The 104807-nt window shown below is 64.5% G+C and overlaps 11 protein-coding genes across 14 annotated transcripts; 4 read left to right on the plus strand and 7 right to left on the minus strand.

The window, feature by feature from the left end:
- The first annotated feature begins 3647 nt into the window (after window positions 1-3647).
- LOC148591549 (putative gonadotropin-releasing hormone II receptor) lies at window positions 3648-5676 on the plus strand. The gene is made up of 3 exons (XM_088537323.1): window positions 3648-4136; window positions 4211-4415; window positions 5207-5676. The coding sequence occupies exons 1-3, from the start codon at window positions 3648-3650 to the stop codon at window positions 5674-5676; spliced, it is 1164 nt and encodes a 387-aa protein (XP_088393449.1).
- Window positions 5677-6630: 954 nt separating this feature from the next.
- Window positions 6631-7799, minus strand: RBM8A (RNA binding motif protein 8A). The gene is made up of 6 exons (XM_088537315.1): window positions 7679-7799; window positions 7527-7586; window positions 7295-7372; window positions 7073-7209; window positions 6862-6998; window positions 6631-6698 (listed from the first exon to the last, which is right to left on the minus strand). The coding sequence occupies exons 1-6, from the start codon at window positions 7743-7745 to the stop codon at window positions 6653-6655; spliced, it is 525 nt and encodes a 174-aa protein (XP_088393441.1). The 5' UTR covers window positions 7746-7799; the 3' UTR covers window positions 6631-6652.
- A 3574-nt stretch (window positions 7800-11373) lies between these two features.
- On the minus strand, window positions 11374-20554 carry LIX1L (limb and CNS expressed 1 like). The gene is made up of 6 exons (XM_088537311.1): window positions 20254-20554; window positions 14684-14847; window positions 13536-13676; window positions 13060-13155; window positions 11713-11790; window positions 11374-11630 (listed from the first exon to the last, which is right to left on the minus strand). Exons 1-6 carry the CDS (start codon window positions 20552-20554, stop codon window positions 11391-11393), a joined length of 1020 nt encoding a protein of 339 aa, XP_088393437.1. The 3' UTR covers window positions 11374-11390.
- A 783-nt stretch (window positions 20555-21337) lies between these two features.
- PEX11B (peroxisomal biogenesis factor 11 beta) lies at window positions 21338-25291 on the plus strand. The gene is made up of 4 exons (XM_088537313.1): window positions 21338-21463; window positions 22191-22306; window positions 23372-23573; window positions 24946-25291. The coding sequence occupies exons 1-4, from the start codon at window positions 21408-21410 to the stop codon at window positions 25289-25291; spliced, it is 720 nt and encodes a 239-aa protein (XP_088393439.1). The 5' UTR covers window positions 21338-21407.
- Window positions 25292-27435: 2144 nt separating this feature from the next.
- On the plus strand, window positions 27436-38228 carry ITGA10 (integrin subunit alpha 10). Its single transcript, XM_088537335.1, has 30 exons — window positions 27436-27511; window positions 28786-28897; window positions 29074-29180; window positions 29272-29360; window positions 29452-29566; window positions 29737-29864; window positions 29981-30129; window positions 30204-30354; window positions 30429-30594; window positions 30662-30735; window positions 30965-31109; window positions 32083-32231; window positions 32309-32452; window positions 33040-33243; window positions 33407-33537; window positions 33611-33777; window positions 34421-34563; window positions 34652-34762; window positions 34835-34920; window positions 35501-35642; window positions 35814-35906; window positions 35984-36060; window positions 36943-37032; window positions 37114-37192; window positions 37258-37371; window positions 37449-37541; window positions 37619-37732; window positions 37812-37907; window positions 37984-38097; window positions 38169-38228. Exons 1-30 carry the CDS (start codon window positions 27466-27468, stop codon window positions 38226-38228), a joined length of 3489 nt encoding a protein of 1162 aa, XP_088393461.1. The 5' UTR covers window positions 27436-27465.
- A 3505-nt stretch (window positions 38229-41733) lies between these two features.
- Window positions 41734-52974, minus strand: RNF115 (ring finger protein 115). Its single transcript, XM_088537304.1, has 9 exons — window positions 52794-52974; window positions 49245-49303; window positions 48297-48348; window positions 46404-46615; window positions 45876-45947; window positions 45585-45657; window positions 44500-44593; window positions 42222-42337; window positions 41734-41868 (listed from the first exon to the last, which is right to left on the minus strand). The coding sequence occupies exons 1-9, from the start codon at window positions 52875-52877 to the stop codon at window positions 41737-41739; spliced, it is 894 nt and encodes a 297-aa protein (XP_088393430.1). The 5' UTR covers window positions 52878-52974; the 3' UTR covers window positions 41734-41736.
- Window positions 52975-53297: 323 nt separating this feature from the next.
- POLR3C (RNA polymerase III subunit C) lies at window positions 53298-57789 on the plus strand. The gene is made up of 14 exons (XM_088537317.1): window positions 53298-53456; window positions 53532-53787; window positions 54855-55028; window positions 55109-55197; window positions 55563-55667; window positions 55784-55876; window positions 56078-56158; window positions 56485-56536; window positions 56643-56703; window positions 56806-56956; window positions 57030-57131; window positions 57328-57377; window positions 57473-57622; window positions 57693-57789. The coding sequence occupies exons 1-14, from the start codon at window positions 53310-53312 to the stop codon at window positions 57772-57774; spliced, it is 1593 nt and encodes a 530-aa protein (XP_088393443.1). The 5' UTR covers window positions 53298-53309; the 3' UTR covers window positions 57775-57789.
- Window positions 57790-58877: 1088 nt separating this feature from the next.
- Window positions 58878-74038, minus strand: PIAS3 (protein inhibitor of activated STAT 3). Its single transcript, XM_088537344.1, is given in 15 exon segments — window positions 58878-59084; window positions 59821-59858; window positions 60894-61024; window positions 61759-61930; window positions 62359-62495; window positions 62925-63085; window positions 63226-63299; window positions 63579-63684; window positions 63870-63949; window positions 63952-64003; window positions 65417-65507; window positions 67154-67204; window positions 67910-67994; window positions 71452-71767; window positions 74015-74038. Coding segments are annotated over 15 exon segments (1725 nt in total).
- Window positions 74039-75011: 973 nt separating this feature from the next.
- Window positions 75012-80257, minus strand: ANKRD35 (ankyrin repeat domain 35). The gene is made up of 13 exons (XM_088537345.1): window positions 80219-80257; window positions 79102-79232; window positions 78910-78998; window positions 78768-78832; window positions 77992-78049; window positions 77857-77927; window positions 77676-77782; window positions 77396-77550; window positions 76636-76901; window positions 76458-76523; window positions 75433-75522; window positions 75184-75249; window positions 75012-75074 (listed from the first exon to the last, which is right to left on the minus strand). Exons 1-13 carry the CDS (start codon window positions 80255-80257, stop codon window positions 75012-75014), a joined length of 1266 nt encoding a protein of 421 aa, XP_088393471.1.
- A 1581-nt stretch (window positions 80258-81838) lies between these two features.
- ARHGEF2 (Rho/Rac guanine nucleotide exchange factor 2) lies at window positions 81839-97279 on the minus strand. 4 transcript variants are annotated; one of them, XM_088537341.1, is made up of 22 exons: window positions 97171-97279; window positions 90565-90715; window positions 89905-89972; window positions 89763-89826; window positions 89285-89414; window positions 89099-89208; window positions 88877-89023; window positions 87759-88009; window positions 87565-87690; window positions 87371-87488; window positions 87033-87290; window positions 85997-86073; window positions 85732-85901; window positions 84561-84628; window positions 84290-84481; window positions 84126-84215; window positions 83974-84035; window positions 83848-83889; window positions 83712-83762; window positions 82372-82782; window positions 82105-82282; window positions 81839-81974 (listed from the first exon to the last, which is right to left on the minus strand). In XM_088537341.1, exons 1-22 carry the CDS (start codon window positions 97186-97188, stop codon window positions 81889-81891), a joined length of 2868 nt encoding a protein of 955 aa, XP_088393467.1. In that variant the 5' UTR covers window positions 97189-97279; the 3' UTR covers window positions 81839-81888. The 4 variants fall into 4 exon arrangements, with proteins under 4 accessions (XP_088393467.1, XP_088393465.1, XP_088393464.1 ...); XM_088537339.1 differs by lacking the exon at window positions 97171-97279 and adding an exon at window positions 94688-94806; XM_088537338.1 differs by lacking the exon at window positions 97171-97279 and having other exon boundaries at window positions 89763-89823; window positions 90565-90821.
- Window positions 97280-102124: 4845 nt separating this feature from the next.
- SSR2 (signal sequence receptor subunit 2) lies at window positions 102125-104144 on the minus strand. The gene is made up of 5 exons (XM_088537343.1): window positions 103990-104144; window positions 103591-103689; window positions 103113-103221; window positions 102895-102972; window positions 102125-102245 (listed from the first exon to the last, which is right to left on the minus strand). Exons 1-5 carry the CDS (start codon window positions 104142-104144, stop codon window positions 102135-102137), a joined length of 552 nt encoding a protein of 183 aa, XP_088393469.1. The 3' UTR covers window positions 102125-102134.
- Window positions 104145-104807: the final 663 nt, after the last annotated feature.

A 104807-nucleotide genomic window follows, 5' to 3' on the forward strand; every position in this document is an offset into this window, starting at 1 on the left:
CAGCCCCAGGCACCGGCACCGGACTCTGGAGCATCATCCCGGGAGAGCCGGTGAGAGCGACCGGCCGGAGGGATGCGGGATGGGGGGGTCCCTATGGGGCAGCCCCCAGGAGGGATTCCCAGCGGGACCGGGCACGGGGGCCGTGGGGTCCTGCCCTGGGTGGCAAATTGGGGTGGAAAAGGGGGGGTTTGGGGATGTTTTCCTGGCCGGAGGAGCAGGAGGCGCTGCGGTAACCATGGCAACCGGGCAGGGATGCGGGGAGATGCCGGAGGGATGCGGGATGGAGGGGGGGGATGGGAGCCGGGGGGGGCCAGGGGTGTCCGTGGGACGTGGGGGTGCCCAAGGGGACAGGGACACGCGGGGGTGCCCTGGGGGGGACGGGGGCTGCCCAAGGGGACGGGGACGCAGGGGTTGTCCCCAGGGAGACACGAGGATGCCCCTGGGGACAGGGGCATGTGGGGGTGCGGGATGAGATGCAGGCGTGGGGACAGGCAGGGAACGGGGACAGTGAGGGGCATTCGGGGGCCAGGTCACCCCGGGTCACCCTGGGACCATCAGTGTCCCCACGGGGAGACACAGGGAGCCGGGGGGATCCTGGCAGCGGCGCCCGCCATGCCCCATGGCAGGACTGTCCCCACCGCAGGGCTGTCCCCACTGCAGGGCTGTCCCCAGGGTAGGACTGTCCCCACCACAGGGCTGTCCCCATGGCAGGACTGTCCCCAGGGCAGGGCTGTCCCCACCGCATGGCTGTCCCCACCGCAGAGCTGTCCCCATGGCAGGGCTGTCCCCATTGCAGAGCTGTCCCCACCACAGGGCCGTCGTCCCCAGGGCAGGGTTGTCCCCATGGCAGGGTTGTCCCCATGGCAGGGCTATCCCCATGGCAGGGCTGTCCTTAAGGCAGGGCTGTCCCCACCGCAGGACTGTCCCCACTGCAGAGCTCTCCCCATGGCAGGGCTGTCCCCACGGCAGGGCCATCCCCACTGCAGAGCTCTCCCCACAGCAGAGCCATTCCCACCGCAGGACTGTCCCCACGGCGTCCCCTTCCCGCGTGCCATTGCAGGGAGCAGGATGGCGGTGGCGGACGCCGCGCGGAGCCCCCTCCATGCACCGGCACCGGCACCGGACAACCCGGCGCTGCTGCTCGACGGCGGCGCCTACATCAACGAGGGCAACGCGGCCGGGCAGCCGGCGCTGATGCCGACCCGACGTTGCCGACCGCGCGGTGACCGCGACGCGCTGCGGGCGCTGCTGGACGCGTGCAGGGCGCGCGACAGGGAGGTCATCGTCATCATCACGGCCACGTCGCCACGTGGCACCAGGACCACGCGCCTGTACCGGAACACGCCGCCCTCGGACGCGGAGCCTCGTGGACGTGGAGCCGGCGACGTCTTCCTCTTCCCGCCGCCGGGACGCGCGCTGACACCAACACCGAGCCAGTGCCGGAGCCGAGCCCGGAGCCGAGCTGGGAGCTGATGCTGGTGCCGCTGGGCTGCCCGGAACCGAGCCCGGAGGCGCCGGTGCCAGAGCTGAACCCGGAGCTGATGCTGGTGCCGCTGGGCTGCCCGGAACTGAGTCCGGAGCTGCCAGTGCCGGAGCCGAGTCCAGAGCGGAGCCAGGAGCTGATGCTGGTGCCGCTGGGCTGCCCAGAACCGAGCCCGGAGCTGCTGGTGCCGGAGCTGAGTCCAGAGCTGACACCGGTGCTGCAGGGCTGCCCGGAACCGATCTCGGGGCTGCCAGTGCCAGAGCTGAACCCGGAGCTGATGCTGATGCCGCTGGGCTGCCCAGAACCGAGCCCGGAGCTGCTGGTGCCGGAGCCAAGCCCGGAGCTGACACCGGTGCCGCAGGGCTGACCAGAACCGATCCCGGAGCCGCCGGTGCCGGAGCTGAGTCCAGAGCTGACGCCGGTACCGCTGTGATGCCCGGAGCCGCCGGTGCTGGAGACAAGTCCGGAGCTGGCGCCGATGCTGCAGGACTGCCCGGAACCAAGCCCAGAGCCCCCAGTGCTGGAGCCAAGTCCGGAGCTGACGCCGGTACCGTTGGGCCGCCCGGAGCTGCCGGTGCCGACGCGTCCGGCGGCCCCGCACGGCCCGTCCTGCTGCGGCGCCGCTCCATGCGGAGCGAGCGGATGTGGCAGCTCGGCGCCTGCCGGAGCGCCCCGGCACGCGGCGACGCCGGCAGATAGGGCGGCCCGGCCGGACGCCTGGGCCCCGCGCGGAGGCTGGTGGAGCCTCCCCCTGCGACGGCTGCCGTCGCTCTCACGGACAAGGGTTTTTCCACCCGTATGGACAGCCAGGGGGCCTCCCTCTGCAGGTGTTAGCAGCGTTCACTCTGAACCCTACTGATGACTGCGAGCACGTGAAAATTCTTCCATCGCTGCCACCAGCATCAACGTTGCACGATCCCGAATTCCTCAAGGACCGGCACCCCTGCTCTCCTGCATCCTCCCTCCCGCTCATCACCCTCCCGGCACCGCTCCTCCCCACGGAGTGCAGCAGCCGGCGCATGGAACCTGCTCCCGGTCAGCCGGGAACCTGCCCCGAGCTTTGGGGCTGCCAACGTGGGGCAGGCACATCCCTACGGGCGCCCCACACCGTTGGGAGCACTAAGAGCTGCCGGACACCCGGGTCGGGGACGGTCCCCAGGGCTCGTCCGTGCGCCGGGACCCTCGGGATGCCGGGAGCGGCGCCCGGGCAGCGGGTGAATAAACGTCCCGCACGGGTCGCCCGAGTGTCCAGGGACGTCACCGAGGGGCCGCCCGGATAACTGGGAACCCCTGTGTGTGGGGGGCCACATCTGCTGCAGCCGGTCCCACCGCCCCCAGGGCGGGCGCCATCCGGACGCCGCCGTCCCCTCCGTGCGGGCCCGGGGGCCGCGGGGCGGTGCCGGGAGGCGGCGGAGGCCGCGGCGAGGCCGGCCCCGCGCCGCAGCGGGAGGCTGGGCGGCCGCGGCGCCGCAGGCGGCTCTGCAGAGCGGTAGCGCGGGCGGACGGGGAGGGGGGGCTGCCGGGGACGGCGGGAACGCGGGAACCGGGATGGAGGACGCGGGAGCAGGGGGAGGACGCGGGGTGGAGTGGGGAAGGATGGGGGGTTTGGGGAGGGGGCGCTGCTGGGGACCCCCCCATGAGTCCTTGGCCCCTGGGGACAGACGGGGCCGGTGGCTGGAGCGGGATGAGACCCCAGGGCCTGGGGGGACGATTCCCCCTGTCCCATCTTTTGTGGGGGGGGTTTGGAATGCGGGAGTTTGGAAACGGCCTCCTGGCACCGAGGGGGGCCCTGGCGCCGCCTCCCTCCCTCCCGGCGCCCCCGGCAGCCTCCGCTCCGCATCGGGGAATCCCGGGATGAACCCGTCCCGCTGGGAGCAGGAGGGGACCCGGGGACAAGGACGCGGCTCAACCCCCACCCCGCGCATCCCTACGGATCGGGGGGGGAAGGGGACACGGAGGCACCGTCGCCTCCTCCGCGGTGCCGGTGCCGCCATCCCCGGCTCTTCCGTGCCCCGCGCAGGGCTGGGGCAGCCCCCGCGCCGAGGAGGAGGAGGAGGAGGAAGGAGCCGCAGGCCGGGAGAGCAACGGGGGCCGCAGCGTCCCCGGCTGAGACCCGACGCAGCTCGCGGCGGCAGCGGGGCCGAGCGCCCGCCATGCGGGCGGCATGAACGGCAGCGGCGCCTGGCCGGGCCGCGGGCGCGAGGAGGAGGAGGAGGCGGCGGCGGCGCCGCTGCCCGCGTTCTCGGCGGCGGCGCGGGCGCGCGTGGCGCTCACCTGCGTGCTCTTCGTGGCCTCGGCCGGCTGCAACGGCGCCGTGCTGTGGGCGGCGGCGCGCGCGCCCGGCCCGCGGCCCCGCGTGCGGCTGCTCATGGCCAACCTGGCGGCGGCCGACCTGCTGGTGACGCTCGTGGTGATGCCGCTGGACGCCGCCTGGAACGCCACGGTGCAGTGGCGCGGCGGCGACGCGGCGTGCCGCGCGCTCATGTTCCTCAAGCTCGCCGCCATGTACGCCGCCGCCTTCGCCACCGTGGCCATCGCGCTGGACCGGCACGCGGCCATCGTGCAGCCGCTGGGGCCCGGGTTCGGCGCGCGGCGCGGCCGGGCGCTGCTGGGCGCCGCGTGGGCGCTGAGCGCGCTGCTGGCGCTGCCGCAGGTGCGCGCCGGGCCCGGGCATGGAGGGGGCGCGCGGGGCGGCCGCGGCGGGCGCTGACGGCGCCGTCCCCGCAGGCCTTCGTGTTCCGCACGGTGCGGCGCGCGCGGCCGCGCCGCTTCGTGCAGTGCGCCACGGTGGGCAGCTTCGCCGCGCGCTGGCACGAGACGCTCTACAACATGTTCACCTTCGCCTGCCTCTTCCTGCTGCCGCTGCTCGTCATGGTGCTCTGCTACGGCCGCATCCTCGTCGCCATCTCGGGGCGCATGAAGGACGCGGGCGGTGAGTGGTGTCCCCGCGGTGAGCGGCGGATCCCCCCGTGATCCCATTTTCCCCCTCGTGATCCTGTTTTTCCCCCCCGTGATCCCATTTTCCCCCCCGTGATCCCATTTTTCCCCTCTGCGATCCCATTTTTCCCCCCCGTGATCCCATTTTTCCCCTCCGCGATCCCATTTTCCCCCCCGTGATCCCATTTTTCCCCTCCGCGATCCCATTTTCCCCCCCGTGATCCCATTTTTCCCCTCCGCGATCCCATTTTCCCCTCCGCGATCCCATTTTCCCCTCCGCGATCCCATTTTCCCCCCCGTGATCCCATTTTTCCCCCCGTGATCCCATTTTCCCCCCATGATCCCGTTTTTCCCCTCCGCGATCCCATTTTCCCCCCCGTGATCCCGTTTTCCCTTGGGTGATCCCATTTTTCCCGCGATCCCGTTTTTCCCCTCCGTGATCCTGTTTTCCCCCCCGTGATCCTGTTTTCCCCCCCGTGATCCTGTTTTCCCCCCCGTGATCCTGTTTTCCCCCCCGTGATCCTGTTTTTCCCCCCCATGATCCCATTTTTCCCCCCGCGATCCCATTTTTCCCCTCCGCGATCCCATTTTTCCCCTCCGCGATCCCATTTTTCCCCTCCGCGATCCCATTTTTCCCCTCCGCGATCCCATTTTTCCCCTCCGCGATCCCATTTTTCCCCTCCGCGATCCCGTTTTCCCCCCCGTGGTCCCATTTTCCCCCCGCGATCCCATTTTCCCCCCGCGATCCCGTTTTTCCCCCCCGCGATCCCGTTTTCCGCCCCGCAGCCTCGTCGCGGGGCATCCAGCTCCGCCGCTCCTGCGACAACATCCCGCGGGCGCGGATGCGCGCGCTCCGCATGTCCATCGTCATCGTGCTGAGCTTCGTGCTGTGCTGGACGCCCTACTACCTGCTGGGCCTGTGGTACTGGTTCTCGCCGGAGATGCTGGCGCGGGAGACGGTGCCGCCGGCGCTCAGCCACATCCTCTTCCTCTTCGGCCTCTTCAACACGTGCCTGGACCCGCTCATCTACGGGCTCTTCACGGCGCGGTTCCGCCGGGAGCTGCGGCGCGCCTGCCGCTGCGCGCGGCGCCGGCACGAGCGGGACGCGGAGCCGCCGCGCGCCGGCTCCGTCCGCGGTTCCGGAGCGGCCCGGAGCGCCCCGGAGCCCGCGGGGAAGCTGCAGCTGCGGGTGCTGGCGGCGCCGGGGCCGCGGTGCCAGCTCTGCCGCGGTGACACGGGGCAGAGCTCCATGTGACAGTGCCACGATGCCGGATTGTGGCCCCAGCAGCAGCCACAATCCGCTCTCCGCTCGGCCCGTTCCCGCATGCGGATCCCTCCCGGCACGGGGGTTTTTCCATGGAAGCTCCCACTGACCACGAGCAGCAACGGGCCGGAGCGGCCCCTTTCCAGCGAGAACATGGGGAATAAAAAGTCCAGGAGGAAAAACACCCTCCAAAAACGCCACTTTCTTGAGACAAACCCACCAAATGTGTCATTCATCTCCGCTCGAGGCACAGGGAGAATTAAATACTCACCGAGCGCCCATCTGAGAGACAGCAATAACACAAAACTAAATAAAACTACCGTTTCCAAAGAGCGTTTGCAGGTAAAATGGCTCTTTCAACTAACAAGTTGCTCTCTGCCAGCCCCTGCATCAAAAGCCGTGAGAGTTTCGTCAGTAGATAGTCTAAAATAAGCAAGGAGACCCCATTGGTTCCAATTTCTCCGAATGTTTAATTAAGGACAAGTAACAGGAGGACAATTCGACACAAAATAAGAGTTATTTAAAAGGCTGTAAATGAACAGAACGCACTCGTGAACATGAAGTCAACAGAACAAACCCCTCAGGAGCTTCGAGGAACTGTCATGTACAAAACAACCCTGCTCCAAAAGAAGAGCAGGCAAAATACGGCCTTAAGAAAACAAAAAAGACTAAGAAATGTCTAAAAACGTGGTGGTTTGATGAGCTAACCGAGCCCGGGGGCGTCATCCACCGCGAAGGCGAAGGAAGGAGCCCCCGGGGCATCCCGTGCTGCGGCTGCATCCCGGTTTTCCTGCTTGGAGCCGGAAAGCCGTCGCGAGCGGCGCGCGGCCGGTTTTTGCTTCCGCTGTTTGGGCCTTTTTTAGAGCTCTCGGGTACCCCGTTCCCAACGTACAAAGCCTCTCCCTCCCCCCCGGGACCCTCCTCGTGGTTTTTGGGCTCACGACACGCGGGCGGAAGGAAGGATCCATCATCGGCGCCGCCGGTCCGGGCTCCTGCTCCGCCGGCGGCCGCCGCTGCAAGAGAAGCAGGACACGGCGTGGGGATGCGGGGGAGGCACCGGGACCCCGGGGGGCCCCGACGGGCGCCCGTTTCTGGGCTCCTCTCGGCCCCTCAGGCGGCCGTTTGGGCTCCGTCTCCCCGTGCTCCGGGGCCAGGGCCTCCCCCGTCGGCTCTTACCGTCTCTTTCCCTTCGGGGGCCCTCGTACGAAGCACCAGTCCACGCTGATGGGCTGCCCCATCAGCTCCTGGCCGTTCAGCCCCTCCATAGCGGCCTGAGCCTCCTTGTAGGTTTCGTACTCAACCAGGGTGTATCCCTGGGGGGGTCACGGTGAGACGGGGCCGCAGGACAGAAACGGCCCCGCGACGCCGCCCCGTGGCCCCCGCCTACCTTCAGGTAGCCCGTCCGCCTGTCGAGGTTCAGGTGGATGTTCTTAATCTCGCCGTACTCGGCGAACTTGTCGTGGATGTCCTCCTCGGTGGCCTCCTCGTGGACGCCCGTGACAAAGAGGATCCAGCCCTCGACGGCTGCGGAGCGGCGCCGGTGACGCGGGGAGCCCCGAGCCTCCCGTGTCCGGATCCCCCCGTCCCGTCCCGTCCCGTGGGTACTCACAGCGCTGCGGGCCCGGCTCGTCCCCGTCCTGCTCCACGCTGTCGTAGTCCTCGCGCACCCGGGCCCGTGAGCCCTCCTCTGCACGCGCAAAGCGGGAAGGGGCGATGGCGACGGCCCCGGTTCTCCCCTACCGGGGGGCACCGGCAGGACCGGGCGGGTTTGGGACCCCGTTCGCGGCCCCTGCCCCATCCCGCCCCCGGGGGGAGGCTCCCGAGGGGCGCGCGGGGCCCACCTGAACCGAAGCCGCGGCCCTTCCTCTTCTTGGCCTTCTCCTTCAGCTTGTGGATGCTCTCTGCGGGCGGCAGCGCCATGAGGGCCGGCCCGGAGCCCCGCGGGCGGCCCGGAGCCCCGCGGAGCCGCCCGGAGCCGCCGCTCCCCGCTCACCGTCGCCGTCCTCGTCCATGGCGAAGTCCTCGCCGCCCGCCTCGTGTAGGTCCAGCACGTCCGCCATCTTGCCGCGCTCCCCGCCGCCGCCGCCGCCGCGCTGCACGCCGGGAGCCGGGCCGGAAGCGCGGCCCCGCCGGGAGCCGCCATGATGGGGAGGGCGGGGTTCCCGCCCGGCCGCGGGCGCCATGTTGGGGAGGGCGCGCGGCGCCATGTTGGGGAGGGCGGGGTTCCCGCCCGGCCGCGGGCGCCATGTTGGTGAGGGCGCGCGGCGCCGTCCGGCCGCGGGCGCCATGTTGGGGAGGGCAGAGGCGGTTCCTCCCCCCGCTGTGGCCGGTGGTCCCGGGGCCGCCTCGCGGCTCCTGGAAGCGGCGGGTGAATTCCCAGGGTGCTGCTCCTGCCCAGCATCCCATAACCCCCCAGGTTATTTTTTTAGGCTCGTTTTCCAGGGAAAAGGGGCTCCTCCTCTCCACCCGCCACAATGGCGGGGGGATGTGGGGGGACCTGGAGCTCTGCCAGCCTTGGCCAGGGGGAGATGCAGCTCCCACAGCCCTGGAAAGGCCCCACCGGGGCAGAGCCACAAGGGCACAAAACAGCCTCGACAGCTGGGAAAGATGAAGTTAGAAAAAGAAAAACAAACCTAAAGAGCCTCAAACTTTCCCAAACTGCCGTCTCCCTGCAGCCAGGCCCGCTTGGCGCCGGCCCCGCTGCAACAGGCCATAAAACACTTCCAGCAGGAGCAGAAACGCTGGAACGAAAGGAGGACAAACGCCGGGATAGCGGGAAGCAGCACAGGGGCCGCGTGCTCCGGCGGGAAGCAGCAGCGCCCGTTTGTCCCCCTGCACAAGCCTGGGAAAGAGTCAAGGGACAACGTGGCAGCAGGATTGGCCATTTCGAATAAAAGGGAGAAAGGGCCAGAGCTACCCCAAAACCTATTGCTTTATTGTATAAAATTATACATACAAAATGCGACGATGCGGTGAATCCTGGCACACACAAGAGATGGGAGAGCCGGCACGTGAGAGGGGATTTAATCACTTCAGCCTTGGGTTTAACTCGACAGCACAAACAGGGAAGACAAGATTTGGGATCTTAGGGAAAGCCGGGATATTAATGCTGCTGCTGCCATGGGATAGATGCAATGCCCTCCCCGCCTGCCCCTCGGGAGCTGGAAAGACAACCTCCAAGACTATAAACATGGGATTGTAGCAAAGAAAACAGGTTTATCCCTTACTACCCTTTAATATAAACCCGCCCAGCGCCTGCCTGGGCTTAGCGGTGTTTTAGCCCCAAAAGAAGGGGGAAGAGGGGACCGCTTCACAGGCCCAGGCATTGCAGCCGGTGGAGGCTGCGCTGGTTTTGCTCATTCTGCAGCAGACTCTGCAGTGACAACATCTTCAGACAAGCTCGAGGGCTTCAGCAGCTGCTCATCCCACCCTTCCCAAAGGGGAAAATCCATAAGGGGCTCCTGGTCCCTCGGGCCGGGGCGTTATCACCTCCCGAGACAGGAAAACAGCGTCCGTTTAGCCAAGGCACCCGAGCAGCTCGGGTTTTCACGGTACCTTCCCTCCTGCCAGCGCGGCCGATTTACAGACTTGGATTTTGGCAGTGGAAACAACACGATCCTCCTCTCCGCTTCGGAGCGGCTGCTGGATCGGCTGGATCGCGTCCGGCTCGGCGCTGCGGGACAGAGCGGAGTTACGCGGAGCTTTGCTAAAGCCATTAAGGTCCTGACGTGCAGAGCACCGGTGAGAGCAGCCCAGGCGACTTGTGCTGCCACGTTGGGCACAAAACTGCTCGGCAAGAAGCCCTCCTGCTCCCCAAGGGATGCAGCTCCCCGCCCTGTGCTGCTACATACATTTAAGTAAAGATATTTTAACGGACACGGCCTCATGCCATGAAGGAAAAGGCAGGATTCATTCAAAGAGGGTGTCCAGAAGCAATTCTGGGCCCAAACTCCCCGCTGCGCCCAGGGAGATGGGGGTGCACGAGGCCTCCTGAGCAGGCACTGGGGTTTCTTACAGCAAGAATGCACCAGCTCCGCTCCGTTGGTCTCTACGGCTCTAAGTGGCTGTTTCCAAGCTGCAAAATCCAAGCAGATTCCAAATTGGCCAAGAACTGGGCGCCTCGGAACTTTGCCAGGTCACGTTTTTCCGTCTCGTATCGCTAGGAAGGTGCGAAGTCGCGAGGAGGGATGACAAGCCCTGGTCCGTAATGCAGGGGGAAGGACTGATCCAAGTCAAAATAACGTGAAAACCTGGAGATGGGAGCAGGATTGGCACCCAGCCACACACCAGCTGCTCCAAAAGGGAAGTTTCTCTGGATCTGCTGTATCTGCAAGCTCGGGCCATCAAGTAAATCACCGCTTCACACGAGGCACTGAAACGCTACACGCAGGTGTGGGAGTGCTAATAGGAAGACGTTAGATTCTGCGTTATTTCGAGCAAGTGATTAAACTCAAATACAAGGTCTAGCTATTACCAACCTATAAAACAAAACAAAACTCCACTCCATTTACAATCACATTTATAAACGCATTAAACATTAATACTGTTGTGTAAAAGGCTGCATATAAAAAATATATAAAAACAAAATAGGCGTGTTAGGACAAGAATACAAAACTAGAATACCTACAGATAATGCGGTTTTCTTGATCTTCATTTCAGAACAAGACTATTGCTTGAATATCCACGCGCCTCTAAGCTCACGCGTGCTCTGTAAGAGGCTGCTTCGGAGGAAGGAGAGGGTTGAGGGGTGGTTTGGTATGGAAATAGCAAAAACTACCCGTCAGATTCCCAAAGGCTTTGTACCTCTTCCCAGAGTGTCGTCATGGGAGTGGAAAAATAAACCAAAACAGGGGGAAAAAACAGAGGAGAAAGCTCAGAGCTGAATACTGCATCGAAGAAAGAAATCTGCCTTCAATTTATAGTCCTGCTGTGACACTGTTGGCTCTTCTAGGCTGTGTATTAGAGAAGTAGGAAGTGATACAAGAACTACCGTGAGCAAAGCCCTACTTCTTGGGCTGTGAATGTGAGCTGCAGGAACACAAGTGTCAGGAAGGGTATTTTTAATCTAAACATTTAGTACTAGTAAGTATACAAAGAGCAGGGAGCTATTCATTAAAAAAAATAGTGCATATAGAGATTCTCAACTCAGCAGTGTTTTGGTCCAACACTGTATTGGAAAGAAGGGATCCAGCTCTGGAGCTCCAGGAGCAGGAGCTTGCACTGGGGAATTAAAGAGAACAGATTTTGTTTAGCATTACTGTGCTTACCAAGCAGCTTGGATCAAACGATGGAAGCAGGGGGAAAACGCAGGTCTGTGCAGCATGCACGAGCTCCAAAGGATGGGAGCTTCCCAAAGAAGTGCTACATCTCCACCTAATACTGCCCATTACCCAGTACCCACGTGCAGCGGAGGGCTTTAGTGTTAATACTGAAAGGGCTTTAGTGTTAATACTGAAAGGCTGCATTTTTTAAATGCACTCTTTAAAGTGACAGAAGGGATTCTACCAGAAAGGAAGCGGGGGAGTAAATCTAGAAGGGAGTTTTCTTAAAAAAAAAAAAAAAAAAAGTATAAAAATCTGTACAGGCATTTTAAAAAAATCCTTTAAAATGTGCAAATGGGCCACGATTCTGGAAGAGGCATCGCATGCGCTGTGAAACGGGCCGGCCGGGGGCTAGTGGGCCGGGACGGACCGGCACGTGGGTGTCTAGCAGTTGGGGTGCAGGCTCCCCAGCTGGCCGGCCGCCAGCATCAGGATGTCCTTCTTCTCCTTATGGAAGCGCAGCTCCTTCCCGGCCAGGCGGGCTTCATCCAGCTCCCTCTCCGTGGACGCCAGCTCTCGGGACAGGGCCCCCGGGCTGCTCTGCTCCCGGTTGACCCAGTCCATGGCCATCTGGTTCCGGATGTCGTCGTCCAGGGCGCGGTGGGAGTAGTGAGCCAGCACCTCCTGGTGGCCGGGGACACGGGTGGGAGCTTAGGGGGGACGGGCGCGGGGGACGCGCGGCTCCTCGGCGCGCGCGCGGACTCACCTGCCGCGAGCACTGCCGCTCCCGCATGGCTTTGAGGCTGCCGTTCCAGTGCAGCAGCTGGAAAACCGTCATCAGCTCCTGCAAGGCAAGCGGCGGCTCAGCGCGGAGACGCCCGGACCGCGCGGAGACACCGGGACCGCGCGGAGACACCGGGACGGCCGCGCCGGCACGCGCCCCTTGGGGAGCAAGAGGGTGAGTTCGTTTCTAGCTACGGGTACACGGGCGGGAGAGAAAGGACTCTGCGCCAGCGGAGCTCCGTGATTCCAAGGATTTCAAGCCAGGAAGCACGGGCAAGGCCTGGCTCCCACCGCTGGCCAAAATCCACCCCACACATGCGAGCGCTCCGCAGGGGACAGAGGTGTCGATGCTTCGTTTTGCCCCCGGGATGTTGCTACCCTGCCTCAGGGCAACCTCAGAGCAACTCGGGACAGGGGACAGACCCCGGGACCCATGGGGGACAGCCCTGTGGCCCTTTTTTCCCCTCTCGAGGCCACCCAAATCCTGCCTCACAAGTGCCATGCCTGGTTAGGCTTCCCCAAATACAAACACTGCCACGGGAATATCCACAACGGAGTCGCCCTGTGTAAACAGGGCCAGTAACATAAACACTCGGGGCTTCCGCCACCGGCTACTTCCATTCAAGGGAACAAGCCAGGCGAGAAGGCGGCCGCGGCGCGGCCGGGCTCCGCTCCTCCTCCAGGCTCCAGCTCCTCGGGAATCGCTTTGTGCGATCGGCTGCTTGGAAGTCTGGATTCAGCGGAGCCCAGCGGGGAGCTCTAAGCTCCAGTCGAGCTCCGTGCGCTCCGAGCGCCGGCTGCCGCGGCCCCAGGTAAACACAGGGTGACCCGGAGGAGCAGCTTCCTCCCAAAGGCTGGAATAAAGCCCGGGAAAATCTCTGTTCTCAGTCATCTGTTCTGCACTAGCTCCTCCTGCTGCATTAGCCCAAACTGAGAAGCGCTGGAACAGCTTCCTATGGCAGTTGGTACTTCACATTTCACAGATGTTTTGGCATAACGAGACACAGACCGAGCCCGTTTCGGTGGGACGGGAAGACCCCCTGGCCCCTGCTGTGGTTTGAGGGCAGTAATCGAGACTCCTTGTTCTGCAAGGATGATGTTTGGACCAAAGATCTTCACCAGCTTTCCTAAGGAAAGCGGAGTCTTCCTCATCACATAGGGTCAGGGTAGGAGAAACACAAATGGAATAGCTCCGTGGAGGTCCCGAGGCAGGATAAGGGCTATAGTCCTGGACTGTCAACACCAATCCCCCTGTATTTATATTCCAAATGTAAAGCACTGCAGAGAGAGCTGAAAGAGCAACCCGAGCACCATATAATTAATGAAGTACCTGGAACTCCAGCATTGACTTGCCCTTGTTGGATTCCAGCATGAAGCGGAAGGCGCCAATCCCCGTGTTGGGATTATCGGCTTCCTCTCGATTGCCCTGCGGGAGATTCCACACGAGAGCTGCGATCCCGATTCCCGAGGCAAATTCCCTCTGTCTCCCCTCCAAACTGGCCTGGCCATGCAGGACTAGTTCAGCCTGGAGCGCTTGCTCCGTTCGCTCCCGCTTTCGTGGGGTAACAGGGCCATTTGAAATAGCTTTTTTCCTTGCAGCCCACTAAGGGAATTGCAAAGTTTTGTAATACTTTGAGTACCAAGAAGCGTTCGGGACTGTGTGGCAAGCGAACAAGAATTAGAGCAACCCCAACTCTCTGAAAAAGCCCATCACAAAGATTCCCAGAGAGCTTCTTTTCCCACCTTTTGAGTTTCCCTCAGCCAACCCAGCCCAAGAGCAGCCACGGTGGCATTGAAAAGCCTTACGTTGAAGGAGGCCAGGGCCTCCGAAACGCTCTTCTCGATGAACTCGTCCGTGATCCTCCGCGACGGATGCTCGTTGAAGACCGAGTTCATCAGCGCGATCTTGGCGGCGCTGCGACGAGCTTCAGCCTTGGTTGGGCAGAACTGAGGAGACAGAGGCACCGTCAGGGCGGAAAGGCAGCTCCAGAATCCCCCGGACACGCGGAACGCTGTTAAGTGGCAGGGAAAGCTGCACTCCCAGACAGCCTGAAGCCATTAGGAGCTGGTTTCAACCACAGCTATCCCAACCACGCTAAAACACCGAAATTCAACAGGCTGCTGAACTCAGCACATAGTATCTGGCCCGGGAAATGCCACCGATCAGATCGTCAACAACGCTCGTTCGCTCCAAACCAAAACGTAACCAAATTACTCCAGACACAGGGGCTGCTCTTCAGGACGGGGAGGCCGCTTAGCTGCCAGAATTGTTTCTTTTGGAAACGTCCCTCAAACCAAGACCAGAGGGTAACTGCCTAAAGCTGCTAGGGCGGAGGAATCCAAACCGCAGTCAGGACCCTCTGTGATTTTTGGACCTTAATCTTCTGGGTGAGGTGTTTGGGTTGGACACTTTCCTTTTAACAGGAGAGGGACAGAAACCATTCATCGAATGCTACAATTTGATTTCTAGATCCTTTTGGCAGCCAGAGATGACGCTCTGGGTCAGATCCAGGGCCCCTGCCCTGCTATTCTGTTAATTCCACCAAGTTGTCCAAGCTTCATCCTGCAAATGTACCGAATGGCTTGATCCCATGGAGGACAGTGAAGGATTAAAAACAGTCCTTCTAACACAGAGCAATCTTCCCTGATAACACGGATCTCATCTCGGCACTACTAGGATCTACATCAGTCACTTGCAGGGAACGCGGCACATTCACAGCCAGACTTCCAGGATTGCAGCAGGGTGGAGTTTTATAGCGGAAATTATGCACATTTATTAGCCAGCTTGAGCACACAGCCAGAGCCACATCCTCCTCACGCCTCAGTTTAGTGGAAAAATGTTTACTCTGTGCCCCCACAGAAAGACACGTGGGCTGGGAAAAGGAACTGCATGGGCAGCCAAGCGAGGGGGACACACGGAGGAGCAGGGGCGGCCGCCGAGCGAGCGATCCCACCTGGAAGCTCCCGAAGCAGCTGCCGCCCGGCAAGGTGACGTAGCAGACGTAGGGAGGGCTGTTGGACGGCACCATCTCGTACACCACGAGCGCCCCGTTCTTCAGGTCGGCTCCGCGCGACTGCTTCATCTGCCAGAACTCCTGGAGCGCCTCCACGACGTTCACTGCGGACACAGGGATGGAGCGGAGGTCAGAGGCAAAGAGAATCATAGAATCATGGAATGCTGAAGGTTGGAAGGGACCTCTAGGGATCATCCAGTGCAGCCCCCTGCACACGCAGGGTCACCTAGAGCACGTGGCACAGGGCTGCGGCCAAGCGGGTTTGAAGATCTCCAGAGAAGGAGACTCCACAACCTCTCTGGGCAGCCTGTTCCAGGGCTCTGGCACCCTCGCTGGGAAGGGATTTTTCCTTAAGTTCCTGGGGAACTTTTGGTGCTTCCGTTTGGGGCCGTTTCCTCTAGTTGTGTCGGTGGCCACCAGTGCAAAGAGGCCGCCCCATCCTCCTCACGGCCTCCCTTGAGGTACTTCTAGACACTGCTCAGGTCCCCTCTCAGCCTTCTCTTCTCCAGCTGAACAGGCCCAGCTCCCTCAGCCTCTCCTCACAGGGCAGATGTTCCAGGCCCCTCCTCATCCTCGGAGCCCTGCGCTGGCCTCTCTCCAGCAGCTCCACATCCCTCTTGTCCTGTGGAGCCCAGAACTGGACACAATCCTGCAGATGTGGCCTCAGCAGGGCTGAGCAGAGGGGCAGGATCCCCTCCCTCGAGGGGAAAAGCAGAAACAAGATAAGCTGGGCTGCTGCCCTCCGGATCATTCCCAAGGAGCAGCCACATCCAGGAAGGTGGAGCGGGTGCTGGTGCTTTACCCACGCAGGGAGCTCGGCCACGGCCGGCGCTCGGAACCGGCGGCTTCACGGGAAGCTGCACGTGCCCAGGCCAACCCAAACGCGTTCCTCCGCGGCAGACAGGACGGAAAAAGCCACCGAGTTACACAGCAGCACACAAGAGCTCCTCTCATTCCCAACGGATCCAGGGAGGAGCATTTAGATGGGCTCTTGGAGAAAAAAAAAAGGGGGGGAACAAGGCATTTTTCTTCTCCAAGAGGGCTCTCCACAGGTTTGCTCACCGGCCCCGTGTGCTTCTCAGCACGGATGTTCTTCTAGCATTTAAGATTAGAAAGACACTGTGAGGAAAGACAAATATAAAGGTCACTAAAGTCAATCAACTGCCCTGCCGGCACGATGCCTGCGGAAACCACCCGCCCTGAGCCTGAAACCCAGCGTGGGCACATGGAGCACCCCAAAGAGCTGGAAACAACACGATGGAGGCAGAAAAAAGTGACCTAGGGCGCGAGGCCGGGCAGCTCTGCTGCAGTTTGGGTGGGAGGATTTAGCTGCCACAGCGTGACTGGAGAACAGCACGGAGAGAATGGAAATAACTAATTGGAGACTCATGTCTGTGTCATTCAGAATGGGAAGATGTGTAACCAAACGGTGACTCACAGGCTAAAAATCAGCATGATTGTTTTTAGGCTGTTTTTTTCACCCCTTAGGAAACCAGAGCCTGGAACATTAACCTGCTTTGACTCAGAAAACCACAGTCCTTTCAAAAAAGGCTGTTTTTACCCAGGTGTCCAGCTTTTCTGGGGTGCTGAATTTGCTGTACGTGGTACGAGCACACGTCCAGCTCCAATAACCTCGGAGAGCAGCTCTGCTCCACACCATACGCAGCCTGTCAACGCAGAAGCCTCCTTGGCCGTCTGTTTGTAGCCAAATCCATGAGATTAAGCTGTTCTTGTTTGAATAAGCACGGAAGAACTAGAAACGCTGGCTAGACTAAGCCAGCTGTCCTGCGATTCCCTCACCTTGGAACACTGAATGTTTCGAGAAGGATTTTCCTTGATTTGTTCTAAGTTTACCTGCTCTTGCCTTTGCCAAGGGTTGGGAAAGAGGAATGAATCTCACGGCTTCTGGTGCTCCAGGTCCCATCAAACCTGCCCTAAGCTGCTCGCTGTGCTGCAGAGCTGGACCCAGGGCTGCAGGAAACCTCTGTCCTTGACTTTCCTCCAAGCCCTTCCCATCTCAGCCATCGCTTTGGAGCGAGGCAACCTGCAAAACACATCAGGGCAACTCCTTGCTAAGGCTAGAACATCTGTTAGAACGTCTCCGTGCTGGCATTTATTTGCTCTTTTTAAAGAGAAAATAAAACACAAACATTAAAGAAAAACCTTTGGACAGAGGTTGCCCACACAATGCTCCAGTTTGCAGGAAAATAATTAACTTGCATTTACTGCCTCTTGGGTGTTTCCGCCTAAAACGAAGCAAAGCTTCGGGCCAGTAGCCCCTTGCTCAGCTTTTTGCCATCTTTTCGAGGCCTTTGCTAACAAAGCGGGCACTTTGGGTTATTTTTAAGCATAGTTTCTTTTATTAAACACACAGGGGTGTCTTTTTGGTGAACGCTGGCAAAAGGCCATGCAGACACTCCCGGGGTCCTTGCCAGGGCTACAGGACACTGATACGGGCACCGGCTCCACATCCCGGCGGGCAGATTTCCCGACTGGCAGCAGCAATCCCCAAAGGGGGACAACGCTGGATTCCAGAACAGCCTCAGGGGACACTTGGCACCGCGGACGCCGCGGCACCGACCACACACAGGCAGCTGCGGAGAAAGCCGGGCTACGTCAGGCAGTGCAAATTCCCATGACAACCTCAGTCGCTCCAGAAAAAGAGACGTTAGAGCTCATGGAATGGTTGAGGTTGGAAGGGACCTCTAAGGATCATCCAGTGCAGCCCCCTGCACACGCAGGGTCACCTAGAGCACGTGGCACAGGGCTGCGGCCAAGCGGGTTTGAAGATCTCCAGAGAAGGAGACTCCACAACCTCTCTGGGCAGCCTGTTCCAGGGCTCTGGCACCCTCACTGGGAAGGGATTTTTCCTGAAGTTCCCGTGGAGCTTTTGGTGCTTCCATTTGGGGCCGTTTCCTCTAGTTGTGTCGGTGGCCACCAGTGCAAAGAGGCCGCCCCATCCTCCTCACGGCCTCCCTTGAGGTACTTCTAGACACTGCTCAGGTCCCCTCTCAGCCTTCTCTTCTCCAGCTGAACAGGCCCAGCTCCCTCAGCCTCTCCTCACAGGGCAGATGTTCCAGGCCCCTCCTCATCCTCGGAGCCCTGCGCTGGCCTCTCCCCAGCAGCTCCACATCCCTCTTGTGGAGGGTCCAGCCAGCTCAGCCTAATTAAGTCCAAGGAGGCGGTGTTAAGAGGGGGTTAACGAGGAGACGCTGTACACGGTGCACACACGCGGGGCCTTCGGGCCGGGACAAGGCTCCTTGTGTGCTCCACACCGGCCGCTTGTGACGGCGGCTCCTCCACGGGGGTCGCACGGCTGCGAAGAAGCCGAGAGAGGATTTCCGCAGCCCGCGAGCCCAGCTGCCACACGGGAGACGGTTGAACAAGACAAGAGTGAAATACCTCATTGAAACTCTTCAAACTCCTCCAGAACAATGTGCTTTTATAAGGGCGCTGAACAGCCACCGCGCCGCTCCGCAGGGTGCCAAGCGCCAGGCACCTTTGTGCGGGCTCTGGGAAAGGCAGAATCTCATTTGCCATTTGTTCTAGAGAGACTGGCTACGAAGGAAACAAAACAAAGCTGCTTATTCACCCGTCCTCCCATTTACTCAGCGTCACCAGCACAAAGCAGCAGCATCGGAGAGGCTGGAGATGCAAAGTTTGCCTTCCCCTTTTTGGGAGGCATCCTGAATCCCATTAAGCACGTGAGCGTTTCCAGAAAGCAGGAGCACCGGCTGCGGCCAAAGAGCCTTTCCATGGGATACAGGGCACGAAGGGCAGCACAGCCCCGGGACGGGGCAGGGTGCGGAGAGGAGGGACGGAGGGTTTGACAGCAAGAGGTGCTGGACAAGATTTGTGTCTCCATGCCCTCCGCAAGGCCTCGCTCAACAGGACACCCAGCGTTTAGAGACAGGTATGTTGATGCCTGCAAGCAGCACAGGTCGCTGGATGAAAGTCTGGATCGGCGTTTGCTGCGGGCTGCGCAGGGCAAGAAAGGGGTTTGCAGCCCGTATGCACAGGAGACGCCCTCCAAAGCGCCGTGTAATCCGCTCGGAGCTGCTCTTTCCAGGTGCTTAAGCAGCTTCTCCTCGGATTTGCCACACAAAGAGGGGGCGGCGAGCCGATGGGAGCCGGGACACGAAGCAGAGCCCGCTCTGACACCCAGCCCCATCCGTCTCCCGCTCCGGAGCGCGTTCCCCACGGCGCCCATCCGCTGCCGAGGCCGCGCGCGATGCACGGAGCGCAGCCGGGGCTCTTGGAGCCGCGGCTGGAAGTTGGGAATGCAAAACAGTCACAAACCATCTCCTTTCGGGCCAGGGGAGGATTCTTTCCTTCCCGGTGCCAGTAAAACACGCGCTTTAACCTTTTCTCGTGCTTCTGTACCTTTTCCCCCATAAGAGAGCAAGCAGGAATGTACAAAACCCCAGATGGGAGATAATACCCTTCACTTTCCCTTAACCAGCCGTTATCGCACGCTCATGTGTTGCGGGTACTGCACAAACACAGGATCTGCTCAGCTTTACACCTCTGCCATTCCCCTACCTTCGCCTTCCCTCAAGGCCTACGCTTGCAAGCACAAACAAACACCACATGCCCAAGTAGTTATCTAAAAACCATGGATATTCTGAAAACAGAAGTTGGCTTTTTTTGAGGGGGAGCGTTTTTTTTTTCCTTGGGAGTTTGGAGCTTTCTAAGAAAAGCAGACCCGTTCACACCTCTCAACGTGACCCCTGAAACTACCAGGCCTGGAACAGGGCTCGAAGACCCACAGGGAGGGAACAGGGGAGCAGGACCCTCGCCCGGCTCTGCCCCAGGGCGGCCTCGTACGGGAGAGGTGAAGGGGAGTGGGGATAGGGGAGCCCCGGGGACGGGACAAGCGGGGAACAGGCAGGACAAGGGCAGGGGACGAGGAGGGAACAAGGGGAGCCCCCAGGGAAGGGACGAGGGGGAAAGAGGGCAGGGGACGAGGGGAGGGAATAAGGGGGGATTAGGGGGAACAAGGGCAGGGAACAAGGGCAGGGGACGAGGGGAATCCTCAGGGAAGGGACGAGGAGGCACGAGGGGGAACAAGGGGAGGGAATAAGGGGGGATTAGGGGGAACAAGGGCAGGGAACACGGGGGGACAAAGGGAATCCCCAGGAAAGGGACGAGGGGGCACAAGGGGGAACAAGGGGAGGGAATAAAGGAAGATTAGGGAAGACAGGGGCAGGGGACAAGGGGAATCCCCAGGGAAGAGACGAGGGGGCACGAGGACAGGGGACGAGGGGGGAACTAGGGAAGGGACAAGGGGGCACGAGGGGGAACAAGGGCAGGGAACAAGGGGGGATTAGGGGGAACAAGGGCAGGGAACAAGGGGGGACAAAGGGAATCCCCAGGAAAGGGACGAGGGGGCACGAAGGGGAACAAGGAGAGGGAATAAGGGAGGATTAGGGGAGACGAGGGCAGGGGACGAGGGGGGGACAAGGACGGCGGGACACGCGAGGGGGCGCCCCCGCTCGGGCCGCGCTCACCGCGGCCGTAGCCCTGCGTGTGCTTGGCGAAGCTCCGCACCACGGCCTCCACGGCCTCGCGCAGCACGGCGGGCGGCCCGGCGGGCGGCGGCGGCAGCGCGGGGCCCTGCAGTCCCAGCGGCGGCGGCGGAGGCGGCAGCAGCCCCAGGCCCAGCGCGGCGGTGGCGGCGGGCGGCGGCGGCGCGGGGGGCGGCGGCGGGGCCGCGGCGATGGCGGCGGCAGGGCCGCCCGTGACGCCCGGGCGCAGCGCGCGCAGGGTCCCCGCGCCCGCCGGCAGCCGCTGCGCTCGCACCGACTCCATCGTCGCCGCCGCCCCGAGCCCCGGCCCCGCCGCCGCACAGCGCCGCGCCCGCCAATCAGCGCCGCGATTACCTCAGGGAGCGGGCGGGACCACGCGGGGACGCCGCCAATGGGAGCGTGGCAACACCGGGGGGGGCGGGGCGGCGGGCAGCCCGCCAATGGCACGGCAGGGATGAGGCGAGGTGGGCGGGCGGCGGAGGGGAGTCGACCAGTCAGAGCTCGGTAGCGGGAGGGCTCAGTAGGCGTGGTGAGGGGCAGAGCCGGGGGCCGGGCTTGGCTGGGGTTCTGTCCAATCACACAGCAGGGCTGGTGATAATGACTGGCGAAAGAGCGAATCAAGTGCAAAATAGCAGGGCAGGGGCGGAGCCTCAGCCCAGCGGATGAGTTGCGATTTTATTGGCCAACAGAAAGGGGGGGGAACGCCACGCAGGCCAATAAGAGAGCTCCTCGCCGGGTTGGAGGCGGAGCCTGCAACAGCTGTCCGTTCTTGGCCCCTGTTTTGATGCCAAGGGGCGTGGCCTGGCGCGCCCAGCCAATAGGAGCCGAGCAGCCACGGGGCCCGTTACATGGGGTTTCTCGCGGGGGCTGCTGGGAGGGCGGTCAAGTGCAAGGCAGGCCGGGAAGGCGGCGGGAGGGCCTGGCCGTCTAGTGTGACCCGAGCCCGCTTCCCCCGCTGCTCCCGCCGCTCCCGGGCGCCTCCGCTCCCGGCGGGACGCGCAGCGGGAGCGCCTCAGGGACCCCGCGCGCCGCTGCTGCCCCGCGCGCCCGTAGCCACCTTCCCGGGCGTGACCCTCGGCGGCTTCCGTGGCGCAGCCGGAAGTGGCGGCGCCGCCGGCTGCGGGCCGAGCGGCGCCATGGAGACCTGGGTGCGCTTCAGCGCGCAGAGCCAGGCCCGGGAGCGCGCGCTCAGGTGCGGCGGGCGGGGCGGGACGGGGACGAGACGGGGATGGGGACGGGAGAGGGATGGGAGGGACCGGGACGGGGCGGGGACCGGGTTGGGGTCGGACGGGGACGGGGACGGTACGGGGATGGGGATGGGATGGGGCTGTGGCTGGGGATGGAGACGGGGACTGGTTTGAGGCCGGATGGGGATGGGACGGGGACCTGGATGGGGATGGGGATAGGGACGAGACGGGGACGGACGGTATGGGGATGAGACGGGGACGAGATGGGAACGGACGGGATGGGGATGAGGATGGCACGGGAATGGGGATGGGACGAGGACCTGGTTGGGGATGGGGATGGGGTGGGGGCCGGATGGGAATGGGACGGGGACCTGGGTGGGGATGGGGACAGGGACGAGACGGGAACAGATGGGACGGGGATGAGATGGGAAAAGACAGGACAGGGATGGGGACGAGATGGGGATGGGGACGGGAATGGGGATGGGGACAGGACAGGATGGGAAGATGATGGGAGTGTGTGACACAGGGCGGGCATGGGGACAGAACGGGGATGGGAGGGACGGGGATGGGGATGGGATGGGGACAGGACAGGATGAGAGGGCGATGGGAGTGTCTGGGACAGGGCAGGGACAGGGACAGAATGGGGATGGGAGGGACGGGGATGGGGACGGGATGGGATGGGATGGGGACAGGACGGCCGGGCCGGGGCTCAGGCCGCGCCGGGCCCCGCAGGGCCGCGCAGTACGCGTGTGCGCTGGCGGGCGCCGCGCTGCGGAGGAGCGGGGCAGGCGGCGGCGCCCTGGGCCCCCTGCGGCAGCTCGAGGCCCATCTGAGCCTGGGCCGCAAGCGTGAGTGTCCCAGGGTGTCCCCTGGGTTGTCCCCCTCCCGGGAGGGCCCCTGCGTGTCCCCACCGTGCGGGTCCCCCCCGCTGCGTGTCCCCAGCTTGTGTCCCCTACGGGTCCCCTTGCTTTCCTGTATGTATCCCCTGCTTGTCCCCATAGTGTGGGTCCCCTGGGTGTCCCCTGCGCGTCCCAGGTGTGTGTGTCCCTGGTGCAGGTGCCACGTGTGTAAACCCCATGCGGGTTCCCTCCCTGCAAGTCCCTTGGGTGTCCCCTCGCTCCCTGCCCGTTCCTGCTCCCCGTCCTCATGATGCCACCCGCTGTCCCTGCTCCCTGTTGTCCCCGCTCCGTGCTCCCTGCCCGTCCCCATGGTGCTCCCCGCCGTCCTCATCCTCTGCCCGTCCCCATGGTGCTCCCCGCCGTCCCTGTTCCCTGCCCATTCCCTGCCCGTCCCCTGCCCGTCCCCATGGTGCTCCCCACTGTCCCCGTCCCCTGCCTGTCCCCTGCCTGTCCCCATGGTTCTCCCTGCCGTCCCCGTCCCCTGCCCGTCCCCATGGTGCTCCCCACTGTCCCCGTCCCCTGCCTGTCCCCATGGTTCTCCCTGCCGTCCCCGTCCCCTGCCTGTCCCCATGGTGCTCCCCTCTGTCCCTGTCCCCTGCCCGTCCCCTGCTGTCCCCGCTCCATCCTCCCTGCCCGTCCCCATGGTGCTCCCCTCTGTCCCTGTCCCCTGCCCGTCCCCGTGGTGCTCCCCGCTGTCCCTGTTCCCTGCCCGTCCCCTGCTGTCCCCGTGGTGCTCCCCGCTGTCCTCGTCCTCTGCCCGTCCCCATGATGCTCCCCGCCGTCCCTGTTCCCTGCTCATTCCCTGCCCGTCCCCTGCCCGTCCCCATGGTGCTCCCCGCTGTCCCCGTCCCCTGCCCGTCCCCGTGGTGCTCCCTGCCCGTCCCCGTGGTGCTCCCCGCCGTTCCCTGCCCATTCCCTGCCCGTCCCCATGATGCTCCCTGCCGTCCCCGTGGCGCTCCCCGCCGTCCCCGTCCCCTGCCCGTCCCCGCGGCGCTGACGCGGCCCGTCCCGCAGTGCTGCGCCTGGGCAGCTCGGCCGAGGCTCTGGAGGCGGCTCAACGGGCCATCCACCTCTCGGACGTGGTGCTGCGCTTCTGCGTCACCCTGGGCCACCTCAACAGGGCCATGTACCTGGCCTGTGACAACGTGCTCTGGGCGGGCAAGGCCGGCCTCGTCCCCACGCTGGACCAGGAGAAGTGGAGCCAGCGCTCGTTCAGGTGCGGCGGCCGCTCCGCTCCCGGTTTGCGGAGCGTCGCGGGAGCAGCCGGAGCGGTTGTCGGGATCCCCCCCGCTCCTCCCCTTTTCTCCCCCTTTCCAGGTGTTCCCTCCCTGTTTTCTGTGTGTTCTCTCGCTGTTTTCCAGGTGTTCCCTCCTGCCTTCCACGTGTTCCCTCCCCCTTCCCAGATGTTCCCTCCTGCCCTCCATGTGTTCTCCCCCTTTCCAGGTGTTCCCTTTTCCAGGTGTTCCCTCTTGTCTTCCATATGTTCTTTCCCCCTTTCCAGCTGTTCCTTCTCGCCTTCCATGTGTTGCACCCTTTCCGGATGTTTCCTCACTCCCCATTGTCCAGCTGTTCCCTCCTCCCTTTCTCCAGATGTTCCCCCTTCCAGATGTTCCCTCTTGTCTTCCATACGTTCCTTCCCCCTTTCCAGCTGTTCCCTCCCATCTTCCATGTGTCTCCTCCCCATTTCCACGTTTCCTCCCTCCCTCCCCATCCTCCACCTGTTCCCTCCCCATCCTCCAGGTGTTCCCTTCCCAGATGTTTCCTCATCCTCCAGGTTTTCCTCTCTCCAGGTGTTCCCTCCCTATCCTCCAGGTTTTCCTCTCTCCAGCTGTTCCCTCGCCATCCTCCAGCTGTTCCCTCTCCAGGTGTTCCCTCTCCAGCTGTTCCCTCCCCGTCCTCCAGGTGTTCCCTCTCCAGGTGTTCCCTTCCCAGATGTTTCCTCCCCATCCTCCAGGTTTTCCTTCCTCCCCATCCTCCAGGTGTTCCCTTCCCAGATGTTCCCTCCCCGTCCTCCAGGTGTTCCCTCTCCAGGTGTTCCCTTCCCAGATGTTTCCTCCCCATCCTCCAGGTTTTTCTTCCTCCCCATCCTCCAGGTGTTCCCTTCCCAGATGTTTCCTCCCTATCCTCCAGGTTTTCCTTCCTCCCCATCCTCCAGGTGTTCCCTCTCCAGCCGTTCCCTCCCCATCCTCCAGGTGTTCCCTCTCCAGCCGTTCCCTCCCCATCCTCCAGGTGTTCCCTCTCCAGGTGTTCCCTTCCCGGATGTTTCCTCCTCATCCTCCAGGTTTTCCTCTCTCCAGCTGTTCCCTCCCCATCCTCCAGGTGTTCCCTCTCCAGGTGTTCCCTTCCCAGATGTTCCCTCCCCATCCTCCAGGTGTTCCCTCTCCAGGTGTTCCCTTCCCAGATGTTCCCTCCCTATCCTCCAGCTGTTCCCTCTCCAGGTGTTCCCTCCCCAGCCGTTCCCTCCCCGTCCTCCAGGTGTTCCCTCTCCAGGTGTTCCCCATCCTCCAGGTGTTCCCCCTCCAGGTGTTCCCCCTCCAGCTGTTCCCCCTCCAGCTGTTCCCTCCCGGCGTTCCTCCCCTCTCTCCCAGGTATTACCTCTTCGCCCTCATCGTGAACCTGAGCCGCGACGCCTACGAGCTGCGGCTGCTGCTGGAGCGCGAGGCGGGCGGGCGGCGCGCGCAGGGCGGCCCGGCCCGCGGGCTGCGGCGCCTGGCGCTGCGGCTGCAGCTGCAGCTGCGCCTGCTGGCCCGCGTCCTGCGCAACAACCCGCCGCTGCTGCTCGACCTGCTCAAGAACTGCTGCGACCTCTTCATCCCGCTCGACCGCCTCGGGCTCTACCGCAGCGGCGCCGGCTTCGTGGGGCTCTGCGGCCTCACCTCCTCCGTGCTCTCCATCCTCACCATCCTCCACCCCTGGCTCAAGCTGAAGCCCTAGGAGGCTCAAGCTGAAGCCCTAGGAGGCTCCGGCCTCCGCCGCGGAGGACGTTACTCGGCCGACCCGGATCCGCTTCCTCGGTGCCTGCGGAGCCCCCGCGGGGGTGGGACCCTCTCCCTCTGTCTCCAGAGGATCCCTCGGACCGGAGGGAGCTTTTGCTGCTGCCCTCCCCGGGGCTGGAAAAAGGGACAACGGGCGCCTCTTCCGGACGGCTGCGGACGTCCCTTTTCGGGGCTTCTTGGCGCCGTGGGCTGCCGGGCTGAGCCGTGATTCCCTGTGATGAGTTTTCCTGCCGCTCCGAGCTGGCGCCGGCGGGAGCTGATGGCTTCCCCAGCCCTGCGGCCTCGGGTCCAGCTTGGAAGAGCCTCGCGGATGAGCGGCAGCTCCGACCCTGTCCCGCTGCCCATGGCTCTGCCGAGGCTCCGAGGTCCCGCTCTCCTACGGATCAGCGCTCCCGGGGGTCTGTTCCGAGGTTCCGAGGTCCCGCTCTCCTACGGATCAGCGCTCCCGGGGGTCTGTTCCGAGGTTCCGAGGTCCCGCTCTCCTACGGATCAGCGCTCCCGGGGGTCTGTTCCGAGGCTCCGAGGTCCCGCTCTCCTACGGATCAGCGCTCCCGGGGGTCTGTTCCGAGGTCCCGCTCTCCCACGGATCAGCGCTCCCGGGGGTCTCTTCCCGGCCCCGCGGCGGGTTGACGTTTTAGAGCAATATTTTAACCTTGGTGGGGAGCGGGGCGCAGCGGGAGCCTTCCCGGCTCCTCGTGGCTCCCGCGGAATCCTGTAAACGGGTCCCTGTGCGGATCCCGGCTTGCGGAGCCGGCGATTAAAGCCGAGTTGCCGGGATGTGTCCATGTTCCCACCCTACAATGCGCTCCTGGATGTGTCGGAGCTCTCATCCCACTGGGAAGGGCCGTCCAGGGGCTCCCGGGAGCGGGAATGCGGCTCCTCTCACGGGCAGAGCTGCCGGCACCGCTCCTGCCATCGGCTTCCATCCGAAAGGGCCCAACCAGGAGATCCCCCAGGAGATCCCTGGCACCGCGGGGCGCTCCTGGCACCGGGTGGGACCCCCAGCTCATCCCGGCGCTCCGCTCGTCTCATCGGGGCTCGGGCGCTTCCCCATCTGTTTTTCTCCTCAAGTTTCCAGTTTCTTCTCTCTCTGTCACGGAATCGCCAGACTTTTCTGTCCCTCGGCACCAGGGATGTTTCCAAGCCAAACGTTCTGGGCTTCCCATCTGCGCAAAAACTCAAGTTCTGGGGAGAAAACAACAAAAGGAGCAGCAAGAAGCTGAGTCTCGCGTTGCACAAGTGTCCTGGGGCCAGGATGCGCCGGCCGCCCGGATCCGGGGACACTGAGGGGACATGGGGCTGGGGGCGGTTTTGTTTGCTGGTCCCCAAGCCCGAGGCCAGGTCCCCAAGATCCAATGGGATGTGGTCCCAAATCCCCCTGGGGCCGGTACCCCAAATCCCCCAGGACAAGGTCCTCAAAACTCCCTGGGACCCCAAATGCCCCGGGATCCGCTCCCCAAATCCCCTGGGATCCTGTCCCTGCAGGCTCCATCCCGGTGGCTCGCGCCGCATTGGGGAATTCCTGCCGTTTTGGCCCGTTTTGGCCACCCCGATGTCCCCGCGGTGTCCGGGAGGTGGCGGTGTCGCCCCGCGGACGTGTCGCATCCCCGGGACGGGGGACTTGGCCCCCCGGCCAGCGCTGGGGGTCGGGACGGTGACAACGGCCACCAGCGCCGCGGGGTCGCCCCGGATTCCCTGCGGTCCCCAAGGCGACGAGTTAACCCAAGGGGGCCCAGGCGTCCGGGACAGCGGCTTTTCCTCCGGAAAAAGCGGGGAAAAAAGTTTTGGAGGTGTCGCTGGGGGTTGGTGGCCCCAAAAGGGTGTCGGGGGGTTTTCGCCGCCGCCTTCCTCTTCCTCCCTTCTCCTTTTCCAGCGTTTTTACCACTTTGCCTTTTTTTTTCCTTAAAAGAAAACCCGGCCCCGTCGGTTATTTTTAGCAGCCAATGGCAACGCCCGGGAGATGAAGGAGGAGGAAAAAAAAATTAAAAAAATAACTTTAAAAAAAAAAGTGCTGCGGAGTGGGGCGTCCCGCAGACAGAGTCACCTTTGAGGCGGGCGGGCGGGTCCGGCCGGCGGCGGCGACAGCGGCGACAACGGCGACAACGGGGGGAGATGGCGGGCGGCGGGCGGCCGCTCCCGGCGCTCCTGCTGCTCCCAGGTACGCGGGGGGAGAGACGGGAAAAGGGGGGAAAATAAAAGGAAAAAATGGGGGGGGGGGCGGAAAAAATTTTAAAAAAAGGGAAAAACGGAAAAACAAATTATAGGGAAAAAAGGTGGGGAAAAAAATAGGAGAGGGGTTGAATTAGGGGCTGCAAATGTTATGGGGGGGCTGGGGGTTGTTTTTGCTTTCTTTGGGATTTTTCCCGGGGGAGTTGGTGAATGAGCCGGGCTCCAAAGGGCGACCCGAAGGGTGACCGGCTCGGTGCCGGATTAACAGAGTCCCGGGAGGCTGGTGGTGATTAACCGGCGGCTCCGCGGCACGTGGACACCCTGTGGGCACCCACAGGGAACCAAGAATATATATATATATATTTTTTTTTTTTTTTTTTGAAAAAAAATGCCCTTTTTTTGCCCTCCCCTCGGGTAATTTTGGGCTGCTTCCCCTGGCAGAGGGCAGAGCCCGGGCTGGGAGACGGAGGTGGCCGGGCTGGGGATCCTGCGGTGCCAGATGCTCAAACCCCATTAAACAGCAACTAAAGCTTCAGGAGGAGAAATTTTAATGGAAAATCCCCCAACCGGGGAGGGAAAACAGACTTTTTTTTTTCTTTTTCCCTGCTTGGAGGGTGCGCTGGCCGCTCTGTCCCAGCTGGGGCGCATCTGGAAGCGCTTCCGCCGCCTTGCTGGGCATGGGCGCTGCTCTCCGGAGACGCCGCAGGCTGCAAATAAAAAAAAATATATAGATGTATATATTTTTATAAAATATATATATATATATGTATATAGTTTGCCCCTTATTTTTTGAAAGGTTCGCTCCCGTTTCCTGCCACTTTTAACCAAGAGGGGAAAGCGGCTTGACCGCTCTGCGGGACAGGAAGGGCTCAGCCACCCACCGAGGTCGTGCCGGGAATCCAAAAAGCGCCGTTTTCCTCCCGCTCCAGCCTTCCCCTCCCATGTAATTGGCGCTTCCCAAAATACGCCCGGAGCCCGGGCCGTGCCCAGTGCCGCCCGGCCTAATTGCGGGGCCGGCTGCCCTGCGGTCCAGCGGGGACAGAGCGGCCGCGGCACTGGGGACGTGACCCCCGGCCACATCCCCTGGGCTCTGCAGCTTTAATTAACCCATTAATTAAACGAGCCAAAGCCACAACACCTGGAGAGGGGCATGAGCAGTGCATGAAGGGGCATAGCCGGAGTGGCGGGCGGTGATTTGTGTCTTATGGGGGGTAGGACGCCGGGGCCCCTCATGCGGGCGCTGAGGGCTCCCCGTCCCCGCAGGGCTCTGCGTCGCCTTCAACGTGGACGTGAGCAGCCCCCGGCTGCTGCGGGGCCCCGCCGAGGCGCAGTTCGGCTACAAGGTGCTGCAGCGAGCGGCCGGTGGGCGCAAATGGTGAGGGGGACCGAGGGGTGGCACCGCCACGGGGCCCTTCTGTCCCCAAACCCCAGGTTGCTCCTAGCAGGGGGGCTGCAAGAGCCCAAACCGGGGCCGGGAGCCCCCTGCTAGTGCTAACAGGATGCAGACGTCGATGGGGATGTCACCCCCCTGGTGACATTGTGTCCCCACAGGCTGCTGGTGGGAGCCCCTTGGGACGGGCCGGCCGGTGACCACCGGGGTGACATCTACAAGTGCCCCATGGGCTCCCCCAACAGCACCTGCACCAAGGTCAACCTCGGTAAGGTGCCCCGGGAGGGGGGTCCTGGGGGCGTTTTGGGGACCCAGCCGGTAGTGACACCCCCGTGTCCCCATTTTGTGCCCGGCTGGAGGCGACGCGGCGCTGCGGGACATCCCGCTCCCCGCCAAGAACATGCACCTGGGCATGACCCTGCTGCCCGGCCCCGACGGCGGCTTCGTGGTGAGCGTCTGTGCAGGGGACACACGGGACGGTGGGCGCGGGGGGCGGCGTCTTGCAAAAAACACCCCAAAACTCTTGTCCCCGTCCCCAGGCCTGCGCCCCGCTCTGGTCCCAGGAATGCGGCACCTCCGTCTTCAGCACCGGCGTCTGCACCCGCGTGGACGGCGACCTGCGGCCTGTGGAGACCCTGGCGCCCACGGTGCAGCGTGAGCGGGGACGGGGACACGGCAGGGATGGGGACACGGCGGGGATGGGGACACAGCGGGGATGGGGACATGACGGGGATGGGGACACGGCAGGGATGGGGACACGGCGGGGATGGGGACATGACGGGGCCAGCGCCGAGCACGGTGTCCCCAACCCGCCGCCTCCGCAGGCTGCTCCACCTACATGGACATCGTCATCGTGCTGGACGGCTCCAACAGCATCTACCCCTGGTACGAGGTGCAGAACTTTCTCAGCAACATCCTCAGCAAGTTCTTCATTGGGCCCGGCCAGATCCAGGTGAGTTGGCATCATCCCTCCCCCAGTGTCCCCCAGTATCCCCCCATGCTGGACCGGGGACAAGGGATGCGATTTTGGGGCTGTTTTGGGGGCGTTTGGGGTGTTTCCTCCTCCAGGTCGGGCTGCTGCAGTACGGCGAGCGCGCGGTGCACGAGTGGACGCTGGGGCAGTTTGGCAGCGCGCGGGACGTGGTGGAGGCGGCCAGGAACATCAGCCGGCAGGAGGGCCGCGAGACCCGCACGGCGCTCGCCATCCGCCAGGCCTGGTAGGAGCCGCCGCGGGGGGCGCCGGGGCCGCCGCCGGCGCCGTCCTCACCGGCCGCCGCGTCCCCTCGCGCAGCACCGAAGCCTTCAGCCCCGCGCGCGGCGGGCGGCCGGACGCCACGCGGCTCCTGATCGTGGTGACGGACGGCGAGTCGCACGACGGCGACGAGCTGCCCGCGGCGCTGGAGGAGTGCGAGCGGCGCCGCGTCACCCGCTACGCCATCGCGGTGAGCGCCGGCCCGGCCGCGCCGCCGTGGTCCGACCCGCCGCGGCGCCGCTCACGGTCCCGGCCCGCCGCCAGGTGCTGGGCCACTACCTGCGGCGGCAGCAGGACCCCGAGGACTTCATCCGCGAGATCCGCTCCATCGCCAGCGAGCCCGAGGAGAGGTTCTTCTTCAACGTCACCGACGAGGCCGCCCTCAATGACATCGTGGACGCGCTCGGCGACCGCATCTTCAGCCTCGAAGGTGCCGCGCGGTGGGCGCGCGCGGGGACGCGGCGCCGGTGCCCGCGGTGACACCCAACCCTCCCCAGGCACCCCCGGCGCCAACGCCAGCTCCTTCGAGCTCGAGATGTCCCAGATCGGCTTCTCCATCCACCTCCTGGAGGTGAGAACTCAACGGGGAAGTGGAAAATGCGGCTCCTTGCGGGTTGTGCATCAGCATCGCGGGAGCCACGAGGCGCTGAGTGTCCCAGGCACGGGAAGAGGAAGGTGGCCGGTTATTTCGGGGTGGCCCTTGGGGACAGTGAGGCACCTTCCGTGTCATGCACCCAGTGTGTAAAACCTATGTGCCAAAAGCCACCCGGGCGCTGCCCCGCGCTCTCCCTTCTCACCAGGACGGGATCCTTTTCGGAATGGTGGGAGCCTACGACTGGGACGGGGCCGTGCTCAAGGAGGGCCGCGGGGGCCGCGTCGTCCCGCCCCGGGCGGCCTTCGAGCAGGAATTCCCGCTGGAGCTGAAGAATCACGCGGCATATCTGGGTAGGGGGGACGATTGCCAGGGGTGCTGGATGCCCCAAGGGATGCAGGATAGAGCAGGGATGTGCGGTATCACAGGGATGCAGGATAGAGGAGGGATGCTGGATGCCCCAAGGGATGCAGGATAGAGCGATGCAGGATAGAGCAGGGATGTGCGGTATCACAGGGATGCAGGATAGAGGAGGGATGCTGGATGCCCCAAGGGATGCAGGATAGAGCAGGGATGCTCAGTGCTCCAAGGGATGCAGGATAGAGCAGGGATGCTCAGTGCTTCAAGGGATGCAGAATAGAGCAGGGATGCTCAGTACCACGGGGATGCAGAATAGAGCAGGGATGCTGGATGCCCCGAGGGATGCAGGATAGAGCAGGGATGCTCAGTACCCCAGGGATGCAGAATAGAGCAGGGATGCTGGATGCTCCAAGGGATGCAGGATAGAGCAGGGCTGCTCAGTGCTCCAAGGGATGCAGGATAGAGGAGGGATGCTGGATGCCCCGAGGGATGCAGGATAGAGCAGGAATGATCAGTACCGCAGGGATGCAGGATAGAGCAGGGATGCTGGATGCTCCAAGGGATGTGGGATAGAGCAGGGATGCTCAGTATCGCAGGGATGCAGGATAGAGCAGGGATGCTGGATGCTGCAAGGGATGCAGAATAGAGCAGGGATGTGCGGTACCTTGGGGTGCAGGATAGAGCAGGGATGCTGGATGCCCCAAGGCATGCAGGATAGAGCAGGGATATGCGGTACCTCGGGATGCGGGGCGCACCAGGGATGCCGGGTGCCCGCAGGGATGCAGGGCGACCTGGGTTTCCCGGTGCCACTGGGCTTTGGAGCAAGCCAGGACACTGGGTGCCCTGGGGACAACAACAGGGTGGCCACGGTGGTAGGACCAGCCACCCCAGGACGATCCCTGAAAAACGCCCCCCATTTCCACACCCGGCGGCGGTGCCGGCGGATGCCGGGTGCCCCCACGCCAGGCTACGCCGTGTCCTCGCTCCGGCTGCCCGGCGGCAAGCGGCTCCACGTGGCCGGGGCCCCCCGCTTCCAGCACAAGGGCAAGGTGATCCTGTTCGAGCTGGGCGCCGCGGGGGACGTCGCGGTGGCCCAGGCGCTCACGGGGGAGCAGGTAGGGCCGGGCGAGTGGGGCAGCCGCGCGGGGCCGGGGCACCCGCCCGGCGTCTCCCCACGCTCCCCGCGCCGCAGATCGGCTCCTACTTCGGCAGCGAGGTCTGCGCCCTGGACGCCGACGGCGACGGGGACACGGACGTGCTGCTGGTGGCCGCCCCCATGTTCCTGGGAGCCCAGAGCAAGGAGACCGGGCGTGTTTATGTCTATAGGGTGGGCCAGGTACAGGAATGGGGCTCACGCGGGGACAAGGGGGTGCGCGGCAGGACTGGGGGGACGCGGAGGGATTGGGGGGATGCAGCAGGATTGGGGGGATGCAGCGGGATTGGGAGGATGCGGCGGGATTGGGGGGACGCGGCGGGATTGAGGGGATGCGGCGGGATTGGGGGGATGGGGCAGGATTGGGGGGATGCGGCGGGATTGGGGGGACGCGGTGGGATTGGGGGCATGCAGCGGGATTATGGGGATGCGGTGGGATTGGGGGAATGCGGTGGGATTGGGGGGATGCGGTGGGATTGGGGGAATGCGGTGGGATTGGGGGGATGCGGCGGGATTGGGGGGATGCGGCAGGATTGGGGGGATGCGGCGGGATTCGGAGGCTGCAGCAGGATTGGGGGGATGCAGCGGGATTGGGAAGATGCGGTGGAATTGGGAGGATGCAGCGGGATTGGGAGGATGCAGCGGGATTGGGGGGATATGGAGGGTCCGGGCGGGTTGGTGGCACTGGGGGGACACGGCCAGCCCAGGGGGACACTGCAGGGACGAGGGGCCTCGGGGCCGGCGGTACCCAGGGCCCCGCCGTGTCGCAGCGGCTCGTGGCGCCGGCCGGCACCCTGCGCGCCGGCAGGAAGCCGCAGGACTCGCGTTTCGGCTACGCGCTGGCCGCCGTGCCCGACCTCAACCACGACGGCTTCAACGATGTGCTGGTGGGCGCCCCGCTCGAGGACGGCCACCGCGGCGCCGTCTACGTCTACCACGGCGCCGCGGGCACCGTCCTGCCCCAGTACAAGCAGGTGAGAGACGGGGTGGAAGCAACATGGGGAGGGTCTCGCCGGTGCCATCGACCTCCAAGGGGTTGTTAGTGCCGCCCCTCGGGGCCGGTCACGCTGTGAGCACAACCTTATACAAGACAGCGGAGAAGCCACAACCCCCAGCACCCGGCTCTCGCCTCCCCAGCGCATCGAGGCGGCCGCGCTGGACCCGGCCCTCTGCTACTTCGGGCGCAGCCTGGACGCGCGGATGGACCTGAGCGGCGACGGGCTCCCCGACGTGGCCGTGGGGGCGCAGGGGGCGGCCGTGGTGCTGCGGTGAGTCCCGGTGCCACCACGGCCACCGCGGCCACCACGGCCGCGGGGCTCTGAGCTGCCCGTTGTGCCCCAGCACCCGCCAGATCGTGCAGGTCAACACGTCGCTGACGGTGGAGCCGGCGGCCATCAGCGTCATCGAGCGGAACTGCCGGCGCGGCGGCGCCGACGCCGTCTGCCTCCGCGCCAGGATCTGCTTCCGCGCCGGGACGCGCGCCCGGGGCCGGAGGGACAGGGATGTTGGTGAGAGCCAGCGGCTGCGGGGGCATCCTGGGCGCGGAAGAACCCCCGGGTGTCCTCCAAGCAGCCCTGGGGTGTCCCTTGAGTGTCCTTCAGCACCCCTGGGGTGTTCCCAGAGCATCCCCAGGGCGTTCCCAGAGCATTCCCAAGGCAGCCCAGGGATGTCCCCAGGGCATCCCCGGGATGTCCCCAGAGTGTCCCCAGGGTGTCCCCAGAGTATTCCCAAGGCATCCCCGGGATGTCCCCAGAGCATCCCCAAGGCATCCCTGAGATGTCCCCAGAGCATCCCCAGAGCATCCCTGGGATGTTCCCAGAGCATCCCCGGGATGTCCCCAGAGCATTCCCAGAGCATCCCCAAGGCATCCCTGGGATGTCCCCAGAGCATTCCCAGAGCATCCCCAAGGCATCCCTGAGATGTCCCCAGAGCATCCCCAGAGCATCCCTGGGATGTTCCCAGAGCATCCCCGGGATGTCCCCGGAGCATTCCCAGAGCATCCCCAAGGCATCCCTGGGATGTCCCCAGAGCATCCCCAAGGCATCCCTGGGATGTCCCCAGGGCATCCCTGGGCATCCTCAGGCTGTCCCCGATCCCCGCAGCCGCACGGGTCCTTGCCGGTGACTCGCGCGCCGTCCTCGTCCCCCGCAGGTCTCCGCTACAACGTGTCCCTGGAGGAGCGGGCGCCGGGTGCCCGCGCCGCCTTCGACTCCTCGTCCCGGCGCCTCCTGCAGAAGCGGCTGGAGCTCTCGCTGGGGCGGCAGAGCTGCGTCCGCATCCCCTTCCACGTCCTGGTGAGCCCCGGTCCCTGTGGCGGCCCCAGCGGCTCCTTCCTGCCCGCTGCCGGTGCCGGGACTGAGCGGGAGCCCCCGGACACCCCAGGACACCTCGGACTATCTGCGTCCCCTCCCCGTCACCGTGACCCTGGAGCTGGACGAGGCCGCCCCGGGCCCGGTGCTGGATGAGGAGTCTCCCAGCACCGTCCGCAGGCTGGTGGGTGCCGGCGGGAGCGGGGCCGGGGCCGCAAACGGAGCCGGAGCCCCGAGCGGTCGCCTCTCCCCCCAGATCCCCTTCTTCAAGGAGTGCGGGGACGACGACGAGTGCGTCACCGACCTGGTGCTGCGGGCGAGCATGGACATCGCGGGCTCCAGGTAGGGCTGGTCACACTCCGAACCCCGCTCCGGGACCCACTCCAGGACCTGCTCCGGGTCCCGCTCCAGGCCCCGCTCCGGGACCCCCTCCAAGCCCTGATTCCAGCCCTGCTCCGGGACCTGCTCCGAGCTCCGCTCTGGGTCCCACTCCGAGGCCTGTTCCGGGACCTGCTCTGGGTCTCCCTCCGGGACCTGCTCCGAGCCCCGCTCCCGGCCCCGCTCCCAGCCCAGCTCCAAGCCCCGCTCCAGATCCACCTCTTGGCCCCGCTCCAGGACCTGCTCCCGGCCCCACTCCCAGTCCTGCTCTGGGACCCACTCCTGGCCCCGCTCCAGGACCCGCTCCGAGCCCCAATCCAGGTCCCGCTCCGAGCCCTGCTCCATATTCCCCTCCTGGCTCTGCTCCTGGCCCCACTCCCAGCCCCGCTCCGAGTCCCACTCTGAGCCCTGCTCTGGGACCCACTCCAGGACTCGCTCCGAGTCCCAGTCCAGGTCCCGCTCTGAGCCCTGCTCCAAGCCCCGCTCCATACTCCCCTCCTGGCTCTGCTCCGAGCCCCGTGCGGTGACCCGTCCCCCGCCGCAGGCAGAGCCCCTACGTCCTGCGCAAGGGCCGGAGGAAGGTGCTGGTGGCGGTGGCCCTGGAGAACAGGCAGGAGAACGCCTACAACGCGAGCGTGCGGCTCCGCTTCTCCCGCAACCTGCACTTCTCCAGCCTCCTGCTCCAGGTGCAGCCCGGCCCCGCGGGAGATCCCGCATCCTCCCCTCCGTCCCTGCTCCAAGCCCATCCCAGGCTCGGGACAAGGGTCTGGCTGCTCCTATGCAGCCCTGTGCCCCCCGGCTGGGCCGTCCCCATCACGAGGACGCTGCAGGGGACGGTGACAACTTTCCCCCCGCAGGACAAGAGCGAGGTGAAGCTGGAGTGCGCGGCGCTGGGGGCGCACGGCCGCCTCTGCACCGTCGGCTACCCCGTGTTCCGCGCGCGGGCCCAGGTGGGTGGCCTGGAACCGGCCCCGCGTGGGCACCCGCGTCTTGTCCCCCGCTCACGGGTCCGTCCTGTCCCCCCCAGGTCACCTTCACCCTGGAGTTCGAGTTCAGCTGCTCCATCCTGCTCGAGAGAGCCGAGGTTGAGCTCGTGGCCAGCAGGTAGGAGACGAAGGGTGCCCAATGGGTGCACCTGCATGCCAGAGTGCACATGCCCGTCAGGCTGCACATACCCATCAGGGTGCAGGTGCCCATCAGGGTGCACGTGCACACCAGGATGCATGTGCACATGAGGCTACCCGTGTATGCCAAGGTGCCCATCAGGGTGCATGAGGCTGCAGGTGCCCATCAGGATGCACATGCCCATCAGGGTGCACGTGCACATGAGGGTGTCCATGTATGCCAAGGTGCCCATCAGAGTGCACGAGGCTGCAGGTGCCCATCAGGGTTCACGTGCCCATCAGGATGCATGAGGCTGCACGTGCCCATGAGGGTGCATGAAGCTGCATGTGTCCATCAGGGTGCAGGTGCCCATCAGGCTGCACGTGCATGCCAGGGTGCATGTGCACATGAGGGTGCCTGTGTATGCCAAGGTGCCCATCAGGGTGCACAAGGCTGCAGGTGCCTATGAGGCTGTAGTTGCCCATCAGGGTGCACATACCCATCAGGGTGCACTTGTCCATCAGGGTGCACGAGGCTGCAGGTGCCCATCAGAGTGCACAAGGGCACATGTGCACGCCAGGGTGCAGGTGCCCATGTATGCCAAGGTGCCCATCAGAGTGCACGAGGCTGCAGGTGCCCATCAGGGTGCACAAGGGTACACGTGCCCATCAGGGTGCACATACCCATCAGGGTGCACGAGGCTGCACATGCCCATCAGAGTGCACAAGGGTGCATGTGCACGCCAGGGTGCAGGTGCCCGTGTATGCCAAGGTGCACATGAGGGTGCACAGGAGCACACAGGCACGCCAAGGTGCTGTGCCCATGCCCGGGGCACCCACGGGTGCCGCCTGGGATGCACCGCGCTGCCCTCCCTCCCCGCAGCGACAGCGCCGAGGCCGAGGCCACCCTGCACGACAACGCGGTGCAGCTCGGTGCCACCATCCGCTACGAGCCCGACCTCTTCCTCTCCAGGTAGGGCCAGGGCTCGGGGGTCTTTGCAGTGCCAGGGTGGAGGGTGCCAGGGCTGCTCCCACCCCGCTCTCGTCCCTGCAGCGATGCCACCCTGCACCGCTACGAGGTGCAGCCGCGCGGCGCCCACGGCCCCGGGCCCGAGTTCAAGACCACGGTCAAGGTGAGGGCGGCGGCGCCCGGACGCCTGGGCCCACCCCGCGGCGGCTCATCCCCTTTCTGGCCCAGGTGCAGAATCTGGGCTGCTACGCGGTGCGAAACGTCACCCTGCGCATGGCCCTGCCGGCGTTCGGCTACCGCGGCGCCGCCTTCCTCTCCGTCACCCGCGTCATCGCCGGCAACGTGAGTCCCTGCCCGCGGCCGGGGGGGACAGGGGGATGTCCCCGGTGCTGGACCCGGCTCCTGTCCCCTCTGGCCAGGCCACCTGTGTCCTGCGCGGCCCCGACGAGGAGCCGGGGACGGCGGCAGCGGCGCCGGTGCATCCCGAGGACCTGCTGCACGTGGACAGGCTGGTGAGGGGCCCGGCGGGTGGCGGGGACGGGGCCGTCCCCGCGTCCCGTCGTCACCGGCCGTCACCCCCCGCCGGCAGAACTGCAGCACGGCCGGGTGCCAGGTGCTGAGCTGCGAGCTGGGGCGGCTGCCGCGCGGCGCCGACGTCGCCGTCCACGTCCTCCGCGTCCTCCACGATTCCTTCTTCCGCGCGGTGAGGACCAGGGCGCCGAGGAGGAGGAGGATGGAAGAGCAGCGCCCGACCTGCCCTCACCGTCCTCCTGTGCGCCCAGGCTCGCTTCAAGAGCGTGAGGATCGTCAGTACCTTCTCCCTGCTTCCCAACGCCCGGAGCTTCCTCATCCTGGAGGGGCCGGGGCAGCGGCGTGAGGTAGGAGCAGGAACGGGAATGGGAACGGGTGCCGGGCGCTTCCTCCCGTGATGCTCCCGGCCTCTCCTCCTTGCAGACGGAGCTGGAAATCCTGCAGGCCAAGCGGGTGCCTGTCTCGCTCTGGATCCTGGTGGGCAGCATCGTCGGGGGGCTGCTCCTGCTGGCGCTCATCATCTTCGGCCTCTGGAAGGTGAGAGCGGGGCCGGGGCCGCGGGCGCCCGCCGGGCCTTCCTCGCCTCCATCCTCCTCCTCTCGCCCCAGCTGGGCTTCTTTGCCCGCAAGAAGCTCCCGGAGGAAGAGGAGGAGAAGGAGGAGCAGTGAGAGGCGGCGCCGTCCCCCGGGGCCGGGATGCGCCCAGGTGAGGTCGGAACCGGCGCCGGAGCCGGGAGCGGCGCAGACGGAGCCGGCGGGAGCGGGGGGCGCCGCGGACGCCCCTTCCCGGTGCTGCAGGAGCCGGCGGGGCCGGGCGCCGGCAAAGCTGATCCGCAGCCGGAGCCGCTCCCTGCTCCGCTTCCCGAACCGCGACCCTTTCCGCTCCGGGAAGGGGGAAATTCCCCCATCCGAACCAGCGCACGGAGCGCAGGGCATGGGGGGGACACGCCGCCACCCCGGCCCAGCTTTCGGGCACATTCCAAGACCTGGGAATAGCAGCAGGCAAGACAGGAGGGAGGAAGCAGGAGCAGAACGCTGGAAATATCCCACATCCCAGGAGCTGCGCGGCCTCCGCAACTCCCTCATCCGGGGGCTCTTCCAGGGACCGTGACCTGGCACAACCAGCGGGCAGACGCAGCGGATTAAAACAATCACAAGAGAAAAAAATTCCTCAAAAGCTCTAGCTCCCGTTTCCCTTCTTTTCCCCTTTGCTGCTCCCATTTCCCTTCTTTTTCCCTTTTGCTGTCACATTCCACCCATCCAGAAGCCTTTCCTGGGCTCTCATCCTGCCACGGAGCAGGTCCCTCCGTGCCATCCAGGAGATGCAGCAGCAGCTTCCGAGCTGCTTTTCCATGGATAACGCCCAGCCGGGCGGCAGGTTGCGGGGAGGGGGGGGACGGTTCCAGACCTGCCGGAGTTTCCAACCCTGTGGAAGCAGAAACCTCTTCCTGGCCCAAAACCTGGGTGCAGGGACAGGATCTGGGTGTCCCGCGAGAATGCGGTCCTGCCGGCTGCGCTGCTGGACCCACAGTGAGGAGGGATCCAGGCAGCCCGTGTCCATGGGGATGCAGCCCCTCTGGATGTGCAGCTGGAAGTGCAGCGGGGAGGGATCCAGGCAGCCCATGTCCATAGGGATGTGGCCCCTCTGGATGCGCTCCTGAATCCGCAGCAAGGAAGGATCCAGGCAGCCCGTGTCCGTGGGGACGCGGCCCCTCTGGATGCGCTCCTGGATCCACAGGGAGGAGGGATCGGGACAGCCCGTGTCCATAGCGATGCGGCCCCTCTGGATACGCTCCTGGAAGTCCAGCAGGGAGGGATCCGGGCAGCCCGTGTCCATAGGGATGCAGCCCCTCAGGATGCGCTCCTGGATCCACAGTGAAGAGGGATCCGGGCAGTCCGTGTCCTTGGGGATTCGGCCTCTCTGGCTGCGCTCCTGGATCCGCAGCGAGGAGGGATCCGGGCAGCCCGTGTCCATAGGGATGCAGCCCCTCTGGATGCACTCCTGGAAGTGCAGCAGGGAGGGATCCAGGCAGCCCATGTCCATAGGGATGCGGCCCCTCTGGATGCGCTCCTGGAAGTGCAGCGGGGAGGGATCCGGGCAGCCCGTGTCCATAGGGATGCGCTCCTGGATCTGCAGCAAGGAGGAATCCAGGCAGTCCGTGTCCATAGGGATGCGCTCCTAGATCTGCAGCAAGGAGGAATCCAGGCAGTCCGTGTCCATAGGGATGCGGCCCCTCTGGATGCGCTCCTGGAAGTGCAGCGGGGAGGGATCCGGGCAGCCCGTGTCCATAGGGATGTGGCCCCTCTGGATGTGCTCCTGGATCCACAGCAAGGAAGGATCCAGGCAGCCCGTGTCCGTGGGGACGCGGCCACTCTGGATGCGCTCCTGGATCCGCAGCGAGGAGGGATCCGAGCAGCCCATGTCCATGGCGATGCGGCCCCTCTGGACGCGCTCCTGGATCCACAGCAAGGAGGGATTGGGACAGCCCATGTCCATAGGGATGCAGCCCCTCTGGATACGCTCCTGGAAGTGCAGCAAGGAGGGATCCGGGCAGCCCGTGTCCATAGGGATGTGGCCTCTCTGGATGTGCTCCTGGATCCACAGTGAAGAGGGATCCGGGCAGCCCGTGTCCATAGGGATGCGCTCCTGGATCTGCAGCAAGGAGGAATCCGGGCAGTCCGTGTCCATAGGGATGCGCTCCTGGATCTGCAGCAAGGAGGAATCCGGGCAGTCCGTGTCCATAGGGATGCGCTCCTGGATCCGCAGCTCGGAGGGATCCGGGCAGTCCGTGTCCATAGGGATGCGGCCCCTCTGGATGCGCTCCTGGATCCGCAGCTCGGAGGGATCCGGGCAGCCCGTGTCCACGTCAGGACTCGAGCACCAGCCTCCACCAGCCAGGGGAGACTTTTCCTTGTGGAAAAGCCCCTCTGCAGCCGGCACCGGATCCCATTTCCCCCCAGCTCATCCCATAGGAACATCCCGGCTCCTCCTGCAGCCCCAAGGACCCTCCGGACGCCTCTCTTCTGTATAAAGGCCTTTATTTGACTTAATAGCAAACAAACCACTAGTTAACGCGGGCGTACGTAGCACACCCGTCGCGGCAGGGAAGGGGCCGCGCGCGGAGCCGCGACCGCCCTCTCCTCCCGCCGCCGCCACGCGGGGCCGGGGGGCCCCAAGCACAGCCAGGACTCGGACAACGAAAACACGGAGTCGAACGGGGACAAAGTGTTACACGAGTGGAAGAAAAAATACAAATAAAACAAAAATCTGCAAAAAATAAAGAGATTCTCTTCAAGTTACCAGAATAAGAGGGAATTAAGATTTTTTTTTGTCTTTTTGCGGGCGAGTTAAACACTGAGGAATAGGCCGGGGAAATGGTTACGCAGTTCGGTCCGCTTTCCTGAAGATGCCCTTAATGTGGTCCCTATGGAACAAGGAAAGGATCCTACACGACTCGCTGTGCGTCCGGGACAGGTTTGCACAGCCCTGGGGACAACAGGCACATGGAGAAGGGCCAGGGAAAAAAAAAAGGAGGAAAAAAAAGAAAAATGGAAATAAAAAAAGAGAAGTTCACAAGACAACCCCTCTGCTTGTGCATTCCTGTTCCCAGGAGCGCGGGCTCGTGAGACTCGGATCTCTCCGGCTCCACCTCTGCCTCTCCCCAGGGAAAATCTCCGGCCCTCTTTCCTTTTACTTGAACTCAAAAAAGAGGGGAAAAACCAACACTCCTGGATCCAGATCCAGCCACGCGGGCCGAGGGGCACGGAAAGGGGCCGGAGAAGAGACAAAACTCACCTTGTTCCCGTGCCCCCTTGGCCGAAAGGAAGCCCCGAACGGGGAGGGTTTTCCCATTTTTGCCACCTTTCCGTGAGGGGCCGCGGAGCGAGGGCCGGGTCCTCAGCCCTTCAAAGGGGCCCTGTCTACACAAAGGTTTCACAAGTATAAAATCAAGTCAAATCACTCCAAGACTCTGAATTTAGGACTAAGGAGGCGATTCCGATGGAGACACGACTCGGAGATGCTAAAGTTTCAGGAAAAAGACAGCACTCGTCGCAGTAACATCACGGGGCGGATTCCCTCCCCTGCCCTATATTTTCCTGCTACTCTTTTTTGTTGGAATTATAATACAATGTGCATCTGTGGTAGGAACGCTCCGGGCGGAGGAGCCCTCGGGCGTCAGAAAGTCCATCGGTCGTGGAGCTGGTTGTCGCCGCCGAAGCCGTCGCCGGCCGCGGCCTCGGGGCTCGGCGCGCGCCGCGTGGCGTCCTCGCCGCTCAGGCTCTTGCGGCACACGGGACACGTGTCGTGCTGCAAGGGAAACGCCGGGCTCGGGGCTGCTCCCGTTGGGAAGGCTCCCGTTCCCGGCGCGGCGGAGACCCGGAGCAACCCTCCCGCGTCACTCGTCGCTCCCGCAGGAGCTGTTCCACGGGAACATAAGGAAAAATCCCTTCCCAGTGAGGGTGCCAGAGCCCTGGAACAGGCTGCCCAGAGAGGTTGTGGAGTCTCCTTCTCTGGAGATCTTCAAACCCGCTTGGCCGCAGCCCTGTGCCACGTGCTCTAGGTGACCCTGCGTGTGCAGGGGGCTGCACTGGATGATTCCTAGAGCTCCCTTCCAACCTTCGGCATTCCATGATCCAATGATTCCCCCGGCAGGCTCTTACCAGCTCCAGCCAGGGCACGATGCAGCTGCTGTGGAAGAAGTGGTTGCAGGGGAGCTGCCGGACCTGCTCTGCCACCGCGTAGTCCTCTTTGCACACAGGACACTCCAGACCCGTATCTGCAAGACATGGAACACGGCCTGGATCCCTGGGAATGCCGGGTTTGGTGGTCAGGCTCCCGGGAATGCCGGGCTTGGTGGGCAGGTTCCCTGGGAATGCTGGGTTTGGTGGACAAGCTTCCGGGAATGCCGAGTTTGGTGGGCAGGCTGTGGGAATGCCGAGTTTGGTGGGCAGGCTGTGGGAATGCCGGGTTGTGGTCAGGCTCCCGGGAATGCCGGGTTTGCTGGGCAGGCTCCCGGGAGTGCCGGGTTTGGTGTGCGGGCTCCCGGGAAATGCTGGGTTTGGTGGGCAGGCTGCAGGAATGCCGGGTTTGGTGGGCAGGCTCCCAGGAATGCTGGGTTTGGTGGGCAGGTTCCCTGGGAATGCCAGGTTTGCTGGGCAGGCTCCCGGGAATGCCGGGCTTGGCGGGCAGGCTCCCTGGAAATGCTGGGTTTGGTGGGCAGGCTCCTGGGAATGCCAGGTTTGGTGGGCAGGCTCCTGGGAATGCCGGGCTTGGTGGGCAGGCTCCCGGGAATGCCGGGTTTGGTGGACAGGCTCCCGGGAATGCTGGGTTTGCTCGGCAGGCACCCGGGAATGCCGGGTTTGGTGGGCGCAGGGGAGGCTGGTGCCTCTCGGGCAGCCCGGGGCAGGCAGCAGCAGTGACAGGGACATCCCGAGGGACAGGGTTTGCCCTGGGACGCTCGCGGCAGCGGGAATGTTTGTAGCTTTCCTGGCAGGACAGGAGGGAGAACCGGCAGCTCCCACTGCCCCAGGGATCCCGACGCGCCCGCGACAGGAGGAGGCAGCACAAAGTCCCCGTGCAGTTGGGATCCCTTTCCCGGCCTCCCTCGGGAGGATCCCGAAGCAAAGCAGCGGGTGCCGGGCACCCAAAGCTCCACGGGAGCCCTCCCGCTGCTCCAGGCGCTCCACCATGGGAATGTCCCACCCCGCGCGCTGGATTTGCGGGAAGAAGCCCTGGGCAGTAAAAACAAGGAGGCTGAGCCACCTCCGGCCCTTTAGCAACACCCTTTGGTGGTTTTCTGGGATCCTCATCAGCTTCCAAAGTTCCTTTTGGGATAGAAACAACCGCTGTGTTTCCCCAGGTGGCACCTGGTGCAGATCCTGCTGTTGCAGGAGCCCGAAGCAGCATCTGCCCCTCCTGCAGGAGGAGAAACAGCAAAAAAGGGGGCCCCTTCCCTAGGGCCAAACCTGACTCTGTGCAAGACTGGCCCGGAATTCCCACCGCGAGGAGCGGGGCACCGGCTCCGGCCCGAGCCGCGTCAATCCGGAGAGGCAGCTCCGAGCATTACAGCATGGAAATTCGGATGCTTCTTGGCTTCCCAGACAAGAGACATGGGTGTATAAAAAGAGCCAGACAGAAATATCTGTCATGGAAACAGCCTTTCTAATCAAACAGTGTCTTAACGGAGTGCTTTAGTTTCCAGGAATAGAGCGGCTCCGAGGGAAGGGGATGCGTTGAGACAGCCCTCTGCAAACACACGGAGCAAAATCATCTGGAGGAGCTAATTGCAAAACCATAAACGCTCCAAAACCCCCACGGATCTTTCCTACAGGCTGCATTACAGGAACCTGTGATCTCCACATGACATTTCGGGGGTAATTCAGCAGGAATATGATCGGAGCCTGATCTACCAGCGAGCCAGCCCGAAAGGGAGGGCAGCAACATGCGGAGCCCAACGTTCCTGGGACCACGAACAGCAGAATAAACAGGAGGCTTCAGAAAAGGCCAGGCTGTCGTGGCTCTGGTCTGAGGAGAGCTCAGAGGCTGCACAAACTGCTCTGCAGGAGGGTTTTGCTTTCAGGTCCTGACGGGCTCCGCTGGCAGCGTTCGGAGGTGAGGGGCCAAGAAGAGCTCAACACCAGGGCCAGCAGCAGGAGGGAAGTTGAGGATCTCTGGAGCTAAAAATCCTGCCCATTTCCAGCGCTGAGCCTGGCCAGGCATCCCGAGCACGGAGCAGTGCTGCCCTCTACCCTCCCGGCTCAAGCGGATCCAGGAAAAAGATCCAGCAAAAGAGCCAAATCCTTGGCAGAGGGAACAGGGAGCTCCCAGGCCTAAAGTGAGAATTCCAGGCGCTGCCCTGATCCTTGGGACACCGGAGCGTTTGGGGACAAGGGACAAGCGTGGGGCACAGAGGAGGAGGGGGTGCCGAGCTGCACCTACCAACTTGTTCCTGAGTTACTGTCACTGTCGGGAGAGATGAGATTTTCTCTTTGTCAGCTGGAGGCGGTCCAGTGTTTTCCAACTGTCCCAAGAGCTGGAAAGAACGAAAAAGAAAGGCACGCTGTGGTTGGGAGCGCGAATCCCAGAATCCCAGAATGAGGAATGAGTGGCCTCAGCAGGAACACGCAGAGCTTGACGGTCCAAAAGGGAGAGCAGGGCAGGAGCAGCTCGGCCCAGCGCCGCCGTCCATAAAGCCAAAGGGAAGGGAAAGGGGCCATGGACAAGGGGGAGGGTGTTCCCTGAGTCCTGCAGGATTTGGGGCTGGAAGGGAGGCAGCGGATGCGCTTGGAGAACACGGATGTGCCTGGGTGAGGCTCGTTGAAACGGCAGGCAGGGCTGCTCCTTCAGCTGGGAGACGACAGGAGCGGGACATCCATCGGATCCCGCTGTGCTGAGGGAAGCGCCGTCGCGGAGCAGCGGCTACGGATTCATCCCGGCCCGGGAATGAGCAGATGGCTCCGGCGGGCGCTCCCAGGAGGTGTCAGCACGACACCAGCAGGGACATGAGCTCCCGCTAACGCATCCGGCTGCTCTCCCTTTCCATCCGCGGGATGCCAGCACCCCGGGAGAGACTGTGCATGGATGGAGGCTGGACGCCCCCGCTCCTCAAAGGAGCCAGACAGAGGAGAGGACTCAGCAATTCATCCATCCACAGCCACGGGGGGAAACGGCTCCTGACTCCAGACTGCTGGATTTGGGGAGAGCTCCGGGCCTGACGCACGGGATTTTCATCCCCAGCCTCTGCTGAGCCCATGACAAGGCACCTGCAACCCTGCACCACATTTACATCGGAAAAGAGGCCGACGAAGACAAGGCCAATTCCCAGCTCTTGGCTCCCTCTGAGCGGGCAGGGCACAAGCCAGAGGCCAATGATCTTTTCTAGCCCTCATCTGAGACCAAGAGCTCCGCTCCAGCAGTGGGGTGGACAGGTCAGGAGCCCAAGAGGGGAGGCTTTGGAGGCACAGGTCAAAACCAGCGACAACGGGCTTGCCTGTCCTCCAGCCGGGCACACACGCGGCTCTTACCTGGGTGACAATGGCATCAAGGCCACTCTGTCCCCACGCGTAGTCCCCGGGATTCGAGTGCAGCATCCCACTCCTGCGGATGGGAGCAGGGAGTCAAGGAAAGGGTTTCACCCACACCAAAGTCCAGGAAATGGTTTCACCCGCACTAAAGGCAAGGAAAGGGTTTCACCAGCATCAAACCAGCCCCACGCTCTGCGCAATGCCCCCGCAGAAACCTCCTAGCAGACCCAGACAACTGCTGCTCACTGGCTTCACACAGGGCTCTTGGAGAGCCACGAGCCTTCTACTCACCAGGAAAAGGGGTGCTGGGATCCAGGGATCGCTGAGTTCGCGAAGAAGCCTGCAAAGATCTGCTGGATTATCCTAAAGAGGGGAGGAAAGGAAAGAGAAAAGGAACAAGCTGAGCAAACCAAGGCTAAACCAAGGCAATAGTTTAGCAAGAAGGGGCAGCAAAACACGAAACTCTGCTGGGGTCGGTCCCAGCCACGTCGCGTTGCGGCCGGTGACGTCCCTGCGCTCAAGGGGACTGTGAGACGGCGGCTCGGCTGGGATGAGGGATGTTCCCTCATCGGAGGGTGTGGGAGGGCCGGGAGAAGGAAAGGAAGTGACCGAGTTTCCCAGGCATCGACTGGTTTCCGTGCGGCGAGGGCTGGCGCTGCCCGGCGTGGCGCTGTGCCCAGAGAGACAAAGGGTAGAGATTTGGGTGCGAAAACGTGCGTTTGGGCGGTCCTGGGAGTCCCGCTATCAGCACAAGGGCCACAATTCCATGCAGTTTCTCCCTGGGATGGTGTATTTTCCATGGAATGCCCGGGCACTCACCCTTCGATGGCAGGAGAGCGGTCGGGGCGCGAGCTGCCCCGCGAGCGGTACCTCCGCGCCATGGGCAGCCGCGGCGGGCGGCTCGGGCCCCACAGGTCGGCGTGGGCCTGGTGGCCCCTCTCGTTGTCCCGGCTGTCTTGATCCAGGGAGCTGCTGCTCAGGAAGGGCCTGAAGTCGGGGAAGAACATGGTGTGGTCCAGGTGGTCCCAAAGCTGCGGAGACAAAAGCGCACGCGGCGCCGTGAGCGGACGCGGCGGCTCCGGGAACGGCCGCGCGGAGCCGGCCCAGGGAAACGAAGTCCATCTCCGCACAGGCAACTTGGCACATCCAGAAGGTTGCCATGGCTCCCAGAAAAGGAGTCTGGCAACCAGGCTTAATTATAGCCCAAATGAATCAGCTCCACCGCCCCCAGGAAGACCAGCCGGTCGCCGCTGCTCCGCGCCGTGCCGATGCCAACGGAAAGGGAATTTCGCACCCCGGGCGCCACGAGGCTCCATCCCGTCCTCGGTGGGAAACAGTGCTGGATTTGAGCTGGGAAAGGCTGTTCCCAACCCCTGCTCTGCCCCATGGCTCCCTCCCGCTCAAGCCCCATTGGTTTCAGCCCATCTGGAGGCCTTTCTCCCACAACTGGGATTACCCAGGGATTAGGATAACGGCTGATGCTCTGGCTAAGGGGAGGGCGCTGAAGATTTACGGTTTGGGTTTATGAGGGAAAAACCTCGCTGGTCGTAATGAAACAAGGGGAGTCAGGAAAGAGCCGTTCCACGTGGGAACGTCGGGAGCGCGGGATCAGGAGCAGGACCCTGCGGTTACAGCGGGAATGAAATGCTGTGGCGTGGAACACGAGGCCCTCATCATGCAGCACCACGGGAGGAGAGCAGCTGCTTCCCCATCTCACACCAAATCTGCTCACTTTCCAAGCCTCTCATAGGATCATGGAATGGTTGAGGTTGGAAGGGAGCTCTAGGGATCATCCAGTGCAGCCCCCTGCACACGCAGGGTCACCTAGAGCACGTGGCACAGGGCTGCGGCCAAGCGGGTTTGAAGATCTCCAGAGAAGGAGACTCCACAACCTCTCTGGGCAGCCTGTTCCAGGGCTCTGGCACCCTCACTGGGAAGGGATTTTTCCTGAAGTTCCTGTGGAACTTTTGGTGCTTCAGTTTGGGGCCGTTTCCTCTATTTGTGTCGGTGGCCACCAGTGCAAAGAGGCCGCCCCATCCTCCTCACGGCCTCCCTTGAGGTACTTCTAGACACTGCTCAGGTCCCCTCTCAGCCTTCTCTTCTCCAGCTGAACAGGCCCAGCTCCCTCAGCCTCTCCTCACAGGGCAGATGTTCCAGGCCCCTCCTCATCCTCGGAGCCCAGTTCCAAGCCGAGCACCGTGGAGAATCCCCGTTCCCGACCCACCGAACACCCCACACAGGAGCATTTCGCTCGTTCGCCCGTTCGTTGTGGCCAAGACGCAGCTTTGCGCCGCCGAGAGGAGCTTCGTTTATTATTAATGCCAAAGGCCATTTACATTCACAGAGCGCCCCAGAGCTCCCGGTAAAGCGACACGCGGGCTGGCCATGAGGGATCACTTTATCCCGGCATTCCGGGGACGCGGAGCAGCAGCACCAAAGCAGCAGTTCCCTTCAGGAGCCAAACGGAGCCCACGGAAACAGAGGGGAGGGGAGGCAAACTGGCCAGAAAGACCAGAAAGCAGAAGCAAATAGGTGGGATCCAGATCCATAACGGCGCTGCGAAGGAATTCCGGTTATTTAGGAGCCCAGAGTGTTTTACCGACTGCTGAAAATCCTTTTTCTCCTGCTCCCAGAGCAGCTCCCAGGGCTCCTGACACCAAAGGCCCCTCCGGGATAACTCCCGGTCCCGGCGGGATCGGAGACAGGACTCACCTCTGCGAACTGCGTGGCCGGGCCGTCGTCCAGGCCGCTGCCGTCCAGGAAGCTGCAGGGAAACGGGAGCGTGAGACGGGGCGCGGACGCGGCGGCTCCGGACGGTCCCGGCGCGGCGGAGCCACTGGAGTGGCGGCGACACGCCGGGAGGGCGGCTCCGTATCGCCGCACGGAGCGACGCGCGCAGAAGGGACGGGAAGAACGGGAATTCTGCGTGCGGATCGCTCTGTGTAAACCCGGAGCCGTTTTCTACGGAAGGGAAGGGACTCTCAAAGCTAAAAAGCGGGAATCTGCTACACGCTCCAGAGGATCCCTCCTGTCCCGAGTGACAAGCAGGCGCCTACATTTAAGGAAAGGACAGAGGGTGCCACGAAGTCCCGGCTCCGGCAACACCAGGCCCCGGATTCCGGCTGCGGGAATTCCCAGATCGCCAGGGTTCACGGAACCATCGGCGCCCTCTCCTCCTCACTGATCCCAGCCCAAACAAAGCGGTTTTCCCGGCAGCTCCTCAAGGCTGGATACGGCAAACCGAGCCCGGGAGGGCAGCGCATCCCGCACGGCCCCCTTGGGAAAGGTGTTTCCTCCCTCCGGGCCGGAGAGCCCCGGGCTCAACAGAGGGAAAAACCACAGGGATTTTGACTCCCTGGAATTTCAGCTCCAAACCACAGTGGGTTTTGCTCTAACGGAGCAGACAAAAAACCCAAAAACCCGTCCGAGGTTTTGCCCATGGGACCTGGCTCAGCTCCGATTTAAAATTTCCCTCGTATTAAACATCCTCTCCCAGCCCCTCCGGGTGCCTCCGGCATGGAGCACGGGATCCCGTGTGTCCAGCTTCCTCTGGCACAAGGGATTTGGAGGGAAGCTCTTCCTTCACGCCTTTATTCCTTATTTTCTCCTCTGTGCCTGCCGCGGGGAGCTCCGCGCGCGCCGATCCGGCGCGTCCGTTACCTGGAATCATCCGTGACTTCCTCGATGAAGCCCGATTCGCACCTGGGGCACGTGTATTCCTGCAAGGAGAGAGCAGCTCGGGGTTAGCTCGCAATTCCGGGAAACGGGAACGCTCCGAAGGCGACACGCGGACAGGCAGAACCTAACGTGGATCCTGATCTTCACACCCTGCCGAGGCATCCTGGATTTCTGGTTTATTAGGGAATCTCAAACCTGTGGCTACAGTAGATATTCCAAACATTCCCGCTCCTCCAAGCACTTCCCTGAACGGGAATGCCCCAGGCAGGCGGCCGGTTCCGGCTCCTTTGGGACCCTCCGGATTCACGGATCGGCTTCAATTCCGGGCGAAGCGTTGCCCAAACCCAGGAACTCCCTCCAGATCCGCCCCATCCCGCTGCCCAGCGGGAGGAGACGGCTCATTCCCAGCAGGGATTTTCAACCCAGAATTCCAGGGAAGAGCGGAAAGCGGTTCCCTTCCCGCTGAGGCTTTGCGGAGCACGGGTTATCCCTGCCAATGGAGCAAACCTCCTTCGAGGAGCACCACGATTCCCCTCGTTTTAGCTGGAATGCTGGTTATAGGGAAAGCACCCGCTGGGAAAAAGGAATTAGACGGGAAAGGCCAATTCGTACGTTGAGGCTTTGGGCAGAAGCGGAGCCGGGCAGGGATTCCCGGGCACGCGGAGCCCAGCGGGAACGTCCGCACGGCCGGAGCGTGGGATCCCGCTCCTCGGGATCCAAGACGGAGGCGCAGAGGGAGCTGCCGGGAAGGGCCTTGCAAAACGGGGAGCGCTTCCAGGCATCCCTCTTCAGAGAGGCCGGGAATGAGGAGCTGGAAACCAGGGATACTTGGCATTTCCTCAAAAGGAGGAATATGGATCATCAAAACACCGCGGCAGGAAGAGCCTTTCCAGCAGCACCAGGGCGGGCATCCCGCGCTGCCCAAATCCCTGCCTTTTCCTTATCCAAACCAGCCCTAGGAAAGATCCCAGCCGCATCCATGTCCCGGGAATGCCGCTGTGTCCCGGCCCGCAGCTCCGCCGCCGCTCCGAGCTGCCGGAGCGGAGGATGCCGGGCAGGGAAGCCCTTTTGTGGGGACAAGGGGATCACGGCGGCGAATTCCCAGCGGAGCCTCCGTCCGAGCAGGCGCCGGGGTTAAATATCGGCACCGTCGGAGAGCAGAGGCTGCCGGCTGCAGTTTGCAGGTCCTTTCTGGAAGCTTTTGGAGGTTTTTCCATGTTACAATCCGCGTGGAAATTCCCGGCATCCCGCCCAGAACTCGACCGTGGAGTCGGGACTTGGATGGGGATAAAAACGGCAGCATCTGGGGTCAAGGGCTGCGGAGGGAGGGAAGGATCCCGAACCCCCCGCCGCATCCCGGCGTTCCCGGCGCCCGTGTTGGGAAGCGCAGGGGGCCGATTTCCTTCCAGCACCCCCTTCTTCCAGCGGCGCTTCGGTCTGGCGCTCCGCATTGTCCAAAGGGAAAATAAACCCAAATCCCCGGAGCGGCCGGGCCACCAGGAGCCCTCTGGAAGCAGCCCCCTCCACAAGGATCCTGCTGCATCCCGGGATGCGGCCGGCCGATCCCGAAGCAGCCGGAGGCTCCGTGTCGGCCGAGCGCGTCCGGCGTTAGACCCGATCCCGCAGCAGGGAGACCCCGGAGGGCTCCCGGCCCCCGCGCTCCCATCGCTCCAAGGAAACGCTTGGAAAACGCAAGGAAACCCCGTGGCGCCTTCCTGGGACAGGGAAGGCTGCTCTGCATCCCTCATCCCACGGCCTCGGGAAGAGCGGGAAGAGGCGCAGCGCCGGCTCCCGGGATCTGCCACGGGGACTGACACGGAGCGGGAGAGCCCAAGGCCCTGCCGGGATTCCCTGCGCCTCTCCCGGCCCTTCCCGAGGGGCGGCCGCATCCCGGGATAGCCGGAGCGCGTCGGGAGCGGCGAGCGGAGCAGGGGAAGCCGCTCATCCGGGCGGACGGCACCGGGGGACGCGGATGCATCCGGCTCCCCACACGCTCCTGCCGGACGACACACGATCCGGAGCCCCGCGGATGTCCCGGGAACGGCCCTGCCGGCTTCCCAGAGGGAATCCGCTGCCAACGGGCGGCAAAAACCATCGCGCTGCGTCTCATTCCAAAGGGAAGGGACAGGATTGAGGCCTGCGGCCACAAAACTGCCCCGCTCCGACCGGGGCACGCCGGCTGCTCCCACCCCGCATCCGGGACGGAAAATCTGGGAATTCCGCAAAACGGGAGCGATTCACTCACGAGGTTATTGCTAAAGCCTTGGCACTAACTGTGTTTGTAGGGACCAAACCACCCCCGAGGGCTCCGGGGCTGAGAACCGGCGTGCGGAGGACACGGAGCAGGCGGGAGCCCCGCGCCGGCTTCCCGGGAGCTCTGGAAATAGAAACTGGAGCAGCGGCCGCGGGGAGCCGGCGGGAGGGATCCGCCTGCGCGCGGGGACGCGGCGACCTCCTTAGCGCCCGCGGAGCTCGGCCGGCAGCGGGAACCGGGGTGCGAAGGGGCCTCCGCAGCCCCGGGTCGCGTTCGCGGCGCCAACGGAACCGGGTGTCGACGTCCCAGGTCCTGAGCACGGAGGGGCTCGGGCGCCTCTTGGCCAGCGGCTCTTCCCAGCAAAACGGAGCTGGGAACGCTGGAGAGAAAACTGCTGGAGTCAGCGACGGATAGCGGGGGTGAGAAGGGAGAGACAAACCGGACCGGGAGGCAGGAGGGAAGCGGGAACGTCCGCAGGGAAGCCAGCGGCTCCGCGTGCGAGGAGCCGGGAGGACGGAGCCTTCCCGGGGCAGGACGGAGCCTTCCCGGGGCAGGACGGAGCCTCCGCGGGGCAGGACGGAGCCTCCGCGGGGCCGCTCCGGTGGCACCGGCTCCGCAGCCCGTCGGGGCGGCAGTCCCGGGAACGCCGCGGCTCCAGGCTGGGCTCTCCATGGATCCGCACGCGGATCTGCTCCCGGCCACCAAGGGAGAAGCCGGCGCAGAGGCGGCTCCGACGCTCCCGAGCGGCCGGGGAGGAGAAGGGAGCCGTAACCCCGGTATAACGTGGCCTCCCGGCCCGCGGCGCCCGGCCGCGCACGGGGACGCCGGGACGCGGGGACATCGGGATACGGGGACATCGGGGACGGCGGCACAAGGACGAGCCCGGCCGCGCTGCGGATGCGGCCGGGACGGCTCCCGCGGCTCCGCGGGAAGGACACGGACACCCGGGCGCTCCCCGCGTCCCGGGGCTGCCCCGCGAATGGGGAGGATACGGGGGGCCACGGCGGCCCCGGTCACCGGGAAGGGGGTGGCCCGTCCCCCCCGCCGCCCCCGCTATGGGGCCGGGCGCCCCTGGGGGGCGGCAGCTCCTCCCACGGGGGCACCGGGGGGTCCCTGTCCCCTGCGGGAGCCGGTGACCGGGAGCCGGGGGGGGGCTCCGCGCCCCTTCCCCATAGCAGCCCCATAGGCGGGTGTGGAGGGGGGGTCACCCCAATTCACCGCACGCTGACACGTGCGGCCGCCCCAGGGGTCGCCCCGCGCGGGGCCGCGGCGCTTACCGGCAGCTTGGGGCGCACCTCGCCCTTGCAGCTGTGGCAGAAGAAGCGGTGCTGGGACACGGCGGCCGCCGCCGCCTCCGCCATCTTCTCGCGGCCCCCTCCGCCGCCGCCGCCTGCCGTCAGTCCTCCGCGGGGGCAGCGAGGCGCCGGCCGGCGCGGGCAGAGCGCCGCCGCCGCAGCGCCCCGCTAGCCGCTCGCTTCCGCCGCGCTCTCCTGCGCCGCGCCGCCGCGGGGGATGGCGCGTCACCGCGGCCCGACGAGACGAGACGAGGCGGGCAGAGCGCCGCCGCCGGTCCTCCAGGGCGGCAAGAGAGGCGCCGGGAGGACCGGAAGTAGCCGCCGGCGGCCGGAAGCGGTGGTTGCCATAGCTGCGGCCTGGGCCTAGGTGAGTGCAGGCCGCGTGGAGGTGGATCCGGGCCTCTTCCCCGGGTCCTTGGGGGGACGCGGCGGCCCCGCGGCCTCCACGCGGCCTCCGAGCGCGGCCTCCGAGCGCGGCCTCCGAGGCCGGCCGGCGCCATGACGCAGGCGGAGATCAAGCTGTGCGCGCTGCTGCTGCGCGAGCACTTCGGGGAGATCGTGGAGAGCGTCGGCGCCCGCCTGCTCGCCGCGGGCGCCCAGCCGCTGCGCGCGCTCGTCACCGCCACGGGGCTGTCGCTGCAGCAGGTAGCACCGCAGTGCCCGGGAGGCCAGGCCGGGGCAGCGCCCGTTGTTCACCCCTTAACGGAACCGTTGTTGTAGGTGAAGAAGGCGCTTTGCGTGCTCATCCAGCACAACCTGGTGACCTACCAGGCGCAGAAGCGCGGCGGCGTGGAGTACGAGGCGCAGTGCCCACGCGTGCTGCGGATCCTGCGCTACCCGCGCTACATCTACACCGCCAAGGCGCTCTACGGCGACACGGGCGAGCTCGTCGTGGAGGAGCTGCTGCTCAACGGCAAGATGACCATGAGCGCCGTGGTGAGGAAGGTCGCCGACCGGCTCACGGAGACCATGGAAGGTGGGAGCCCGCGGGGGTCCCTGGAGAAGGGATCTGGGGCGGGCGGAGGCGGCCGCTCGGGGCCAGGGAATCATAGAATCAGGGAATGGTTGAGGTTGGAAGGGAGCTCTGGGGATCATCCAGTGCAGCCCCCTGCACACGCAGGGTCACCTAGAGCACGTGGCACAGGGCTGCGGCCAAGCGGGTTTGAAGATCTCCAGAGAAGGAGACTCCACAACCTCTCTGGGCAGCCTGTTCCAGGGCTCTGGCACCCTCACTGGGAAGGGATTTTTCCTGAAGTTCCTGTGGAACTTTTGGTGCTTCCGTTTGGGGCCGTTTCCTCTAGTTGTGTCGGTGGCCACCAGTGCAAAGAGGCCGCCCCATCCTCCTCACGGCCTCCCTTGAGGTACTTCTAGACACTGCTCAGGTCCCCTCTCAGCCTTCTCTTCTCCAGCTGAACAGGCCCAGCTCCCTCAGCCTCTCCTCACAGGGCAGATGTTCCAGGCCCCTCCTCATCCTCGGAGCCCTGCGCTGGCCTCTCTCCAGCAGCTCCACATCCCTCTTGTCCTGTGGAGCCCAGAACTGGACACAATCCTGCAGATGTGGCCTCAGCAGGGCTGAGCAGAGGGGCAGGATCCCCTCCCTGGACCTGCTGCAGACGCTCTCCTTAACGCAGCCCAGGATCCCATTGGCCTTCCTGGCCACGAGGGCACCTGCTGCCCCATGGTCACCTTGTCACCCACCAGGGAATGTGCCACTGAGCTGCGCTCTGCTTGTCCTGTGCAGCCACCCCAGGGAAGCAGGAGGGGACAGAGAAAGTAGTTTCGCTTTTTAAGGTGCCATAAGGGAGAATGGGGACAAGGGATGGGGAGAAAGCTCTGCTCGGCAGCCGGATGCACGGACATGGGCAGGGAGGGTGGCAGTTTTCAGGAGATGGGATGCGAAATGTGTGAGACCAGAGTGGGTGCGCAGAGAAGGAGGTGCCCAAAGAGGCTTTAAGCGCCCGCTCCGAGCGGCTCCCGGGGCAGCACGGCGCTCGCCGCGTCCTCCGGAACCGGCGCCGCCGCTCACGCCGCCGCCCTGCGCAGACGGGAAGACCATGGAGTACGCGGACGTGTCGAGCACGTTCGTGCGCCTGGCGGACACGCACTTCGTGCAGCGCTGCCCGCAGGCGGCCGAGCCCGCGGGGCCGCCCGCCGCGTCGCCCGCGCTGGTTCTCAGCGAGAAGGACATGTACGCGGTGCCCCGGCTGAGCCTCGCAGGTGAGACCTCCCGCGCGGGGCCCGCGGGATCCGCGCGCCCGGCCGCGCGTTCCAACCCAGCGCCGCCTTCGGGAAAACAGGGAGAGGGAAGCGGACGCGGTCGTGCGACGAGGACGAGGCCCCGGAGCACAAGGCTAAAAAGCAGAAGCGAGACGGAGACGGTGCCGAGGTAGGGGATGTTCCTCGGACCCCAGGCAGCGTCACCCCTGGCTCTGCAGGCCACGAGGTGGAGCTGGGACCTGTCCCCTGTGTGAGACGTCCGATACCTCCGTCCCTGTCCCCTCCGGGCTCAGCATCTCCCTCCTCTGCTTGAGCACGAGGGCTCGAGGTGCCCAGTGCATTCAAAAGCGTCCAAACGTCTCCAAACGCGTTCAAAAGCGTCCAAACGTCTCCAAACGCGTTCAAAAGCGTCCAAACGTCTCCAAACGCGTTCAAACACATCCAAACGCCTCCAAATGCATCCAAACACATCCTCCTCGGGGCAGAAACGAGTGGCAGGATCCCGGGTCTCCTCCCTTGGCTCTTTCCCCGCAGCCTCCGCCCGACGACGGCATTTACTGGCAAGTCAACATCGACCGGTTCCACCAGCACTTCCGAGACCAGGGAATAGTGAGCGCCGTGGCCAACCGCATGGACCAGGTGCGGGTTTCCGAAGGGCCGCGGCGCCGCCGGCTCTGCTGGAATTCCTGCTCCGGAGGGGCGGGCGGGAAGAGGCAGCCGGCGGCTCCGGCGGCTCTGACGGCCGCTTCCCGCAGACGAGCAGCGAGATCGTGCGGACGATGCTGCGCATGAGCGAGGTGACCACGTCGTCGAGCGCGCCGCACACGCAGCCGCTCTCCTCCAACGAGGTGAGCGCCGCCGCGCCGGGGCTCCCACCGCCGGCGTTCCCGATGCGTCGTGTTCCCTGCGGGAGCTGCTGGAATTCCCACTCCGGAGACAGGATGGTTCCTAGAGCGGGATGCCGAGGATGAAGCGCTTGCAGTTTCAGGCAACCTGGTGGTTTGGTCATTTTACCACCACTCATATTCCATCCGTTCCCCTTCCCGTAGATATTCCGATCTCTTCCCGCCGGATACAACATCGTGAAGCAGGTTCTGGATCAGTATCTCACGCTGCTGGCAGATGACCCAGTGAGTAACCCGGGATCAGCCCAACGGCCGGGCCCTGCGTCCCGCTGCCACGGGGAAGAGGCTGTTCCCCCTCCTGCCTCCGGATAAACCTGTCCCGCTCGGCACGAGGTTCCAGTGTCCGGGATTACCCATCCAGTGGGGAGACCGCAGGACTATGCTGAAAATGAATCTCATTGTGTTCAAAGTAGCTTCAGGCTGTTAAGATTTTTCTTCAGGAAGAAACTTCAGGATATTCTGCCCCAAATGACCCTTTCCAGTCAGGATTCTCTGCAGATCAGGATTTTGCTAACTCTGCCACGTACTGACCTCGGTTTTTCTGTCCTTAGCTGGAGTTCGTGGGTAAATCCGGGGACAGCGGCGGGGGAATGTACACGGTCAGTATCCTTTGTGCCGAGCTGCCGGGGGCAGCTCCCAGCCTCGGCGCTTCCCGGCGCGTCCCGCGATTCCCAAGGGCTCCCGTTATCCCTTGATGAAGCCTGTGCAGATCTTCACAAGGCTCTTGCGTCCCTGGCAACGGCGACCCTGGAATCCATTGTGGAGGAAAGGTAAAGCGGCGATTGGAAGATCTTAAGAGCCTTCCTGGCCCTTTCTCCTTCCTCTTTTTCCATCCCAATCCACGGATTTCATTCGTTTTCTCTCCCCCTTAGGTTTGGCTCCCGCTGTGCCAGGATATTTCGCTTGCTGCTGCGGAAGAAGCATCTGGAGCAGAAGCAAGTGGAGGACTTTGCCATGATCCCGGCCAAGGAGGCCAAGGACATGCTGTACAAAATGCTCTCCGAGAACCTGGTGTCCCTGCAGGTGAGCGATCCCGCTCCGGTGCCGGCGGAAGCCAGCGGGACGGAGACCTCCCCTTCCCTTTGCCCCCCGCTAGGAGATTCCCAAGACTCCGGACCACGCGCCGTCCCGGACCTTCTACCTCTACACCGTGAACGTCCTGTCCGCGGCGCAGATGCTGCTGCACAGGTGCTACAAGGTACCTTTTCGTGGTGTCCCAGCGCCCTTTTGGGGGTTTTTCTCCCCAAAAAAGCCTTCCCCCAAGGGGAAGGGCATTTCCCGGAGCCCCTCAGCTGGGTGGCAACAAGCTCCTGTGTCCCTGCGTCCCCGTGGTGGCCGGCAGCGCCGCGGGGTGGCCCGTCCTGCGGCCGACCCCGACCGTCGCCTCTCCCCAGAGCGTGGCCAACCTCATCGAGCGGCGGCAGTTCGAGACCAAGGAGAACAAGTGAGGGCTGCGGGGCGGCCACGAGCCCCGGAACCGCGTGGGACCCCGAGCCCCGGGGCCACGCGGGACCCCGAGCCCCGTCCTCGTCCCCGCAGGCGCCTCCTGGAGAAGTCGCAGCGCGTCGAGGCCATCCTGGCCTCCATGCAGGCCACGGGCGCCGAGGAGGGGCAGCTGCAGGAGATCGAGGAGATGATCACGGCGCCCGAGCGGCAGCAGCTCGAGGCCCTCAAGCGCAACGTGAACAAGTGCGTGGGGGCGCCGGGGCCGCGCGGCCGCCCGCCCTCGCCCGCTGCCCGCGGCCCCTCTCGTCCCCAGGATCGACGCCAGCGAGAACCAGGTGGACGAGACCATCTTCGTGCTGGAGTCCTTCATCGAGAGCACCTTGAAGAAGCCCTGAGGGGGCCCGGCGGGGACAGCGCTGTCCCCGGGGCGTCACCGCGGGTCCCTTTCTGTAGAGGAAAATAAAAAGTAAGCGGCAACCGCGTGGTGCTGCCGGAGAGAGCGGTGGGGACAGGGTGATGTTGTCCCGTGGGACAGGGGGTGATGGCAGCCCTGGGTGCTCACGTGTAGCCGCTGTCCCCTGCCTGTGCCCAAGGGTGGCCCTGCCGGGCGGGTGGCCCTGTCCCTGGAGCGGGTGGCCCTGTCCTCAATGTCCCAGGGCTGGTGCTGCCCTGGGTTGGGGGGGCTGTTCTGTCCCCTCCTGTGGCACTGGCGCTGTCCGTCCCCCCACCTGGGAGGTGACACTATCTGGGGGAGCCAGGGGGGTCCTGGTGTCCTTGTCCCTTCCCTGGTGGCCGCAGAGCACAGAAGGGACAGGGCGCTCGTCCCTCGGCAGCCGAGCGGCTTTATTGCATCCAAACAGTGACCGCGGTTACAAGAAAACCAAGAAAAGTGCTAAAATCTGCTACGGGTGACCCGTCTGCGCGCGGAGCCACCGCTGCCCCGTGCTGGGCGCGACGGCAGCGGCGTCACCTTCAATCCATAAATAGTTCTGTGCAATGGGCGAAGCGCTGCCCCCGCGGGGACAGGGCAACCCTCATTTAGTCGGCAGGAGAAAGGGGGGAGTCTTTGGAGTTCTGTATGTACAAAAAGCGGCAACCGAAAATATAGATTCTCTATTTGCTCTCTGTACACGTCTGTATAGGAAATATTTAAAAGGAGGAAAACAGATCTCGAGTCTTTCTAAAAAAAATACATCGTAGTTATGAGCGAGGCGGCCACGAGGCCAGTGGCACTGGGGACAGGAGGGGACAGGGCGCCGGCAGCGTCCGCCTGCCCGGGCACAGCGGGGCCCCGGCTCATCCCACTTCATCCGTGCGGACCCGTTGGGGCCTCGGGCTCTGGGATTGGAGCTGGATTTGGCCCCGTCCGCTGCGAATCCCGCGGCGCCGTCTCCAAGCGGCAGCACCGCGGCCGGGGGGTTCGTCCGGAGGCTCCGGGGCCGCGACGTCCCCGCGGGGCCTGTCCCGGTGCGCCCGTCCCGGCGCCGCCGCCGCGCGCTCAGTCCAGGGAGATGACGTCGGCGCCGCCGTGGCCGTCGCGCAGCGCCGGGGCCGCCGCGGTGCCCGCGCGGGCTCCCAGCGGCGCCGCCAGCGCCGAGGCCAGCGGGGAGAGGCCCAGGAGGTGCCCGGAGGCGCCCCGGAACGGCAGGAAGCGGCCGAGCGAGTCCTGCTCATCCAGGGAGGTGATCACGGACGGGCCGTAGCGCTGCTGAGCAAAGGAAAGGCCTCGGCTGAGCGGCCGGCGCCGGCCCCTGCGGAAGGGCGCACGGGGCCGCACGGAGGTGCCAGATCCCTCGGGAAGAGCATCCGGGGGGACAGGAGCCGTTGGCAGAGCTCAGCGCTCCCTGCATTCGTGTAGCCGTTCACCAAGACCGGCCTCGAACCGGCAACACCCGCCGGGAGCTCGGGCCGACACCGGGCTTGGGAAGCGGGAATTGCCCCAGGAGCTCGGCCCGGCACCGGGCTTGGGAAGCGGGAATCGCCCCGGAGAAGCGGCGGCAGCAGCAGCAAAGAGCCCAGCACAGAGGAGGAAGGAGCAGCCTACAGCGACCGCCCCGGCGCGTGCGGATCCGCCGCCCGGCGCTGCGTCCGGCCGTGCAGATTCGGCCTCACGGAAACGGAGCTTTTCCACCTCCGAGCCCTGGCTCATCCCAAATTTGCAACGGGAAAGATGTAAGAGAGAGAACGCTGTGAAGGAAAAGGGGTGCTGGGAAGAGGGGCGAGAGGCCGGGATTCCTGCAGACACTTCCCACCTCGCCGGGGTGCCGGGCGATGCCAGCGGGATCACGGAGCTGGCACCCCCAGCACCACCCTACAGCAGTGCTGGTAGAGGAAGAGGATGGAAGAGGAGGAAGGCTGGCTGAACGAAGGGAGGATGTATGTGCCAGGCCACAGGTTTGTCTGAGAGAAGCAAAAAGCCAAAATGAAACCCCCAAACTTACCTGGTTTTCACTTTGAAGGAAGGAAAACAAATCCAGACCTAGAAAAATAAAAAGGGGAAAAAAATAAATCTCTGGCTGGTAACTTCTGGCAGGAAGGGGAACCGAGCTGGGCTAACGGAGTCAAGCAGATGGATCCGGGCTGCTTCCCAGCACCAGGTACCACGATCTGGTCGACTCCAGCTCCAGCAGAAACTCCGGCCCCGTTTCAGCACGTGGCCTCGCGTGAACCGCACGGGTTGAGGCTTTGCCCTCTGCCTGGAGACGGAGAGGACCCGTGGACAAGCAGCAGCTTCCAGCAAGAGGGACAGTTCTGAGGCAGCTGGTGACAGCGCCACATAGAATCATGGAATCATGGAATGCTGAAGGTTGGAAGGGACCTCTAGGGATCATCCAGTGCAGCCCCCTGCACACGCAGGGACACCTAGAGCACGTGGCACAGGGCTGCGGCTCCACATCCCTCTTGTCCTGTGGAGCCCAGAACTGGACACAATCCTGCAGATGTGGCCTCAGCAGGGCTGAGCAGAGGGGCAGGATCCCCTCCCTGGACCTGCTGCAGACGCTCTCCTTAATGCAGCCCAGGATCCCATTGGGTCCTCACAAGGAAACTCCATGACTGCGGCTGCGGAGCCAGGCAAGAGGGATGGGCAGAGCACACACAGGGAATGGCCATTCCCAGCCCTGCTCCCCGTGCAGGGAGGGCTCCCTGTGGCTGCACTTGTGTCCCCTGCGACACCTGGCACAACTTTGTGTCCTCGGGGGCTCCGGGACACACAAACCTCCTCCAGCCTCCTCCTGCCTGCCCGTGCCCGTGCTCTGCAGCCACACTGCGAGTTATCCTGCCAGCCGAGAGCTCCCCTGCGCTCCCGGGAATAGGGAGCTAGAGGAAACTCCAGTTTCTTCCTACTCCCATGTGGGGCCAGTGGATTCTGCTGTTCAGAGGCGCTTGCTCTGCTCAGGGCGAGCGGAGCTGAGGCCTTGCAGCTCGGTGCACACACTCGGTGCAGCTAACGTCTTAGTCTGGTAAACTGGTACAACCGGGTCCACCGGGAAGCGGTGCCAGAGGCGCCGGTTACCTTGGAGCTCTGAGGACACCTGGAACGACGGGCGGTAGTCGGGAATGGGCAGGGTGGAGAGATAGTCGCTGCGGAGAGCTGCCAGGGGAGGGCTCTGGAGCACAGAGGAGCCGTGGGCAATAGTCAGCACCCTGGAATGGAACAGAGAGCCGGGGAGCTCCTAAAACCCCTCTGGTTGTGGAGGGAGGAAAGGGAGAGAAGGGAGGAGAGGGGAAGGGAGAGAAGGGAGGAGAGGGGAAGGGAGAGAAGGGAGGAGAGGGGAAGGGAGAGAAGGGAGGAGAGGGAAAGGGAGAGAAGGGAGGAGAGGGGAAGGGAGAGAAGGGAGGAGAGGGGAAGGGAGAGCAGGGAGGAGAGGGAAAAGGAGAGGAGGGAGGGGAGGGAAAGGGAGAGAAGGGAGGGAAGGGAAAGGGAGAGAAGGGAGGAGAGGGAAAGGGAGAGAAGGGAGGAGAGGGAAAGGGAGAGAAGGGAGGAGAGGGGAAGGGAGAGAAGGGAGGAGAGGGGAAGGGAGAGCAGGGAGGAGAGGGAAAAGGAGAGGAGGGAGGGGAGGGAAAGGGAGAGAAGGGAGGGAAGGGAAAGGGAGAGAAGGGAGGAGAGGGAAAGGGAGAGAAGGGAGGAGAGGGAAAGGGAGAGCAGGGAGGAGAGGGGAAGGGAGAGAAGGGAGGAGAGGGGAAGGGAGAGAAGGGAGGAGAGGGGAAGGGAAAAGCAGGGAGGGAAGGGAAAGGAAAAGCAGGGAGGGAAGGGAAAGGAAAAGCAGGGAGGGAAGGGAAAGGAAAAGCAGGGAGGGAAGGGAAAGGAAAAGAAGGGAGGAAAGAGAAGGGAAAGAAGGGAGGAAAGGAATGGGAGGCCGGGGGGGCTGAGCTCTTACCCCTTGGGCCCGGTGGCAGCCGGTGCGGCCGCGCTGGACACCGGACACTGCTTCTTGGCCAGCGGCTCCTCCTCGTCCGACGAGCTGTCCAGGGTGAGATCAATGACCTCCACTTTCCTCCTGCCCTCCGAGCAGCTCCTGCCCTCGGAGCTCCCAGGGCAAAGGGAGCCGGCTGCAAAGGAGAGCGAGCGACACGCTGCACGTGGCCAGGACGGGCACGGGCAGAACAGCACAACCCACCTGGCCTGGTATGGCCCGGTACGGCCCGGGACGCACGGCCCGCACGGCCTCGCAGGCAGCTCGCAGCAAACCCAGCCCCAGAACGGAGGCACCATCCGGAGCCCACGCTAAAACAGGGCTCCAGTTCAGTGGCCCACCTAGAATTAAGGCTGCAGTTTCTACAGAACCTGCGTTTTTCTGGTTTTCTTCCCAGAGTGTGCCCAGCAATCTGCCAAGCGCCTGCCATGCTCCTGGTATTGGGGTGTGATCCCGAATAACGGCTCCCAGGTGGGACCTAAAACACTCCAAGGCCTCTCCGTAAAAGTTGCTTTGGCAAAACCAGACATCCCAAAGAAGACTTGGTGACTCTCACTCCCATACCCTCGATCCCACTGAACGCGGATGTCTGGCACACCTCCTGCTTCTCCTTCTTGGGCTTCATGGGGCACCACGAGCCGTCTTCCATGAACTGGATCTCGTCGCAGTCCGTGCAGGAGTTCAGGATCTCCATGAACAACCTGCCAGGGGCAGAGAGAAGCAGCTAGGGAGAGAAAACACTGCACGGAGGCAGAAATGCCGCAAAGCCACGGGGATGGGTTAGCAGGGTACAGAGAATTACAGTTCCAAGATGCAGCCCGTGCCAGGATCCCCTGAAAGCCCAGCTTTATGGTGGCCCCTTCGACGTATGTAGTCAAACCCCAGCAAGCAGGTTCCCTCACTGCAGCCCCTGCGGACTGCCAGGGGGGAAGCCAACATTTTGACAAAGGCTGCTTGTTCTTTAGGGAAAATGTCTCCAAATCAGCATCAAAGCAGTTTAGGGAATGCAAAAAAATCAGATTTTAAGTTAGTCGAGGCTGTAACTCATCTATATATGCTAGCATTAGAGGATTAGCCTTAAAAGCAAACCATTAACCAGGTTAAAGAATGCACACAGAGCCTCAGCTCACCCATCAATTATCAGCTTGTTATAGGGGGCCTTCTTATCGCACACAGGACAAGTCCACTTGGGTTTCTTCTCATTCATCTGAAGATAGAGGGCTGCATCAAAGCACTGGAGGTGGGTGCACGTGATGGCTCGGCAGGGCACGATCAGCCTCATCTTTCCCAGCTGAGAGACAGGGAAGAAGAAACACACTCAGTTCTGTGTAGCCCGGCACAAAGTGCAGCCAGGGATCATGTTTATTCCCTTTGCTTCCCCATCCAGCCCTCTGGGCATAACCCAAATGTGGGAAAAATGCAGAAACCTACTGGACACATGAGGGAAACTCGTAAGCTCGTCGTGGCGATCTCACTGTCAGGATCAGCAGTCAGCTTTTCTTTGACTGAAAGAGGAGCAGAAAAGCTCTCTCGTTACCATGTTCCTTTTCTCCCATGCACAAACGTGTACCGATATCATTTACAGTTTGCATCATGACACTCATTATCCTAATTACAGACGAGTATTGCCTATCACAGTGGGTACTATCCACATATACATTGCTTTCCAGCTTTGTTCAAATGCATCGCTGTGAAAACAAGCCCTTTTTCAGGCTTTCCCCTCCAATCGCTTTCCCGTGTGTCGGGGCTTGCAAGAAGCTCGCGTGTTTTCCACGGATACTTACTGAGGGCTCGGGAATGGTCCGGGTTCCGGATGCCCTTGGCTCTGAGCTTCTGCAGCAGCGTCACCGCCGTGAGCTGCTTCACCAGGTAAACTGACAGGGAGTAGCTCTGTTGGGAAGAAGGTGACACTGCTCAGCACTGAGACACATTAGAAGGGGACAGGAACCTCCTGCCTTGCCCAGCTTGATGCTGCTGGGGAAATAATGCCAACCCTGGAGGCTGCAAACAGCTCCTCACTAAGGAGCAGCAGGAGCCAGAGATTTGGAGGACACAGTGGAGCCTTCCCAACTCACCCTGCCGAACTCCGGGGACCAGTTGACAACGATGGTGTTGGGGACGGTCGCTGACAGCCGCACCAAGGGGGTGATGTTGACGGCCGGCTCGGTCGCTTCGGCTCCGCGCCGTTTTTTGTGGGTGGGAGATAACCCTGCAAAGAGAGGAAGATCCCCTGACATGAAATAAATCCCCTCCGAGGGACGAGGCCCTGTGGGATCATCTATAAAGCCAGGCTTTTCACGGCACGTTGGACCTCAAAGCGTTTCCTGTCATATCCTAGAGCCTTGAAGGGAACTGGGAGGAATTACTTGAAAAACTCAGATAATTCCCCAGGGAATGAAGAGTCAAGGTTCCCTCTAACATCCCTGGAATCCCATCTCCAGCTTATCCCCCCTGCAAGCCCAGGGCTGCCAGCACGGCACACGTCGTGCACAAAAACCACCGCGCTAAAATCCAAACCCCAGCCAGGGCAGCAGGGCTGAAAAACCACATCCCAAGCCAAAGCTCCCATGGATCTCATCCTACTTCTTTCCAGCCCCATTCGGAAACCGACCCCATTATCCAGCCCACGAGAACTTGCTTTTTCTGTAATTTGGAGCGATTTCTCGCTCTTGCCTTTTAGCAAGGTCGGTTCATCACCCTCGGATGATGAACCTGAGGCTCTGCCCCCACGGGCCAACTCTTGCTTTTAAACAGAAGCCGAGCAAAAATAAATAAAGAAAAGGGTTCCTGCTGAGCTGGTTTAATGCGCAGAGCCACAAATGACTCATCCAAGTGGTTGCAAAAACAGCCCTTATCTCGGCGAGGGGAAATCCTTTTGCCGCGGAGCATCTCGCAGCCTTACAGTGACTTCCCCCTCTCCACCCCGCGCGGCAGAAATGAACTTGCTCCTTTTAGCAGGCTCCTAATTGCCCCTAAAATAAATAAAAACAAGCGGGGGGAGCAGAACATTTGAGGCAAAAGAGGAATGCACATCTCTAATAATATGAAGGGAGCAATGAGGGCAGAGCTGCCCCGGGGCGAAGCCACCGTGTGGGGACATGTGTGGGACCACCAGGTTCCCTAGATGTGACAGTGACACCGGGCAAGCGCGCCAGCTCCTAGGAGGCAAACTCTGTAGGGAAGAACTATTCCTTATTATATTTTGAGGCATTACCCAGCACAAAGGATCCCAACCTTGACTGCAGCATCTAGGTCCTCCTGTAATACAATAAACTCGAGGTAGTGCCATTATTCCACTAATCTTCGATTTTACGCTGCATTTTTTTTATTATCAAGCTTCTTGGAAGCAGAGACGTGCCAAAAACGCAGCGGGATTCTGCTGGTTGGAAGCCAGGTCAAAAGTTTGCATGTTCCCCTATTTAAGCAAGTCAAAGAGCAGCTTTCATCCCCAATCCACAAGCCTGGAACATGAAATCAGTTTTTCACGCTAACAAGAGCATTTCTTCAAGGCGGGTCTTAATCTCTGGAAAATACATCCCTGCTAAACTTATTGGGAGCCGTCGCTGCATCCAAAGGCAGAGTTTAGATTACAACATATGAACAAGAAACAGGATTTACTCACGGGCAGGGGACAGAGTTTTCCGTTGACCTTGACAAATAAATTAGGAGGGAAGTAATCTTTTTGGGGACAGCTGGTTTCACACAAGCAGAACCTACAGAGCAAGAGGGAGAAACTGCAGTGAGCGATGGCAGAGGGTGGCCAGAATTCCCTTTGAGGAGACAGAAACATTTTCCAAGTGGAATGGAGCGGTTCAGGTGCTGCTTCACCCCAAAATGCCCCAGAGGGAAGGAATTCCCTGCATTTAAGTCCCCTACACAGTTTACAAGCACCCGGGGGATTAAAAACACGTTGGCTCCAGAGTAAATCTTGCACCAGGACGGACTCGTCGCAGCTCGGCGGCGCTTCCAGGGCTCATCTGCCACCTGCAGAGGTGGCAGCGCGGTGGCCTCGGCCTCAAGCCCCGATGCCCTTTAGCCAGCCCGTCCGTTTTGCCCCATTTTGCCCCGTTTTGCCCCGTTTTATCCTCAAGGGAGGCTGCTGTGCCGGGGGGACGGCTCCGCGCACGGACACAGCAGCATCCCAGCGACGTTCCAGATAAATAAACCTCATGGGACTGTTTCCTGAGCTCTCTCTGCTTGCCAAACACAACAGAGGGATGTTGGATTGGGATGGGGATTCCTCTTCCCTTTCTCGCACGGGAAGACGCTGCAGCAAATCAGCATCAGGGCCGGGTGGGAATTGATCCCATCATTTTGGGCTCTGGCGCTCACCTTTGTGAATCCAGGTTGTTTCTGCAGCTGCACGGACATCCCAGCAGACACGTGTGACCTTCTAGCACTATTTTGTGGGCTATTTTGTCAACCTGCTGCTTCTTCAACGTCCTAACCCTAGCACGGGAGGTGCACACCAAAACGGGCCCTTCCCAAACGCAGTTTCCTGCATTGCAGGAAAGACACTTCCAAGAATCCCATCTCCTGATTCCCTTCCCACCAGCTCCGCACGCAGGAGCGGGACAGATGGACACAGCAGGGAAACTGCGGCTGCAAAGCCTCAAATAAAGAGACATTGCCACGGAACAGAAATTAATAGGGAATCCGAAAACCAACACGATCTCTTCTGAACTACATCAAACACCTTTGGGTTCAAATTCCAGATCTTCAGCATTCCCGATCGTGCAGCTAAAGCCCTAAACTCCTCATTACGGACAAAGTGTTTCTTCTAGGAGTAGAGCAATGATTCTCTGCCTCTTGGCCAAGCTCAAAACCCTGATAATAAAATTTAGGATATTTAAACTGGGCCAGGAGTTGAATGCTGGGCAAGGGTCCCCTCAGTCCCTGTTCAGCAGGGTGGGAGGCTGCTGCCAGGATAAACTGGGAAGCACTTCCAAGTATTTTCTAGTCAAGCCAACGTTCTCCAACAGCTCTGGCATTTTTGCAAGCAGGAATTAGGTGCGCATTAAAAAAGGTGCACATTGAAGTTAAGGTATTTTTGCCTCTTACTCTGCCTTTTGCAATGACTCTGCGAAAAGGTAAATATTTGAAATGGGAAAGAAGTTAGAGCTGCATAAACTGTACCCAGACGTGCCATGACCTGCGCTAGCCAAGGGCCCCATGGAGCACGGAACCGCATCCCTCTCCGGAGGCGCCGCTGTTCCCAACGCGGCAGCGAATGCCACGGATTCTTCCAAGCTCTTTAACGTGCAGCTTCGGATCGAACGCTCCGAGCAGGATTCACAATGCTCGAGCTGAGAGAAAAGTCCTTAACGCATCCCCAAAAACACGTAGCCACGGATCTTACCTTAGCTGGACCTGGATGCTGGAATCGCATTTGGCACCAGGCAGGATATCTCTGCAACAGAAAAGAGGGTTTTAAGGCTGCTGCCAGGGCTAACCAGGGAAATTACAGCTCCAACAGCACTAAATGTCATTGCTGGCGGTGTATGCTGGATATATGTGGATAAAAGCATCTCCAGTAGGTCCAGGGAGGGGATCCTGCCCCTCTGCTCAGCCCTGCTGAGGCCACATCTGCAGGATTGTGTCCAGTTCTGGGCTCCACAGGACAAGAGGGATGTGGAGCTGCTGGAGAGAGGCCAGCGCAGGGCTCCGAGGATGAGGAGGGGCCTGGAACATCTGCCCTGTGAGGAGAGGCTGAGGGAGCTGGGCCTGTTCAGCTGGAGAAGAGAAGGCTGAGAGGGGACCTGAGCAGTGTCTAGAAGTACCTCAAGGGAGGCCGTGAGGAGGATGGGGCGGCCTCTTTGCACTGGTGGCCACCGACACAACTAGAGGAAACGGCCCCAAACGGAAGCACCAAAAGTTCCCCAGGAACTTCAGGAAAAATCCCTTCCCAGTGAGGGTGCCAGAGCCCTGGAACAGGCTGCCCAGAGAGGTTGTGGAGTCTCCTTCTCTGGAGATCTTCAAACCCGCTTGGCCGCAGCCCTGTGCCACATGCTCTAGGTGACCCTGCGTGTGCAGGGGGCTGCACTGGATGATCCCTAGAGCTCCCTTCCAACCTCAACCATTCCATGATTCCATGATGAAAAGCGGCTCCGCTTACCGGGACGCCAGGATCTGCTGCACTTGCTGCGGGGTGAGCGCGAAGGTGAACAGGGCCTCGTCGAAGCGCTGCCCGTGCGCGGGCGCTGCGGAGAGAGCGGAGGGGAATGTCGGCATCGCGGCGGCCCCGGCCGCGCCGCCGGCACCGGGAGCCGGGCTCGGCGTTCCCGAGGTTCCGAGTCCTCCAGGGTGGCCCCAGAGGGAGACGTTTGCGGTTTCCGTCGTTTTACAGGCACGGGAAGTACCACGTTCCTCGTGCAGAGCGGAATACGGAATTCTGGGATCTCGCCCCCCTGCTCTCCGGTGACCGAACCACCCCCTGAATAACACGGAGAGCAACAGGGTGGACGACCCAGCTCGAGGAGAGCCGGAGACGGGACGCGGAGCTAAGGGAGCGCCCGAGGCCACAGGATGCGCTGGGAATTTACAGGAATCAGGAATTTATAGGAATGATCATCGGTGGCGTCACCCCCTTCCCAGGCACACGATGGAGCCACAGCTAATTCGGGGAGAAACAGGGCTGTGCATTCCATTGGGAATAAAGAGCCAAGCAGTAACCTCGTCGCGGGGAAGCAGGGATTCCTGGTGGGAGCTAACGGGAGCATGGGACAAGGCATATGGGAAAACGGGCCAGCAGTGCCGGGATTCCCCCTCTTTCCCTAAGCCGCCTCCTTGGATGCGTTGGATCCGCAACACGCGGATTCCGGAGCAGGGCGAGGGGGCTGCATCCCGCCTCCTGCGCACGAGGAATGTGGGGAATGCGGGGCCTGCGGGAGCGGAATTTTCCTCGGGATGACCCGTCGGATCCCCGCGCGTCCGGCAGCAACTGCAGAAGGAGCCGGAGAAATTGGGGGGGATTCGCGCCGGCTCCGGGCTCGCTGAGCCTTGCGCAAAGCCAAACATCCCAACGGGAATATCCAATATCTATCCTTCCCTTTGGTCACTGGTTCCAAATGCAGGTGACAGGGAACAACTTCCTCCGTTTTGGAATGGGCAGCCCCTAATTGGGAGGGAAACAGAAGCTCCTAATTGGGAGGGAAACAGAAGCTCCTCCGCGGATCTTCGTTAACGCAGCTGGAGACATCCTCATTAATCCACTGCCTCTATCACCGCCGCCGCATCCTGCCTTCATTTTCCCTTTCCATGTATTTTTATCTGGCACTTTCATGATGCCGCAGCCAGCCTTCTGGACGCCTGAAACTGTAACCAAATTGTCACAAATAATTAAAATGTGGAAAAAAAAAGGAAAAACAGGAGGCGACGCTCGCAGAGCTGAAGGGAGAATAGGGAGAGCTGCAGCCCACAGGAGCCAAAAATAAAACACAAAAATCTGTGATCCTCAAGTACGTTACATAAAAAAGGTTTCCAGTTCAAGCACCAGCGTTTAAGGAAGGGAGTTTATCAAGAGACAGAGACTTTGGCACCAAAAAAAAGGATTTCTGCTACAAAATGAGTATCCCATTTCAGGGAAGAGGCTTAACCACAGGTTGTCCAGGACATTTCACAAGGCCAAGCCTAAGAACACGCAGCCACAATTTAAAAATTCAGCGGGTTTTGGTTCCGCTGCTGACGTATTATCTCCACGTTAGCAAACGTTATTGTGTTTACGTGGAAGAAAAACAGCCCCAAGCCCAACTAAAACCATTTAAGAGACAAAAGATGGGTGGATGTGACCTGAAGAAGCCAGAAAGGCTCCAGCTAAAGTGAAAACACAGCCAGGACAGGGCTGCTCTGGGCTGGTACCACACGGGGCTATTCTGGATGCTTCTTCGCTCCGAATTCTTCCTTCTCCTGCCATTCCCATCCGGCTGCAACGTCCTGCCGATTCCCTGCACTAAGTCAGGGCCCCGCGGAGGCTCCACTAACCTGCAAGCAGCAAATGGGAATGGGAATGAAATGGGAAGAGCAGCAAATGCAAAAGGGCACCAAACTCCCTGGGATGGTGGGTTCTCCCTTTCTCCGTCCCCCTTTTCCGCTCTCGCTTGGGAGCTGCCCGGATTGGAGCTGCCTCCTCAACGGAGATGGGAATTCCTCCCCTTGCAACCCGTGAGCAGGACTGGCACACACAAAACAGCTCATTCATCCCATGCATCCGAGGATTTTATGACTCTAGTTTTCGTTAATATTTAAGGCAGAATCGACTTAAAGGTGCCAGGGAGATTTTAAGAGGCACCGAGAGCTGCTGCCATCGATTATTTGCAAAAATAACAAACCTGTGTTCACAATTAACACTCCTGGCATTTGCTAATTTGTTCCAAAAAGGAATCCCTGCCAATTTAACCAGGTTTTCGCTCGTGCTGGATTAGCACCATATACTGAATAGGGAAAACTTGTCAATCTGGGCTCTGAAAAGAAAGCTCCAGGTTCCCAAAATGCTTCTTGCCAGGTAAATAACCCGAATTTGATACTCAGAAGACACTTAACACAAAGTGGAAAGGTGGCAGCGGAGGGAAATGCCCTTTTCCATGCAAATAGATGTGGAAAAGCGGCTCAGAGCTCCCGTTTCTGACAGCGCAGGCAAGAGCGGCCGCCGGCACCGGCTCCTGCTTTGGCTCCTGCCGGCCTCGGGAATGTGCAGAGCCGTAAAGCGGATCTGGGAGCGGAGCCCCGCGTGTCCGTGCCGCTCCGGAGGGCGTTCGGGAGCGTCCGGACGGCCGCGGTGCCGCCCTGATGCTTTTTGCCCGTTTTGATGATACGAAACCGGGAGGAGCAGCGGATACCCCAGAGGGACCTGGACAACTGGTCCATGGAATGGAAACCTCATGGAATTCAACAAGGCCAAGTGCAGGGTCCTGCAGCTGGGGAGGAATAACCCCAGGCACCAGGACAGGCTGGGACTGACCTTCTGGAGAGCAGCTCTGCAGAGAAAGACCTGGGTGTCATGGTGGGTGACAAGGTGACCACGGGGCAGCAGGTGCCCTCGTGGCCAGGAAGGCCAATGGGATCCTGGGCTGCGTTAAGGAGAGCGTCTGCAGCAGGTCCAGGGAGGGGATCCTGCCCCTCTGCTCAGCCCTGCTGAGGCCACATCTGCAGGATTGTGTCCAGTTCTGGGCTCCACAGGACAAGAGGGATGTGGAGCTGCTGGAGAGAGGCCAGCGCAGGGCTCCGAGGATGAGGAGGGGCCTGGAACATCTGCCCTGTGAGGAGAGGCTGAGGGAGCTGGGCCTGTTCAGCTGGAGAAGAGAAGGCTGAGAGGGGACCTGAGCAGTGTCTAGAAGTACCTCAAGGGAGGCCGTGAGGAGGATGGGGCGGCCTCTTTGCACTGGTGGCCACCGACACAACGAGAGGAAACGGCCCCAAACGGAAGCACCAAAAGTTCCCCAGGAACTGAAGGAAAAATCCCTTCCCAGTGAGGGTGCCAGAGCCCTGGAACAGGCTGCCCAGAGAGGTTGTGGAGTCTCCTTCTCTGGAGATCTTCAAACCCGCTTGGCCGCAGCCCTGTGCCACGTGCTCTAGGTGACCCTGCGTGTGCAGGGGGCTGCACTGGATGGTCCCTAGAGCTCCCTTCCAACCCCAACCATTCCGTGATCCCACGGTTCATACCTAGCGTGGTGGGCTTGATGAGCTCGTCGTAGACGTCGTAGAACGGCAGCCGCTTCATCTTGACGTCGGGCCGCACGGGCGCCGCGTCGCCCTCGGGCCGCGCGGGCGCCGGGGCGAAGTCGGAGGGCGTGAGGATCCTGCGCGGGATGCGGCGCCCGTAGAGCTCCCGCACCTTGGTGTGCACGGCCGCGCTGCCGCCCGCGCGCAGCAGCTGCAGCGCCTTGCAGAGCAGCTCCTGTTTGCGCCCGCTCTTGTTGCGCCCCGCGAAGCCCAGCAGCACCTGCAGCTCCGACACCCTAAAGCTGCTCACCATGCGCTGCAAGAGAGAACGCGGCCCCGTTAGCAGCAGATAGTTAGGCCTGGTTTAACCCTGCTGGCGTTAAACCCCCTTCCTGTCACACAGCGGATGTCACTTAACATCCGTTTCCATTCCAACCAAATCCTGTGTATTTCCCAGGGAATTCCCAACATTCACTTTAAGGCCTCTCCGGAGCGGCCGTGATCCAACCACGTAGGTTTCTGTCCATCGCTTTGATGCTTTAACTCCAAGTTATCACTCGGGAATGGCCGTTTTTGCCCCATGGTTTCTCCATGGAAGCGCATCCGACCCCCAACCCGAGCGCACGCCGCAGGGGCACCCAGAGGGGCTGCAATTAATGAATTATCATTAATTACGGCCACTCCGGATGAGCCGGCCCCTCCAACGTGACCCGCCGATCCCGCACGGCCGCCTTGGAAAGGTGCCCGAAGAGCAGGAGATGGGAGAAGCATTCCCGCTTCCCAGGAGGAAGCGCAGGAAGGGCAGACCCAGGAACTCAGCTCCAACCTCGGCCTCTCCAGGTTTTTGCCACAAAAACCATCATTTTGGGGTTGATTTGGCCACAAAACGCACCATTCCCTGGAATCTTGATACGGCTCCGGAATCACCTTTTCACACGGATACGCCAGGATGAGTGATGCTGCCGTGCACATATGTGTGTCTATACGTACACGTGCGCATCCGTATCAGGCGGATTCTTCCCAACGCTCAATCCCACTTGGGAAAGGAGACGGAGGACGAGGCCGTTTCCGCCCCCAAACCAACCAAGGACCCGAAATGGCCACGCGGAGCCGCTGCCCCCTTCCCATCCCGCTCCGTTCTCCCGGCGCGGATCCGGTGCGGGAGACGCTGCCGAATGCCACAAAATGTGGAATTTCCCGGGCTCAGCCTGGATTCGCGCCGCGGGTCGGCACCGCTCGGCATCCTTTGGGCATCCGAATCCCCCTGATCCAAGAGCGGAATCGGGGCCAAAACAGCAGTTTTGGCGGAGGGGGAGGCTGGATTTTGCTATGCCAGGAAGGCCAATGGAAGAAACGTGGAAACAGAGCCGGAATATCAACCATTCCATGATTCCATGGTTCTAGGAAACACACGCGTGTCGGTGACACGGGGTTGGGATGGGATGGTGTTTAAGCCAAGCGCGGGATTTATAGGAGAAACTGCTCCGTTTCCAGCTCATCCTGCTCTTCCCATGGGACACGGAGGGAAAAGCTTCAATCCTGGCTTGGTTCAGGGAGATGGATGAGGGAATTCCCTTGCCGGGAGGGAGCTCCAGGTAGGAACAGACCGGAGGGACGTTTGAGAATGCCGGGCTCAAAGGAAAGGCTGGGAAAAGCCCAGGAGACCATTGAGGATCCCAGCTCCGACCCCGGAGAACGCAGGGACACCAGCCGCTGCCCTCCGGGACACCATGGAAAATGCTATGGAAAACGCCATGGAAAACGTCACCCGCTTCGCCCTCCCTGCGCGACTTCGCCCGCTCGGCATCGGCGTCCGGCCGGGATCCCGTCCCCATCCGTCCCCCGGAGCCGGGAGCCGCCGTCGTCCTGGCACTGACAGCCCATTGGGACGCGGAAACGGGGCAAAAAACGGCATTTCTGGGGCTCTGCCCTGTGCCGCCTCTCCCAGCTCTGACTATTGGATCCGTTTTTTCCGCAAGAACCGCCAACGTTTTGACCCTCCGCGGGGCTCCCGCCGGCACCGCGCGGAGCTGTCGGAGAGGGAGCAAAACCGGGGCGGAAAAGCGGGAGCGACACTCGGAACGGGCCGCGGCCGGGGGGATCCGCAGGTGAACGGGAGCTCCAGGGATCCGCGTTCCCGCGGGCTGCCGGATCCCGAACGTGTCGCTATTCCCAGCGCAGGACTCCCAGCCCGTTCCGGCCTGGTTTATTCCATATCCCAGCCCGGCGGGAAGCGCCGAGAGCCCCAGAGCGTCCCCCGTGGCCTCCGGGCGCTGCTCCCGGTGCCGCTTCCTCCCGGGTTCCCGCTTCCCTCCTGGGAAGCGCCCCGGGCCCCCAAGGACCCCCCCGATCCCTCCCGTTTCCCACGGGACGGAGGGACCCGCCGCGGCGGCGCCGGGCCCGGCCCCGACCCGCTTCGGGGATCGCGGCCCCAGGTGCTGCCCCCCAGCCGGGCCCTGCGCTGCCCCACGGGCCCCCGGCCGTGCCCGTGGCCCCAGTCCTGCCCCGCAGCCCCCCGGTTCTTGCCCCACAGCCCCCAAGGCCCCGCACCGCCCCGCGGCACCTTCAGCTCCGCCGCCTCCGCCATCTTGGGACATGGCAGCCGCGCCGGGGAGCGTCGCGCAGCTCCGCGCCCCGCGACGGCCGCAGCGGGGCGGGCCGGGGGCCTCGCGGAGCTCCGCGCTCCGCGGCGGGGCGAGCAGGGGGCCTCGCGGAGCTCCGCGGCGGGGCGAACGACGCGCAGCTCCGCGCTCCGGCGGGCTGGGCCGGGGGCGTCACGGAGCTCCGGGGCGGGGCGGGGGCGTCACGGAGCTCCGCGCTCTGCAGCGGGTAGGACGGGGGCCCCGCACAGCTCCGCGCTCCGGCGGGGCGGGCCGGGGGCGTCACGGAGCTCCGCGGCGGGGCGGGCCGGGGCGGGCCGGGGGCGTCACGGAGCTCCGCGCTCCGCGGCCGGGCGGGGCGGGCCGGGGGCGTCACGGAGCTCCGCGCTCTGGGGTGGGCCGGGGGTGTCACGGAGCTCCGCGCTCTGCAGCGGGTGGGACGGGGGCCTTGCACAGCTCCGCGCTGCGGCGGGGCGGGCAGGGGGCATCGCGGAGCTCCGCGGCGGGCCGGGCCGGGGGCGTCGCGGAGCTCCGCGCTCCGCTCCGGGGCGGGCAGGGGGCGTCGCGGAGCTCCGCGCTCCGGAGCGGGCTGGGGGCCTCGCGCAGCTCCGCGCTCCGCGGCGGCCGCACGGCGGTCCCGGCCCTGGGCGTCGCCGTTAACGAGCCCTGCGCTGGGGAGGGGTGATCGCCCCCTTGACTAGTCCTGCCCTTACGGGTCCCCCTAACTAGTCCTGCCTGGGCAGTCACTGCTACCACTAACTACCCCCTCCTGGGGCCGGCGGCTGATGGGCACCACTAACTAGTCCTGCCCGGAGACTGACCAGCCCTAACTAGCCAGCTGCCTAGTCCCGGGGCCAGCGCCGCCCCGGCTCCCGTTCCCGTTCCCAGGAAGGCGGCACACGCGGGCGCTTCCCCATTTAATAGCCGGGGGGGGACACGGGGGCGGCCATCGGCCGGGCGTCAGGCCTGCCCCGTGCGCAGGATCTGCAGCAGCACCGCGTGCACCGCCTCGTCCATGAAGCCCTGCCAAAAAGAGAGAAAAATATACGGATATATATGTGTGTGTATGGATAAAAACCCTTCTTTTTGCAGTATTTTGGCCCAAATCCGGGCTTTGCGCGCCAGTTCCTACCTGGGCCGCCTGGAGCAGGTGGGTCCGGTAGACGGCGACGACGTCGCGGTGGGTTTTGTGCTGCACCTGGCGCGGAAGGAGGTGGGAAGTGGAGCCGGAGCGATGCCGGAGCAGGGGACACCGGAGCGATGGGGGGGACACCGGAGCGATGGGGGGGACACCGGAGTGATGCCGGAGCGGGGGACACAGGAGCGATGCCGGAGGGAGGGACACGGGAGCGATGCCGGAGCGGGAGCGCCGGGCACCCACCTGCAGGCGCAGGCGCAGCCGGGCGCGCTCGCTCCGCAGCGCCAGCACCTCCACCGAGAGCTGCTCCGTCTGCGCCAGGAGCCTCTGGATCTGCCGGAAAAATCAGGAGCTGGTGGGAGGGAAAACGGGACCGGATTCCCCCTCGCTTCCAGCACCCGGCCCCGCGTTGTCCCAGCCCTCCCAGTGGGCTGGGAAACAGGCGCTTTGGGATCCGTGTGTGCAAGGGATGTTGTCCCCTATCCTGGTCATTTCCAAAGATGGAGTTGGTTTTCCAAAGAGAGGCCAAGGATGGGCAGGGAATGTGGATGGGAAAGGGATGAGGGTGGAAGGGGGTGAGGCTGGGAAGGGGGTGGTGTTGGGAAGGGAACGATGATGGGAATGGAAGGGATGGTGATGAGGATGGGGATGGAAAGAGGATGATGATCGGAAGGGACCAGTGATGGGAAGGGGAAGATGATGGAAAGGGGATGGTGATGACGGGAAGGTGACAGAGATAGGAAGGAGGTGGTGATGGGAAGGGGAAGGTGATGGGAAGGGGATGGGGATAGGAAGGAGGCGGCAGTGGGAAGGGGATAGGGATAGAGGATGCAGGCAGTAGTGGGAAGGGGAAGGTGATGGGAAGGGGATGGGAATACGAAGGAGGCGGCAGTGGGAAGGGGAAGATGATGGGAAGGGGTTGGAGATGGGGATAGGACAAAGGTGGTGGTGGGAAGGGGAAGGGGATGAGGGTAGGAAGGAGATGGCGGTGGGAAGGGGAAGATGATGGGAAGGGGATGGGGATAGGAAGGGGATGGGGATAGGAAGGAGATGGTGGTGGGAAGGAGATGGTGGTGGGAAGGGGATGGTGGTGGGAAGGAGATGGTGGTGGGAAGGGGATGGTGGTGGGAAGGGGATGGGGATAGGAAGGAGATGGCGGTGGGAAGGGGAAGATGATGGGAAGGGGATGGGGATAGGAAGGAGATGGTGGTGGGAAGGGGAAGATGTTGGGAAGGGGATGGGGATGGGGACGGGACTCAGGCGCTCACCGTGCCCTCGTGGTCCCGGCAGGCCCCGCTGAGCTCCCGCACGCGCCGCTCCAGCGCCCGCAGCTCCTGCTCCCACCGCGCAGCCTCGGGCTCCGGTGGCTCCGGAAGCTCCCGGCCGGCCGCGGCCCCCGGCCCCATCCTCCTCCTCCTCCTCCTCCTCCTCGCCGTCCAGCTGCGCCAGGAGCCGCAGGGCCTCGCGCTGGCTCCTCAGCAGCCCGTCCAGCTTGCGGAGCAGCTCGTGGCTCGCGGAGCCGCCGGCCGCATCCCGCCGTGCCGGCGCCTCCGCGGCGGCCGTGTCGGCGTCCCGCTCCCGCAGCCCGCGCAGCTCCCGGCCCAGCCGCTCGCGCTCCCGGCCCAGCCGGGCCAGCTGGGCCAGCAGCTTCCCGGTGCTCTCCCGAGCTCCTGCACCGCCTGCCCGCGGCTCCGCGCTCCGCACGGATTCACCTGCTCCGGCGCGGCCGGGACGCTGCCGGGGGGCTCCTGCTGCTCTCCCAGGGCTCCCAGTGGGTTTTCCAGGTGGTTGCAGAGCTCCGGCTTGCCCTGATGATGCTCCTCTTCCTCCTCCTTTTCTTCTTCCCCCTTCTCCTCCTCCTTCTCCACTTCCTCCTCCTTCTTCACCTCTTCTTCCTCCTTCTCCTCCTCCTCCTTGTCCTTCTTCTCCTCTCCTTCCTCCTTCTTCTCCTCTTCCTCCTCTTCCTTCTCCTTCACCTCTTCTTCCTCCTTTTCCTCTTCCTCCTCGTCCTCCTCCTTCTCCTCTCCTTCCTCCTCCTCCTTCTCCTCCTTCTCCTCTCCTTCCTCCTCCTCCTTCTCCTCTCCTTCCTCCTCCTCCTTCTCTTTCTCCTCTTCCTCCTCCTTCTTCTCTTTCTCCTCTTCCTCCTCCTCCTCCTTCTTCACCTCTTCTTCTTCCTCCCCATCCTCATCCCCATCCCCGTCCCCGCACAGCAGCCTCCGGATCTCGGCGCTGGGGCCCCTCCGCGCGCGGTGCCGGGCGTCGCGTCCCCAGCGGTCGCGGGCCGTCGCGGCCGCCCCGTGGCCCAGCAGCGCCCGGGCGGCCTCGGCGCTGCCGCTCTCGCAGGCCACCATCAGCGCCGTCCTGGGGACACGGGGACGCGCTGGCACGCGGCCACCCCTTCGCCCTGCCCGGCGGTGACGCCGGGGCCTCTTTGCAAGGTGCAATGGCTCGAGGGACGCGGGGCCACCCCCGAGGACGCCGGTCACCTCATGTCCCCATCGGTGACCTCGGGGTCGGCCCCTCTGCGCAGCAGCAGGGCGCAGATGGCAGCGTGGTCGCCCCTCGCGGCCATCATCAGGGGCGTCTGTCCCTTCTGGGAGGGACAGGGGACGCTCAGCCCCGTGTCACCCCCTGCCCCGCGCGGTCCCCTCGCTGTCCCCCTCTCACCCCGTCGGCCGCGTCCAGCCGGGCCCGGTGGTCGCAGAGGAGCAGGACGCTGGACGCGCAGCCCGACGAGGCTGCGGGGGACGGGGGTCACCGCGGGCCCCGGTGTCACCCTGTCCCCCCCGCGCCGCCGCTCACCGGCCAAGTGCAGGGGGGTCCGGCCCTGCCGGTCCTCGAGGCTCTCGCTGGCTCCGTACTGTGGGGGGAGCGCACGGAGAAGGGCCCCGGCGTCCTGCCCCCCCTGCTCGAGCCCCTTCTCCTGGGGCTGCCCTGGCGCCGGGTCCGGCTCTGCCTGCGTCGCTGTCCCCACGGGCCCAGCCCCGTCCTCCTCCGTGTTCCCATCCCACCCTTGTCCCCATGCCCTTCCCTGTCTGCCTCCCTTTCCCCATCTATCCGCATCTCTGTCCCCATCTCCATCCACATCCCCGTCCACATCCTCTTCCATGTCCCCATCCCATTCCCATCCCTGTCCCCCCCCATGCCCTTCCACATCCCCATCCCATCCCTGTCCCCATGCCCTTCCATGTCCCCATCCCTGTCCCCATCCTTGTCCCTGTCCCCATGCCCTTCCACGTCCCCATCCCATCCCTGTCCGCATGCCCTTCCATATTCCCATCCCATCCCCATCACATCCCCATCCCTGCCTCTGTCCCTATGCCCTTCCATGTCCCCATCCCAGTCCGTGTGCCCTTCCATGTGCTCATCCCATTCCCATCCCTGTCCCCATCTCTATCCCCATCCCATCATTGTTCCTGTCCCCATGCCCTTCCACATGCCCTTCCCATCCCTGTCCCCATGTCCCATCTCCATCCCTGTCCCCATGCCCTTCCATGTCCCCATCCCATCCCTGTCCCCATGCCCTTCCATGTCCCCATCCTGCGCCTATTCCCGTGCCCCCCGGTTGGGACACCCACCTGCAGCAGGACCTTGACGCACTGGGGCTGGCAGGCGATGGTGGCCAAGTGCAGAGCGGTGCTGCCTGTCCCCAGGGGCAGCATCACCGGGCCGGCCCGGGGCAGCCGCGGCCACCGGGCCCCCCGCGCCCGCCCCTCGTACCGTCCTCGTCCCTCTCGTCCACGGGGACCCCGCGCGCCAGCAGCAGCGTCAGACAGGCCGTGAGCCCCTTGGAGGCGGCCACGTGAAACCTGGGGGGACAGCGGCCGGCACAGGGGGGTGACAGCGGCTGCCACCCGTCCCCACTGGCACCCCGGCCCCGTCCCGGTCCCGCCGGAGCGGGCGCTCACGTACGCGGAGCGGCCGGCGCCGTTGAGCTTGGCGGGCCGGGCGGCCCTGCGCGCGGCCAGCGCGGCCACGCGCGCCACGTCCCCCCGCTCCACGGCGGCCAGGAGCTGCTGGTCCCGCTTGGTCCAGCTCTGCACCTGCGGGGACACCCGCGGGGTCCCAGCGCTGCGGAGACGGCGGCACCCGTCCGCTCCGGGCACCCGGGGGGACAACGGGGACACCCCTCATGGCATGGGGACACCCCTATGGCACAGGGAGCCCCCATGGCACGGGGACACTCTCATGACATGGGGACACCTCCTATGGCACAGGGACTTTCTATGGCATGGGGACCCCCCCATGGCACAGTGACATCCCATGACATGGGGACACCTTCTATGGCACAGGGACCCTCTACAGCACGGGGACCCCCCCCATGGCATGGGGACACCCTCATGATATGGAGACACCCCCCCATGGCATGGGGACATCCCATGACATAGGGGCACCTCCTATGGCACAGGAATATCCCATGATATGGAGACACTCCCTAAGGCGCAGGGACCCCCCTATGGCACAGAGACCCCCCATGGCATGGGGACAAGCCTATGGCACAGGGACACCCCATGATATGGAGACACCCCCTAAGGCGCGGGGACCCCCCCATGGCATGGGGACACTCTCATGATATGGAGACATCCCCCATGGTGTGGGGACATCCCATGACATGGGGACACTCCTATGGCACAGGGACCCCCCATGACGTGGGGACATCCCATGACATGGGGACACCTCCTATGGCACAGGGACACCCCATGATATGGAGACACCCCCTATGGCGCAGGGACCCCCCTATGGCACAGGGACACCACCATGGCACGGGGACCCCCCCTACGGCATGGGGACACCCCTATGGCGCGGGGACCCGTGGCGGCTCAGGGCATTCCCGGAGATGGGAGCAAGTCCGGATCAGCCCCCGGCACAGCCGGGAAAGCGGCAGGGGAGGAAGCCGGAGCGTGTCCCCGACCCGGCTGCTCCATGGGGCCTGGGACGCAGCATCCCGGTGCCAGGGGGGCTTGTCCCAGCACCGGAGCGACCTGCGGTCCCATGGGGGCCAGGGCCGGGGTCCTGGCGGGGGACTCACCGCAGGCGCCGTGCGGGAGCACGAGAACATCCTCCTCATGCCGGCGGCTCCGGCGCGGGGCCCGCGGCGCCCGTGCGGGTGGCGCTGGGTGCTCGGCGCCGCCCCGCGCTCCGCGGCCACCAAGTCCCGACTTGTCCCGGCCGGGGAAGGAGCCGCCTGCGCCGCGGGCAGCGCCGCGGAGCGCCCGGCAGCGCCTGCCCCCGCGGCCTCGGCCCCCGCGAGCCTCCCCTCCGCCGGCTCCGGCCTCCTCCCGGCCCCCCTTCCCGCCGGCCGCGGGAGCTCCGGTTCATCCGTGCGGCTTCCCGGGAATGGAGCCGCTCAGCTCATGCCAGAAGCGCCGATGGGGAACCGCCGGGGCTGCTCCCAGGGCGCGTGGTCGAGATCCGACCTGCTCAATGCATGGCCGAGACCTGACCCACTCAGCGCATGGTTGAGACCCGACCCGCTCAGTGCATGGCTGAGACCTGACCCGCTCAGTGCACGGTCGAGACCTGACCCGCTCAGTGCATGGCTGAGACCAGACCTGCTCAGTGCACGGTCGAGACCTGACCCACTCAGTGCATGGTTGAGAACTGACCCGCTCAGTGCACAGCCAAGACCCGACCTGCTCAGTGCACGGCTGAGACCGGACCCGCTCGGTACACGGCTGAGACCGGACCCGCTCGGTGCATGGTTGAGACCCAACCTGCTCAGTGCATGGTTGAGACCTGACCCACTCAGTGCATAGATGACACCCAACCCACTCAGCGCACAGCCAAGACCTGACCTGCTCAGTGCACATGGTTGGGACCCAACCCGCTCTGTGCATGGCCGAGATCCAACCACTCAGTGCATGGTTGAGACCTGACTCGCTCAGTGCACAGCTGAGCCCCGACCTGCTCAGTGGATGGCTGAGACCCGACCTGTTCGGTGCACAGCCAAGACCCAACCCACTCAGTGCATGGCTGAGACCGGACCCGCTCAGTGCATGGTTGAGACCTGACCTGCTCAGTGCACGGCCGAGACCTGACCCGCTCAGTGCATGGCCGAGATCCAACCACTCAGTGCATGGTTGAGACCTGACCCGCTCAGTGCATGGATGACACCCAAACCACTCAGTGCACAGCTGAGTCCCAACCTGCTCGGTGCGCGGCCGAGCCCCAGGCACGCACGCACACAGCTCGGGTCCAAACTCATCCATTTAATTATTTGCCTCTGGCTTTTGTGACTTTTTTTAGCTCTGCTCTTTCCTTTTGTACAGTTAAACCGGGGCCGCGGCCGCCCCCTCCAAGCGGCGCCCGCGGGCAGCGAACGTCCCCGCCGGGACCGTCCTGCCCTCCGGCCAGGGGTCCCGTGGGGGACACGCGGTGTCACGGGGGAAGCGCTGGCCGTGGGGATGTCCCCACCCCCCTTGGGGACAACGGGGGGACAGGACCGGGCCGCTGCCCCCTCCGATGCCTCCTCCCGCTCCACCGAGACTAAATAAATAAATTAACCCGAGCGGAGGGGGGCATCGGCCCCAAAACGCTGCGTCCCCCCCGTCCTGCCATGGCGAGCGCGGGGGGACGGGGACATCCCGATGTGCCCGTGCGGGAACATCCCGCGGGAATAGCGGCTCCAGCCCCGCTGCCCCCCGCCCTCCCCACACCCCGCGTCCGGCTCCGGCTCCTCCGGGGGGATCGAGCCGGTCCCTAAGTGTCCGGGGCGCCGCCGTCTCCCTCCTTCAGCTCCTGGCTGCTCTCCACCTCCTCGGGAATGTCTTGCATCCGCAGGAAATCTGCAGGGAAGCGGCAGCGCCCTCAGCCGCCCGGCGCGCTCAGGGAGGGGGCCCAGGCGTCCGGGCCACCCCCAATCCGCATCCCTCCCACCCATAAACACCCCAGGATGGGGTGGCAAGAAGGACCCACCTCGGGGGCTGGCGGGAGGCGAGTGCCGGCCGGGCAACCCCTCGTCCTCGAGCAGCGCGTCGAGCGCGTCGCCGCCGTCCCGCAGGCGCTCGGGCTCGCCCCGGTAGTCGAGGGGCTCGCGGGGGCCGGTGCCGAAGGCGGGATGGAAGGAGAGCCCCGCGGCGCCGCCGGGGCCCAGCTGCGGGACGAGCAAGCGGCGCTGAGACCCGACGCGCTCGTGATACACGCGGGGCTCGCGGTGCCGCCGCGCGGGGCCCGCTCGGCTACCTGGGGCGGCGTGAAGCTCAGGTAGAGCGCGTCGCCCGCGGGCAGGCTGCGCCGGCGCGGGTCCGTGGCGGCGGCGGCGCCGCGCCGGGCGCCCGCCTGCCGCAGGTGCCGCCGCGCGTCGTCCAGCTCGCGCTCCAGGCGCGCGCGCTCCTGCTCGCTGTCGCGCAGGCGCGCGTCGAGCGTGGCCGCCTCCTGCGCCCGCTCCTGCAGCAGCTGCCGGCAGCGCGCCAGCTCCTCCTGCAGCAGCTCGTGCTGCCGCCGCAGCAGCGCCAGCTCCGCGCTCGGCTTCTCGCCCGCGCGCGCCGGGGTCGCCGCCGCCGCCGGCTCGGCCGCGCGCGCCTGCTTCTCGCGCCGCTCGGGGCCCTCCTGCAGCTGCAGCTCCAGCAGCGTGTCCTGCTGGCTCACCACCGCCTGCGGGACACGGCGGCACGGGGACGCGTCGGTGCCGCGTGGGGACACGGTGCTGCCGCGTGGGGATGCAGCATCACGGCACGGGGACACAGCCGTGCCACGTGGGGACACGGCGGTGCCGCGTGGGGACGCAGCATCACGGCGTGGGGACACGGTGCTGCCGCGTGGGGATGCAGCATCACGGCGTGGGGACACGGTGGTGCCACGTGGGGACGCAGTGGTGCCGCGTGGGGACGCAGCATCACGGCGTGGGGACACGGTGCTGCCGCATGGGGAGGCGTCATCACGGCGTGGGGACACGGTGCTGCCGTGTGGGGACACGATGGTGCCGTGTGGGGGCGCAGCATCACGGCGTGGGGACACGGTGCTGCCGCGTGGGGAGGCGTCATCACGGTGTGGGGACACGGCAGTGCCATGTGGGGATGGGTCATCACGGCGTGGGGACACGGTGGTGCCGCGTGGGGACGCAGTGGTGCCGCGTGGGGACGCAGCATCACGGCACGGGGACACAGCCGTGCCACGTGGGGACACGGCGGTGCCACGTGGGGCGCAGCATCACGGCACGGGGACACGGTGGTGCCACGTGGGGATGCAGTGGTGCCGCGTGGGGATGCAGCATCACGGCGTGGGGACACGGTGCTGCCGCGTGGGGACACGGTGGTGCCGCGTGGGGAGGCGTCATCACGGTGTGGGGACATGGCAGTGCCATGTGGGGATGGGTCATCACGGCGTGGGGACACGGTGGTGCCGCGTGGGGACATGGTGGTGCCGCGTGGGGACGCAGCATCACGGCATGGGGACATGGCCGTGCCATGTGGGGATGCAGCATCGCGGCGTGGGGACACGGTGCTGCTGCGTGGGGACACGGCGGTGCCGCGTGGGGACATGTCACCATGGCGTGTCCCTCCCGTGCCCGACGCGGCGCCCACCTGCAGGCCGTGCAGCAGCGTGTAGAGGTTCATGAGCCGCTGCATCACCTCCTGCAGGGAGGAAGAGGAGGGTGAGCCCCCAAAAGGGGCAAAACGCGGCAGCGCCGCGGCCACCCCCGGTTCCGTCCCCGCTCACCTCCTGCGGGACCCTCTGCAGGAGCTGGTTGCCGTTGCCGTCCTGCAAGAGCGCGCGGGTGTCACCCCGAGGACACGGTGCCGGGGACCCCCGTCGCCGCGCGGCTCCCGCCCCGGCCGCACTCACCCGCTGCCCCGCGTCCGAGTCGCCGCGGCAGAACTCCGGGGCGCCGTTGAAGGCGTCGCCGTCTGCAGGGAGAGCGCCGGGATGAGCGGCAGCCGCTGCCGCCAGGTCCCCGGGGCGCTGTCCCCGCGCTGTCCCCCACCCCCTGCTCTTACTGCTGGCGCCGGGGCTGCCGCAGCCTTCGGCCTCATGGTTGTTGTCGCGGTCGCGCCCGGCGCCCGCGAGCAGCTCCTTGAGGCTCTCCACTGCGGGGACAGCGCGCGCTGAGCGGCGGGGCCGCGCGGCCGCCGCCGCCGTCCCCCCGCGGCGTCCCCGGTACCTTCGCGGATGGCGTCGTGCATGAGGCGCTCGCCCCGCGGGCCCTCGGCCGAGTCGGAGCGGAAGAGCGTGCGGGGGGCCAGGGCGGGCGAGGGCTCCTCGGCGCCGCTCGCCAGCGCGCGCATGTCGGCGAACAGCCTCACCTTCTCCTCCAGCAGCTCCTCGATCTCGCGGTCGTGCTGCAGGATGCGGTCTGGGGGCGGCAGCGCGGCTCAGCGCGGGGACCGCGGCGCACGGGGACGCGCCGGGGACCGCGGCGCCCCCGGACCCACCTTTCAGCTTGCGCAGGGAGGCCTCGATCTCCGTCTCGATCAGCGGGAAGTCTTGGCGGCTGGGGCAGCTGCAGGGGACGGGGTCACGGTGGGGACGTGTCCCCCCACCCCAGCACTGGACACCCCCATCCCGGCATATCCAGGGTGCAGCCCATAAGGATTTGGGTGCAGTGGAACCATCGGCCTTGTGCCAGCTCCAGTGCGCACCCGGGTGCCCTGCAGAGCCCGAGCTCGCCGTGCAAAGCCCACATGCAGCGTGCAAAGCCAGTACTCAGCGTGCAAAGCTAACACGCGGCGTGCAAAGCTAACACGCGGCGTGCAAAGCCCACACGCGGCGTGCAAAACTAATACTCAGCATGCAAAGCCCATATGCAGCGTGCAAAGCCCACATGCAGCGTGCAAAGCCAGTACTCAGCGTGCAAAGCTCCCACTTGCCGTGCAAGCTACATATTCACTGGGCAAAGCCTGCGCTCACCATGCAAAACTTGTATTTGCCATGCAAAACCTTGGCTCACCATGCAAACCCCACCCTCGCCATGCAAACCTCACAAACACGGTGCAAACCCCACAGTCACCGTGCAAACCCCACGCTCGCCATGCAAACCCCACGCTCACCGTGCAAACCCCACGCTCACCGTGCAAACCCCACGCTCGCTGCACAAACCCCACGCTCGCCGCACAAACCCCACGCTCGCCGTGCAAACCCCACGCTCGCCGTGCAAACCCCACAGTCACTGTGCAAACCCCACAGTCACCGTGCAAACCCCACGCTCGCCATGCAAACCTCACAATCACCATGCAAACCTCACGCTCGCCGTGCAAACCCCACAGTCACCGTGCAAACCCCACAGTCACCGTGCAAACCCCACGCTCGCCGTGCAAACCCCACGCTCACCGTGCAAACCCCACGCTCACCGTGCAAACCCCACGCTCGCCGTGCAAGCCTGGCACTCACCGTGCAAACCCCACAATCACCATGCAGATCCCACAATCACCATGCAGATCCCACAATCACCGTGCAAACCCCACAATCACCGTGCAGATCCCACAATCACCATGCAAACCCCACAATCACCGTGCAAACCCCACGCTCGCCGTGCAAACCCCATAATCACCGTGCAAACTTGGCACTCGCCGTGCAAACCGCGCGCCCGCGCACCGCGGCACTCACAGGCTGACCGTCTGCTGGATGACCTTCATCCAGTTGTTGCGGTCGTCGCGGGACGCCGCGTGCACCTCGTACATCTCGGGCGGCGCGGCGCTGATGAGGAACATGCCCTTCTCCTGGTTGGCGATGTCGCGCACGATGAGGTTTTGCAGGGAGATCACGGCCGGCTTGTCCTGCGGCAGAGGGGCGCCGGGGGCTGAGCGGGAGCCCGGGTGACGCGGGAGCACCCGGCTGCGCCGCGGGAGCGCCCGGCCGCGCCGCGGCTCACCAGCATGGGGAAGGTGTATTTCTGGTCCTTCTCTTGCAGGAAGATGAGGACGTCGGTCATCAGCAGCACGAGGACGTCTGGGAGGAAGAGCGGGACCGTGGTGGGGCCATTCCTGGGCAGCCTCTGGGTGCCCCTGTGTGCTCTGGATCCTGGCACCCCCATTCCCTGGCATCTCCTGGTAGGCTGGTCTTCCAGGATGCCCATTCCCTGACATTCTGGTCCTCCAGGATCCCCATCTCCTGGCACCCTGGTCCTTCAGGATCCCCATGCCCTGGCATCTCCTGGTAGGCCTGGTAGGCTGGTCTTACAGGATCTCCATTCCCTGGCATCTCCTGGTAGGCTGGTCTTCCAGGATGCCCATTCCCTGGCATTCTGGTCCTCCAGGATCCCCATCTCCTGGTACCCTAGTCCTCCAGGATCCCCATTCCCTGGCATCTCCTGGTAGGCTGGTCTTACAGGATCCCCACTCCCCGGCATCCTGGTCCTCCAGGATCCCCATCTCCTGGCACCCTGGTCCTTCAGGATCCCCATGCCCTGGAATCTCCTATTAGGCTGGTCTTACAGGATCCCCATTCCCTGGCATCCTGGTCCCCCAGGATCCCCATCTCCTGGCACCCTGGTCCTCCAGGATCCCCATGCCCTGGCATCCTGGTCTTCCAGGATCCCCATTCCCTGGCACCTCCTGGTAGGCTGGTCTTCCAGGATCCCCATCTCCTGGCACCCTAGTCCTCCAGGATCCCCATTCCCTGGCACCCTGGTCCTCCAGGATCCCCATTCCCTGGCATCCTCGTCCTCCAGGATCCCTATTCCCTGGCATCCTCGTCCTCCAGGATCCCTATTCCCTGGCACCCTAGCCCCTGTATCCCGTCACCCCATCCCCTACCAATGCCATCTCCCAGCACCCTCACCCTCCAGCACCCCGACCCCCGGGCACCCAACCTCCAAACACCCCCTCTCCCGGCACCGCGGTCCCACGGGACACCCCCCCCCTGCCCCCCCGTCCCCCCTGGCAGCTCCCGGTCCCCGCGTCCCCGACCTTTGAAGCGCCCGGCCGCCGTCTTCCAGAGCATGCAGCCGCTGTGCACCAGCTTGCGCCGCAGCAGCTCGTCCTTGCCGAAGACGCCGGTGCGGCTCTCCCAGAGCAGCGGCACCTTGGCGCGCCCGTCCACGCGCCCGTACACCTCCTGCAGCCGCGCGCTCATCTCGAACGTGTGCACCTCCTCGTTGATGGCCGAGATGAGCTCCCGCACGAGCCGCAGCGCCCGCGACAGGTCCGCGTAGTCGGCCTCGTTGTCTGCGGCGGCAGCGGGGACGCGCGCTCAGCCCCCCGCGCCGCGGCCGGCCCCGGCCCCGCGCCGCCCGCGTCCCCGGCACCTTTGGAGTTCTTGAGGACGCGCTCGATGAGCACCGGGTACTTGGTGATCCTCTGCGTGACGAGCAGGATGCACTCGGGCACGCCGTGCCGGCGCAGCAGCGGGGACCGCGTCATCCTCTGCGGGAGAGCGCGCGGATGAGGCGTCCCGGCCGGAGCCCTCCCCGCTTGCCGCCCGCCCGCGCCGCGCGCTCACCCGGATGAACTGCTGGAAGCGCTTGTCCCGGGCCAGCAGCTCCTTGTAGAGCTTCACGGCCTTGTTGTGGCGGCTGCAGAACTCGGAATAGGCCTTCTTGAGCTGCTCCGCGCCGGCGCCCGAGAACTGCGGAGCAACGCGGGTCAGCACGGAGCGCCGCCGGCCCCGCCGCCCCGTCCGCCGCGCCGGCCCACCTGGTTGACGAGGATGTCGCCGAGGCGGTTGATGACGAAGTTCTTGTTGCTGTCCTGCGCCAGGGACTCCTTGCGGCGCTCCAGGAGCTGGGCCAGGAAGCGCTCGTGGATCTGGCCCAGCTCGTCGACGCAGGGGAAGATGCTCTGCACGGTGGCGGGCTCCAGCTGCAGCTCCTCCAGCATCCCCTTGCGGAACATGTTGGCCATGATCTTGAGCGTGCGCACGTGGTGGATCTCCGTCTGGATGAGCTCTGCCGAGGGAGCACAGCGCGTCGGGCGGCCCCCGCCTCGGCCCGGACCCGCAGCCCTTGTCCCGGGCCTGTGTGTCCCCATCTCTGCGTCCCCACCTCTGCATCCCCATCTCTGCACCTCCAACTTGTCCCTATGCCCCTGCATCCCTAACCTGTCCCCATGTCCCCTGTCCCCATGTCCCCCATCTCTGCATCTCCAACTTGTCCCTATGCCCCTGCATCCCTAACCTGTCCCCATGTCCCCTGTCCCCATGTCCTCCATCTCTGCATCCCACCTCTACCTCCCTAACATGTCCCCTGTCCTATTCCTGCATCCCCGTCTCTGCATCCTGGTCCCTGCATCTCTAACCTGTCCCTATCCCTGTATCCTCTGCCCCCCATCCCTGCATCCTCACCCTTGAATCCCTAACCTGTCCCTCTGCCCCTGCATCCAGCTCTGCATCCTGACCCCTGCATCCCTAACCTGTCCCCATGTCCCCTGTCCCCATGTCCCCCATCACTGCATCCCCACCTCTACCTCCCTAACATGTCCCCTGTCCTATTCCTGCATCCCCATCCTGGTTCCTGCACCTCTAACCTGGCCCTATCCCTGTATCCTCTGCTCTGCTCCTGTGTCCCCCATCCCTGCATCCTCACCCTAGAATCCCTAACCTGTCCCTCTGCCCCTGCATCCATCTCTGCATCCTGGCCCCTGCATCCCTAACCTGTCCCCATGTCCCCTGCCCTGTCCCTATGTACCCACCTCCGCATCCTCATCCCTGTGCCTCCCGACTTCGCCCCGCATCCATCCCTGCATCCTCATCCTCACACCTCCGCGCTGCCCCTGCATCCCAGCTCGTCCCGCGGCCCTTTCCCGCATCCCCGCACCGTAGATGACGTCCTGCCGCTTCATGACGTCCATCTTGTGCTGCTGCAGGTAGTTGTTGTCCACGGCCAGGCTCCACGAGTCGGCCTCGAAGTCCTTCTCGTCCGTCTCGAAGTCGCTCATCAGCTGGTTGAGGATGACGTCGGGGCCTGGGAGGAAGAGCGGCGTGAGGGGCCGCGGCCATGGCTCCCACGGCCACGTGGTCCCCGCGGCCGCCGTCCTACCCTCGTCGATGAGCGACTCCACGGAGAGCGTGCGGTTGCGCACGTTGAGCGAGTCCGTGGACTGCGACAGGATGCGCCGGATGCCCAGCGGGGACTCATCGTTGAAGGTCCTGTGGGAGCGAGCGAGCGAGCGAGGTGGCGCCGGGCCCAGGCGTCCGGGGCCCGGGCGTCCCCGGCGGCGCCTACCCCGCGATGTTGGTGGTGGAGACGCTCTTGGAGAGCGACAGCGACGGGCGGCCGCGGCGCGAGCCCAGCAGCGTCTGGCGGAAGCTCTCGGACGGGTAGATGGCCGAGTTGGGGCGCTCCCGGATGGCGGCTGGGGACAGCGGGGCGGTTCAGCTCCCCCCGGCCGCGCCGGGATGCTCCGGAGCGCCGGGATGCGCCGGGATGCTCCGCAGGGCGCCGATGCCCCCCGAGCCCGGGTGCAATGGGGACCGCGGGGTCCCCGCGTGTCCCCGTGCATGCCGGGATGCTCCGGAGCGCCGGGATGCGCCGGGATGCTCCGCAGGGCGCCGATGCCCCCCGAGCCCGGGTGCAATGGGGACCGCGGGGTCCCCGCGTGTCCCCGTGCCCACCCGGCGGCCCCGCACCGGGACGCGTCCCCGGTGCCACCCCCGGTGGGGACGGTCCCCGCCGCCCGCCCGCGCCGCCGGCCCCCGCTCACTCTTGTTGCGCAGCGACACCGACTGCAGCGCCGAGTTGTTCTTGAGCAGCGCGGCCTTCTGCTGCTGCAAGGGGGAGCAGGCAGAGGCGTCACGGCCGAGGCCGGGCAGCTCGTGACACGGGTGCCCGGCGCCGCCGCTCACCTTCTGCTTCACCTTGGTGCAGTTGGGCAGCGTGTCCTTGCAGCGGTTGTGGATGGTGACGTTGCAGGCTGAAAAAAGGGGGGGGCGCGGGGTGACGGGGCGCCGGCGCGGGGACACCGCGAGCCCCTCGTTCCGATGGGAACAGGCGTAAAGGGACAGCGAGACCCCCCGCTCCGAAAGCCATCGGTGCCCAGCTGCTGGCAGGACACCCGGAGCAGCCGGAGCAGCCGGGAGCAGCTGCTCCGGGTGCCAAGCCAAGAGGTCCCCTGTGTCCCCCACCGCCGGGTGCCTGGAGGTGCGTGGGGACACGCACGGGAACACACATAGGGACACGCATAGGGACACGCGTGGGGGCCTGTGTGGGCACCGTGGGGGTGGCCGCGCTGCCGAGACCTTTGCAAACACCGACCGCCTCCGCCGGCCCCTGGCCGGAGCATCCCGCGGAGCCGTCGGGATGCGCCCGGCCGGAGTATCCCCACCGCAGCAATGGGGCTCCGGATGGGACCGCGGGCAGCGTCCCCTCCGCACGTGGAGCCGGCGGCACCGCTGGCCCATCCAGCGCGCCGGGAGGAGGCTCCCGGCGCTCTGCCGCCCTTCCCGATGCCGGGAATGCCACGGGAAGCCCCGCGAGCCCCAGTGGCCGCCGCAGCGGCTACTCACTGGGGCAGATGAGAGCCTCCTTGGCCGTGATGCTCTTGTTGCAGGCGAAGCACATGGTCATGCCCGACACGGTGATGGTGGTGAAGAGGTGCCCGTTGGTGTAGCGCGCGTCCTTCTCCTTGCCCTCCTTCATCTTCTCCTTCTCCTTGCCCTGCGGCAGGGCCGGGGGGCGCGTGAGCGGGCCCCGGCGTCCGGGGCCCGCCCCGGGGGCTCCCCGCTCCGCGCTCATGCCCGGGAATTTTTCCCTTTGGGAATGGGGGGGGACCCCTGCGAGCAGCACCGCGAGCAGCAGGGAAAAGCGCGGGCGGAATGGGGTGGGGGAGCGGGAATAAAAAAAAAAACACCCGGATCACTCAACTCTCCCGTACTTCCCTGCATCCCATAACCATGACAACGGCGCGGCTGCGGAGAACCCCCCCGCCGCCATGGGGATGCGCATGGCAGGGGGGGACAGCGCCGTGCTGGAGCCCCCCCCAAGGCGCTAGGGTACGAGAGGGGCCCTGGCATCCGGCAAACGGCAGGAAAAACCCAGGAATACCGCGGAGCGGGGGTGCTCCCCCCTGGATTGGGGTGCAGGGGTGCTGGGGGGAGCCCCGCTCGCTCCCGGCGCTGCCACCGGTTTCTCCTGTGTTTTGTCCCAAAAGAAAAAGGGGAAGCGACCGGCGACTTCCGCGCGGGTCCCCGTGTTGCTCCGGGGCGGCTCTTCCCGCTGCCGAGCGCGCGGCCGGGATGCGGGAGCCGGCACAGAGCCGGCTTTGTCCACCCGGAGCAGCTGCCACCTGGCACCCGCCGAGCCGGCCCCATCCCGCTGCCTTCCCCGGCGGATTTTGCCCGAGGAGCAATAGGGAGCTTCCCAGTTTGCCCTGTATAAAATGAATTAAAGGGAGAAAAACCAGGATGGGAAAAGGCCCCGCAGCCCCCCGCGCTCACCCGCTCTGGGCACCCCGGCTCCCGCTCCTCGGGCAGCGGGATGCAGGAGCAGCAGCACATCCCGGCGCTCCCGGCGGCCGCTCGCTCTGTGCCACGATTGTTCCCGGCCTCGCATTGTGTCTTGTTTGGGTTGTTTTATTGTTTTTTTTAGCTTTTATTTATTTTTTTTTTTTTTTTTTTTTTTGCTTTCGGGCCCTTCTTTGAAGGGAGGCGGCGCGGGCCGGGAGGAAAGGGCCGGAGTTCCTGCATCCCAGCACGGAGCGCAGGAAACAAAACAGGCGGCAGAGACAAAGGAGGGAGGCGATTCCCCTTCCTGCCGCCAGCCCGCTGGGAAGCGCACTCGGATCCCCAGGAACGCGGAGCCGACCCATGTGCAAAAAAACCCCACGCGATCCGCGGAAAAGGCCGGTGGGAAGAGCCGGGGGGACCCGGCAGGGGACGGGGATGGCGTTCGGAGCGGCTACAACGTGAATTAAAGCCGCCTTTGTGCCAGGTGGCACCGGGGACACAGCGGTGCTTGTTGCCACCGGCTGGTGCCGGATGCGGAGCCGGCGGCACCAGGAGCGGCCCCAGCAGCAGGTCCAAACACCCCCTGCCTCCACCACAGATAAACACCCGGAGGCGGGAGAAAACACGGGGAAAACACGGAGAAAACACGGGGAAAACACGTTTCCACCAGCTTCAGGAAAGGGACCCCATTTTCAGCTTGCACCCACCTCGTGTGCGCAAAGCGAGCGGGAAAACCTGCAGGAAACGGGTGTCTCAACCCAAAACCTGCCTTCAACCGTCCCCAGCACCCAGTGGCAGGCGGGGAGCGGAAAGTTGGGCTCAAAATAGCAATTTCTGGGTGTTTTTTTTTCAGGCGCCGCCGTCGCGCTCGGCACGCCGCCCACCGCGGGCACATTTCTGCTGGCACAGCCCGCTCCGAGGACCAAGATAGCTCCTTCCTTTTCCTGCGGAGAACGTCCCCGACGGAGCCGGTGACTCAACGCGGCCGGGGGCGGCGACAAGGCAGCACCGGGGGCTCTGCCCCCGCCACGGCACCCGCTGCACTCGAAAGCGGAACAGGGCTCCGAAATATTTCCCCGCTCCCCGGCACGTGGCATGGGACGGAGCGCAACTGAAATCCCGGCTCGCTCCGAGGAAGCGGCTGGGGTTCATGGAAAACTACCTGGGATTCATGGATAACTGCTCCATGCGTGCCCCCTCCCCGCGGCACCGGCAGCCACTGGGCTGCTCGTCACCTGCCGCCGGCGCCTGCCACCGGGAAGGTTTTCCCGCTGGGAATGATGCTGAAAACTGACACCCCCCCCGTGCTCCCCCCTGCTCCGGGGGCCCAAATTTGCCCGGGCAGCGACAGCTGGAGGCAGCGGCCCCGCGAGCCGCTCCGAGCCGCAGCCGGAGGGAACGTGGCGGCTCTCCAGGCGCCTGGGATCCGTCACCCCTCCCAGCCGCCCAGCTGGAGGCCGGGGCGGGGAGCGGGGGGGGGACAGCGGATCCCGGCCCCTGCGGCCACCAGGGTGGGGCGAAAAACGGCCGAAACTCGTGGGTTTTTTTTTTTTTTTTTTTTTTTTTGCAGAGAAACCGCCATTTCCCCCCGCCGCGCGGCAGCTCCCCGGCCGGCCGGGAACCGCCGGGGCGGCCGTGCCAGGTCCGGGGGGGGGGACCCTTCTACACCCACCCCCCCCAAACCCCAACCCGTCAAGGCTGAGCCCCCTCCCCAGGGCGCCCTGCTCAGACCTGGGCAACTCGGTGCATGCCAGGGCAACCCCCCCGCCCCGACCCCGCGCCACGTGAACGGGGCGGCCACCGCGAAGCCCCCCCTTTGAGTGACCCCCCCAGCGCGCGCGGGGCACAAGGGGGGCACACGGAGGCACAAGGGGGGGGTCACCGGGGGGAGCAGAGCCCGGGCACCCGCTGCCACGTCCAGGGGCCCCGTCCCGGCGCACGGGGCCGGTGGCGGGAGCACAAAGCCCTGCAATGGCGGCGGGGGGGGGCACCGGTTGTCCCCCCCCCCCCCGACCTCTCCTTCCCCTGCTCCTTCACCCCGACCCGCCCGGGGGCCGCCCCGGCGCCCTGCCCCGGTCCCCCGCGCGCCGGCCCGGGCCACGCGTGGCCGGAAACGCGGCCGGGCCCCCCCGGCCTCAGTTTCCCCAGCGCCCCCCAGCCCTTCGTGTCCCCCCCCCCCCGCCCAGGGCTTTGTCTGCGCTCCGAGCGCCGCGAACAATAACCGGGGGCTCCCGCCTGGCCCGGGCCAAGACGGGGCAGCAAATCCGCCCCCCGCCAAAGGAAAGGGCGGGAGGGGAGGGGGGGGACTTTATTTATTTTCCCTTTTTTCCCGTTTTCTACTAATGCCGCCCCAAAACGGCCCCAAGTTCGACGTAAACAAGGAGAACGATTGAGGAAGTTGCAGATCCGCTCGGGCGGGAGAAGTTCCCCCCTCGCGCTGCTGCTGCCGGCCCGGCCGGGGGGTGTTTTTTTTTTTGGGGGGGGGGGTCCCGGGGGGGTGTTTTTTGGGGGGGGTCCCGGGGGCTCCCGCTTTGTCGCGCGCCGCACAATGGGGCGCGGGCCGCGCCGCTCGGGCGGCTTTTGTGAGCGGAAAGCGGCGCGCGGTGGGGGGTGCTTTTTTTATTCCCTCTTCACGTGGACGAGGCTAAATTCCCAATTCCCCCCCAAATATCGCGACCGAGGTGAAAATCTGCCCTTTCTCCATCCCCGCCCGCAGCGCCCGCACTCACCCCCGGCTCCGACTCGGCTCCCCCCGAAACTTTTCCAGCCTGGGCGGGGAGGGACCGGTGCAGCCCCCCCCGCCAGAGGCGCCGGTAACAAAGCGGGGAAGGAGGCGGGGGGAGGATGCAGGGGGCGGTTCAGGCCAGAGCGACCCCCCTCAGGGCAGAGCCGGGTTGTGATGGGGGGGATAATTCACACACACACACCCCAATTCGAGGGGGGAAACGCAACCCCCCAGCGGGGAGCAGAGCGGGGATTTGGGGAGGTTGCACTCCCGCATCCCGTGCAAACAAGGCAGGGATTTGGGGGGGTTCCATCCCGTGCAAACAAGGCAGGGATTTGAGGGGGGGACACGCAGACAGCTGGAAAAGGGGAAGGGGGGATGTAAGCGGAGCAGCGGAGGGGGAGGCGGCACCGAGGAGGGGGCAAAGCGGCCCTGGGGCGGGGGACAAGGGACACCCACCTTGGAGGCGCCCTCCTTGGCCCGCTCGCTCCTCGCCCGCGCCAGCGACTCGATGCGGGACATGGTGCGCGGAGCCGCCGCCGCTGCCGCCCCGTCCCGGCCCCGCCGTCGCCGCCGGCTCCTCCCTCGGGGCGGGTCGCGCCGCCGGCCCCGGCCTCGTGCGGCCCCGGGGCCCTTTGTTAGCGCGGGGGCCCGAGCCCGAGCGGGCGGAACCGGTGGGGGAAGCCCCGGGTCCCGCTTTACCGGGAGCCGCTGCCCCCGGCAAGAGCCCTCGGAGCCCCTGCGGATTTGGCCCGGCCACACGGGAACCGGCAGCCAGAGCCACTCAGGGACAGATCCGCTCAGGAAGAGCCTCCTAGAGCCACCCCGAGGGCCCTCCCGTCCGCCTGTCCCTCCTTCCCCATCCCGTGCCTCAGTTTCCCTTCCCTGGAAGACAAGCAGCGGGTTGAGGACAGGCTCCCGCGTGGAGGCCGGGATGGCGGCGGCGGACCGGGATCCCTCCCCATCGCATCCTTGGAAAGCGGTTCACAAACAGCTCCCTGTCCCGCCGCATCCCGGGGTTCCCCGGGCGGGAAGCGGCCTCCGGGCGCCGCGGCGTGGGCGCCGCTGCGGTGCCGGTTTATCTAAGCGCGCGAAGGCGCTGCCCTTGGGCGCGAGCCGCCCGCGCGGGGCCGCCGGTCCTGCCAGCTCCCGCCTGCGCTTCCCGCGAAGGGCCGGAGGGCGGGAAGGGGGAGAGACGTTCCCTGGGAATGGGATAGAGCCAGCAAGCGCAGCAGCCGGAAAACGCAGCCACTCCGAGGCAGCCCAGGCCAGACGTTCCTGAAGGCAGCAAAAGTAGCCACTTTTCCAAGCCACGACCTCGGAAAGGAGCTGCTTTCCCTGAAAATGCTTTGGAAAACAGCCAGTGGGTTCGCTCTGAAGGTGAAGGAGATCCCCACGGATGCCAAAAGTCCCAGGAAAGGGCATAGATCCTACAGATCTCATAGGCGTGCGCTGTAAGAGCGCCCATGCGAGCAGCTCCTTGCTTATGGGTTAATGAGTAACTGCAGGAAAACCACCGGCACTGGAGGAAAATAACGCGGCCCGAGCAGGCGCCGGCAGCCAGGGGACGCGGCCTGCGCGACGGGTCAGGCAAATGTTTGCGTTGGAGCGAGCGCGCGGGGCCGGAGCGCGCGGGACGAGCTCCGCTTCCCCCGGCCGGGCAAACAGGGGGTCCCGCTCCGGCGCGCACAGAGCCGGGATTGTTCCCTGCCCCATCATCCCGCCCGAGCCCGACTCGGCTCCGCCGTCCCGGGTAACAATCCGGCCCTTGTTCGGGGCAGCTCCGCGCTCCGTCGTTCCCACCGGGAAAGGAGGAGCCGCCGGCGCGGGCTCCAGGGGGCCGGAGCCGCCGGATGCGCCGCTCGGCCCCCCTCGTTCCCAGCGCGCCTGATGCAATCCCGCGTGCCGCCCGCCCTATCCGGCCGGCAGCGCTCCGGCCCCAACTTCCCGGCAGGGACCCAGCGTCCATCCCCAGCAAATGAAGTCGCCTGCGGCCCCGCGGCCCAATTTTTGCCTTGCCAGGGAAAATAAATAAATAAATGACTAAATAATTAAATAAATAATCAGTGCTCGGAAAAACGCCGGCAGCAGCACCGGGAGAGCTGGGAGGGTTTTCCAGGCCTGGCCGCTGCCTGCAGCTGGCTGCTAATCCCGGTGCGGATTACACCGGGTGCGGATTACGGACACGGTTTTGGGGGGCCGCTGTGGCCCCCGTGCCGTTTTGGGGACCCGGTGGCTGCAAAACCCTCTCCCGTGTCGGCTTCCCCTCCTGCCGTCGCTCCCGGTCGCTCCAATGGGATCGGCACCGGCAGAGCCGGGAGCACCGGGAGGATGGGGGGGACCCGGCGCCGGCTGCAGGGGCAGCCTAAGAGGGGTTTAACCCAGCAGCCTAATCCTGGCTGATCGGCAGCGGGATGGGCCCTGGCACGGGGTCCTTGGAGCTTTCCAGGGAAAAACCTCTCCCTGGCATCTCCGCCGCGAAACTAGACCCCCAAAAAGGGGGATTCAGCCCCGGCTCTGCCCATGTTGGCAGGGGGGGAAACTGAGGCATGGGGCACACACGGGTTTCGGTCAAGAGCGGCGGCAGGAAAATGGGACGGGGGGATGGATCCCTGCGGGAAGGCGCTCCGGCGAGCTCCGGGCGCGCTGCGGACCAGGGACAGGAAGAGCGTCGCTTCCGTGGGCGCCGCGCACGCCGGCCCATCTCCATCCCGCGGCCTCGCAGGGAACGGCCTCCCGGAGCATCCCTGTCCCCACCGCCTCTTCCCTAAGAATCCTGCCCCTGGCGCGTTCAACTTTTCCCTCCTTGGAGTGCCCAGGTTGGAAAGGGAAGGGGCGGGAAGAGCAAAAGCAAAGCAGGGTGGCGGTTTGGGAACAAGCGGGGCGCAAAGCGCTCCGGAGAGCGAGCGCCGCGGATCCCGCCCGCCTCCGGCCGCTCCTACCTTGGACTTGCCGGTCATCCTGCGGATGAAGCTCAGGGTCCGGTGCAGGGGGGTCTCGTCCCGGCGCGGGCTCCCCGGCTCCGCCGCGGCCGCCAGCTGCCCGCAGCTCCCGGCGCCGAAGCTGCGGGAGACGACGGATCAGCCCCGGAGCGGGGAGGAGCGCGGCCCCCCCGGCAGCTGGGCCGCGCACAGAGCCCTTTCTGTTCGCCCTTTCCCAGCCCGGATGCCTCCGGCTGGAGTCGGGAATACAGAGGGCCCCCTCCCTTCTTCCCGGCTGACCTCCCTCCCGGTGCCGGCACCCTGTGATCCCCGCGCTAACGAGCCGGGCTCGTTGCCCTAATGAGGATGGGAATGGGCTGTGACAGGCGACGCGAGTGAAGTGTGTCGGGCCTCAGCCCACGCACAGAGAGACCTAGAGCGGCCCCGGCTTAACCCCCCTGCTCGCCACCCGGACGCCTGGGCCCCTGGAGAGGGCTGCTTCCCGAGGGGAAACTGAGGAATGAGCAGGTGGACAGAGGGGCTGGGGGGCCCCCACTTACCCGTTGGACAAGCTGAGCCGGGAGGCAAAGAGGGAAAACTCTGCACAAGAGACACGGAGCAAGTCAGGCCGGAGCGGCCGGAGCGGCCATCGCTCCCCGTCGGAGACCAGAAATAATTAATAAATAACCAGGAATAAATAAGGGCTCCGTCTGGGGCCGTTATGAGGAGCTCCGGGAGGGCCCGCGCTCACCGTCCGCCTCCGGGAAGCTGTCGATGCCGCTCAGGGACACGGATTTGGCGAGGCCGCCGGGGCCCGGCCGCCGCTGCTCGGCCTCCTGCAGCACAGCCGGGGGACAGAGCGGGGGGTGTCACTGCCGCCGTCCCCCCCGCGCTGCCCCTCGCCGCGTGGCACGAGGGTGGCCCATGGCCAGCACAGGTCGCAGCGGGCACCGCTCCGGATGCCGCTCCGGATTGGGCTTTGCTGCCCCCCGCGCATCCCCGCTCCCTCCCTACCCGCTTCCCGTCGTCCTCGTCGTCCTCGTCCTGCGAGAGCAGCGACTCCAGGTCGTCGGTGCTGTGGCCGAGGGGCGCCCGGCGCGGGTCCCGTGGTGGCTCCATGCGTCCCAGCGCGTCACGGCTCGGCCCTTGGAAGCAGGAGCTGCAGCGGGAACAGGGGGACCCGGCGCGGTGGCACCCGCAGGGTCCCCAAGCGCGGCCGGAGCCGGGATGCTCCGGAGCACGGGATGGGGACGGGCGCTACCTGAGCTGCCCGTAGCCGGGGTCTCCGCGCAGCTCCCTGCCCGGCTCCCAGCTGTGCCGCCGGAAAGGATCCCGGCAGCGCACGGAGGTGCGGAGCGCGCAGGCCCGCCGGAGCGGCACCCCGCGGACGCGCTCCTCGTCCTCCTCATCCTCGTCCTCCTGCCAGGCCGGCTGCCGGGGGCCGCCGCTCGCGGCTCCATCGCGGGGGCCTGGGAAGGCGCCGGCTCCGTTCATGCCGCGCCGGGAGCCGGCGGCTGCGGGAGGGAAGGATGGAAGCGTCGGGACCGGTTGGGTGCCCCCTGCCCAGCCCAAGCAGGGACGGAGGCTCCCGCGCCACCCTGGTGCATGCAATGAGCTGGGGCGGCCTCAGCCCCGGCCGCATTTACCCCGGTGCCGCCGGCGGGAAGGTGCAGAAACACCCGGCACCGCGGGCTGAGCTTCCCCCCCGCGCCAGGTTACTCATTAACCCCCAGGAATTCGGCATCCGAGCGCCCAGCGCCGCAGCCGGGTCCAAGCAGCTCCCGGCTGGACTCACCGCCGGGCTCCGTCGGGCCCGTTCCCACGGCCGGGCCGGACAGGCCGGGAAATGGGATGAGCTCAGGCGCTTTCCTGTTTTTACGCGCCCGACCCAATCGGCTGATAGAAAACACCCCGGCTGGACCGGGATGAGCCACCACTTTTTCCATAAATCCGGAGGCAAGAGAGCGCAGAGGGGCCAGGAGCAGGGAGGGATGCGGAAGGGGCCGAGGGAAGGCCGGGGCTGCCCCCGCTGCGGCGTTTGGGGCCGCTCTGCCGGGCGGCCGCGCACCCGGATGCGGCCAGGTGTGCCGATAACGCCCGGCGCTCCCCAAACGCACACAGGGCCGCGGCGCCGCCGCCCCGGCCTCCTCACCCTCCGCGACGGCGGCCGGGGGACACCGGGAGCCCACCGGGACCTCCCCGGCTCCCGCGGCCCCAAACACGGCGGGTTTTGCCCCAAGGAGCCGAGCGGGCGCGTTAGGAGCCGTGGGAAGCCGTGCGGTCCGCATAGGCCACGCTCGTTTCTCCAGCCCCAAAACGGCCCCGGAACCGGGGCGGCAAAAGGGATCTCGGGTCACGTCACCCGCTCCACCGTAAAGGGGATGGGGACAGCAGAGGGCTCGTGCTGGCCCTGGTGGCCCCACGGGGAGGTGACAGTGACAGGGGGAAGGGCTTGGGGACAGGTGTCCCCCCCGCCCCGGCCCGGCGCTGCCCCCAGGCGGCTCTTTGGCTCCGTGCTGAGAACGGCCCCGCTCATCACAGCAGCCGCCCCCGTCTAATGCGCGCAAATGGGATGGGACCTGGCGGGGGGTGTTCGGGGCCAGACGAGGCTCTTTGGGCCCTGTGGGCCGGATGGGACCGGGGGAGGACAGAGCCGGAGCCGGGAGTTCGCACCGGGCGCCCAGCAAAATCCTCCGGATGCAGAGCCGGAGCCGGCGGCACCGCTCGCTCGGCGCTTCCTACCTGCTGCCGGGACGGTCCCGGCCCCGCGGCCCCCGTGGCGCTGCCCGGTACCGGCCCCGCTCCGGGCACTCTCCTGCCGCTCCGCCCCGGCGACTCCGCACAGAATAAACCAGGAACCACTGGGCAAATCAGAGCCTCGTCCCTGTTAACCCTTTGCCCTTCCCGCGGGATTCCGCCCGCGGGAGGGAGATGCCGCTTGCCCATCCGCACCCCAGGTCGGCCTTTCCCGCTGCCCTGCTCTGCTCCGTCCTCTTTTCCTCCTGCTCCAGCAGGATCCGTGGGCAGCACCAGCCCCAGGGTCCTGCTACTCCTTTTAGCTCCCGGAAGCTCCGAACGCCTGGGAGCTACTCCCAGAGCAGCACACGGAGCGGTGGGATCCCAAGGCTCAGGACACGACCCCGTGCCTCAGTTTCCCCATCCCAATGTTGCTCTCCCGATTGTGGGCACCGGTGGCCACGGGGAGGTCCATGGAGGTGCCTCCCACCCTGGTGACGTTCCCGGGCCCACGCGGCCGCACCGGGATACGGGACCCACCTTGCCGGGCGCCGCACGGGGCCGGTGCCCGCGGGACGGATCCGCGGCAGTTCGGAGCGGTGCCCCGTGCCCGGCACCCACGTGCCTAATCCCTGCGCGCCCGGGGCGGCCGAGGGGGGTGCCCGGAGCTTTTGTTGGAGGCGTCCGGGCGCTGCTGTCGCGGGAAGCACCGGTTCAGCAGAAAGCCAGGAAAATGCCAGAGCGCGGCGGGAGCTCCCGGAGCGACGGCCGCGCCGGGACCTTTGCGCAGCGGCAGCGCCCGCCCGGATCAACGGCGCCGCGAGGGCCGCGGAACAAACTCCAAGGTTTTCCAAGAGCTCCGGCGCGAGCGGAGAGCGCCCGGAGCCCTGCTGGCTGCAGCGGGATGAGGACGGCCCTTTCCCAGCTCTGGATTTTTGATCCCTGAGCAAAATCGCGCGTGCATGTGGGGTTGGAGGGGAGGAGGAGCTGGGGGAGCGAGAGGCAGATCCCGCAGGGAGCTCCGGGGTTTTCCGCAGACGGCCCTCGCCGGGAACGGGCTCCTTGCTGCTTCCAACCCGGCAAACATCAAGGGGCGGCTTCACACCCGCATTCCTGGTGCACGCATGACTCGAAGAGCAAAGAAACCCCTGGGTTGTTTGGGATATGGGATTATTCCAACGTTTCAGCCTCCCCTCAAAACCCCCCTGCTCCTCCCAACCCGCCGCCCGGAGCAGCTACCCGGCCCCTTTCCCATCTCCGCTCTGTCCCGCTGCGGATGCCCAGGGGCCGGAGCAGCGGAGCGGGCGGCCCTACCTCAACGTGCAGCGACGCGCCGTATCCAGCGCATCCAAAGGGAAGCCGCGGGAGCCGTCGGAGCAGCCGCCTGATTCCTCCTCCTTGGGAGCGCTGGGGAGCGAGGAGCTGCCGTCCCCGAGCAGCCGGTGGCAGCGAGGGCTGGGACGAGGGCGTGAGGAATCCCAGTGTGGAAACAATGTCCCGGGAACAAAGGCGCAGTGTTCCCCGCGGCCCGGAGCCACCAACACGGATTTCTCGGGTGCCTCCGGCACGGAGCAGGGCTCCAATGCCAGTCCCACGGGGGGCCGTCCGCTGCCCCCCTGCTCCACAGACACCTCTGCTGTGAGGAAGGGCACGGAAAGCGCCTGGAAAAGCGCCGGGATATGAGACCAGAAGTGCTCCGAGCGCCCAGGAACCCCACAGCTGCTTCTGGAAACAGCTCCCTGCCCCAGGGAAAGAGAAGCAGCCGTGGTTGTGGTGTGTGTTTTATTACAAAACCCTCCAAAAACAGAAAGGGGGGATCAACCGCCCGGGAAGGGAGCAGGACCGGTGAGGGAGCCCCCGCGGGAAGGTCTGGCACCGTCACGGGGCAGAGCTTCGGCCCACGGGCGCTTCGGCAGGGCGGGCAGCGCTTGGGAGAGGGGGATCGCTGTGGAATTTCGGGAGTCAAGGAGGCTGGAGCACGCTGGGAGGCAGCTGGGAGGCAGCAGAGGTGCCAGCGCCAAGAGCTGTGCCCCCACAACGGGCTCCTCCGCGCGTTAACTCGTTCCCGTGGCAGCCGCGGTCGCTCCGCACGGGAAGAGAGCGGATCCGGCTGCGGGATGGGCATTTTCCAGGGAGAAGGCGCGCGGGGAAAGCTCCGGTTGGTGCCGTCGGGCGGGTGTTGCTGCCCCGCGCGGAGCTGCCGCTCGCAGGGCGCAGGTTCCTGCTCCGCCGGCTCCGCGCGGCTCCGCTCAGTTCTTTTTGGGCTTGGGGGTGTCGTACTTGCGCTTGCTCGAGTACCACAGCAGCAGCGGGATGCCGATGGAGGGCAGCGTCATGACGCCGAACGCTGCCCAGTCCAGCTGCGGGGACAGAATCATAGGATCATGGAATGGTTGAGGTTGGAAGGGAGCTCTAGGGATCATCCAGCCCAGCCCCCTGCACACGCAGGGTCACCTAGAGCACGTGGCACAGGGCTGCGGCCAAGCGGGTTTGAAGATCTCCAGAGAAGGAGACTCCACAACCTCTCTGGGCAGCCTGTTCCAGGGCTCTGGCACCCTCACTGGGAAGGGATTTTTCCTGAAGTTCCTGTGGAACTTTTGGTGCTTCAGTTTGGGGCCGTTTCCTCTAGTTGTGTCGGTGGCCACCAGTGCAAAGAGGCCGCCCCATCCTCCTCACGGCCTCCCTTGAGGTACTTCTAGACACTGCTCAGGTCCCCTCTCAGCCTTCTCTTCTCCAGCTGAACAGGCCCAGCTCCCTCAGCCTCTCCTCATAGGACAGGCAGGGATAAGGGCAAATCCCAAGGAGCCGAGCGCCCCAATTCCGGCACCTCCCGCCCCAGTGCGCCCGTCCCGAACGCCGCAGCGCTGGCTGCGATGGAGACACCGCTCTCCTGGGACAACAAGGCCTGTCACACACGGTCCCCATGGAGCACCTTCCAGGCGGCCATAGGGACAAGGGGACACGGCACAACGCGGCGCGGCGGCCCCGTCCCGGCGGGGCGGCACTCACGAAGTGCGGGGAGAAGCGCCGGTCGAACTCGCGCTGCGCCAGGATCCCGCCCTGTCCAGGGGCGCTGGTGAATCCAACCTGGAAAAGGGAGCGGGGTTGGCCCCTGTCCCCCCGCCGCCGCGGCGCAGGGACACGTGGCACCCCCGGGCGAGCGGCTCGGGGACACAGGGGCCTCTCTGCCCCACAGCGGGGCCGCACAGCGGCGGGGAGCCACTCACCACGACCTGCCCTCCCTCCTGCGCCAGGTACGTGATGGTGGCGGAGGTGAAGTTGAAGTAGCCGGCCTTGAGGGGCCGCAGCACCACGGTGTGCGACACGTTGCTCGCCCTGCGGCCGCGAGTCAAGGAAAACCGGGGCGTTTCACCCGCTGCCGCGCTCCTCGGCGGAGCACAACTGCAATGCAGCGACGGTCGAGCTGACAGATCCCAGCCCTCCACAGTTACAGGTGCCCAAAACTCGCTCCCTCCTTCCCGGCCTCATGAGCTGCGTGTCGATCCGATGCTCTTTGCAAGGAATTTTTATCCAGCGCCTTCATGGAGAAGCCAGGTTGGCATCCAACCCCCCTGGCCAGCGCACAGGGAGCTGGAATTCCAGCGACAGGGAACAAACACAGGAGAGCTCTGGGTTGCTCAGGAATAAGACGAGATTATTCCTGGAGAATAATCCAGGGGATTATTTCAACACGTGAAAAGATACGGAGCGATCCTGTCCCACTTGACGTTGAGCATCCCAGAGACGATGCCGAAGTCCTCCGGGGGGAAGGAATCATCTGACAGCTCCACATCCAGAGCAGCACTAAAAGCAGCACAGGGGGGAGAGGAGAGTCCTGGAGCAGAGCTCTGCTCGTTGGGGCAGAGCGACGACAGGTCCATAGGGACAGTTCAGCGGCTAGAATTGGCTCTTGGAACATTGATTTTGGGGAAAAACCACCGAGACGGGGAGGAGAGACGAAGGGTATGGAAAGGAGGAGGCAGGACTGGACGCAGCGGGGAAGGCACTTGGGGAAGCGGCAGGAAGGGCAGGAATGGGGTGGCTGGGGAGCTCACAGAGGCCGGCGGAGCGGGAACGACGCGGGAGCCTCCGCGCGGCACCCACCTGGATCCGACGTTGTAGATGTTGTACTGCAGGGTCAGGTCCTTGCCCTCCACCGCGTACCTGTTCAGCAGCGACTTGGAGGCCAGCAGCCTGGCCCCCTCCTCGCCGCGGGCCGGGCGCAGCAGGGCGAGCAGGGCGAGAGCCAGGAGCTTCATCTGGAAGCGAGGGAGAGCCCGCGGTGACGCCGCTGCCAAGGGGACGCAGCGGCCCAGCTAACGGCAGCGACTGCCACCGCGTGCTCCGGCTCCCGCAGGACGGAGCCGGTGCTTTCCCAGCCAAGTTCCCGCTCCTCTGGAACCTCAGCTCCATTCCAACGCGCGTTGCTCCCTCTTTCCCAGCCAGCGGCTCCTCCCAGCTCCCTCCAGCGGCCTTTTCGCTCCCTGCTTTGGGCCACGTGTCCCTGTTTCCGAGCCCGTCCCGGGAGCTGCCCCGTGGACGGCGCAGGGGTCACCCGCGGTGCCCAGGAGGGGCCTCGTTAGCTCTTTTCCACGTAAACCCAGCCGTGAACCCGCGCTCTCCAGCTGGGGACCTTTCTTTTCCTTCCAGATCGCCCAGTTTTCCCCCGCTCCGTTTCCCACTCCCGGTTGCTCCTGTCCCCACGGCTTCCCCACGCAGCCGCCCGGCCCCACGGGCGCCCTCGGCAGCCCCCCCTGCCCCACAGTGAAGCCCCCCCCAGGTCTCCTTCACCCCCCAGGCCCTCCTGCCCCTCGCAGCAGCCCCCACACCCTCCCGTTCCCCACAGAGACCCCCACACTCTCCCCACGATCCTCCCCTGTCGCTAGAGCCCCCCTCCTCTCGGGCACCCCCCCACGGCTCTC

The sequence above is a fragment of the Tinamus guttatus genome, unplaced genomic scaffold, assembly GCF_059628265.1.
Source record: "Tinamus guttatus ecotype Peru unplaced genomic scaffold, ASM5962826v1 Tinamus_guttatus_pri_ptg000744l, whole genome shotgun sequence".
Taxonomy (NCBI): domain Eukaryota; kingdom Metazoa; phylum Chordata; class Aves; order Tinamiformes; family Tinamidae; genus Tinamus; species Tinamus guttatus.

Bases quoted from the DNA above. Each gene is read 5' to 3' on its own strand.
- LOC148591549 (XM_088537323.1), top strand. From the start codon at position 3,648: ATGAACGGCAGCGGCGCCTGGCCGGGCCGCGGGCGCGAGGAGGAGGAG. The intron at 4,137-4,210 runs GTGCGCGCCGGG...CCGTCCCCGCAG, and splicing joins CGCTGCTGGCGCTGCCGCAG to GCCTTCGTGTTCCGCACGGT. The intron at 4,416-5,206 runs GTGAGTGGTGTC...TCCGCCCCGCAG, and splicing joins GCGCATGAAGGACGCGGGCG to CCTCGTCGCGGGGCATCCAG.
- RBM8A (XM_088537315.1), bottom strand. From the start codon at position 7,745: ATGGCGGACGTGCTGGACCTACACGAGGCGGGCGGCGAGGACTTCGCC. The intron at 7,587-7,678 runs GTGAGCGGGGAG...TGCCGCCCGCAG, and splicing joins CATGGACGAGGACGGCGACG to AGAGCATCCACAAGCTGAAG. The intron at 6,699-6,861 runs GTAAGAGCCGAC...CTTCTCTTGCAG, and splicing joins CCCCCGAAGGGAAAGAGACG to CGGCGGCCGCCGGCGGAGCA.
- LIX1L (XM_088537311.1), bottom strand. From the start codon at position 20,554: ATGGAGTCGGTGCGAGCGCAGCGGCTGCCGGCGGGCGCGGGGACCCTG. The intron at 13,156-13,535 runs GTAAGGCTTTTC...AATCTCCCGCAG, and splicing joins AGGCCCTGGCCTCCTTCAAC to GGCAATCGAGAGGAAGCCGA. The intron at 11,791-13,059 runs GTACTTCATTAA...CTTGCCTTGCAG, and splicing joins AGTCAATGCTGGAGTTCCAG to GAGCTGATGACGGTTTTCCA.
- PEX11B (XM_088537313.1), top strand. From the start codon at position 21,408: ATGGAGACCTGGGTGCGCTTCAGCGCGCAGAGCCAGGCCCGGGAGCGC. The intron at 22,307-23,371 runs GTGAGTGTCCCA...CCCGTCCCGCAG, and splicing joins TCTGAGCCTGGGCCGCAAGC to TGCTGCGCCTGGGCAGCTCG. The intron at 23,574-24,945 runs GTGCGGCGGCCG...CCTCTCTCCCAG, and splicing joins TGGAGCCAGCGCTCGTTCAG to GTATTACCTCTTCGCCCTCA.
- ITGA10 (XM_088537335.1), top strand. From the start codon at position 27,466: ATGGCGGGCGGCGGGCGGCCGCTCCCGGCGCTCCTGCTGCTCCCAG. The intron at 29,567-29,736 runs GTGAGCGGGGAC...CCGCCTCCGCAG, and splicing joins CCTGGCGCCCACGGTGCAGC to GCTGCTCCACCTACATGGAC. The intron at 34,763-34,834 runs GTGGGTGCCGGC...CTCTCCCCCCAG, and splicing joins CCAGCACCGTCCGCAGGCTG to ATCCCCTTCTTCAAGGAGTG.
- RNF115 (XM_088537304.1), bottom strand. From the start codon at position 52,877: ATGGCGGAGGCGGCGGCGGCCGCCGTGTCCCAGCACCGCTTCTTCTGC. The intron at 46,616-48,296 runs GTGAGTCCTGTC...TTGTCTCCGCAG, and splicing joins CGGCCACGCAGTTCGCAGAG to CTTTGGGACCACCTGGACCA. The intron at 45,948-46,403 runs GTGAGTGCCCGG...TCCCCTCTTTAG, and splicing joins CGCTCTCCTGCCATCGAAGG to GATAATCCAGCAGATCTTTG.
- POLR3C (XM_088537317.1), top strand. From the start codon at position 53,310: ATGACGCAGGCGGAGATCAAGCTGTGCGCGCTGCTGCTGCGCGAGCAC. The intron at 53,788-54,854 runs GTGGGAGCCCGC...CGCCCTGCGCAG, and splicing joins GCTCACGGAGACCATGGAAG to ACGGGAAGACCATGGAGTAC. The intron at 55,668-55,783 runs GTGCGGGTTTCC...CGCTTCCCGCAG, and splicing joins TGGCCAACCGCATGGACCAG to ACGAGCAGCGAGATCGTGCG.
- ANKRD35 (XM_088537345.1), bottom strand. From the start codon at position 80,257: ATGAGGAGGATGTTCTCGTGCTCCCGCACGGCGCCTGCG. The intron at 78,999-79,101 runs GTACGTGAGCGC...CTGTCCCCCCAG, and splicing joins AACGGCGCCGGCCGCTCCGC to GTTTCACGTGGCCGCCTCCA. The intron at 77,551-77,675 runs GTGACCGGCGTC...CCGTGTCCCCAG, and splicing joins GTCACCGATGGGGACATGAG to GACGGCGCTGATGGTGGCCT.
- ARHGEF2 (XM_088537337.1), bottom strand. From the start codon at position 90,793: ATGAGCGCGGAGCGGGGAGCCCCCGGGGCGGGCCCCGGACGCCGGGGC. The intron at 88,010-88,876 runs GTGCGGGGATGC...CTCCCTCGGCAG, and splicing joins GCGGCAGGACGTCATCTACG to AGCTCATCCAGACGGAGATC. The intron at 84,482-84,560 runs GTGGGTCCGGGG...TGCCGCCCCCAG, and splicing joins CTCCCTGCGCAAGCTGAAAG to ACCGCATCCTGCAGCACGAC.
- SSR2 (XM_088537343.1), bottom strand. From the start codon at position 104,144: ATGAAGCTCCTGGCTCTCGCCCTGCTCGCCCTGCTGCGCCCGGCCCGC. The intron at 103,690-103,989 runs GTGGGTGCCGCG...TGCTGCTTTTAG, and splicing joins ATCTACAACGTCGGATCCAG to TGCTGCTCTGGATGTGGAGC. The intron at 102,973-103,112 runs GTGAGTGGCTCC...TCCCTTTTCCAG, and splicing joins AGGAGGGAGGGCAGGTCGTG to GTTGGATTCACCAGCGCCCC.